Source organism: Struthio camelus, chromosome W (genome assembly GCF_040807025.1).
Source record: "Struthio camelus isolate bStrCam1 chromosome W, bStrCam1.hap1, whole genome shotgun sequence".
In the NCBI taxonomy this organism is placed as follows: Eukaryota; Metazoa; Chordata; class Aves; order Struthioniformes; family Struthionidae; genus Struthio; species Struthio camelus.
Genome location: NC_090981.1, coordinates 56,702,600 through 56,846,778, shown reverse-complemented (window position 1 = coordinate 56,846,778; position 144,179 = coordinate 56,702,600). Strand labels below are relative to the sequence as shown.

Genomic DNA, 144,179 nt, shown 5'->3' with positions numbered 1-144,179 from the left:
AAGAAACTTCCTGTATTTGCTGCATATCATTAAAGCACTCGCTCACCACGTGCAAGTAGGAAAGAAGCCTGTGTCACCCGAATCCTGTGCTCTTACGTAGTGCAACTTTATTTAGAAGCTTTGGTGAAGTATTCCTTTAATTTAGTTAAATTTAATTTTAAGTTTTCCTTTAATATTCTACCTGCTTAGAAAGAATTACAGGTCCTCTTTTCTCTGCTGCATTCAAATGTAACCGCACAAAATCAACACCCCGGAATTCAAGCTCTAAGCACCATGACCCATTATTTTACAGTTCTTTCCCGATCCCTCTGCCCGTTTCCCTCTGAACTTGTGACTCACTTTCCCTGTATGAAAGCAGCAAGAGGAGGAGCTTGATGCCCTCTTTCTTGTATTGCCCTTTTTATAGGGTTCCTTCTGCCCACTTGAGGTTCCTGCGTATCTCTTATTCCCAGCCGTGCCCTCGTCCATTTGCTATTCTGCTTGAAGTTAATGATCCCTTTGAGCTTTGGACCCCGAGAGTCAGGATTTCCTGGTGCTGGCTGCAGCAACAAATTCCTGACGCTGCGGCACTCGGTGTGAGAATAGGGGAAATCAATGACTTCTGAGAGATAACTTATTGCTTTTTGTTTACTTTGGCTTTTGTTTGTAAGCCACGCAACACACTGCGGATTTCTTTAACTCTTCCATCGCAGGCTTCCTGGGCAACGCGAAAGGTGCTCACCTCTCCTCGCGCTGCCTGTTCCTCGGGCTGTATTTGATGCTTGCTGTAGCCGCTGTTAATCTGCCTGCGGGCTCCCGGCTCCGCCACGAGACTGCCAGTCTCGTGTCCGGGTGCGCGCACAAGACCAAATCTGCGCTGCTGCTTGCACCGCGTGTCCGTCTGCTCTCTCAAACGGGAGAAAGCCGCAGGAAGAGGGCCGAGGCGGAGCGGTGCTGTCACGCCTGCTGCCTCGCTGCAAGGCAGCACGCGGAGCCCGGAGTCCCTCCGCGCCTCGGAGGAACCGAAATCCCACGTGAATCATGTGCTCATTTCTTTCTCTCTCTCTCTTTCTCTCTCTCTGCAAATCTCTTATCTGGACAAACATTTCCTGGCCTGCCTGAGTTCTCATACTGCCCAGGAGGTCTAACACAATTCGGACTGAACAGACTACCGAGCAGGGAGATTTATGATTTTTTTTGCGAATGAGACCGCAGGTTGTTTTTGTTCCAATTAAACAATGGAAATGTGGAAAAACAAATGATGCTGTTAAAATAATCACAGAAGCCGTGTGAGGTGGGGGAGAGAAATGAAGTTCACCACTACTTCACATGTACGTGCAGGACCCAGACCCTTGCATGTAGCTGTGTTACAAAAGTGACAAAAAACCACATGTAAAAGACTTACCTATCAAATACTTGGGGTTGCATTACTTACTCAGGCTTTAATCTAAGGTACTGAGTAGTGAGTTCCTTCAAAGAGATACAAACAAAGCCTTTTGTTTTGCTTTGCTATTATAGTTTTCTTATGTTATGTTTTATATATCTATATCTATCTATCTATATATATATATAAAACTTTAAACTCACTCTGTTACCAGTGCCTGAGGATAAGGATAAGAGAGAGTCCAGGATTCCTTCCGGAGTAAGGAAGTTAGCTTTCTTTAATTTTAAACAGTTGAGAAATACTGACCTAGATTATCCCAACTTTTAAGAGACAACTTGAGCACTGTAATTTTCTGTTTTATATTTTATTTTGGTGCATAAAAGCCCCACAGGACAGTCCCACATTTTGGGAAAAAATCAAATTGAGGTCATATTGTGGAGTACTGCAGTAGTAGTTTTCGTTTACAGTTAAATGAAAGTTGGACTAAGCTTTGAATGTTCATTTAATACTCGTATTTCCCCTCATTTTGTTTCCTTGCCTGTGCGTGGCTGCGAGTGTGTGTTTGTGCTGCTTGGTTTTTCCAGCTGCTTTACTTTTCTAGCCTCTGCCTTCTGATGTCTTACGGACCGTTGTCAGCTGGGATCTGCACCACATCACGGGCAGCGAGATTTTTTTACTGATTGTTTGGGGCTTTGCTTTGCCTGTCCCTGACAGAGCTTGCGGTGAGGGGTAACTGAGGTGCTTGGCCTTTTGGGCAGAGGGGTACAAGAAGCAGTCCCAGTAAAAGGAACCCTGTAATATTTCACAGGCCCACTCCTGTTTAATGAAGTATTGTTATTTCTTGTTGCACCTTAAGGCTGAACCACTTAAGTCATTAACTTGGTCGTGTAAGGGATGCCGTCATCCCAAATCATGCTAATGGCACTTCAATAATTCACGCTCTAATAGTCTCTATTGCCACACATAACCCCACTGGAAAGCAAGCATGATTGTACTGACTCAAGCTTACTGTGATAGGACAACTCCTCAGACGGGCTCCATTTTGCTTCTGAATCTACCTCCATGTCATGTAAATTTGGTTTCACTTCAGTTTTTTAATTAAGAGCGGAAGTGAACAACAGTGAAGCTGAGGCTGCGAACAGAGCTCATTGGCCTAAGAAAATGAACTGAAGAGCATTAATTTGGGCGCGGGGATTGGTATCTTTATCTCTTTTTTGTGTCCGTGGAGGAGTCGTAAGCGATGATTCACCCACCAGCTGTCCATCTTCTTTTTACATATATAAATTGAATGATATGTTGTAGTAATATTGTGCCCAACTAGTGAAAACTACAGCAAGCTAGACTGCCTGTTGACTACTGGGCACTGTTTTTCTGAACATAGGTACACATTTCTGACAAGTTACGCACTGCAAATCGGTAACCGTACTAGGTGTTACAGAATGGCTCGTTGCAGGACTTACCGTGTCCGTGAAGAACCGCAGCGTCAGGCTTTAGGACTTACCTGTAACACGGGGGAGATAATGTAATATGTAGGCAGCATATAGGCATATCTCTGCAAAAAGTTTCTGACCTGGTCATATAGAGCTGTGCAATCAAGAAGTTATTTATATATCTAAGAATCATTCTCATCAAAATTATTATTAGACCTCTTCTCAGATGAATTTTCTACAATACTGTACCATTTACACCAGGAGCCAAATTAAGTGCCTAACTTGCAATTATTTGAGAAAACAAGGTCTTTAAACTACCATGTGTATTCTCAAAGAAATAAGGACTTTTGAAATTGTTTTTAGTGCTAAAATTAATGCTATTTTTAATGCTAAAATTGAAAAGGGTATTAGGACCCAGATTCATCCTATATAGCTGTAGGACTCTGAGGGAATGCTCATGATGAATGGAGGCAGACAGCTGTCTCTAGGATGTGGTCCTAGTCTTGGGGAGGCTGAGCCTTTCTCTCAGTTGCATCTCTCTCTAATGACTGTGCAGGGAGCCTGAATTGCTCCTGATTTAAGAAGGATGAATCTAATCCTTTAGTGTGCTCTGTGACTAGGAAGTTCATCAAAGCAGCTGTCCCAGGTCAGGCCAAGGTTTCATCCAGCTCAGTATCCTGCCTCCAGCAGTGGCTGTGAGTGATAGACAGGGAAGAGCAAAGCCAGAAAAAGCAAATATGATGCTTCCCCAGAGGAGTCTCGTAACCTCTGTCTTCAGCTCAGGAATTTCTTCAGCTGGACGTATTTTCTATGTATTTAGTAACTCCCAATGGATTTCTCTTCTGTGCACTTGTTTGGTGTCCCCTAGAGCCCAGCTGCATGTTCACATGTGTCATAGCATCTGCTGGCAATGAGGTCTCTGGGGGCATCAAGCACCCCCTCCATGTCCGTGTTTTAAATCTCGCTGCCAGAACCCTCATCTGACATCTTTAAATCTAGTCACCTAAAGAGAGATGGTGAACACAGTCAATCCCTCTTTAGCCTTTCTATAGGAAGAAGCTGGAGAGGCATCAAAGAGTAGCTGCTGTCAGTGCCCTGCATGAGCCAGGGGGCTCGGCAGCCTCGTCCCCCACCTCCTGAGGCTTTTGCTGCCTGGGCTTAAGCCCAGCTCTCTTCTAACTGCTGGGACTGAGCCTGGCTGCCCTCTCTGGCCTGCCCTGCTCACCTGGCTCATGCCCTGTGGGGCTGGGGACACTAGGCTGGTGTCCTGCTGGTGTCCAGCTCGTGCCCTGCTAGCCTCGCCGTTGCCTTGGGCTCCCGGCTCGCTGCCCCTTGCAGCGCAGCCTGCCCTGGCTCCTCCTGGACACCTGCTTTCTGGCCTCATCAGTGCATGATCAGCGAGTCGAATCATTCTGGATGTTCAACGAATCTGCATATTACAGCAATGTCCCACACGGATGTCCTCCCCCTCCCCTTACCAACTCCACTGCATGTACAAGACCTTCAAGTTACCATTGCTTAAAATGCAGGTATTGATTCAGTTTCAGCATATCAGAGGGAATGATGATAATTATAAGGAAGTGTGAGGAAATAGCCCGGATCTATGGTTCTGTTAATGTTTACAGTAACATTATTATATTGTTATACTAATTCTTACTACGGAAATCAAGGGCATAGTAAGGCGGCAATCTTATTGTCTGCAGAAAAATATATACAGAGCAATTAGATTTTCCAAGAAATGTGTTTTGAAATGCTGTGGGAAGCTATATTTCCTTACAGTTCTGATGACACACTTAGTATCTGAGTTTATGGAGTTGTTCTACAGTTACTAGATTAAGGACACCATTCTTTTTTTTAATCCTTTTACAAGTTCTTGTGTTAGCTATAAAGCGCAATGAAAGCATGAGATCTGTTTGTTAGCTTGAAACGATCTATCCTGCTAGTTCATTCGAGGCCCTTGTTACAAATCCTCCGGCCCTGTTATGGGTTGCTAGGCAGAAGGGAAATAATGTCATTTGTTAAACAAAGCAGACAAAGTCTTTCTTTGTAGACTTTGCACATTCTCTCAGTGGTGTGAAATCTGCATTAACAATGAGCTCCTAGTGAAAAGGTCCCAGTTAAACACTAGCACAAAAACTGTGAGGTTTGTGTACCATCTGAGAGCGCAAAAAATGCCATTTCCCCAAAACTCTGACTAGATCCTTAAACTGGTGACTAGTTTGTTGTCAGGGCGTTCGGAGGAGAACAAGCGGAGAGGTGACTTAAGCTGTGTGTGGACAGGACACACGACAGGCAGCTGGAGGGGAGGGTGACGCAGCTCCGGCCATGCTGCGATTAAGATTTCTTTCCAGAGCGATTGTCCTGCTTTTGTAGGTAAGCAGGCAGATGGCTATGGAAACTCAATGTATATCTACACTGAGTGCAGCAGAAACTGAGAGGATAGTGAGATCCAGGCTAACTTTATATCAGATACTTCAGAAATTGGTGGCAATGCAGCTGCAGGGCGCAGCACAGCCTGCAAACAGCCTGAGGGCCTTGTTAAACTACACCGTGCTGCTCTGCCTAGCCTCCCACTGGGACTCCCCTTGCCTAATTCAATGATCAATTGGGAATGTTGTTAGCACCCTGTAGTCACTGCCACTTAGGTGTACCTTCAGCTTGGCACAGCGATGGAGAGCCCTGGAAGCTGCTGAAAGAGCTTTGCAGAGGAAAAGCAATCCTGCGTGAAATGATCTCTGCTAGCTACCAACGTGCATAAAAGTAGTCTACAGGTTCAAAGACAGCTAATTATGATAATGCCATCCCACTGGCCAAGTTTTCTGGGAGGAGAAGACATATATGCGGCTGGAAGTTCCTGCAGCTCTGTTACTGAACTGAACCACTGTGTCCTGATTTCCACTATTAACTAATTCATTGGATTAATTTATTCTTCCCTTTCCCTCCGTTTGAGTCTTGCAGGTATTTTGTAAATATTTTAGATTTTTTTTTTCACGGTGGTTTGGTTAAGGGGAAATCTTAGCTGCCTTCCGGTAGTTTCCCTGTGCCTTGTAAACCCCACTTTCTGCAGGGTGCCCTCTATGTTCTGCTACTTGCAGTCCTGTAACTACATGATTTGATGAAGTGTCTTCTGTCCATCTGGACACTGTAATTTCAGGAAAAAGGATTTATTTAATGTAAGAATGAAAATGACAGATTTTACTAGGGCCTTACCACCATGATGGCTCCCTCGTTTATGAGGAAAAATACTCAATTACCTGAATTAATTTATCACTCGGTTCCTTTGTGACAGAACTTCTTTCCCTTATATATCACTTACACAAATATGTCATTTTTCCTGAAATTTACTTGTTCCTCCAGTGTGTGAAAACTCACCTGAGCTGTGGTTTTAATGGGAGTGGCCACTGTGCATGCATATATCACTCCGTATGCGTCTACTCGCTGTCACTGAAAGCGCACTGGTGGGGTGAGCAGGACCAACGTTCTATAGATCTGCTCAGTCGTGCAATGGAGCACATTCCAGGTCTGTATCCATTTCGAAAGGAAGATAAAATGTCAAAGGCATCAGGTTTCTTCTAGCCTCACCTAATTAGATAGAAATTTCTTACCAGATGAGTAACTAACAGGACTAGGATTCAAAATAGACTATACTAGGTATAAACATATTCTACAAAACTTAATTAGATAAAGGCAACTCAATCTCCAGACTCTTAGGAAGGAAAACAAAGGGCTAGCTGGGCTGTTTAAGGGCTCCTTTCCTTGATGCCCTCACTATGCACTACTGATAACGAGCAGAATCCAACATAAGCCAAGAGAAATGAAATTGTGTGCGACTGCGGGATCTTCTCTGTGAAGGCAACTCAATGCAGCAGCCCCCAGGGGTGAGGGGACCAGGGAAGAGCCGCAGCTCCCTGCCTGGCGCTGGAAGGTCCCCGGGGCAGCCTGCTACCTTCACCCTGCTGCTCCCAGCTGCACCTCTGGGCTTCGTGCTTCTGCTGAAATAGAGAAGGAAACTGCAGAAGATACCGTCTTATAAAGTTTCCTACAGCCCTTCTTGCCTTTAAGCCTCAGAGTGAAATTTCTGCTTGTTTTCTTCCCATCTTCTTATAGTTCTGTCTTTTGAGCTGCCTCTCCTTGCTGGAGCTTTGCCTTTTCCTTGCTCACATTTCTTTGTGGCAGAGGCAGTTCTTTGCCTTTGAAGGGAATGACTGCAGAATAGAGACACTGGACTTGCTGTTGACTTGCATATTTAAAGCATTCATACCTAACTTTTCAGAAGGGAAAGAATGCACCTCTTTGCTGAGACTCCATCATGTCTGGATATATTTGACTTGAGGCTCTGTTGTGGCCAGCAATTATTTGCTATGTGCTGACAGTTTTTTATAAATGACACTGTCATGTATAGGGAATGTTGCATCTCTCTGTCTAACAGCTTGAGCCATACCAGGCTCAAGTAGACAGCGGAATGGAATTTGAATAAATCCTTGATATCTACCTACATGTCTTCTGAACATCTACTCAGCAGCGTAATCCCCCTGAATTTTAAAGACATTGTTTCAGCATCAAGCATTAGGGACTAACTAGGCAACTTGAGCCCAAACTAACCTCTGTTGCTGGCTTTCTTTCACTGATTTCTTTTCTAAGATCGGAAAGTGTTGAGATTTTCATTCTGTTTAATCTTTCAAAAATTCCCTGTATTAATATTTGTTTTTAGTAGCTGTTCTTGAGTTAGGGGATATTTTTAAAGAAAAATCATAGACCTCATTAATATAACCACTTGGCTTGATAACTGTGTTCCTTACTAAGCCTTCATCCCCATTTCCACAGATGTTGGTTTAGCATCTGTTTTCAGTGACTGGGTTTCAATTTATCTCAACTAAATTGAACAGCCCTCTCTCAAATGCCTACTCTCCATGTTAACACTTGCAGCTATAGATTGCACTGAAATTTCCCCAAATCTTCTTTTTAATGGGCTCTATAGATTGCTCCCCCCTTTTTACAGTAATTTACGGTAAAATTGTCCAGTAATTTATGGTAAAATTGTCATTTACAGATAAATTCTTTTTTTCACTGAATTTTTTTCTCCAGGCTTTTTTCTAGACCCCTCCATAATCTTTCTGGGGCTGCAGGCAGAACAGCTCCACATAGCTGATCTCACCAGAGTCTAAAATACGTCAGTATAATGCCCTTCTTCTAGGTTATACATCCAATAACCAAGTTAATCCCTTTGGCCTCAGCTATGGACTAGGATGTGTGACCCTTCCAGTGCTTTTGCTCATTTCTGGCCAGAAGAGTCCCCATTTTATTTTTATATATAGCTACGTATGTATAGATGCAGGTGTATATGCATATGTATATGTATATCATTAGCTAGCCCTGCTGTCCTTAAGAAAGGCTTGGTTTGCATATGTAGGAGTGGAATTAATCCTATGGCAACTTGTTCACCTTAAATTGTCATCACCAAACTGCCCCCTGCCCCCCAACACATGCATCAAAGTGATTTTCCAAAGGCTTGGTGATGAACCATCTTTTGGGTTTCAACCTGTTTGTGTCACGAAGCCTCAGTCTGCTGCTTCACTGCACTGAATAGGAAGTAGATTGCAGTGTAGTACATCTACAGGGTACCCACATCTCTAGCCAGCAGAAGCATTTCCATAACCAGAACAGAAAAAATCACTGGCAGATGGATTACAGATCACTTAACAGTGCTGCTGTACAGTTATATTATACTGCGTGTATTAAAATGGCCAGTGAACTTGCTCTCTCATAGGGTCACTGCTGGGAGAATTTCCCTCTCAAATCCTTCAATCTCTGCCAGTTGTAAAATGGAGTAGCATTTTTTAAATAAAAAGCTGTAATTCAAAGCAGCATATTCAAGCAGCTTTCACACATTAACTTATTCTGAGGGTCAGTGACTGCTTCTTCTCATTACTGCAGTGCTGCAGCTTCTCTAGCTGTGATGTGTGGATGCAGTCCAGGTCTGGCCAGATCTCACTTTTCTCTGAAGCAGTCACAGCCTCTGTGTTTTATTCTTTGCAGTTGACTCTGACTTCCCTTGGCATGCAAAAAATGCTCAAACACTGCTGCTAACACCTCCTAGAAAGGCAGGTACATACATGCATCCCTATCTTTTCTTACAGCACACCTAACTGGCAACAAAGGATCAAAATCAGCCTAATTCTGATTGCCTTTGTTAGTGCCTGTTAGCACTAGCAGGGGAACGTGACAGTGTGTGCACAAGGCAGATGCCCATTGGGTACCGACCAGTTCCTGGGTCATTAAAGGGACAACTCGGTCATCAAAGTCAACCACTCACCAGGGAATGAACAAATAATAAAAGCAAATTGAAAATAGGAAGGCAGAGCAAGTATAAGCAGCCACTACAGACTTCCTGGCCCCATCCTGTGGGTCACAGCAAGGTTGAAGTCCACTGCGCTTGGGATCTATGCTTTTGTGTGTTTTTGCAGTCTTCAGAGTGTCTCTGCTCCTTCTCACAGGCAACATCAGGTAAATAGCCTCCTCTGGGGAATGTTTCTCAGAATTGCAAGAAATTTTTGCAGTTGAAATGCATCCCATGAGACTGTGTGGCGTGTGCAAGTGGTGTGATATACCTGCTGCACCTACTCTTCAGTAAACCAATAGCAGCTACATCTGTCGGCAAAGCTTTATCCAGGCTTGGCTGTAAGATAGCGTTTCAGATCCCACCACACCGAACTGAGAGAGAGAAGGCTACAGAGATAAAGTCGGTGCAATTGTGAACACAGTAACTAGGCCACCCTCATGGGTGCAAATGCTGAAGACCTGAAGTATACGCTCAGAAGAGAAGACAGACAATCAGCCCTGTAGGAAAACCATTTGGATGGAAAGCTTCAAGACAGCTGTCTGCCCATCCTCAATTCAGGGCAAAAAGAAAGTGTGGCCTTTGAAACCAGGGGACCCAGGGCTGGAATGAAGACCAGGCACACCTATGCTTTCATCTCATTTCTAACAGAGGAGCTTTGAGCTGATGTGGAAGTCATTTAATCTGCCTGACCTTTTAGAGAATAATTGCTGGCTTAGACTTTACAAGTTGTTAATAATCTATTTTAGGAGAAGGTACGGTAGCAGCAAGGCAATGTGGGAGCAAGGAGAGAGTTGGGTTTGAAAGGAGAAAGGTGGCTGCCAAGGGTAGAGTTTCTCTGGATGCCATTGAAGAAGAGTGAAGAAGGGGAAAATAAAGGAAGTCGTCCTTCTCAACCTTCAACCAGTTTCTAGAAGCCAACTTGCTTTGAATCTTTTTAGGATCTGGAAAAATTATGATCCATTTTTAATCAAAATAAATTATTTTTGTTTCCAAGCTGATTTCAGTATTTTCTAGTCAGCAGAGGAAATACTGCAAATCTTACAAGAGATCCTGTTCTCATAAAACGCCCAGCCCAATTTTGTAAATTCAGGAGGTTTTGGCTAGACCAGATAAGCTTTGGAGGAGCATCTGAATATTCACTCAAGCTGAACCCACACTCCAGACTGTGGTGTGAGCAGTTTCCTGCACTTCTGAGCTTTTTATTCTTTGAAATATTTTACTGACTCTGGAAGAATGAGGACAGTGAGAAAAAACTGTTGCCCCTCTGTAGTTAGTCCGCTGGGTAAAGAGAAGGCCAGATGGTTCCCCAAAAGTTGATGGATAGAATAAATTCAGCATGGTTAATGTGCCCTACCCAGTAGCATGTAAATAAGCAACCATGAAAGCCTCCCAGGTCCAGAAGACCTATTGGGAAAAATAGTTTACAAAGGCTGCTTTGGTGGTAATGGTTTAAGGTAAAAATTGCCTGTAATTACTGGCACTCTTGCATATATAAGACATGTTTGCCACAAGAAAATATGTGTCCCCCTATTCAGCCTAGGTACTTGTACAGTTCCCATCACACTAATATTTGAGTGCCTTCCAAGCAGTCAAAAATAACTGAGAAATAAATGTACGGAAAAGGTGTTTTCTCAGCCTGGTAAAAATGCAACAGTCTCCTGGGCTGGCTCTGACCTCATGCCAGTATGGTTGAAAGCAGGACTGCATATTTCTGCGTGTCCTTGAATCAATGTTTTGCCTAATTGCCATTTCTGCCTCTGACTTACCCCTTTTGCTGACATGTCAAAAGGCCCTCTAGTGTCTGGGCCGATAAGGGATACGTGTCAAGCCGCTCAGTAGTGCTCAGAATCGCCTGAGCTTATTTTGGACCCACTCAATGCAGAGCAACATTTCCCATCTGGGAACTATTAGCATATGCTAAGCAGTCGTTAACGTATGCTGATGATGTCTGGAGGTTTTCAAAGAAATCTTGAGTGACCAAAGCGTACGGAATGGCTGCACAGGAACTTCTGAGTCAGCCTATACCTCTCGGCAAGAGACTTGAGACTCCAAGCCAGACTCCTTAAATAACGCCCAATGGCTTCACTGAGAAGTTTGCTCCCTTTGGGAAAGACTGTCAGGACACAAAGCAACTCAACTCTGACTGACCGGCTCCGGGTCTGGAGTATAAATCAGGCTGGTGGTCTAGGCAGCCACTGCAAGAGATCTGAAGAAAAATAAGACTTTTTTTCCAGAGGTAGCAAATGGCTGAAAGAATTATTGCTGCCCAGGGGGCTTTAGAGAGGTAGTAGAGCTTGACTGAGGTCACTTCTCAAGACAGGAGTCTTGTGCCCAGTCGCTGAGGTAGGACACACAGACTTCCCCTGGATAGTCAAGAAATGAGAAAGTCCCCTTCATACGACGGCTGCAACACTGAAATACCAGCCTTTCCCTTTGTTATGCAGCTGTTTCTTTAGTATTAAACATTACCTATGCTATCAGCATTCATGTATTAACAAGGTGTTGATCTTGCCATTATTCCAGACTTTACAAATCTGAGGCACCTGGTTTTCTTCAGCACCCCCAGTCCACATCTCATGCATAGAAACCGTGTGCCCATGGTAAGGCCATCCCAATACATGTTTAGGAAATGCAATACAAATAAGTTCAGGCAAATACATTTTCAGGTCTGTAATGTTTCCTTGTGTCAGCATACATATGTGACTGGGTCAAAAGTTCCCTTCCAAAAATATTCGTCAATATTTTCAAATGATTTTTAATTTGCAGGAGCTTAGAAATTTTCCAGTGGAAATGCAAACTACTATCCAATGAATGTAAATTAATAATATGGTAATAGATGTACTTTTTTCATGTGTCTTTCTAGGTATCCCTGAAAATAATGTGTGAAGAAAATGCTATAGAGAGAATGGCAGTTTCCCAGGGCCACCCTCCCACAGTAATCAGCTCTTTTCTCCAGTCGAACTTAGCCTTCTAGAAGATGCAGTCTAGCCTTGCTTCCTTTGCTGGGCAACTTCTGACTCCGATCCTTCATCTCCAAATAGCCAGACCCAGCACTAGATCGCAACTTCTATTGCTATCCTTGCTTATTGCTGTTCTGTGTTTTGAACCACAAGTTAGCACCTAAGCACAAATCTTTTCCTAAGGACAATGCCAACAGTGCCAAGAAAATTAGAGACTAATAAAAAAGACAATATTACAAGAGTAACACCTGATTTTGACATCTTAATGGCAAGCAGTTAAGGAAATACCAGAATTAAAGTTATTTCTGCAATTTTAATTCTGTCCTTTGCTGTAAAAGTGCCATTTTTACTATGTCCCACTATTTAAGCTCTTCCCTAAACCAGGAATTATTGATTTTCTCATGTGCTTTTTTGCATGGCACCTTATTTTTATAGCCAAGTTCTCAGCTATAACAGATAATGAAGTCATTTTTTACAGCGTCATTCTGAGGTGAAGGGAATGAGACCTTGTCTGCTATATGACCATGATGACCAACATAAGGAACACGTATTCATTTTGGTGTCTGGGGTGAGGCCATATGTCTCACATATATTAACTGTGGCATACGAAGATGCTGACTCTGGGTTCTGAGATATGTTCCAGAAAACCATGTTGTCAAGTGAGGAAAGGGTCTGTGGCCTCTTCCTCTCCCCTTCAACTTCTTTCCACCCAGCTTCCACAACCCTCATGCTCTTCTGCCTCCCCATCCCACTGCCCTTCTCTCCATTCCTCTATTATTGTCCTAGCGTCTTTCCACAACACATAACAGTCACAGTCTTCCCTATTCCCTTGGCTGTTTCCTTACCCAGGCAATCCTAATGCTACTCTCCCTTTCTGCCTCTTTGGTGACTCCGTTTCTCACCCACACTCTGGTAATCTGTTGTACTGATGGCTCCTGTCCATACCAGCTTCCAAACATTCTCCCTCTTGGCTTCTTGTTCAACATCTGTGTGCCACCCCCAAGTCCTCCGCTCCTTCTCCTTGTTTTGTCAGGAGGATTCCTGAGTCTTCCCCTCCCTCATTACTGCCCACATGTCTGGCTCTCATTCCTTCTGTATCTGAATCCAGGAATTTTCTCCTCTACATTGTCTCACCCCAATGAATGTCACCGACAGCACAAAAAGGACAGACTCCTGGCTCTTATTTCAGGTGCCTGGCCCTGTCGTAGGTTGTGGAAGTCTACAGCTGAAATTGCAAGGAAAGTCCTAAGTCACCTTAGGTTGAAACCTGTTCAGGGAAGATGAAATCTTCAGGAGTTCAATTTCTAAAATAAAAGAAACCTTTTACATATCCACTAAGCATGTGCAAATCCAGTTTTTCAAAGACTTATAACTTAGATGAATTTGGGCAGATTTTCAGAAGGGCAAAAGGCATATCTCTGATGAAAGGCAACCCCTTGACAAGTTCCTGCTCCAAGGAAGAGGAATGCCAGAAGTTTTCAAAGAAAAGGTCACAGTTGCTTTTTAACTTGGACAAAACAATGAATTTTTTCTTACCCTCATTATTGGAAACGGCTGAGTTTGTGGACATTTTCCAAAAGTTTCAGCCTGAGGCAGATACCTGGCATGGAAAATTTCATTCCAAATGGTTGTAGTTTGGCAACATTATAAGTGGTTGAAAATAGGGTCTTGCAATGCAAGGGGTCAAACTTTCACTGTAATGTCAAGCTACCAACCTTAGCTCCAGTTACAGCCAAACACTTTGCCTTGTCACCCATAATGAACTCTCTGCAAACAAAGCAATTATGTACATTCACGGTAGGGTGAAACACCTTTTTAGGGCATCCTATTCTGGCCAGAAGCAAATTACTGGGATCAATAGCAAAGAAATGTAGTAAGGCGAATGTCTTGTAATACAGATGGGCTTCATAGTCCTTTTTGATCTCATTATCTGTGAGTGCGAGTTAGTCTGTGGCATTCAATATTCTGTCACAGACAGCGCAGTTTACAGCACTCTTTTCTGAGTTCTGCTTGTCTGCATTTATGTGCATTCACCCTCTTCAAATAAATGTGAGTCTCAGTTTACAGACAAATTTGTTAGCAACATCTTGTTCTGTATTGTATTGCCCTGGTTTCTAAAAAGCTCAGGTTGGTCTGTCATTGCCGTTAACTCATCCATCCATTTCCTTCTTGTATTGCAGAACCACCACCTCCTCCTCTTTGAGTCTTTGAGTTCTGGAGGGAAGAGTCCATCAACACTGACTACCCCCAACGCAAAGGTAGAGCAGGCAGACGATGATGTTGGGTATTTCTCAGGGATAGCCTATTAACCTCACAGCGTGTCCTTTCCTGAGTGCTAAGTGCAGCGCTCAGCCCTGACTGTTTGGCTGCATTTCACAAAACATGGCCGGTACATAGGGTCATTAGCTATGTTCTGCAGGCGTGTTATGGTTCTTGGAAAAGGCAAAGGAATCATGAGTGGCTGATGAGTTCCAACTGAGTTACAGATATTTCACATTTGCTGTGAATGAATCAGAACACAGTATCTCTCCCCATGACCGGACCGTTGGCAGCTCAGAATACTTGAGGAGCCATGGCAGAACTCAGGACATCCTCTGCTGCTGCTGAGACCTATCTGAGATCACTTTATGCTAGTTTATTCACCAAGTAGGTACACTGTCATCACTGAGCACTACTGCATCGGATCCCCTTGGAAAGTTGTGTGTCCTTTGCATGAAGCCCTGCCCAGCGGATGTTACGGCAGGGCACTTTGTCTGTGTAATACTAGCTGTGTTTGCACCGGTGTTGGATGGCTTTAGTGCTGAGCCTGGATCCTTGGGTGATGAGAGCATCTAGGAGGTCTTCTGTGGCTTGTGGAGTTTGCTAAGAGGTGAACACTTTCAAAAGGAAATCCTCTTTAGAATTGTTGACACCTTTGCAAATAACAGTCCTTATTTGCATTAAAAGACTTGCTTAGTGCCTGCCTAAAGTGTTTCACATATTCTTTTTGAATAGTGGCAGAGAAATATCAAAAGTTGTACAGATAATGCATTCCTTATTGTCAGATTCTTGGGACATGAGAGAGGGGAAAAGGGCATAATGGTGCAATTACGCTCTGTGCAGAATCCAGGACTACTGGGTTGTCTGAGGAATGGGCCTGGCCATCCATTTTTCTAAAGGTGCTGGAAGCTACCACACAGGAGCAGTGTGTCTTTTGTGAAATGAATAATTATATTTATTACTGGGAAGGCCAAAGGTCAAAGGGAGGAGAAAACTCGCTGAAGGTCTGCAGGCATGCAGGTAGTATTTCCAGTACTCGTGGAAAGAGCAGAACAAAGGCAATCACAGCAGTTTCTAATTTTAAAGTGTAGTAGGCAAACAGGATGAATAAAAGAAGAACGGTTCAAAAGTATAATAAAACACAACTGATGTGGAAGCACCAACTTTTATCTCATGCCCTGAGTAAAAACAAACCTGTTTTCCAGAGGAAGGAATAATAACTAGAAGTTGTTTTAGGAAGGGCTGAACAATATGACGGCACCACGACAACGAAGACCAGCACCTGGAGGCAATGCAGCAGCTAGATGGCACCGCTGGCTGGTCTATCTCACTCTGCCTTTCAGCTCGAGCAGGGCTTGATGAAAACTCTTTCAGCTTAGCTTGCCCAGCTACTGGTTTTTGGTAAAGGCTATGACTTTGAATTAATATGAAGTTGATAAATTTTAGAATTTAGAAACTTTATAAATTTTTTCTTAGGAAAGAAAGATCCCAAATGTCCTGAAAGCTTACTGTCCTGAAAGCTTACTGAAAGCTCCTGCTTCCCATCCTTGCTGAGTAATTTCAATGCTTTCTGGACCACAGGTGTTTTCTAAAAGAGCTGTAGAAATATTAAAAGAAATATTGCCGTTGTGGAAAACAAGCTTCCTCCCTGTGGTGCTATGAGGAGAAAAATTTGTTTTTGATCTATCTGAGGGAGGTGAACTGTGTCCCACTGTTCTTTTCACATTTCTATTTAGTTGTTACTATATCAATAGTAGAGCCATAGTAACAACTCACTCACCCAGCAAATGACCCTCTCAGCCATGCATGCAGAAGTCCTGCATTGGTCCACTGAAGCAGATACGGTCATCTTCATTGTACTGTGTAGGCAATGTTACTGATGAACGTTTTAACACTGCTTTCTGTCCAGGAACCATTTTTATCTCTGCATCTTATCTATGAACTCTATCTCACAGGCGATGTGCCTCCATGCCATGCTTTGCCCCAGCCTGGTTCCCTTCTCCTGGGGCTGACCTTCCAGGGCAGCTCTTGCTTCTTGGTGCCTCCAAGCAGTGGTGATACCAGGAAAATGGCATCTGAGCTGGAAAGGCAAAGGGTTCCACATTTGTCCAATTTGTGGAGCTACTATTTCAGGTGGTAGAAGAATTTAAGGGGACCTAATTTATCCACAACTGAAGAAAACCTGCAATTAAACTGGTTGGCAAGGTGAAGCCAGACACAGAAAAGGTGAAGAATGTGGAAAATCCAGACTAAAACCAAATTGCTATTTTTCAGCCCAGAGAACAGGCCTGATAGCTGGCAAAGGCACTGCTTCAGAGGAGGCAAAATAAGCCACAGGAGAAAGGGATCAGGCTGGTATCTTCTGGCTTCTGTCTGCGCGCTGTGTGGGCCAGCATGGGCTCCCTGTGGGACAGGGAGCCAGGAGCCGGACACGATTACTTCTGCTAACTCTGCCCTGGTCTGAGTGTCTTTTTATCTCTCTAAAGTGATGAGATGGTGGGACAGTGGCAAGATGGACCCACATGGGCAAGTCCGCAGAGAAATAAACCTTGGCTTTACATTTTAGGATATAGTTTGTTCAGTTCTAGCTTAAGAAATTCCAGCCATAACAAGAGTTGAGCAGTATTCCATAACTGTCTACTCTGTGCAAAATGGGATCGCCCACCCATGATTTTTAGAAAAAGGGGCAAGAAAGTAATTATGAGCTGAATTGAAAAATGAAGCCAAAATGAGACCCCAATGGTCTTTGAGTCGTATTGTGTTAAGTAGCATGAAAAATGTAATATTCTCCCTCTCTCCCACAACTCCACCCCCTCCAAAACAGCCCTGTGCTACAAGCTACATGTACTGCTCAGGGAAATGTCGAGAGGTCCCATCCTACCACTTATCATGGAATAATCCAAAATGCAAATCCACCCCTCAGAGATAGGGCCAGAATTGTGAGACAAGTGAAATAAAATACAACTGAGTTCCAACAGAGGAAGAATCTGGATGCAATCTGGTCTGATATCAAACAAATAATGACTTCTCATTTATTCAATGATTTTCTTGGCAATGATAAACAGAGTGAAAATATCTTTCCTCTCTCATCCCCCCAAATCTTTTGTGACTAAACCCAAACTCTTCCCTTCCAGCCTGCAGAAGGAAGGTCTTGCTGCAACACAAGCAGCACATCCTGAAGAGTGCAGCTCTGCTCGTGGCGCTCAGGGAACATGCTTGGCAACTGTGCCATCACTTGCCATGACTCTCTTGCTCTGTGCTGAGGTTTCCAGACAAAGTTTCTGCATGTTTCCTTTCTGGATCAGAAATATCTCTATGCAAGTCTCTGCAGCTTCCTGCAACCCAACTTCCTTCCTCCTGGCCTGTCCCTCGATTCTGCCTTTCTTCCCTGTAAAGCTAAGAAACCCTTCTTTACGGGCTAAAAAATCCTCTAATCTAGCTTAAAAACCTTTCTTGATCCTTTCTAGAAATAAACTCAGATCCTTGGTTCAATAAACTGAGCCCTTGTGCAATCCTGCCCATGGTTGCAGCCCCAGCAGTCCAAGTACTCATGTCTCTTGTGCCCCCTCCCAGGTGTGACCCCACGGCCTCCCATCTGACACAGCCCCCAGAGAGTGTCACCTGCCATTTAATGGACCTTACTGACCTCCTTAGCTCAGAACGAGATCCTGTGGTTTGAGCAGGAAAACAAGACACGGTTTCTTACCAGAAATACTGTGTGTCATGCTCTTATTACATGTTTAAATTACAGGAAACTTTTATCACTTTCAGTTGGTGGGGGAAAAAAAAAATGTTCATTTTTAAATACCCAAGAGATGTGCTTCAGGCAGTTTTACATGAGGGTATGAATAAGCACTTTTTGGAAAGAAGTAAGTAGTGACTTTTTCCTCATATTGCACCTTGTATCATTGCTGCAAATTGCTATCTGAAACTCCTGTCTCTGCATACCAAGCTCTTGTAGCGCCAATCTCTTACACAGAGATGCTTAAATCCTGGACTCCTCACTTTCTTAACTAGACCAGAGAGACACTGTGAACGATTCCTCTTGAAGAGGGGAACTCCCTGATGCTGGCCGTGGCTCAAGCATTAAGGGAAAAGCGTGTACATCTGCGTCGTGGTGGGGGCAGCAAGGGCTGCAGCCAAGCCCAACTCTGCAGGTTTGACCCTCCAACGTTGCAGCTGTACCTCATACCAATGAGGCAACGTTCTCCGACTACAGCGAGGGAATGGCGCAAACTTGCTGTGGCAGCCCGTAGGCACTCTGAGCTCCAAGACGCGTTGTTTTTCTCCAACAGTCGTTGAAATAAGTCCAAATATATTATGAGAAGTGATGTTGCGTCAGTTTAAACAAATTACTTTTAGGGTAAATGTTCATTTTTGCATTTAGGCTGGTTTGGGAAGCAGTTTATGTTTTTTTTTTAATGTGGTCCAGAGTTAAAAATAACTTTTTTGGGTTATTGAATGAAAAAGCTCTTGGTATCAGGGGATAATTGTTTCCAATCCTTGTAGGTCAGGGTTAACATTAAGTAACTCTTAGCCAGGCTAGTTAATGCCTATGATATGCAAAGAATTTCTATTTCCAAACCAATACAAGCCAAAGGTTCTCCTTAACAGCATCATAATCACTATGACGTCTGTCAGAGAAGAAAAGCAATAAGCTTGCATGTGGACTCTATCAGTTAAATAGCGTTGCCTCTCATTACGCCTTCTTTTTTTTTTTTAAGCTATCAAACTGAATCAGAGGGTCAGAACAGAGGTCCCATCAATCCCAGCAGATTCCCCCATTTTGAAAATGTGACAACAAAACTTTTAAAAAGTTTTTCTTGGACATTGACCAAAATTATTGTTTATTGCTTTTTGAGACTGACCAGCCTAAGAGAGAACCCACAGACACTTAACTTTTGCAGCAAAGTTTTGCTTTGCTGTGTTATTCCTATAGCTCCATGAATCGTTATCTTTTTTTAATAGATAATCCATTAATATCTTTGTTATTTGTTCAAAGGATGCTTTGGCTCTCAATCCTTCTTTGAGCTGTCACTAATGCTGTTCCCATTAAAAAACAAAACAAAACAAAACTAAGCTTTCCTCCATCTGAGTGGTATTGAATCACCTTCACTGAGATGCTCAACTTTCCCCCCATCTCCCTGAACCCCATCAAAGAGCCAAAGTACTGCAAAGGTGCTGAGAGTATGTATTTGTACAATTTTTTGTACAATAAGGGAGAAAACCTTGCTGTGGGGGAGCAGAGGGAAGTGGATTGACTGTTGTCCAGCTCTGAGAAGCCAGATACCAAGGCATTATACGAACGCACTGGGGAGATGTTTGCCTGGCCAAACTGCAGTGGACAAGGACCTGTGGAAAGGGAAAGTGGAACATGAGCTCCTTTTTTGTATTTCTGCTGTAAATGCAGCTTGAATAACAAAAATGAAAAATATTTATAAGCAAATGTTTTAAATTCCCTGGGAAAGTATGGTGGGGTGTGCTTTGCTATGTACCCTTCCACAACACCTTTTGAACCATAACCATTTTGAACCTGAGAGGTTTGCAAGGAGGTAATCACAGCCCTCCTTGATTTCCTTATGAGGGAAGAGGAATGAATAAGTACATTTCTCTGCCTGATGCTGATGCTGAGCAGGTTGAGAAAGGAGTGGGGAAGCAAAGGGATATTAGTTATAGCTCCATGGGTAATTGTCCACTGCAGAGATGGCTCTTGTTGAGGCTTTGGTCATTTGCTCCAGAGCAGTTTAAAGCAGCTGGATTTGTTGCCAAAGAAGCAGTATGAGTCATAGTGGATTTCACATGTTCCTCTTTCAGGGAATTAAAATTTTCCTCCCTTTTACCGTGGAGCACTTTCACACCATGCCTGGAGGGTCAGCCTGTCCAGGAGCAACGTGCAGCTCCAGATACATCGCATGGTGCATGTGCCTGTAAGAACAGCAAAATAGAGAAAGGAGGCTTTGGGGCAAGAGTGCAGGAACAGGGTTTAAATGTTTTTAAACTGGATAGTTAAGGCAGATGTGTTCCTCTTGGAGGTGAGTAATATCCAGAGGAGACAGATGCTGCAGGCAGCTGGGAGATTTCTAGGAATCACATAGAAATATCAAAGATTGTTGCATGAGGAAATGGTGTCAAGATTGTCCCTAGAGGTAAGAAGGACATTTCCATTCCAGACCCCAAGGTTTTTTGGAAGGCAAGAAAGATTACCTACGCAGTCTATGCATCTCCATGCTAAAAGGAGCAAATTCCCTGGGCCAGGAATTCCTCCTCTTCTTTTCTCCTCTGCTTCTCTCCTCTGTTCGAGCACAATATGACTTTTTTTCTTTGGGACTAAGCTCAGAGTCCCTAATTAAAGCAGAGCTTATTATGATGTCTGTATTATATTACTGCGTATTGTGAAAACTTTCTCCAAGACTGTCATCTAAATAGGCACCAGATTGTTGGCAAAGGTTAATTTTATGTTTTCAAAATTTATTTTGAATGCTTAGGTTTGTGGTTTTGTTTACTTACAAAGAAATGCATCCTTTAAAGACCATACCTTTGGTTGCTTTCCTCCTGAAAGGTCATCCTCTTTTAAAAGATGGTGAGGTTTGGGCACTGTGGTTATATAAAAAGTCTAATTGTGTAATGTGATGATCCCGCCCCTTCGTTCCCCTCTGGGTCTGCCGTGGCATCTCTGGGTCTTGCTCCCATCCCACTGTGTCTCAAACACTCCCGGCAATGAGAAGGAGCTTGACCAGCATAGCTGAGGTAAACTCCTTCAGGGAGCACCCGGGTGAAGGGGGGTTCCTACCCCAAAATGTTGTCCAGTCACTGCTGAACAGGCTCCACGTTTGCTGTTCTGTCCCTCCTCTCCAGTAGCCATGCCACAGACCCCGGCAGCGCTCTTCTTGTTTGATCTGGAGCAGCCCAGCCTTTTCTGCGCCAAGTGTTTTTTCAATATTTTTGATTCTCAGTCTTGTTTTCAAAATTAAATTACTACCTACCTACCTCTAATTCTGGACTGCGTGCAGTTCTGGACCAGGTGCAAGCACAAACCCTTTTTTGGTGTCGCTTTCTGTTTGCAATCCCTGCTTTAAAGCCTACCTTTGATACGTTCTATTTCTGTGTGGGGTTTACTACCTGTCACATTTCTGCTGGCCACCCTATCCTGAGTTAACTGAGAACTACCGAAAAGAAGTTAAGTTCTCTGAGAGATATTGTCAGAAATAAGGGTATAATGTGGCTGTCCTCTTTCTTACTGGTGGTGACAGTTAATACCATGTGGGGCAGCACCTTCCAGCTCAGACTATCCGCTCTTCTGTGATGTGTCAGCCAGGATTTATTTTGGATTGCATCTCCTGGTATGCTCACAAATAAGCTTCCATGTGTACTCAGAAGCACTTCAATCTCATCTGGTTGATTGTGAAGCCCTGTCATTTCTAGAGGCTTGTAAATGAGCGGCTAAATACCACCTAGGCCCGTTAGGCAAGGTCTGAGCGTCTATGTGAGTATTTAGCAGGAAAAACAGCTGCTGGTACCCATCTTTTATACATTCGCACCTTGAGAATGTGGTACTGGTACCGAACGAAATTACTGCAGTGAAAGAAAAGAGTGTGAAAACTGGTGTAAAACATTGCCCTGAGTGTTTTTTATATGAAGCACCCAAAAAGAGTTGTACGTGTGATTCTAGCAACAGTGTTTGTGAGATGGCTTCTACATGTGATATCAGATTATTTCCTAAATACAGAATGTAGCCCCCTCTTCCCCTTATGTAACCCCAAAATATTACAAGGCTGATAAATTAATCCCCATCAGCTGTAACTGTGCCTTAGAACTAAAGAGATGCCCTGCTTTCCACTCTCCTTCACACAGAAAATACTTCACAATAAGTATTGGAGGGGTATCACAATACGCAGCAAATAAACTGCATTCCCAGTGCTGATCCCACCTCTCCATGGTGCATGGAGAATAATGATTTGAAGAGATTTCTCTGCATAACCATTTGAAAAAAAAAAGACAGACCATGGGCTTTGCTTTCTTGGTTGGATGAGAGAAGCAGAGTCCAGAAGGAAAGGAAAAGAATTAATGAGATGCCATGGGGTCAGTTAGTCCCACGCTGCTATATTACTGATACTTGGATGGGTTAGGACAGAGTTTAGAAGGGGATGGAGGCGTCCAGAAATATCTGCACTGGAAGGAGAGTGGATGGGATTGTTGGGAGAGGTCAACACTGATTTCTAAGGACAAGGGGTGCCTCTCCATTAACATTTAAGTGTGGAAGAATACTTTTCAAGCAAATTTCCTGGTTATCCCCACTCACTGTGCTTTGGTTAGCATTGTGGAGGAGTCTTGGAGTCTATGAACTGGACTTCTTTCAGGTGACAGTAAGCTGCATCTAATGAGCTCCAAGTACAAGCGGGCATTTGGTCCTTGGGAGCACACAGGCTTGAGGGTGACTCAGGGCTGACCCTACCAGGACAGCACTTCTGCAGGTTGTTTTCCCTGTGGGAGAGATGTGGTTGAGCTAGAAATTCAAATAGGGGATGTTGTGTGGCTTGCTTTCTTACCAAAGGTTTTTACTGGTTGATGCAGTGTAAGCTATTGCTTTATTGACCCTATTTGCAGGGAGTAATGGCTATTTAAAGGATCTTTTCCTTACACATGACTGTTTTTTCCCTATCTAGCTGTGGCCTGGGGAAGGTGAACCAGGGAAGAACTTTATACATGGGTGTAGAAGGTCTTTTTATAGACACTGGTTTGGCAGACTGAGAGGCTGCAGTCTCAGTAATGAGCGTGTCTATACTGTCTTTGTTTTTTTTACTTGTCAGGAAGCTTTGTATTTTGTCTTTTGGTGTTTTTTTTTTTTCTTCTGCATATTTTTAACATTGAGGAGAAAGGGGACTTGAGTTTTTGCTGCAATATTTGGTGAACTCATGAACTTCTAACCCTCCAGAAGACTGCTACCTGAAAAGAGGGATTTTAATCTGTTTCAAACCTTGTCAAGGCCTGAATTTACCAGGAAATGACAAAAACACTCAGGAAGAAGGAGCTGCAAGAGCAGCAGGAATTCCTGTTTGTTCCATCAAGAGTAGAGAAAGCTCACTCAGTATCCAGAAAAGAGTTATGAGTTGCAGGATCTTCTATACTTTTTCTGTACAACATGAAAGCCTGCCCTTTCCATGAAGAGGCTATTTACCTGTATTAGATGCTGAAAAAAAAATGCGCAGTCTGAAGAGGGCCATGGTCACTCTACACGTGAAAAAACAGCTTTTTTATATATAAATAAGGAAAGAGTATCTGCTGTGTTTCTACAACACACGTACGCTAGCATAGAGGGCACTGATGTTCACTGTACTAAGAAAGCCCTTTTAAGACTTCAGATTATCTCAAATACACTCAACAAAAACTTCCTGATAGCTTCTCAGAAGAGGCTCATAAAACTTTATGTGACAGCTTCACGTATGGAGAAGTTAGCGAAGCCACCCCAAATACACTGTGCTTTTCTGCTTGTGTATTCTTCCACTGAGGATTCTCCTACCCATTGCTTAATTTTGGCAGAGAAGATTAATTTTATGTCCTTTTAGTTGTTCCTCTGAGTAACACTGATAGAAAAGAATGATTTTCATTAAAATTATTCCATTCCAGTTCTCACACTTGATCTCATGTTTCTGATCTTTCGCAACATGCTTCACCGATTTCTTTGCAATTCCTTGTTTAGAATACAATGACTCTGGGAACAATAAAAAAAATCTGAAACTGAACATTTAAACTCAAGATCAGGCCTAACTTTTATTTAATTTGAAGGGAGGAGTGCTACCTATGACTCTGTAAGTTTTATGGCATATTTTGCACAGTGAGTTACAGCTGATGGGGATTAATTTATCAGCCTTGTAATATTTTGGGGTTACATAAGAGGAAGAGGGGGCTACATTCTGTATTTAGGAGATAATCTGATATCACATGTAGAAGCCATCTCACAAACACTGCTGCTAGAATCACATGTATAAATATTCTCAGCACATTTTTCTTCTGTTTCAACTGGGGACTCAACCTGCAAAGAACCTCTGCTAGGTTTACATGCTGCTTTTTGACAGCTAGTCATAGCTGTGCAAGCACACGCAGAGCACCAGAAACAACCGTTACAATCTCACTCCTGGGCTTCAGTGTCGTGGCTACATCCTTTCCCCATGGATCTGTTCCTTGTGCGGGCATGGATGTCCTTGCATGGTTTAACCAGAAGATATTTAATCAAACAAAGAACACTGGCATTTATTTGTGTTAGCTTTGCTGAACTGCTGCAATTATATCCTGTAAGTTGCATCTTCCATTTTTTCTGTGTGTTATTCGGGAAAACCAGTTTAGTAAATACTAGTCCATAGGGAATGACCAACCAGTGATCTTTTGTTTGATGCCAAAACTGATATCTTAATGCAATCTGAGAGCTGCTTTAAAGCCTCCTGAGAGGATATGATGATTACAGCTTTTTAATACTACCATGACTGTAATGTCATGTTGCAAATGGTAGAACTGTGCATTGAAAGAAGTATTAATGTTCTCTTAGGAAGGTGGAGATCATGAATTTATTGTTACTGCTGACAGTAAACAAATACTGAAACTTAGTATTTGAGAGCGTTTCCTTATTTTCACACAAATCAGCAAGTTTGGTGCTGTGCTTATAGCTTATACATTTGCAAAGGACTTGAAAGAAACAAATATATATATACAGAAGATTTCCTAAAAAATTACTCAGACTTTTAATCAGACATGCATACACTGAGAGTTTTTTCTCACTCTGAAAAATAAACCTCTAAAAGGTGAAAAAGAGTTATATAGTTCCTCTAAAGACTGAAAATTACAATTATTCTTTGTAAGAAAGCTAAATCTCTGAAAGAATGCAGAGGTAACTTTTTTTTACAACTTTTAACTCTATGTGGTATTTTTCCTGGGCAAGAGTTATTATTTAGCAACGAATACAAACAAACATACCAAAATATCTCTTTGCTTCCTGAGAGAAGCAATTGTGGAAGATGCTGTTAGTTAGAAACTATACTCCTTTGCATTATATGTTCAGAATTTTCTAGGCAGATAGACCTTTCAAGCAGAATTTTCGGTCTATGTAAGGTATTCCATTTATAGTTATGTTACTTAAAAATGAAGATGAGACTTGTTTCACAAAGTAGGAATACAATCTTCCTATGTTTGAAGGGAAGATAGAAGAATTTTATCACATGTAAGAAGATGATTGCTTCTGGGCAAGAACTACGAAGGCAGGTTGTCGCTCAGGCTCCTTTGTTAGTCTTCAGGACCTCAAGAAGAGCTGGAATAAAAGAAATTGGACTTCACAGGAGCTTGAGCTTTGGCCTGAAACCAAAGTTTCTTCTCAGGCAGGCTGTGCAGCAGGGACTGAACTCCATGGCTGCAGGATGTGCTTCTCTGAAAAGTCCTTTGAAGACAGGAACTCCTTGGGCTGCAACTTTTAAGTAAAATATCCCACTTATAAAAAACTTTGGGAAAGAATCAGCTTTTCTGAAGATCAGAGTGACCAGGACCTCTTCTTCTCCAACATCGTCTCTTTTTTTCTTCTGAGCAGCCCAAACAGACCCCTCAGAGAGCTGGCATACAGATGGAGTCCTCCCAGCTGGCTCAGTGCTGGAGAAACCAGAAAAAGCAACACTTATTGCTGCAGATTCCACAAGGAATCCTCTGAGTTTCGAGAGGAATAAATATGTGCTCTTGATGGCAAAAATATGTTTTTCTGAATACTGAAAAAATTAAAATTCCCGTCTTTGTTCAACAAAACTGGTGTGTGTAACCAACAAATGCAGTGTATGCAACACTTTCTCGATCTCATTCCGTGATGTTATTGTAATGATCTGTTTGGATGGAATTATTTTAATCCAGCTTTTATAATGTACCAATGTTCAGTTACACCCGTAAATAGGAGCACTTCATAGCCTTGAGCAGTAATTGTTACATGACATTATGTTTTTAATCCTAGCGTTAGTCCTAAGACAAGAATTTCCTTGAAGGAGCATTAAGAGGCATTGCTAGTTGTTTGACAGGCTGTTGTGCTGACATTTTAAGCAATTACCATTGTATCTAATTATGCATTTGAGTCTTTTCTTTAATCTAAGGGATCTGAATATGAAATTACATCTTAATTATCTTTAATTGAACTGAAACTTACTTGAAATATCATGTAGTCCTTTGGCATAGTTTCATAATCACATTTACTTCTGACTTTAAGTATATTAGTAGTAATGATAATTGACTTCATGATTAGTCTACATTAGCTGAGTAATAAATACCTGATTTCAAAATTTCATGCTCCAAGCAACTAATTACTATTGACTCTCGTTGTTAAAGACAGTCTGATAGTGCTGATCGATACTCTTTGCTAAAATACGGATGCAATAAATGTAGGTAATGTTTTCAACTCATATTATTCATTTGCTTCCCCTTGTTGGGCTGCACAATTCAGTTCTTTTTACCAATTTGGTTGGAATCAGTAAATGATATCTATTAAAAGTAAATAAGCAAGTCGTTTGGCAGCCCCCAAATGTTATGAAGGAGCTAAGTGGGAATGTGGACTTTGTTTCAGAATAATTACTGGTAATTCCATTGTTTACTTATGTTTTCTTTGAAATAGTTTAGTGACAATTGTTAAATTTAATATATTTTTTACTGGTTATAAACTTTTAAAATTTGGTTTGATAATCTGAAAATTATGTGAAGCTCAACAACTCTGAAATATTCTCTTGCCCCTAGAGATATAATGCTCAAGTATAGATTTTACTTTAAGGAGCCCACAGAAATATGATGCAGATCTATGCCTGAGTGAAAAACTTTCTTAGGAAATATTGCACAATTTGTGTGTGTATCCGCCTCTCGTTAGCAATGACTTGGTATCCACATGCAAGCAAGTAGGCCAGAAATGAATTTTCAGGAAGAAGGGAATTAAAAGATTTAGCTTGCAGAATAAAAGGAAAGACTGAGAAGAGTAGGTAGCCAAGTGCTGGCTGGGTCAGCAAGCGTTCCTTATTCGTCTTCACATAGCTGACATCTGCCTCTTGGACCCACATCTCCTTGGTTCCCTAATGCTTTCTACATTCCCTAATGCTGCTTGCAAAGTGCTAAGAGCAAATCCGGCTTTCCAGAGCCTAGCCACAAACGCTCTCTTTCGAAAGGCAGTGATACGCTCTGTCAGTAGTCTCGGCATCGGGCCTCGCCAGCAGCCTGGTGGAGGGCGTGTTTCCCCTACACGTAAATGAAATGCATTCAGTCCACACTGACCTTTGCTCTCCCATTCCCTGGGCTAGACACATTCTGCTCGTGTGGGTGAAGGTCACCTGCCCTGCGGCCCTCGGAGCAGTTTGGAACAATGAGGATTATTCTTTCATTCTTTGGACTGACCTATATTTCTCAGAGAGCATGATGCAAGTGCATTCCTAAGTAGCAAATGACTTTTTTGAAACTAGGATGTGGGCTCCTAACTTAAGCTGGAGCATTTTAAGAAACAATTAAATTTGTGTAGTATCTGAGACAGGGTGAGCAGTTCACAGGCAAAGACAAACGTGCAGCCATACCTGATTCCCAAATGAGTACGGTCTTGCATAGAGCTAAAAGCTGATCTGTGACAGGCGTTAGCACAAACGGGCTTTAAATGTCAACTTCCTTGACCGTGTTTGCTCTGCTTGAATATGCTCATGTCTTAAGTATTTAATCTGCCTAGGTCGTTTAATGAAAGAGCTGCGTGATCTTCTAGATGTCCTTTGTTCAGATCAGTGTTGGTTGTTCCCAGTTGCCACGTTCTTTGGAGACCACCTATTGGACTTGTAACCTATCTGCCCTGCTTTGGGGTGTGTACACATTTTAATGATAATAAAATGCATCTACAGACCTGCTTTTTCTCCCCCATACGACGCATATTGATATTGAAATTAACTGCACTAAAAATGCACCATTTTTCATTTGCGTAGTTTCAGTATCTGTTATAGACACAGACATTTTCCTGCCGCAAATTTTCTCCTCCAGTATCCTCTAAGGATTCAAGAAATTTCTCTTGCGTTTGTCCTTCCGTTAGTTTTCTAGGATCCAAACCAAATCATCAGATCAAATTTTTATCACATTTCCAGGTTTCCTGAATCATTTCAGATATACCTGCCTCCTAAAGTATGCTTTCTTCCCATGTTTGATGATAGTCCAGGTCTTCCCTGAGCAGCCTATAAAAGCTTAATCTGCCCTCTAATATCAGTGCTATCAAACCTTGTGGCAGATCCACTCTTTTAAATGATTACTTTAATGTGATAGATAGACGGTTCGGCATCTTGAGGGAGTCTAACAGCAGCAACGCAGCAACAAATTTGTTTTGTTTCTTCAAATGCTGAGTTCACTGCCTAATTAGTCTTGTTACAAAAGACTCCCAGAGTTCTCAATTTGTCTTCTAAGCAACTCCTAGCTGGAAGTCCTTATCAAAACTTTAATTGCTCAGGCAGAAATTATTTGACAAGCTTGAAACACAGAAATGAACAGGGTTAATCTTGTTGGAGAGCAAACATTGTTCTGCGTTTCTCACACTTGGTTTCTCTTGTTCAAATAGCGAGCTGAATGAAATGGCAAAGGGTGCCCTGAACTGGCAGGAATGTTTCCAGTATGCCCACGGGCAGTGGATTCTGCTCAGCAATATGCAGCCTGCTGGGAAATAAGACGTGATTTGCTTCCACAAGAACGTTATAACAACGAAATTGTGAAATTCACATTAATTTTTTGCTGCCTTTTTGGCTTAGTTCCTTATCAAAAGATTCTTTCTATTCTTTCCACAAAAATAACCCTTTCATTGTGAAGCATAACACTTTAGAAGGTTAATTTTTTAATACCAGTATTTAGCCAACAATTCTTTCCAAGCCCGAGATACTATTTCAGAAGTTTGATGAAATGTTAGGACTTACAGTACGCAGCCCAGCTAACTAACTGCCGTTCACTGCCTTCTGAAAACTGCAGACCTTGTTATAAGATTGTGAGTCACTTTTAGCTTTACTGATTCAACAGCCGTTGGATCGCAGCGTGCGGTTGCTTCTATTTCAATATCCTTAGGAAGAGCTTGCATATTCTTTTACATCCCCAATACTAGGAGATGAAACCGTAAGACATTAGGCACATCTTTAAAGCCAGGTTTAGTACTAGAATTTTTCAAGCTGCACAAAGGTCTGCCTCTTTCAGATTTGATCCTCGAAGCTGATCCATGTAAGCATTGAGCTGGTGACAAATAATGTGCACTTTGTCTGAGAATGAGCGATAGGGTGCTTCCTGGGAAGGACAGGGTTATAAATAAATATACAGAGAACTAGCTCTCATGCTGAAAAGAACAACAAAAAATGTTTTTCAATTTTAATGTAATCTCTTAACAAATCAGCTGTTTCTTTGAGCAATATAATGATATCTTCTTTAGGCCAAAGCTGATGCGGATGTTCATCGGCAAAGGTTTGTCACTGTAAAGAGGGTCGCAGGGACTTAGCGAGGGTGTAGGCAGGGGGCAGGCAAGGGGCAGACGCCGGAGTCCTGGGCTACAAGGAAAAGGGGAAAGCGGAAGTCCAACTGAATCCCTTCCTGCAGCTCCTGTGTCATCTGCGTTATGCCAGAGGTGACATCCGAACCTGCGAGCTATGCCAAGAGCAGAGGTCAGGGCTGGATGGGGCAGCACCTGCTGCACAGCTGTATTTGCAGCGTGGGTGCCTGCTCTCTGCACATTTCTCCTAGCGTTTTCTATACACCTCTTTGAAATAAAAAATGTTGTATATCCTGATCAAGCAATAGGTGTACAAGCTCTCTATATTGTCATCTAACTTCATCTGTCCAGGCAAAATACACATTTTTGTGTCCCATTAAATCTTATGACGGAGTAAGGGAGATTTTTGTGTCTCTGAGACCACTTCAGTCAATCTGTCAATAAACGCAGGGTCAACTGCAGTGGTGCATATGCTTACAAGGATACACATGAAACACTTAGTATACCTGTGTTTTGAATCTGTAAAAGTGACACTTAAACCAGCTATTTTTTCAGAATTCCAACCAGAGACTTACTCTGAATATATGCTAATACTAACTGACTTCTCTTCTTAGCCTAATGTCTGTTGTAGGTTTTATTTTGTAGGCTAGTTGACTTCAAAAACACCTAAGAATGTTACACTGAAATCTGAAACTAATTAACATCTAGTTCAATAGCAGTTTCATATCTTTAGTACGTTAGTTTGAATTTAGATTACATATATAACTTTCTCTATGAAGCACTTTACCACTTTATGCATCTGTTAAAAGATTTAGAATGGAAAATTTCAAGGTGTGTCTTGTGTGAAAAAGCCCAATAATAAATTCCTGCTGCTTCAGCACATTATTTTAACAAATATATTGAGTGGAAAGGCTGGCTGAAGATTTAACATGCTACTTAAATTCTTACCACCATTATTTTCTGAACTTTCAAATAAAAGCAATGCAACATGTATGGATGGATTTTGAAATATCCGTTGTTGGTTCAGGTGTTCAAATTAAGCTTTCCCTTCAATCAAAGCTTGGCACTTAATCTAAACTTCCAAACATGAACTAAAACAGTTTTTTTCTCTTCTTTAAAAAAAAGGTCTATATATATTTTCTCACATCACAAAACACTTTACATAATACAAATCTAACTTGTTTTACTTTGCTCTAGGGCAACTTCCATTCCATAGTAAAAGTTATTTTATTATCACAAAGCCATAAACTGTATGGTGAAAAATGTTATTCAGTTGAAATACTGAAATGATGTGTGTATTCCCAGCACAAGATTTGTGACTTTCATGGCAAAAATTACCTTTAAGTTCCTTTAAGAACTTTCTTCGCCTATAGAAGAATTGCAAATAAAGCCATGTAAGACCGGCTCCAACTGGGTGACTACAGAGGGGAGAGAACAGTATTCATCATACACTAAGGCTGAGCGAAAAGAATACTTTTTAAAGAACTGCTTATGAGTGCACTTAAAATTCCCACTGACACCAAGCATTGGCCATTAACCCCGTTGAAAATCAGGTTCTCAATGTGACACTGATATTGTGACTTCCTGGAGGAAGCTTTGCAGAGCCGTGCTTGGACAGGATAAGTAATTCCAGTTCAAAAGCCCAAAGGCTAGCCAAGTAAATCTGAAATTTAAACAGTGAGGTCAGAATAGCTTGACTCAATGAACTTGAAATTAAAGCTTGGCAGGAAACTATTTTTCCATCCCGCAACCCGTTTCTTTTTAAACATTTCAACATACTCCTGTTCTACAGGGGGCTGAAACCAAGACCGTTTGAAGCTTTTTCAGGAAAAGAGAGCAAGGAAACAGACTTCTCCCCACGCTTGTTATCATATCTCTTGCTTATGAGGCCTCTTTGCCTTGCGAGATGCTTCTTTCTCCTCCATCGGACGTGGTCACGCCTGGAGAAGGAGAGCGCTGTAGGAGCAAAGGGGGTGGGAAGGAATGAATGTATGAGAATGCCTTTAAAATACCATCAGTACATCCCTGCATATACCCCTTCATGATTCACACCTCAACTGCCAAATGCTCCTGCTTCCTGAGATGTCATTATCCAGGGGCATCTGAACCTCTGCTCCTTTAGTTTCTCATCGTTCTTATGGCGATCTACAAGTTCATGAGGAAAAACAGATTTGTTCCACCACTTCCCCCCAATGAAAATCAATTTCTCATCTTTCATGTCTCTCTAATCTCTGCTGGATAGAAAATGTCAGGCTTCTGCGAGTGCTTTCCGAGCGCTTACCATGCCTGAATTCCTAACTGAATCTAGAGAAGAATGTGAGCATACCCCCCTTATAAATAACCAGCTTTTGTTTCCAGGAGGTCCTTAGAGATTCAGCCTGTATGTGGGAAATATATCATTTTGCTAACATGGGTTTAATATTTTGTATTTAACCCACAGTCGCTTCAGCCTCTGTCTCTTTAACATGTCAGAATTCATAAAGGCCTTGTATTCTAAAATTTTTCTTCCTTTTTTTTTTTTTTTTTTCCTGCAATACTCTTTGTATAATTTGGTCAATTTTAGTTTGGCTCCTTAAAAACGGGATCAAGATGATCACACTGCCTGTCCTTCCCACTCCCAGAGATTATAATTGTTTGCAGCTCCTAGGGTTTTTTTTTTTTGCTTACTTATTGGATTTTCAGGTATACAAACATCTGGAATTCCCACATGGTTCCCAGGGTTAAATTTCATCCTGAAATCTGTGAGTGCACTGATGAAGAAAAGCTAATACAAAGGTTAAAAATTCTTGATGAGATTTTCTAAAAGCTTAACAAGGCCAAAATTCCATACATTATATTGCATTAAAACTCTCCAGGTCTCTTGTAATAGCAGCCAGGAGAGTTTTGATGTAGCATTTTTTTCTAGTAGAGGATTTTGTCCAGTGAATAAAATAAAGGAATTATAAATATATATTTAACAAATATGAATGGCTGAAGTCACGATTTTTTAAAGAAAATGAAACAACAAATAAGAATAAAATTTCAGCTCAGTTTTTCTGAGTGTCTTAATTTTGATTTTAAACATTATTAACTATCCGCTCACTTGACAGTGAAAGTAAAAGGGACAAGTGGCAGAATGCGAAAATGACTTTGTGAAACTTCATAAACCACCCAGATGTAAGCTTGCAGTCCAGAAATTTCCCCATTTTCCAAAACAGCTAATTTCGTATTTGAACAGCCAATCACAAATATTCGAATGCTTCATTGTTAAAAATTATTCTTTAATTAAAATTTGAAGCGAAATTAAAAAAATGTTCACCTCTCATTTAATTCGTTTCAACCTTCAGATAAAAATAATCCACGTAAAATGTCTGTAGGTCTTCTATACACTCATCTTTCTTTTTTATAATTGGCAGAAATATTCCATTGTGATGCAAATCAGAGGAAATGCAGAGCTAGGAGGGAGATGAGTGTTTTTCTAGCCAGTTGTCTACCCCCAGGCATTATCAATTGTACGTGCATGCTCATCAAGCTTAGTTTTCATGAAGACATAAGAAATTCTTACTGGCATCTCCCCCACTGAAATTTAGGCCTTTTAATCCATGTTCTACAGGACAGACAGGCCTGGAGAACAGGCTCTGCCCTTCTGCTTTGCAATTAATTATACATATTTGAAGGCAGTTATCATGTTTCATGTGTCTTTCCTTTTATCTAGACTAAGCAGCCCCTTTTCTCTTTCTTTGTGCATCTGGTTGCTTCTACCTACGGGAATTCCCAGTGGCTCTCAGGGAGCGTGTCCCACTGCTCCTCCCAGCTTAATGCCAGAGACAATTTAATAACACTCATCACAATGTCAAATCAATCCTGACGTAGTGCAGATTGGCTGGGGATCCTGCTTGATACTTCCTTGCAGTGAAAACCTGAGGCCTCATTTCTACCAGTTTTGCACCCACTTCGTTGTTGATTCGTCCAGAAAATGTTCCTTTAGTTAACTTGTGAGAATGCCTAGTAAAGGTTTTGACGCTGTTCTGCGTGAATCAATATAAATGACATTTGTAGCTTCTTTCCGCCCACAATGCCTGCCATCGTCATAAAGAAAACTGGAAGGATTTTGCATGATTCATTCTCAACAGTTCTGTGTTGACTGTGATTTATTGCCTACTTATCTCAGAGGCAGTTGTTTATTTGTTCTTGTATTTTTTAGTAACTGGAATGGAGTTAACTGGGTTCTGTCTTCTTTTTCTCCTTTCCTCCCTGTTAAACTACTGTGTTTGTGCTTTTTCCAGTTTTTGGGGACCCCTTCTGTCTGCCAGAAATTCTCAGTGAGAGTTGCTAGCAGCTCTGAAGCTGTTTGAACCACTTCTCTTCCTTATGCAAATTTCATCAAGCCAGCTCGTGTGAAAAACTTATACATTTGCTCCTTATTCTAACCTAATTTATGTACTTCCATAACGGATGTATGTTGTATTTACCACCTGCATGGGAAAAAAATCAGTTAAAAACTTCAGATTCCCTAGCATTATCTGTTCATAGCTTTTCTTTCTCACTGAGTAATGGATTAACTCTTTCCTTGATCATCTTCGTAATAATAATATATTTACAGCCCACTTTCTTATTACATTTGGTGTCCATTGCTGGGATTTCTGAACGTTACTCGCAGATTCCTAGCTCTGGGGCCAAATCCTACAGACGCTTCATTGCTGTTTATTACTTTCATTAATATCCAGAGGCCTCAATCAAACTGGGACATCCCTGAGCACTTTACAGCTGTATTGAAAGAGTCACAAAACAAAGGCGAGAAAAAGAATGAGAAGTGGTGACAATCTGTAAGTTTTATGTAACTTGATGGATCAAGCAAATTTGCAAATTTTCTTTTTGTAAGAAAGGACAATGCATTTGAGTCAGGAAGATCCTCTAACTGTCCCTAACCAAAAAACCAAACCAAACCAAACCAAACCAACCAAACAAACGACTTAATGTGCTAGCATTAATGTGCAACTTAGGTCGGCTGCATCCTGATAACACTGAAACTGCTATAAAACAAGTATCAGCTCTGGTTTGCCCTCCATGTGCCAAGTTGAAGCCTTGGTGAACTTGCATAGTCCTTAGTTCTTTCTTGTAAGTAGTTTTACTGTTTCCAAGTCTTTCATCAAAGCTGTGTCTCTGGTTAAGAGGTCAGGCAGGCTTCATCTGCATGTCCAAGAAAGTACCTTCAATATGCATTTGATGAGTATTATGACCTATGGAATGTTCTGTGTTTGTTTTTACCCGTTCCAATCAAAATCCAAAGAAAATTAAACAAATACAATATTTTCCCATAAAGTGATGCCTATAATATACTTCAAAGAATTTTGTCCCTTGCAGTCATATGACTATAAATACGGTGAAAATCAGACACAGATTGCTCCTTCAGCAAAGATGTCAGACTACCTCCTACTGGAGCTGTATCTTTGGTGGAAATCTTGGGCCTCAGACAGGGATGGTCCGTAGGATGTGATGTATAAATTATTCCCATTCGAGCAGAGCTCTCCAAGCGTTGTTCTCAGGCAGAGCACTGCAAAGTTCCTCAGAGCCACAAGCTGGTGATAGATTTATGTATAAATGTTATTCTTCTAGGTCATTTCTGCAAGGTCTTTGGAGTGTTTGCTGGCTGCAGTGAGTAAAGGGGGGATGGTGAGAGCATGAAAGATAAGCGAATTTAGCAAGTGCATAGAGAGGAAACTGTACTTCCTCCATGCAATTCTCAGCACTGTTTCTAAGCTGTTTACTTCCTATTTTGATACCTAGAGCAACAAGAGGCAAGGTTTCCAAGCAGGCCTTCGATTGGCCTTGGACTCTGTTTATTTATCCATGCTTCCTATCAGGAAGCAATTGTGATAAAGTCTGGGACTTTGTTCTGGGAGGTTTTTCCATCCACAATGTTGGGAACACAGTACTCTATTCTTGTGCTGGTTTATGAATAAGGTCTCATGCTCTGTAATGATTTTGAGAGGCTTTTCGTGTGCTAAATCCTGAGCAACATATTTTACCACTGCCAGCAATGCACAGACAAATTCTAGCATTCAAATACCCCTTCCTTGGGGTCCAGCTCATGCTGGTGTTCCAGCTGACCTGAAAACTTTTCAGTCCTTCAGTAAAAAAAGTACTTTAGGCTCTTCCTCCTGACTCCTTTTCTCCCACTAGGCATGCAGCCTTTCCCTGTCTTTTCTTAGGCTGCAAGATCCTCCCCAGTCAAACCCAAAAGGAGGAGGAGAGCTTGGGCGCAGGCAGGCAAGAGCTGTTGGTAATTCTTCTTTCTAGGGGGCTGTCTATGCAGCTAGCTCTGCAACAGGACCCTAAGGTGACCAGTCCCCACACAGACTGGTAGTAAAATAAAAGCATAGGAACGAATACTCGGTAGTACAGAAATACACAGGACGTATCCTTCACAATGTCCTGCTGCAGTGCCTCAGTCAAGATGTGGAATGGCCATATTTAAGGGTAAGATGATACCTTTTATTTTCCATGTTCCATTCTTGGCTGTTTTGCCAGCAAGGTTGCCAAACTACATTAATGTCTTTGACTGGAAATGGACACAGTTAATGTATTCACTAATTCTTATCCCTTTCTCCTTTTCACTGGCACTAGTACTGTAGAGCAGGAAAAGTGGAAGAGAGAAAAAGTTTTAATGAAAGCCAAAGTTTTTTCCAAGCTTTCAACAAAGCCTTAAGGGAGTTGTGATGTTTGGAAGAAGTCTTCTTCTGATTCTTTTTGGTATCTTGGACAGTAGAGTCAAAACGTATTCTGGATTTATATGCTATCACCATGCTAGTTGTGCAGTCCTTGTTTTCTGGCTTCCCCTGTGTTTTGTAGCTCTCCCTCTCACCCACCAGTTCATAACAATAATTTTATATTTGCTTTGTATTTGTCTGTGTTTCGCTGCAATATAAGTATTTGTCTATTGCCTTTTCACAGTTCTGTTGCTGATGCCAGACCTATGCCTTTGTGGGTACAGTAATTCAGTTTCTGTCTTCATTTTTCGATCATCTACTCTAAAAATGGTTAATTGGGACAGGATTTAGCTATTCCTTCTGACTGTACAGCTCCAGGGGTACTTCAGACAGCAGGTGCTGTTGCAATTAGTTTCCTTTCTTTATATGCTTGTGTGCTATCCCTGCAGATCACACACAGCACATTCATTTCCATGGAAAGGTGCCCAGCCTTTTGAATATTTTTGACTCAGGTCACAATGCTGAAATATTACTAAGTTACTAGATTTTTACAGAATGTTTTTGTTTCTCTGCAAGAATTAGAAATTTTCACATCACCTTAAGGTAAGGAAAATGCATTTTGGAAGATATGGGCTAATAGGCTTCCTCTGCAGTTGATGGGTTGCCAGCATCTTTTGGCTCCGTGTGGAATGTGTGAGAAATGGTGTGACTTTTTGTTTGAATGGCTAGAAACTATAATGGTCTCCTGGGGTTTGATGAATGAACAGGAAAATGTCAGGGTAATTTTCATGAATATTATAAATTACATGTGGGAGGTCATCTAAAGAGTGTACGAATAACCAAAGGCGGGGAGAAAGGGGGCTTATGTATTCTTTTCTTTGCCAACTGTACTGAAGAAATGAAAGTTGGGTAGACCTGGAGCTTTGATTTATGGGTTCTGAAGAAGCAAAAAGAAAAAGAAGAACAGGTATGTATATTTATGAGCATTTGTTAGTTCATTTTGCAAACTAGGTGTCAGAATATTGTTTCAAAAGAAACACGGTATTTTCTTTAGAGAAAGCGGAAGGCAGCATTTAAAGGAGGATGTTATCCGAATGGACACACAGCCGATTTAAAACGCTGGTTTACATTAGTTGTATATCCTTGCCCTGGCGTTGCACCCACAGGGGTAACGGTGGGAGCGCCGAGAAGAGCAGGCCACAGCAGGCACAGCTTATCTGATGGCCGAGGTGAGAGCTACGTCTCTTAACGGGCGAGATTTTGTCAGACAATGGCCAGAAAAGCAGCTGCACAACACCTGATCCTACAAGCCAGGTCTGGACTAGACTAGGACACTCGCATGGAGTTTGTTTCCTGACAACTCTTTCTTCTCCAGCAGGTGTGTCAGGAAGGCTCACTTTGTCCCTTGTTGCACGCATGGGGCTGTGACTTACTGACCAAATTAGGAACACAAAGGCCTATGAGTCAGAGCGTATCTTTTGTTCGCCCGTCACGTTCTCAGATAATCTCAGGATTCTACTAAATAGTCCTATAACTTACTAGCTTACTATGCATTTTAATTGGTAACCACGTCCATCCAGATCCCTGGATGTGTTTCTAATTTAAAACTTTTTACAAACAATGGGTTCCCAACAAACCAAACTATTATTCCTGTGCCTCCTACTGACAAATGGCCACCCAACTGTTGAAAAAAACCAGAAAAACAGTATATTAAGCAAATACACTTTTCATTATTTTATTTTCCGTCTGCCAGACCAGGCTCTGGTGGAGCACAAAAGCATTGCATTTGAGCCAAGAGAAATGATGGAGAAAGGCAGGTCCTTTAACTTAAGGTTCAAGGCTCTGTAGAATTTTAAATAGTAACCGGCTCCTTTAACACATGGAAACGCAACTGGGCTTTCTCCACAGGAGCTCACACAGAGATAGCAGCTGGGATAACTGCAATAAAATCTGACAGATATGCTTGCAAGGAGACTACGACATTTTCCTCATATGCGTAAGATATTGAAGGGTTCAGTAATGAATGGAAGGACTGTTTATAACATTGTCCTAAAAGCTTCTGTTCTGATTTTTCTTTCCTTTTTTAGTACACTTTGACCAGCTCAGGATGCACAAGAAATAAAATGATTCAACTATTTTACAGGCTTCATTTAGAACCTGTGAGGAGTCAGTTCTTCCTTAGTCTTATTTAGACTAAACACTTAATAACAAGCCACGTAACATTCCTACTTGGGAATTTTAGCAAGGGAAGTTGGTTTACAATGTCCTGCTTACACCTTATAAAGACATATTTTAAATCTCATCAGGCGTGATGTACTGTACGTCATTTATTTATTTATTCTGTCTAAAACAAGTGCCTGAATATTTGTTTGTTTCTTACCTTTAACAAAACAAGCATTTCAACTCATTTCTCCATAAAAAAGAATTTACAACCCTTGCACCATTTTATATCTTCATAATTGGCTAAGACCATCTGAAAATTCAAAGCAGCTGAGAGAACACATTTGCAGCCAGAGGAACAGGAGAGATGAGACTGTGGTTCCTTTCTCAGGCATGCTGGATAACCACGATAATTAACTTAGTATTTTGCGAGGGTTTATTTAAGCCTTCAAACACCGGGGGGGGAATAACCGTCACCTGGAACGGGCGAGCATTTCACATCAAACCAGGAACGTCAGAACTGGAAATGGGGTGCCTTCGTCTTTCCTTTCTCGGTGCCAGAGGACGGGCTGTGGGTTTTGCCCAAGAGTCTCAGGGAGGACCTCCCCTTCCCACAGCGTCCTCCGCAGAGTCTCCGCTGCAGCGCGGCTTGGCTCTGCGCGCTGCCCGCTGGAAACCTGCCCCCCGAGCGGGAAAATCCCGAGGCAGCGGCATCCGGTGCCCTCTGCGCCGATGTCCCGCGTGCCAAAGCGGCATCCCTCTCGTCCGGCCCCTGCCTTCGTCAGGTTAACGCCTGCCAGATGCTCCACGGGAACGGCCTGTGCAAACTCCTACCCTGTTGTGGGAGGCGGACGATCAGCCCCGCTCCGCACAGGATAACATCGTGTACAATGCACGGCCATGTGGTAGGGTCTGTTGTGCGGGCGCTACAGAGTGCACACTCCCTGTACACATAGTTTCAAAAGTAAATATTTATATAAACATATTTTATATATTTTTTGAATATATCTTTACCTACTTCAATTTATAGAGAGAGTTTTAAAACTGTATAGGGAGTGACTTGGTACTCCATTTCGGAGTAGGGTTTGGGGCCCCCCATTTCCCACGGCTGGCCTTTCCCTGGAGGCCTGTCTCTCCCCAGCCCAGCTCAGCCCCATTAGCTCCTCCACAGGCACTGGAAAGCCCAGGGACCTTGGGAGAGAGGCTGCAGAAAACTTAATGCACGCTGAGGCCCTACAAAGCTTTCCGGGGCAAGGAGTGAAAAAGTGGTGGTGTGCTCCCCCAGGACTCCTTCCCGCCATGTCCTCCACCCCATGAAGCCCTGAGGACGGGCTGAGTAAAGACGGCAGGAATCATGCTGCAAAGACACTTAACTCCTTTTGGCAGACAAAAGTCATCAGTCTGGTGAACTCTGTAAGAGACAATGTACATGTAAGGCTATATACAGCATTTCATTGACCAATGCAAACAATAGTCCATGACTTGGCTGTTTTAGAGAAGAACTTTTCAGCCATAAAATTTGCTATTAGCTTCCCTTTTTTTTTAAGTGGACAGTAAATTATGAAGACATTAAGGCTGTGATAGTCTCTGTACTTGTAGTAGGTAATTTAAAGTTTCTATTTTAATGGCTTTTGAACCCCCTTACCAAGCCTTACTGTAAGTCACGGAGAAAGTCTAGGCATGGATAATATTTCAGTCAGCAGTAATAAAGTTTTTCAGAACTGCAGGTCAGACTGCAGCATCCTAGAGCTAAAGGGAATTTCATGGGTCGCTGAATCAAGGCTGCTGCTGTCAGAGATGATCAGGCAGCAGATGTTTAGTCCCAGACAGTCCTGCAGAACATCAACACCAGACGTCCTCCCACACCACACAGCGTCAAAAAAACCACTATAGCATGGTGAAGTCCCAACAGCAAAGGACCAAAAGATACAATTCCAGTGTGCTTTTGAGCTCGCTCATTTTTTCCACAGCAGAGCAGAAGTACATGAGCCTATGGCAGGGAATAAGAGAAATGTTCAGTAACAACTAGGACTCCGTATAAACAATGAAGGGGTGTAAAGAATGCATATGACTGGAATATATAACCCTGGAAGACTGAAAAATCCTAAAATGAAAATAAAATCCAACACAAATTCTGCAGGGAGTACATTCTTGGCATGCTCCTCTAGAGGGGAAGTAAGAAAAAGAAAGCCATTACGTGATGAGTAGGGTAGGTAGGTAAAGGAGAATGTAAATTTTGAAAATAAAAACAAAAACGTTTGAGGGATATGAGCTAAGAGATGTACACAAGAGCTACAGGAAAAAGGAAACATTCTAAGTCAAATAACTGTGGTTTCTCCTTCTTCTGGAGAATTGTACAGCATTCTTATGACTCCAAGTGGGCATGGCATCAAAAATGTTAATAGGACAGACTATGTTTTCAGCTTGTGTTTTATAGGCATTTAAGCATTTTCTTATTGGGACAATAGTGGCAAGAACAGGTTCATTGATGATTTGAAGCAATCTAGAGTTTACAATTTTATTATAGAAATGTTGGGTTAGAAAGTGGTCTGCTATAAAGGCATGAGGAACACACATTTGGCCTTTGCAAAGAGGATAAGGAGCAGCACAGTAGTAGACCTCCTCTCCTGTATATCACATGAAGCCAGGATGGTTGCAGTTCATCCAGTTTCTTTCCTGTGGCAATCTTTCTGAGCACGAACTGCACAGGCTGGTGGTTTGCCTGGTGCTAGTCAGCGGCAGAGACCAGAGGCACTGCCCCAGCAACCGTCTTCAGAGGACTCAGAAAGGCCAAAGTGCTTTGGCTTTGAATCCGTGTGCTTGAGGCACATCTCACACTTCTTTCAGACAATTTGGTTGCGTGAAACTTGTATTGTCCCTGGAATGGGATTCTCAGATTTCACAGGCACAGTGAGAACAGGGGTGAAGTGGTTGTGTGCCGCCATGGTCACCCAGCCTAGCGGCCAGCGCCTGCCCTCATGCTTGTGGGTAAAACCTTTGAGGCCTTCCCCCTTACCTCCTGGGCTAGATAGTGAGAGGAGTTTTGTGCTGCCTGAACTCCCATAGCTACCCAGAGGGTGAAAAACCAAGATGTACATTACCTTTATGAAACAAGGCAGCGTATTTGCTGTGTGCCAGCAAAATATTCTCTTCAGCACAAATAGTGCCAGATTTACAAAGGTGTTTAGGAGCTGCGGGTTGTAGATAAACACCTACTGGGATTTTCAACAGTGCTGGTGTAGGCCAGCTGCCCAAAACCCAGTTGGCTTCAATTCCCAGCTGCCTTTGTTATATGGGCCACAAGGCTTTTATAGATCCATACAAACAGTAGGAAAGAGTTCCCTGGATATATGTGCTGCAGTTCAAGTGCTAAGACCAATTCCTCATAGAAATCCCAGCTTTGAATTAGTGGACTTGTAAGAAAGGTTTTAACGCTATGCATATACGCAGGAAGAGCTTTCTGCATGCAGAAAGTAGGTGCCACTCTGCAGCCTGCTAATTACTGACTTTGTTTTCCCACAAGTTCGTACAAGAAATGCAAAAGGCAAACTAGAACCTGAAAAGAGGAACAGCTGGAAGGTATAGAAAGCAGCTACAAAAATATACCGGGAGTCAACGTTTAATCTGGATTGCAGGGAGAGAACCCCATGGAGGAGACCTAAGCAAGCAGCCAGATTGCAACTAGCTAAATTCTGAGACAATTTTCTTTTTACAGATAAATTTAGGGGTCTAAATTGGTTTTAAAAGGGTCAGATTCTGGTCCCGTTAATCCAAACAAATAACCCCTCATCCCTGTGTGTTGTCCCATGGAAGGCCTTTGGGAAGCAACTCTGGAGTCAAATGAGTTATGCAGTGTGAATGTGGGCATAAGGCTCTGCACCTCGGAAAGCCTATATCTGCGTGTACACAGCCAGCGCTGCCTGTTTATTTTTGTTCTTTCCCACTAAATAATGTTCCACCTCATGTCTTAGCAGAGAGACTTCCTTTAGTTTATTTTCCTTTTGTTTGGAGTTTGCTGTTATCATAGATTACCTCAATGGGTGAAAAAGTGAGTTTTTCTTTCAAAGGCTGTATTGGAAAGTTGTCTGTAGGAAGTACTACAGGCCTTGGTGTCCTGCCAGTTCAGCACTCTGAAGTGACTGCTTTCTCTTCGATGGGAAATCCTACTTCTTATTCCCAGAGGGTTGCTTTAACACTTAAACTTTTTTTTTTTTAATCTGAAAGTCTGAATTATATCCTTGTGGCTAGAAAAAAAGACATTTTACTAGGGAAGCAACTTGTTATGACCTTAGGTAAAATGCCAACTGCAATAAAAAGTGCTTTCAAGTGTCATTTATATCTGAAGCAAGATTTAAAGAGACACTAAAATATCAGGCTGTATTTGCCAAAATCTATACAGCCTTTTATTCTCAGAGATAATGAGGTAAAATGTAGCTTGTCTCTTTCAGACTAACAGCCTGACTTTTGTGGTCAATACACACTCAGTGAACTTATTTCAAGTAAGCATGATAAGCTCGGCCTCAAAAATCAGACCTGATTATACCCCAGAGGTTTTCCTAGTTTCCCTCCAATGCAGAAGCTGGATTGTGACCAGCAAGCTTCACAACAGCTTTCCTCCATATTTTCTAGGGAGTTCATAGTGTGCCCTCATTTCCAAGGCGGGTGGGTCAGAAGGAAACGGATGAAATCCAGGGGAGGTGTGGGAGTCCCAGAAGTGTGGCTACAGGGAACACATATTGATTCCCCACTGGCCTCATAGAGTCCACAGAAGAAAATAAGCACTGCGGCTTATTTGCTCCCTTTTTGCTGCAAATAGCCCTCTTTTTAGAGGGTGCTAGGGGGCCAGCTACTGCTACAGGGAGTCACTGGTGTTGCGCTGCAGGAGCAGATGCTGAGGAGGCTCATTTCCCCTTCCCTGGAAGCTGACAGTGAGCCTTGTTGCCTTAATCCATGGAAGTAACAGGCAAATCTCAACTCTCTGTTAGAACAATTGAAAATCTCTAAAATGTCTCTCCTAAGGTTTTCTTCCTGTAAATCACTCCAGGATCTCTTCTTGCAAAGCTTTATCCTGCTTTTCATTGCATAGTTCTCCTATCACTGCATGAATGGCGTGGATGTTTGATAACACAGAATTTGCCCTTTGATGCTTTATGTTCCGAACCTGAGCCTTAAAGCAGAAGAAGCAAGACAACTTTAAACCAGTGACCTTCCTTTTTTTAGAAGATTTCTGCTATTTATTGTATTCAATTGGACAAATGAAGAGGAGGCTAAGAAACCTGCACAGTAATAGTGCTATCTGCAGTCTAAACAAAACAAATGTCAAGCTACATTCAACTCCCTAGGAAAAAAACTATTGTTCTGCCATTCTGTTATCTGCCGCAGTTTTATGAAAGATGGTGAAGCTTTTGAATGATGCATAAACAAGCAGAGATGAGAGGAACGTACTTTTTACATTTTTTGGATCCCAGCTTTGCTACCTGTGGGCTCAGCAACAAGAACCAAAATAAATAGCAGTTCAAGTCCAGAAATACCAGAAATGGGGAAGAGGAAGGAAATACTGTTGTTCAATTATGTGTTTGTCCTTCTTCTCTAACACTCCTCACCCGCAAGCAGGAAGTTAGTTTTAGCTTGGAAGCAAGAAATCCTCAGGCGTAGTTCAAGGTCACGGCTGCATAATGAAACACCTCTTTCTCCACATACTCCTCAGCTCTGGAGTGCCTGTCTCCCGTTGGCCTTTCGAGACATTTATAAGGCTTTTCTCTGATTCCCTCTGACAGTTATTCATCCAAGACCCCAGCTGAATTCAGGGCCTGTTCTGTGTTTGACAATGGCTATTGTAGGCTGCACTGCACGCTTAGTTACATACTGGAGACTTTTTAACATCGGAGGAATTTTATAACTACCAGCCACTTGAACTCACGCAACATGCTTGGGAGTGGGTCTGCCTCTAATTAACTGACAGCCTTTTCCTTTTTCTCTTTCACACATAAAGCAATTTTTGTTACCTTTTCTCACACTGAGAGAGCACATGAGCAAAAGATCCTCCGGTTAGGACTGTGGATTTTTAGCCTGTTGTCCCCCACAATTTAAGAAAAAATCAAGACTTAAGGAGACTGGCACCCAGGCACCACCATGGAGTGTTACAGAGAGCTGAAATCAAATCAAAGTGTTTGAAAGTATGTTGAGGGAACAAGGAGTTGATCCTGACTGCAGCTAAACAAATTATTTGGTTTTGTGCTTAAAGAAAGCAGAATATACAATTCCTATAGTTTCGACCAGAAACCCTATTGGGCTCAGCTGTGTTTTCAGAACTCAGTCTTGTGAGGTGTGCTAAATAATCATGGCAAAATTGGTCATATTGCATCAAATTGCAGCTGATGAATATGTATATTTCATTATTAGAAGAAAAAAGTGGAAGGGCATGAAAAGAAGAGAGTCAAACTGCAGCGACAGAAAGAAACAGATTGTTGTAACAAACGCTAGTGAGAGTAGCAGCAAACGCTACAGATCAGGCAAGCCGGGTGATTTTGAAAGTGCTGTATAAAACTTTAACAAAGAAGTATTGAAACTAGAAAGAACAGGGCAGATGTGAAAAACCATAAGGCAGAGGATTTGGACATTCTTTATAGCTCTAATGTTTCCTCCTGCCATAGACAGATAACTTGAACTACTTTTGTCCTGCTGAATACAACAGGGCCAGGAGCTATTTGTTCTCTGGCCCTGAGAATCGCTTCATCCACGTGTCACTTGACCCTGTATCTCTCTGTTTCCCATGCAGTGTATGTTTTACACCTTGTAGTGTGAATTAAGAAAGGGTCATCATTTTCAGCTGATGCAAACGCAGTTTCATTTCTGCTATCATTGTTTAGCAAGGTGTTTCTTAATACGCAAAGAGAATAGTTTACTGAGCAATGTAAGAACTCTATGGACAAGTGCTGATACTTTTCAGTGTATGCATTTTCTCACTACTCTGGGCATGAAAATGCTGGGATGGGGGTGGGGAAAGGAAGTGCCTTCCTTTGCACGACCGCCATTCCCTGACTGGAACGTTCTCTGATAGCAAGAGGTGTTTCAGAGATGATATCAGATCACCACCGTTGGTTGGACTTCTTCATGATGCCAAAACAAACAAGGCTGAAAAACTGTTAAAACCAACAGGATCTTGCCTTAATATTGCAGACAAATGCTTGTCAAAAGGCCAAGTCTGATAGTGCCAGAGGTGAAATGTTCGCTTTAGTCACACAGCAAATGAGGCCGTGGAGGTCAAGAGAATTTCAGCTCTGAGGGACTCTGCAGGGTGAAGTGCAATGGTTCCTCCTGTCGAGACTATACTCAGAGGTGCTGATTGTTTTTTTGTGGTACTAGCCCACTGAGATGTGGACAACGATTGCAGAATGAAGGCAGATAAAACTTTGATGCAGTCACTGCCAAGTTGCCAGGAGATAAAACGCGAAAAGTGAGTGCTCCTCCCTGGCTCCTGGGTGAATGTCGGTGTGGACAGATTCTACCAGATTGTCAGAGCCAGACTGGCTTTTCATTAAGCATGAAAGCCCTTTTCTTTTGAAAGTATGAATGCCTTTAGTCTCCTATAAAGAAAAGTAATTGGCTAGTATAAAATTTAGTGAAACACGGCTTGGTTTATAGAAAAAATTGAATGCGGAGACTATAGGTCTCAGTCTGTTTTTAAGTGGCTATAGGGCATTATTAATGGTCTTCGGATAACTTTGTAGGTAAACAGCAGAATTTGCAGACTGCAGAGAGAGATATCAATGTATAATGAAATTATACAGATGCGTCAGCCCTCACATACTCTGTCAGATTTAACCTGATTTAAATTTTTCTTCTTCCTTCAGCACAGGTGCTAGAAAGAAGGAGTATAAATTACAGTTTTGAGAGATGTTGAGGGAGATCTCTGCACCCGCAGTGGTACAGTTGACTTGAACTCTAAATTGAAGATTCATTTCTTCATCTCCATAAAGCAATTTTATTTGCGTGCTCTTTCTTTCAGGAACTAGTTACTCTGAACAAGGTGCGTAAAACATATCCACACCTTTCCAGGAGCCTGGGAAAACCAAATAGCCAGATCTGAGCACTTAAAAAGGGCAACTTCTTCTGCACTAGCAAGCAATGAGTTAAACAAAGCAGTTTATTCTAATAGTGCTTTCCTGGGTTGGGACAGGGTAGGAGAAAGGGAACTATAAAAACAAATCCAACCGGTCAATCTTAGTGATTACTACACCCATAGTGTGGGCTTATGTCGATGTCTAGATGTGTCTGGGCATCATGTTTCGAGAGAGGCAGATACTCTGTGATTGAGACCCACGGGACTTGCTCAGGCCTTAGTTTGATTCTCCAAGGACAAGTAAAAGTTATTAATAATCTATCAACATTAAAGAAATAGCGAGGGCTCTATTCTCAACTCCTTGTCCCTGTTCAGATCACCCCAAACACGCAGTGCTGATTCAACACTGAATGCCTGCAAGGAAGATTTCGTTTTTGTCCACTGATTCAAAAACATCTTATAATAAGAGATTTGTACTGCTTGATACGGCTTATTCCCACTGCCAGAAAGAGTGTGGTGGATTCATACCATGAGAACAGCGATGTTTTTTGCAGGCACAAAAGTAAGTTTTGCAAAATTTGGTTGAAATGCAGTGTAGAAAAGTCCAGAGCTATATTTTGTACATAAGCAGACTAAAAAAAAGAGAAATTAACAGAATCTATATTGTAATAGACAGTTACTGTCAGTCAGTTTCAGAAATAGCAATAGCTATTATTTTGGAGTAGCAGAGGGAGTGTGCTCCCACTCCCTATTGTCACTTTAAAGACGAGCTGTCGGTATTAAATGAGGTTTTATTTAAAGGTATCTGTGTTGCAATTTCCATGAAGTTGGGGACAAATATGTTAAAAAAAAAAAAGTGCAGATAGAGTCTTGCTGTGATAGGGGACAGAAGGGCTGTACATATCAGCTACAACCCTATCATGTGATGTGGGATTTCAGGACACACTAAGTGTGTGGCAAGAGTGGGACTAATGGCTCCTTTGCTTCCTGTTAAATCCATGCATGAAGGACATTTTAGGGCTGAGATACATATATAAAGGAGGGACAAGACTTGCTTTATAGTGACTCCAAACACACAGAGATGCTGTCAGGCTTGTTGTATGGGTTAAAAGAGAGCAGCAGAAGAATGCATGCTGAAGGCAGAGGGAAGGTTGCTACTGCAGGTATAGGAATATCTGTAGGTCCTTTTACATGGGCTTCAGAGTAAAGCACACCCAAACCTGGGTTCTCAGTTACAGCCTGATGATATTCAGACCTGAGAAGTAGCAGAAAGAATCCAGTGATGTATGAGGTTTAACCACAGCCACTTTGGCAGAAGCTGAACATCAGCAACATCAAAACCTTCTGTCAGCATCCCTGTGGACCTGTGAATCCAGGGAGGGGCAGAGAAGGCCAAATGAAAACTTAGGATGATGCAGGATCTTGGGAACTGCCACTTCCCTGATCATTTCACAGAGGATAAGAAAAAGGGGCAGTCTGTCAGCTGCTTTGCGTGAGAGTTGAGGCTGGGTTGTAGCCACCACAGGCCACGAGAGCGCTGAGCCCCAATTCTTTGCCATTTGCTACTGTTTGCTGGTCCAGGCAGTGCAGGACACTTGAGAGATTAATTGGATTTGACAGATTTGTCAACAAATTTAGATTTTAGTAGTTGAAATCTTGTGTTATGGTTATGGAAAGGGAATAAGTAGGAACTGTGCCTTTGTGAAGTCCTGGTGAGTGCTGGCTGGAAGTGGGTGTTGTGCCATGCCAAGGTCACGCCAAGGGATGCTGATCAGAGGACTGCAATACCACAACAAGCAGGTCTTGGTGGGACTCTGTGGCTCTGGCTGGGCACAGCAGACCCTCACATCACTTTTCAAAACTTCAGAATTTTCAAATATTTGCATGATTTAAAATTGAATTTGGCTCAGTAAATCAACATGAACCTGGCTATTCTCACATTTCTTGTACCCACAAAGTTCTTGTTCTGCCATAGAACAGGAGATTTGAATCAAGGTTTCTAATTATTAACAAGTCCCTCACAGGAGCCAATACAAATGATTAGGTGAGATTATATGAACCCACTGGCTAGTATGACAAACAATCAGACCACAGAGAGTGAGATTGCTGTCTCACACAGAAAAGTGCAGGGAATGCTGACGTGATTGTGTGTTCCTAAAGTTATTCTGCAACTAGTGAGGCTGGTAAGCAAATATTATCTACTTTGGAAACTGTGCAAGACTGTATGGTTTTCCAAGCACTGTGAGCTGTCCTTCTATTGCTTGTCCCCAGCCAAAGAGGCAAGGATAAAACCCAGCTTTGGAATTCCCTGATCCTTAGGCTTTGATTAGCTGGGGGCATTTGTGAGAACCAAAGTGAAGGAGTGATTTGGTTTTGTCTGGGGATGAGATATACAATGACTTTCAGATGCTAACCTTTTATCCTTGAGAAAATTGACTGTATTCCAGTGTCATCAGATGCAGTCTTTCCTAGGCCATATCTTGCATAGCAAAATTTTTCATAGCTTCATGCTACCAGAAGTACATAGTATGAAGTGCATTATCTCTCCATCATTGCTGGCTCTGTCACAGTTTGTGTTTCTGTGGAGACTCCTCAGGACATTTTGATAATACAGATGACAGAACTGGCAGCTGTGGTGCCATTCATCTGTTTTGTAAACTCAAGCTGTTGCTCTGTATTTTCTATCAAGTCAGCTCTTGTGACAAGAGTACCTAGATGTCTGTTTCTTATGTATTTATCTCACGACTCCACTTCAATGTCACAGAACTTGCAAAAAAGACACATGAATGAATATTCATTTATATATCATTATGAATGGAAAAAGGTGCTTGTGTGAGGGTTTGGCTACAAATTTGGCTTTGAGTCTCTAGAAACATTGGGGCTGCCCATCTTCAGATCTTGGAGAAAGTATAATTTGCTTCTTGAAACTTATTCTGAAAGCCTCCGAAAACCAGCTATTTTGGAGGAGTGCAGACCCTTGCCAGAACTTCTAGTCACATCAGTAATCATGCACATACATCTGTTCTGGTTATGTCTACGTGATGTGGGAAGTGTCAGAAGGGAAATGGCTCCCTTCACGCTCCAGTGCATTTATGTGACAGCAGCTCACCTTCGTTCCATTTATTCATAATGAACATATTATTTTCCTAGTTCCTATTAAAAAAGGGAGAAAGTAAAGGCAATATAGTGATAAATTTTGCATTAAGGTGGATGAATTTTTGGATTTTTGTCGAAAGCTTTCTGTCTGTTCAAAGACACTTTACAAATGTGAATGGCAGATTTCCTCACTTGCCAGAAACAGTATTCTGGAGGCAAAAGTCAAGAATATTTTAAGCTTCCGTTTTTTCAACTATGTATTTATCTGATATAAAAGACACTGTATTTTGAAAAAAAAAAAAAAAGGGTTCAATTTTGTGTGCTGTTTCCCAACACGTCTATTGCGTATTTCTATTTCTAAAGCATATTATATGCCTGCTAGAAACCAGAATGTACCCTATAAACACAATCAGTTAGTTATTATGAAGAGTAGGTGCATTATCTGCTTAGAAAGGAGACTCAGTTAACCTTTGGCACAGCTTACCTTGTTTTGAGGATCTGTTTCTGCTCCCATGCAATTCAGTGGTAAAACTCCCACCCATTTCAGCAGTGTAGGACCAAACCCAGAGACAAGAGAGCAGCAAAAGCCTTTTACAAAACAATGGAAATACGATGCAGAGAAATATCTGGCACTCAGCTGGTCTCTCAGTGACTGGAACAAAAACATCAAATGAAAGCTTGATCTTTCAGGAAAAAAAAAGTATGTTTGGAAAAGGATGTATTCAGTGAAAGATATCACACTTAACAGGAGAAAGCTGTGCATTATGGAAGAAAAACTGTCTGCTGAGAGTTAGCAGGACACTGGCATCTGGGAAGCTGAACTTTGGCATGAGTCTGCAGTGCTCTGAACACTTCCTAGGAGACAGGGAGTGACTTCAGCTGCCACTTGAGCGGTCAGGAGCTGAATGCACTCAGCACCTTTTAGGCTGGAGTCCTTTGTGACTTTGGGAACATATCAAGTAGTGCATAGGAAGAAACATAGGAAGCTTGAGGAATGCAATGAGATTTGTTTCTTTCCTTCTCCTTTCCTTCTGTCCTTCTGTAAGAGAAAGGTTACTTAATCACAGTTGGTAAACAATCCAAGACAAAGAACTCAAATGTCCTCTAGGAAATCTGTTCTCTTCTCAGTGAAAAGCAGTTTTGGGAGTCTGGTTTCCTCAGACTTTCTAAATAACTTAGAGCAACCTAAACATTATGATTCTGGATGTGCTTTGCCTTCTACATTTTAGGAAGGGGAAAGGTGTTATTAGTGCAGACTATTAAAAACATAACAAAATGTGGGCTCCAGTTTAATTTGAGAATGGAAAGCAAATGGTATTGCAAACCTTCATGTTTATAGGAAAGAATGCTTTTCCTTTTCAGCCTTTTTCTTAAGTCTGAAATTTGTAAGAGGAAGTTCAAAGAGGTTATACACATTAGTGCCTACTTGGTTATTTTCCATACTTGAGGTCAGTAGATTTCAGCAGATTAATCTGGGTTCCCGAACAGCTGAAAAGTTTTGAAATCACCTTCCTGAGGTTTTGAATTGGGGTATTATAGTTTGCAAAGAAAAAAATCAGTTCTAGCATGCTTCCTGCGCCACCTGTTCACCAGGAAAGTGAGAATAGAGTGGTCTGTAGTCAAAATCATTTGCAGCGTCTTCTAAAGCACATCCAATTATGGCAACAATCTAAAACTCATCAGCCTTTTTGATAAGCAGCCTACCTTTCAGTAGCCTGGAGAAACTGCCTCCATCTACACTGCTGAGTAGAGTAGGAAGTGCTTTTGGGAGAAGCTGACTGACTTACTGTTTCAGGGAAATATTCAGCGTTTCTAAGCAAAAGGCCCACTTTAGTGAAACTTGATTTTTCCATAAAGAAAAACTGTTTGACTTGGGGTGGGCAGAAGGAAATGCGTTTCAAAACAGCCAGAATGAGAGTGTTTTTATTTAAAACTCTCCTGTACATTGGAATGTGAGTATTTGATTTTTGCGTAGTGTTTTCTCTCAAAAGCAGCAGTAATTAATGTGTTGTGATCCCAAAGCTATTCCCTCACAAAGGCCAGATTCAGGTAACTAGAATCTGTGAAATGCTCACCATTTGGGCTGAAATCTGCAATTTCAGTTCAGAAGTGAATCTGTATGTTTAAGTGAAGGGTTTTAATTTAATGTTTATAACAGTTTCTCTCGGTAAACAGACTTTCACAAAGATTTGCTGTTTGGAGTTAAAATGCAAATGTGACACAAATGGTCGGTGAAGAGAAAGGTGAGGAAATGGTGGTGAATCTAGTTTCACCGGCAATTTCATGCAGCAGTACAATTCATATGATGCAGAAGTTCTCAAAGGAAGTTTAGAGTATGAAGTAGTTCATTTTGAAACAATTCTTCTGAAAGTTTTTGAAGATGCTGAGAGGCTGGCAAAAATGTTCTGGTGGTTGTAAACCACGCTCTTCCCATTATATGAAAATGAGCACAAATATTTTTTAACTGACCTACAGGAGAAAAAGTGAGGTTTCAAAGGTGCAATTTAGATTACAAATAACTTTGACTGCTGAGCAATGTCTGGGTTTATTCCAGGAAGAATACTCCTGGGTACCCTCAATTAGGAGTACTTAGTCATGAACACTATATTTATTACTTTGCTCCCTTTTAAGGCCCACAAACAGCGATCTCCTTCTTTAGAAACAGCCTCCTGTACATTATTCTACTTCTTCTGAATAGTTTTTTGAAATCCCTGCTGATAACGAGCCTACTTGTATATAGCACTGTATGCTGAATGTTTGTAGAAAGAAATGTATTTTGTGATTAATACTGCACCATCTTGCATTTAGATTGTTTGTTAATAAATAAAGGAAAAAAATTAAAAATTCTAGTTCCATTCCATTCCAAATCAGCAAAGCCCTTCAAGATATACCTGATCTGAAATCAGTGAGCGTACTGAAAGGCTTATTGCTAAGCATGCAGTTGAGAGTCTGCTTTCTCTTATTCTTGCGCAGTTCTGCACAACAGCAGACAGTAATTTGCAAAAATTGTGAAAGAATTTTTTTTTTCAGAGGAGACTCAAGTTTTGCTAAAATCTTAAAGATCACACAGGAATTCAAATGTCTCCACTCTGGTGGCAGATTAAAGGGTCACTTTTTGTGCTGGTTCTATTCCCATTCCCACAGACACTGCTGAACTTAGGATCCTGAAAATGAACCCATAAAGTGACATAGGCGCTATGATTTCACTCTGAATGTCCAGCTGGATTCTTTCTGGCTCAGATCTGGCCAATGTGAAAAATGTTGCAAAAGCAAATAGAGGGAGTCGCAGACCGCGTTTACCATCAATGCTTCTGCCCTCCTCGGCTCTGCACAGGCAGTACAGCAAGGGCAGCTCCTTCAGCTACTGAATCACAGCAGCTCCACTAAGCTCTTGCTCCATGAAGCTCTTGTTAAGCTCTGGCTCGTCATGAAGGAAGAGCGTGAGCGGTAATGCTCATCCCACCATCCAGGCTGCTGCCCACAGGAGACTAGCAGAGGAAGTATTTGATGATAAAATGACCAAGAGTGTAGAGTGCTGGCTTCACTCATAAGGGGATTAGGCAATTCAATTTCTAATATACGGATCTGGAAACTTTTCTTTCAGCTTAAAAGATTAATGCAGAATATCTAAATTAAAAAAAAAAAAGAATTTCCAGGTTAGGGTAAAAGATATAAAAGCAATTTTCTTCCCAGTTCCCAGCTTCATCTATACAAATGTCACATCCTTGGCCCAGGCAGCAATCTGGCCAGCCCAAACAAAGGTGTTTTTTTTAAAAAGCACTGCCTCCCCACAGTTTCCATTCTCTCCTTAGATGAAAACAGGTTTGTGGTGTCTCTGTCATTATTGGAGGAAATGGCATTGGGCTGTGAGACTTTATAAACTACTTTCATTGATTTATTTTTGTCAGTCCAACAGCTGTCTCCCAGCCTCACTCTCCTTACCAACGTCAGTGCTCCCGTCACTCCAGTCTTCAAAGAAAGATAAAGAAATCTTTTTTCTAAGTAAGTGTTCAGTTCCAGGGGATGAGTATGTACATAGGATTCTGTCCAATTAACATCAAGGTGCAAGGATCACCTTGCGTGGTGAATGGCTCTTTTATGTAAACTCGGGTGTCATTGAGGGAGAATAAAAAGTATCCTATGGAATATCTTATGAGAAAAAGATACATTTCCCAGCATTAAAGAGTTTTTTTTTAAGTATTTGTTATTTTTTCCCAAACTTCTTCATGCAGGCTACAAAGAGAGGCGAATCCAGCAGTAATACTCATGACATTTATACTCCTGTGTGCTCTTATTAGTGTATTGAAGAGAATAAAGCTACTGACTTAAGTTATTCAGATGAAAACATTCCTGGATGGAGTAATTTAAGAAGACTGATAGTTAAAATTGTGCCACTTGAATACACATTATTCTAAAATGCTGCTCTATTTTCTTTGGAATCTGGCTCGCAACCCTGGTGATGTATGATCATTAAAAGAAGATCTGACACATCTCTTTCCACACAGTTCTGTCGCTTGCCAACAATAGGTCATATTCTGAGCACACTTTGAACCTTTTTCACAGAGACAAAAGCTAGATAAATTATACACAGTTTTCCCTTCTAGTAAAAGTGTCCCAGTCTGGCTTCTCCTCTACTATTAATGAAAGTTACGTGCATTTATGTCTAAATGAAGGACTGGATGGAAGAAACATAGCAGGATGTAGATCTGCATTAAGTTAAAAGATTTCTTCCTTATGATGGAAATGCTGAGTGCTGATGCACAACCAAGATAGAATTCTCCTAAGAGTGAATCTTTGGGTTTTTTTTCCCATTTGAAATAAAGCCAATGTAATGTAGAGCTGAACAGTGATTATCTGTTACGTTTCAAAGCAAAGGTTCAATAAAAATCAACTTCTCCTATAGTTTTTGAAGTGAAATTAGTTTGTGTGAAATCCAAATCCAAGAAGAATATTATTTAGAGAAGATATACACTTTTTGTAGACTTTCATCTTTATAGAGCTCACTTCAGGAAACAAAACTTTTATAGTAGGTTGTCTGTTCTTCAGTAGCATTTTCAAAGTGCCTTAAAATGCTTCCGGCCTGTATTTAATAATGTGGCATTATTATTTTTTAAAATTCTTCAACTTGTAATCTTTTGTTATTACTTTATCTTCAAACATTCTTAATTGTTTTAGATAGTTTTTAGATATTTTACACAACCACTCTGTTGGTATTTATTAGCTTAAGAACATTTTAAATGTGTCTGCATGAGACTACTCACTCTATGTATGGACCACTTTCATCTGAAAATTCTTAAATTCTTCCCACAGAAAATTAAATATTATCTTCTATGTTATTTCTTTTTAAGGTTTGCTTTTTCAAACATTTAACTACTGCATATGGTAATAATATAAAACATCAATCACTTATCACAAATATTCACGGAAAATCTGATTCTGTGCAGAGATATGTTTTGTCAGTGACTTTGGTAAACGTTAAATTTTGTTTTCTTAACTGTAGCCAGGAAAATTAGTGTCCACTTTAGAAATTCATTTGGAGGATTTGTTCCATGAATTATTTTTTTTGTCAAATTTCAGACATTGTAATTAGTGACTGGTTACTCATATAAATGTTTGCTATTTCAAACAGCCGATAAAAATACAATAAAATTAATTCTGATTAAAAAGCTCGCTTAACATATTCCTATGCCAGAGATCAGAACACCTTCATATGCAGATGGCATGCCAATACTGATTTGAATAATAATTAGTTCTGAAAATTCATGTTCTCAGGGAGAAATATATGTATGAACTTGTGGCAAACACTGCTGTCTGAGGTCATGCTGATTAGAACGTGCATCTTCAGCTAATGGTTTTACAATCTCTTGGGTAGCTCTTGGGAAGTCTTTCCTATATAAGATACCCTTATGCACAAAGGCAGGCTCTCGAAGTTGGTGAAAGATGTGCATGTATGAAACTTTTCGGTAGCTTGTCACAGGGGGATCTAAGAACCAACTCCAGCATGACTGATGCAGTAGATGTGAGCTTTAGTTTAACAGCCTGTCCTCTGACTGACTTTCAGGCAAATGTATCTGATGGTATTCATTTTCTTTCTTAAGGATGCCGAATTCTTCACCAGGAAGCCTGAAGAGCATATTTTGGCTCATTTTTCCATAAAATCAGGCAAGTTCTGTAAGGCAATGTTGGCTCGCAGAGCCCATGGCACAGCTCCTCAACTGCTTGAAATCTGCTTTGAGCAGTGGTGCTTTACTCTGCCTGAGGGCAGCTGAGAATGTGCTGTCTTATATTCTCTGTCAAAAGTCACATGAAAAATCATAAATGTTATGCATCCTCGACAATAGGCACTTGCTCAGGACCAATAGGAAGTAAACAGGGAGCAGAGTAAGGACCATATTTTGGTAGGAATTTAAATTGATGAATAATGTTAACACATGAATAGTTCCCTTGAAGTCCATGAAAATACTCTGTATTTAATTTTCTGAAGATGCTTAATTACCCCACTAAAGCAGTTACCTTACTAAATCAATTACCTTAATAGTTCTGTGTACCAAGAATATAAAGGCGAGCAAAAGTGCCCTTTAAATAAATCATGTAGCACTGCTGTGTGTGGAAAAAATATGGGAAACAGCCAGGCTGAAAATCTGTAGCCAAGGACAAAACATTCCTCTGGAGATGTGTGGTAAGCGTTAGCTGAAGGTATTCAGAACCTCACAGGATCAGGCCTTGAATTGTTAAATTGCTGTACAAAATCATGGTAATAGATCCTTAAATAATAAAGTGAAAGGGGAGATAGGAAAGTTGGGTGGGAGCAAAACTAACTCAGTGTATTAGAAAGATCATTGTTTGAGTTCCCAGTATTTAATGACTGGGTTAGCAGTGCGGCGACTGAAATCGGCAGCACTGTTGTTCTGGCCAGTCATCTGGTGGGAAAGTTGACCTGAGCAACAACATCACAGTATGTACAATTCAGGTCAAACACGTCTCTGATTTCTGACTACTCTTTTTCTTGGGTGATGTTTATTTTCTTCTCAGAAATTATGGTAACATTTGAGTTTATTCAATCTTGTGGCAGTCGTGCACTGCTTATTCCAATGCTTCTTCTTGAACCTGACCCATGAGTTATCCCTTAGTGTAAATAACTCATTTAGGCCTAAGTCCTAAACCTTCTGCTTAAGGCTGAGTGAACGAACTGGACCTGAAGGAAAATAATATCCCTTCATGTAAGGAGAGCACAGAGTAAATGCTCTTTGCCCTTGAAGCAAAATTTGCCACATTGGCTAGCATTGCCTCTGTCTGGAGAATTTATACAATTCATCTCCAGTTCCTTCCTTTCCTGGGTCCTGTGAAGAGGAGGAACGCGGTCCTGAGCTGCCATTTCTGTGAATGGAGCCCTGCTGAGTGCGGGGTGCTGGCGGGGCATACGCGTAGCTGCAGCACGGTTCTCTGGCGTCTCTCCAGCTCTGCAACCTCATGCCTCAGATGTAGGCAGGGAAAGAAGCTGCTGGCCACTTTTTCTGAGCTGTGGGCTGATGAGCTCGCAGAAACACTATGGCCTAAGCTGTACTCTGCAGTGGAGAACAGTAATCCCGTCTATAGGTGTTTGAACAAGAAAAAGATAGTGTCATGTTGAAAGGATTAATCTTGACCGGTTGGTAAGAGGGGAGAATTATTTTGTAGTGGATCCTGTCCTGTCATTTTCCTTCCAGAATTTTGCCCCAAGCAGAAAGTGGGCGTTTGGAGATGTGACTGCCCTCAAGGACTGCCCTTTCTCTCCTTGATCCAGACTGGTTTCTTCCTCAGGAGGATAAAGGGACAGAGCTTGCCATGGAGGGAGGACAGGCTTGTCAAGGGAAGGCTGCATGTTTTCCAGTGATTTCTCGCCATTATGAACTCTCAGAGTGGGCCATGTTTGCAGTCAAATCTTCCTGAAGGCAAGAAAAAACATTAGAACTGTTTGAGACTGAACTTCATCATGAACTTTAAATGTACTTAAGATAAAAATCTCTTAAAATAGAGAGGAAAACGCTAAGAACTGTGACATATATATATTTCTATGCATTATTTCATCTAGATTTTTGTTACTATCAACTAGAGTGTATACAGTTGTACAGGTGGCTTCAGAAACTTGAAATTTCTTTCTGCCACCTTCCTGTAAAGCTCACTTAAAACGCTGTATTGTTTCTCCTTCAGATCCAGATACCACCTTATTAGTGGCTCAGTTTTTGAAGTGGGTCAGGAAGTTTCATCCAGACATTGCAAAACCATCAGTAGGCAGGGTTCAGATGTGTGTTCTCTTCTGGCCACGCAACTCAAGTTATGAGGTGCTGGATACAGGAGTTTGGGTTTGGCCCACCTTGAGGCTGATTATAAAGCCACAAAGATTCCCAGCAAAGGAAGGGACTGCTCTAACTTGACAAAAGCAGCTTCCTAGATTTGTATTCACTCGTTTTCCGGGTTGAGTTACTGGAACCTGGGTTAGGATCAAATACCGTTACTCTTATAGTCAAATCAAGGTATGTGGAATTTGTAAGTCACCTTCTTGGTGTCTCCTTGCTTCCTTGCCTACTGCTGCAAAACAGGTTTCAGTCCTGCTCTGAGTGAGGGTGGATGGGAAGCTGAGAAAGAGAAAGGCTGACTATATGAGCTGGTAGTAGCTGAGTTTTTCTTAGGAGAGGAACTCTCGAGGAATTCAAGAACTCTTGAGCTCCATTTCATTCCTGTGGATTTTGATCACGTCTCTGATAGGCCTGGGCTTTAACTGTTAGCATAGTCTTTTCACATGGATAGCCATGAACAAACCACTCCATCAGCAAAAAATTAGAAAACAGGATTTGTTAGGAACAATCTATAGGAAATTTATTTGTCCCTAGCCAAAAAAACAGTCTTTGTAGAGAAGATAGATGGAAGGCATTGCAGTTGGGGGTCCTTTCATCAAGAAAGACTGTTTTTTGCAGAAACGTAGAAACTACCTCTCTCATATGTAAGCAAAATTTTTAGAGTAGACACAAAAAGAAGAAACATATTAAAAACATTTTGCAGGTACATTTGATCCCTGTTTAAAACTAATTCTCATCAAACCATAAGTAATGCATCTTAGAGATACTGGGCCAAAGCAGTATTATTATCCCTACTTCTGTACTGATGCCTGGAATCATCAGACATAATTTAAGGCTCCTTCGTCTAGACACAATACGTGTATGCAATAGAAAGATGATCTCTCTCTCTGAATGATTGCTTCTTTATCAGCCTCAGAGCAGTGGCATTTACACCAGAAGGGAGCTGGATTTGTATGTTAGTTCTGCCTGCATCTACACATTAAATGATGTGAGAGATTGCCAGGCAGTGACTGACAAATAAGATTCAAGTGCAGAAATCCACATTTATAGCATTTATTGTGTTCAAATATTTTAAGATCTAACAGTATTCTCTCCCAGTTTATTGTGAGTCATCTGATCCTTGCATATTTAATTCTAAAGCTAGAACTGCTCTTGTAATTCTCTATGAAAAGGTGATACCCACACATCTTTATGTTTTCTAATAATCATTTTGGAAAAGGAAAAGATCCTTTCCTTTTTGGAAACTATTTCAAATAATAAACATTTTGACTCGTTTAATCATAAAAAAATGAAATAAGTATACATGTTTAATATCTAGATTCCTAATATAGCTATAGAAGTTACTAATAGCAAGTCCTCCTCCTCAGCCAAGTAAGGATTATGTTTGAGAACGTTTACCGTGGAACACTTGTGAGGTGATAGAGATCTTCGGACACAGTGAATCATTGGCTTGATGAAACAAACTTTGTCATTGACTTGGGCTAGCAATGCTCTTCTATGTCTAGTCATATCAAACTGAGTCATGACCAAAAGATCTTGGGATAATTCAACTCATCGTGGAAGAAAAAATACTCTTAACGTGTGACATAGGGCACTAAATGATGCAGGCAAACATATAAATATAAGCCAGAAACACAGAGAGCCCTGTGGATAATGTGGAAGCTTAAATACTTTAGTTGCTGCTGCATGACAACTCAGCCTAAAGATTTTGGGCAAATAGCATGAGAATGGATGGTATCAGTGCAGTATATAAATAGGCTTCTGCAGATTGTAGTCAAATTCTGAGTATAGCAGAGCAATCATGCTATCTCAATCTATCCGTTTCACTGCGGGAAATGAAAAAAGAAGTAGGGTAAAGTTGGTCATAGAAAGATATCACTATTTTTACTTTTTCTGCTCAGATCAGGAATGTAGAATCAGATCTTCAGCAAATGACTTCAGCTGAATTCTTGCACCTCGTAAGGACTGTAAGTGGCCCTGATGGTTTCCTTTAATGTTATCTATAGGTGAATCAGCTTCTGAATGTTATATGTTCCATAAGGAAACTAGTTTCATCTGTCATCCATCAAATGTCCTCAGATACCTATAAAGATACAGCTTGAACATATTAGTCCCTCTGTATGGAAGCAGGTGTCTGCTGAAAAAAAACACAGGAAGAATTGTTGCATATTCTATATTGCATTAGATGACTTAAAAATGTAAACCAAACCAGTCAGACCAGGGTTCAGTCTATTTGGAACGTTTTTCTTTTTTAAGATCACAGAAATCTTCTAATTTTAGTTCTTAAAATGACATGTGTTTTAGTGCTGAAAAGATGTATTGGAAGTCATACAGGTCCTTACACAAAGTAAAAACTTCAGTCTAACAGTCAAGGTTTTTATATCTGAAACCTGAATTTGGACTTGGTATTTGGAAGTGCTGAGGTCTGGCTCCAGTATAAACATATAAAAAACCTGATCCCTGACATTTACTGATTCATGCTTCTAAACATTTGAAAAACATGGTCAGATGGTAAATTCGAGGTGGGGGGAGAAGGAGGGAGAAAGACCTTCCACTGCCTTTTCTTTGTTTTATTAAAAAGTACTTTGTTCAGTGGGGCAGCAGAGTCTTGTTTCACTGCAAAGGAAAGATATGTCACAGCAAAAACGTGCAGACGTCACGTTTGCTCGGTGCGTATGCAAAGCGAACAGTGGTGCTTTGATGTGAGAATGTGCTGGGCGGCGAATCCCCTCCGCGTTCGCGGCCCGTGTTGTAGCCTCAGACATTCTTTGGTTTCCATTTCTTTCTCAAAATCTTTTCATTTCGGTTAGGGGGTGCTTGCCTCTGTGTTCCTGGAAGCGAAGCAGCCCGGCGTCACGCTGCCTGCGTTCAGGAGGCAGGCTGCTTGCTGGGGGAAACGATTATCTGCAGCGCAGAAGCTTTAGGATAGAGATCAGCCTTGCTTGTTTTGTTCCTTCTCTTCTAAAGGGTATTCAAGTGTTATTCAGCCGAAGAGGTCTATTCTGGTCTCGTTTCCTGGTGCTTGCTGGCACCACAGATAAATATGCTTGATAAACTGTTTTTTTAACTGTTTTTGTTTCCTAAAAGAGTAGAATTGTGAGCTTCACACCATTAAGGGTTATGTAAAAGAGATACAGCTAGCTTCGTTTACACTAAATTCAGGCTTGCCTGAATTAAATGAGAATTACTGAAAGCTTTTGAATAGTTCGTTAGCTGTTGGCGCTAGTCAGTTCATGCGGACATGGTAGAAAGAAGGATGGTTTGTTTTACAGGAGCGTGATCCTTTCAGATGCGCTGTCTGCCTGTGCTGTTTTGGGGTCGCGCCTCCTCCTCCGAAGGCCGGCTCCGGTTCTCCCCGTCGGCTGTGTCTGAACGGCTATCCCGCCGCCCGCCGCGCGCTCGCAGCCCGGGCCCGGCGAGCGCGCCCTGCTCCCCACGCACCCGCGCGGCTCTGCGGGCGCAGGGCTGCCCCGGGGCGGCGCAGCCCGTTGCGGTGGGGGTGTCTGCCCGCCTCGCGCCGTGGCTGTGGGGCCTGGCCCCGGCCGGCGAGGCCACGGCCCTGCTGGCCTGGCTGCCCCGCTCGGCCTCCGGCTCCCGCTCCCTCAGGGTGCAGCCGGCCCTCTCTGCACCTGGGCCGTGTGCTAAAGCCCTGGGCCAAGCTCCTGCCCCCACGGCCCTGCTGACTCTTGGCTCCTTCCCAACCCTGCCAAGTCTGGCGACCACCTTCCCAGCCCTAGGCTCCTGACTGACCCCCCCGTCCCCGTCCCCAACCCCCCCAAGACTAGCGCTCCCCTGCCTGGCCCCAGGCTCCTGACTGACCTCCCCCCCACCCCCAGGGCCTGCATCCAGGTCCCGATCCCCCATGGCACCATCCTCCCCTCTCAGCCACTGACCCTCCATCCCCACGGTGCCTCAGCGGCCCCCTCATGCCCCCTCCTGGCCCCTCGGTCCCTCGGTGGGGGGAGCTGAGCGGGGCGGTGGGACAGGCCCTGGCTGTGATGTCCCGGTCCGAGAGCCCCCTGCAGCGCCCCGACATGCTGCTTCATTCCCGGCTTTCCCCCGAGGAAGTTGCCCCGTATCCGAGCAGTTTGCGTGTCGGTTCGCTCGGAGAGCGGTGGCAGGGCAGAAGTGGCTGATGCTGTTGAAGCTGCGTTGGGGTAACCGCCGTGCCAGCATTTCCCGACCCGTACCTATGGGACGTTAGACATTTACATCTGAAATAATCACTCCGGGCTTGTTTTCCAGTCGACGGAGAGGTGTGCAGCTCCAGACGCTGTCATCTGGAGGGACCAGCTTTTCTGAAGCTGGACTGAAAAGGAGCCTCCAGCAACAAGCTCAGAGGTAGAGGTCTAACATTTGGCCATCTAGACTAAGGTGAGATGCGTCCCACCCCTGGTGAGGAAATCAGATTTCGAAATCAGGCATGGATCTGCTATGGCAATTGAAACAAAAATTACAAATCAGCACTCCTGTTAAGATGTGGAAAAAAGGGACTAAAACCTGTTGCCCCTGAGCTTCAGAACGTTTTTTTTCAGCTTTCCAGTGCACAGGGAAGATACCACATCCTGTTTTCACTGATGCCTCTTTAAAAAAGCGATGAGAAATGATATGTGTAGAACGGGAAGAGTCTGGAAATGTTAAAATGTCCTTGGCTGGCTTCCTGCTCCTTAGGTAAATCAGTTTTTGCCAAGCACAGTGCTGCTGAGCCGAGAACGATTCTGATGCCTCAACAAGTCAGTTTAACGCTAGCTCGGCTGTTTCCACACTGCACTGCAGTCTGGAGAGCAGATAACACTTAAACATGCAGCTGGGCAAGGCAGAGCAGAGTCACACTATGGCTTATGGCTTAGGCCTCTGCTATTTTTGGAGTCTGACTTTATGCATGTAAACTAAAAGCCCTAAGTGACACCTTGCTGAATCCCTTAGGCTAAGTTCTCATTAGCTAACTTGCAGGTTTTCATTACAGAGAAATACGTTTTCCATTTTTATTACTGTGGGCTTAGAATTTGTTTTACAGTTACACTTGCACAGATGCGTCTTTTAATATGTTTTCTTTTCCAGTATGACAGTTCTGGGGAGGTGGAGGGTTATAAGACATGACAAATGCCTTGTATTTGCAAATTCCAGAAAAAGCAAAAGGCACTATTTCGCTGTTTAATAGACTTGGCAAGTACTTGGGTGCAAATATCAGGAATGTGCTCGCATATGTGTGCCCCAAATGTCCACCAACAAATTTTGGTCTTCCAAAATGAAAGGTGCAGTTTAGCTATAAAGAAACATAGACCGCAGTAATGTTGTGGGGAGGGGGAGTTCTGGATAAGGCAAATGAAACAGAAGACTATCCGTGAAGATTAATGGCTAGCCAATCTGTATAAAATCAATTTACTGCAAAATTGTATTTATATAATTCATGCAGTTTAACAAATCTAATACTCTTTCTTCTATTTTATCTAAAGTACGTTAAAACTGGAGAAAGAAACATAGGGCAGATTCACTGAATATGCTTTAGGAAAAGAATATCTGAGAGAAGTGATTCACCAAAATATTTCAAATGTAGGCAATGTGTGTTAGCTCTGATGTGTTGCTCCAGGTAGGAGTTTTTACTGTAATAAATATTCATGAAATAAATAAATAGTGTTTTTCAGGAGAAAAAAATGAAGCTATATACAGGAAAAATTTCTTTCCTAAGAGACAGTTTCAGGTGATGGCAGGAAGATTTTGGACTCACAAATTCATAAATTCTTTTGAGAAATTTGGTCAGTCTGAAACAACAGAAGATATCCTTTCCTTGGAAACAAGAGGCGTTTGAAAAAACTTCTGAAAGAAGTATTTTTGTGAATGTGAATAGAAGTATTTCTGCCCTTCAGAAGAGGATAGGAAAAGGTCTAGATGTTTAGAAGCCTCTGTTCATTGAAACCAGAGTCAAGCAGAAAGGGTGCGTCTCACTGAACTTCAGCCATACAGGGTTAACAGTCTGGTCTAAGTCATATGGGCAAATGCTAGTGTTAATGGAGAAACAAAGGCATCTAACCATTGATAGTTGCTTACCTTAGCATAGGATAATCTTAAACCTCAGGAAAGCTTATGTATGTTGCAATGTGCAAGATCAAGGTCAGTTGTAATTTAAGCGGTACCTTGCCATGTCTCTCTTTCCTCCTTTAAGATGGGATCGCTCTCCATGACTTGTATGGACTGATAGTGACAACCTAATACTGTCTGTCACCCTAATGCATATCTATGAGAAGCTGAGGGTGATCTCTGAGCTCCAGACCCTCTCCCAGTTTCTGCTTTTTCCCTTAATTTCCAGCTGACACCTGCCAAGGCCAATTTTTCTCTCTGTAGATAACACCATGACACTGAGTTACACCATGTTCTTGCAGTTTAAGTGAAAAAGAGTCCTAAAGACTCTTGGGGAAACCTGACCTGCATGGGCCAGGGACCCTTTCATTATCTGCATCACTGCCTGGATAATGGGTTGTCACTGGGTCACACACAGTCAACTTCTATCAAACAAGATTTACAGAAGAACAAAGAGCTGGATTTGATGCCCGTATTGTGAAGTTTAAAGTGTAGTTTTGCAATAACAGAGAGAGTTATAAAAGAAGTGTGTGCTATGAGAATGCACAATTCCAGATTATACTTCTTGATTGAGATCCACCATGTTGTTTGTTGTTTGTTCTTTGTTTAGCCTCCCCAACCTTTTCATGTCCGGTAAGGCATGGAGAACTCTCCTATCTTCATTTTTCTTTCTCTTATCATTAAAGAGGACTGTGTGTGCCCCAAGACTGCTGGGATAGACTGCAGCATTGAGAGTGCTAACTACCTCTTCTCTTCATTCCCAGCTTCCTGATTTCCTACATAACAGCTTTCCCACAATGACAGGGAAAGCATGCCCTAGCACCATGGTAATGCAGATAATAATGTCATTTTGGGGTTACTCCTCCCCAAACTTTCTTAATTAACATTTCTATTTTGCTGCTTAATTTACACATCTTTTAGCCTGGCTTCACTTGCTGCAACCATCTGAAGACATAGCAGTTAACCTCAAAAGGCCATCCTTTTTTTGAGAGGCAGTCTTGTTATGGTCACCCTATTAGGCTTACAGCAGCAATTTTGCCGTGAGCTTTGCATGAAGACCAAACATGATCAAAGAAGTAACGTCTCTTGTCCTGCCAGGTTAATTTACTTTTAGAGGAGTTCGATTCTAGGATCCCTTCATGATATTGCTTCTCCAGCTGTTTAAAGGGCTTATGTAAAAAGAATATTTTTAGGCACCTAAATAAAATAATCATATTTTAAAAAGGGAGTAGAGTGCTAAAGTGCTTTTAAATTCCAGGTTCTTATTCCCTCAGGAAAATTGTTGCAGTGTGAGCTCTGAGGGACACATTTCCAAAAGCATTGGAAAGAATTATTTAATCAGTCAGGTCTTAGAGAGCAGGTGAACTCAGGGAAAAGCTACAGGGAGAGTTAGCACTAATATGCATCAGTTATTTGGAATCTTCTAGCTATATTAAATATTCATAATTTTTTAAATTGCTCAACTGTCGGAAAACAGTAAGAGGGCAGAGGACTGTCTTACTGTTCTAAAAAAGAAGAGATGAAACTTAGGATAAATAAAATAATAGCAGTTCGTTGTCACATTAAGGTGCTTGGCTGTTTCCTCTCTACTTTATTTCACTAAAAATTAATTTAACGTGAATTTCTCCAAACTGTACTGCTAAGTTTAGAGAGCTTTAAAACTGGCTTACTTTACAGAAAAAAAGAAAAAAATCTACCTGTTTGTTCTGTCTGGCTGTTTTACGAGCACTTTGCCCTCCGGACTAGCTTTGTTTTTACTAGTTTCTGAGATTTATTTAGAGACTGATTTTTTGTGTTCCTGACTCATACAGAATTGAAGAAACAACAAACTAGTTTTAACAGAGGTTGTAAGAATTTTGCTAACGTGAAGAATAAAGACTATTCTGTTAACCTGATTGCGAAACTGATTGGAAGAGTTCTCCATTCTGTTTTTGTTGGCTTAACAAAATAGCAGACTATGCACTACAGATGATCTGAAGATTAAGATTAATCTGTATTTGCCTGATGGGAAAATAATTTGGTTCTCTTTACTTCCTGTGTAGGGTAAAAAAAAGTATCTTTGCTTTGCAATAATTCTCCTCACTGTTATTATTAGCAAAGAACATTGCTGTGTTCCCCAGCAATGCATGCTTTTGGACCAAGGCCTAGATCCACAAAAGGTCTTAGATGCCTAAAGTGGGATTTAGGCGACTAAACCCAACAGCTAGATCCCCCAAATCCCTGTTCAGCTGTTGCCTAATCCTGTAGGGGCCTAAAATCTGTAGGCGCCAAAGATATTAACATTAAATACCCCCAGTACCTGCAGCTCTGTTTACTTGAAAGTGCTTCAGATGGTGTTTATCTCCTTCTGGCTCATGTAGGCATTCTCAGAGCGTGTCTGCAGGTTTGGCTCCATAAAATGCAGCAGCCACTTTCTCCTAGAGTGATGAAGTACTCCTTATATGATAACTCCACGGTTACATGCTGGGGAAGAGAGTGGCAGAGGACCAAGTTCAATCCATCCTCTTCTTGCAAGGATTCAACTCCCCATCCTCCTACCCCCAGGACAGTGGCTTGTCCATCACTCTTGCTATAACAATCCTTGCCATGTGCTTGCCTGCTTACTCACCTGTACCATTTTGTCTTCCAGATACATCATGAAAGAGGAGCCCGAGTTTGCGTTAATTCATGTCAATTAGTTTGTGTCAATTCATTTGACCAATATGCCATTTTTCAGAAAAATACATCATGGAAGGTTCTTAATATGTGGCGGGACTCTAAAATTTATTTTAATGCATTCAAACTAAGTGTTTTTAAACTATTGAGTCCAAAGTGAAAAATTTGGGAAACTTGGCAGCTATCAATGCTAGGTGGCCTATCTACCTTAACTAGGAAATGCTGTTTCTCTGAAAAAGGAAACAGAAATGCCCTATGGCTGCTTCTAGCCTAAAAAAAACTTTCTGGGGTTAATTCAAGGCTGTAGATACAATAAAAGGCTGAAAAAAACTGAATGGTGGTAGATGGCAGAGTTCCTGTAATTTGGACACAAATAACCAGAGGACTTGGCCTATCTCTGTTACCAAAGCAGCTCAGATCCTTCTGGAAAAAAAAGCCATTTGTTTGGCAGTCTGGCTGAGGTAACTGGTAAACAAATCTGTGTGTTTGGTGTGGTGTTGGGATTGTTTTCAACAATCAGTTTTTATTATTCAAATTTTCTGTTAGATGCTCTCAACTCTTGGCCTGAGGCATTTGCAGTGCCAATAGAAATTCACTGCAGTGCCACTTCCTATAGAGTTGCAGTGTTCAGACTCTGAAGCGCAAAATGGTGTGAGTGATAGTAATGTCCTTCCTTTATCCTGCTAGTAGTGTTTGACTTTTGAACTTCACACTATCTTGATCTGTGGTTTGGAGAAACACTCTTAATAACTCAGGAAGTTATTATATTTAGTGTCTTCTTGTGTGCATAGTTTGGAAAGCCTGAAGTTTTAACAAAATACTCCCAGCCAAAGGGGAAGATTTTATGTTGACAGTAACGTCTTTAGAAACGCTTCACTTCTTGTGTAATAGGTTACCCCACATGTGGTTGCACTTCGGATTTTAGTTTCTAACCTGTGCCTATTTTCATGTTAAGACTGGATTTAGTCTCATACCTAAAACTGTGCCCTCATGCAGGAATGGATGTTTGTGAAGTGGTATTTGTTAGTTTAGCTGTTGAAAGTTGTTGATACTATTTATGCTTGTTCCAATTCTTTTCTGATTTTAATCTTTAGCCAATTTTTTTTAATATTGCTGACTATTTCCACTGTATTATTTAAATAGTTGTGTCTTTTGTATCCAACCCTCTGCAATTACTTCAATATTATCCTATTAAAAGGTTCTTCTCCAATGCCAACTGTGAGTCCTCAAATATCTTTTCAGTACAACTTTCTCTCCTCCCTCCCCTCTGCTGTCAGCCATCTCCTGACCCTGACCTTGCAGAAGTTAAGTCCAAACCTACAACCAAAATTCTCAGGTCAGTTTAGAAATTATTAAGAGTAATCTAACTGGCTGACATCCTCCAGATGGTGGGTTGGTTAGGGTGTGATCTGCTCCTTCTATCAAAAAAAAAAAACCATAGTGGCTCCCTGCAAAACGAAGTTCTGGAGTTGGTGTGTAAGTGTAGGAGCTTGCTGTGTCCTTATCCTGTCAGAGGACCTTAGCTCCTCCTGGGTTATAATTACTCAACCAATGAACTGAAAAAAGGAAAAAGAAACTTTAAGGTCCTTTATGCTTCTTTAGGGTGTTGCAGTCACAAAGGCTTTTTCTCTTAGAATTATCAGCAATATTAAATCTGATCTCTCCCACTTTCCCTAAAAGGCTCATTGGAGGTCACACATGCATATTATAAACTTTCTCAGTCCTTACTGAAATGCGGAATGGATTAGATACTTCTCCCAGGTGTCTCTCAAGTATATGAGTTTAGTACGTGTTAACAAAAATAACTCAAAGCATTAAACAAAATAAACCACTTCCCCTCTCTATTAATTAGGTTTACTTACATGCTACTGTGGCCATAATCCCACCTGTTCTCCAGCCATCCATAGTCTTCCAGGAAAAATAAGATAGATTTCCTCATGCATATAACAGGCAGAATGCCCCTTTTTCCTCTCTTTTTAAAAAAATAAGATTTATTTTTATAATTCTTCTGCTTTGTAGGTCATCTTTAACATTGACCTTTAGCTGTGATTCCAGATGTTTCTTTATCAATAACTGTCATTTCTTCTTCTAGCAGGAGCAACTTAACCTTCCATTTCTTTGACAGCAATGAAGTGCTAGTAGACGGCTTTTCACACAGACACGGGGCCAAAATAGCTGGTAGTATTTCATTCTCATAAGAAATCTTCAAGCCTTCCTTGATGTATCTTTAACTCTTCTTTATTCTGCAAACCCCACTTCCCATTAGAGCAGAAGGCTCTACTAAGGCTCCATTGTTTACTAAGTTTCCAAGAATCTGGAGACATGGATCTTTTCATAGAAAATCTTTTTTTCTGCAACTTACTTCCTCCAGAATTACATCAAAGTCTCAGTTTGCCCTATTTGGAACATTTTGCAGAATATCTTTGTCCCATCATTCCATTAACTGCAAATTCCAGATCCTGGGAAGTGAATCCCCTGGCTATCCTCTTTGTCCCTTGAAGCCACTGTTACCAGCAACCCAGAATATTGCTCCATCTAATGTTAAGGTTTCTCAAGTGGAGCCCTGTAGTGCTCCCAGATATTGTCGTTTTTACAGCTTATAAAATTATAATATAGACACAATGGCAAAGCATAACATGCATTCATTACTGAAAAGAATCTTTCTAATACAGAAATAACAATGTCAAACAATTATGTAACTCTACAATTATTTAAAATAAAATAAGCCCTCCACTTCTTTTTTCACCCTTTGTGATTACAGAAAATACCAGTAGGTCAGTTTCTGTCATATAGCCTGGGCAGAAAGCTTCTTTTTAATTTGAAAGATATAAAAAGGATTTGTCTTTCTGGCTATGTCTGTGCACATCTTGTTGTTGTGTCTTATACTCCCTCAGGCATGCCATAACACATTGCTTTGACTTTGTCTCCTGGGGCTGTAGATGCAACCTGTGTGATGGACAGCAAGGTGCCAGTCCCCACTAGTTTCCCTCTGCTGCCTAGTGTAACAAAGCAGAGCCCTACTAGTTTCCACTCCTGAGTTAGGTAAGTCCATACGCACAGTGACTAACGGTGTCCTTAGATGCTTTCACTGGGTCCAACTGTCCGTTAATTTTACTAAGGAAACAGTCCTGGCTGGAGCAGCAGCAAATGAAGTGTCAGGTAATTGGTGGCACCTTTGTTACAGCTGCCTGTCCTGTATATAACCTCCACGTCAGTAATCTACAGAAAAAGCTTTTGAACTGCTTTGAAATCCTTCATACCGGTGTGAAAGCTGAGGTCTGAGGGAATGGGGTTGATAAGGCGTGCTGGGGTGGCTGTGCATTTCCAGCATGCTTTGCTTGGATCTCTAGGGGAAGAGTCTGGAGAAGAAGATATTTTTCTCCTCCTCAAAGATGAGAACTGGTGGCGGGTTTACTGGTAGCAGAATTAATTTTTCTTATGTGCAAAAGCATTAGGTTGCAAATGTTCCCGCAGGGAACTCTTCCCTCTTCTGGACTAATGCCCACTTTTAAATCCCACTTCTGCAAATGAATTCCACTTGGCTTGTCACCCCAGACATAAGTGCCCCCAGTTTGTTAAAATAAAAGCTACATTTTTTGCTGTAGGAATTAACAGATTCCACAGGGGTCACAGTTTTTCCTTTTTCTCCATTACAAAAATTATCCAATCATCTAAATTACCTAGAGGAGGCTTTCAGGGAGTGAGGGTAAGATCCCTTTTTTTCATGAAGTACCTGGTATTGTCACTGCCAAAGACTAGATACTGCAGTCCACAGATCTGGCAGATTTCAGCATCCCGTTATAGTGATTTGCTACATGTTTCTCTTTTCACTCTTTTGCATATGCTAGGCTGTGTGAATAGCTATGAACCATACTGAAAAGTGGCAGTGTCCTAACTTCCGAGGACTGATGTCTTTGCCTGACTTCACAGGTTCTCCTGTGAACATTTCTGCACATGCTCAGCTGGTTCTGACCTCCCCTCCCCTTTTTTTTTCTTAGAGGTCAGACTTCTATGTATTAAACAAAATATTTGCTCACAAGCACATATGTGCATTTTTCTCCCAGTGGCTCTTTGATGCTCAATGCTACGAGAAAAATTATATCACACAGGACTATACTTTGAGATATAGGTGTGAAAAAGTGTTTTGAGTATCCTTGACAGCAGCTGTAAATCTCGGCTTCCTCATTGCTCCACTGGACTGCTCACCCGCATCATATCATGGAGAAACCTTGCTAGTGTACTCCATTTCCTCTCCTCCTACCTCCAGCTTTTCTGGAAAATGTTTTAAGACTCTGAGATGTTATAATATATCCAGTATCTCACCAAAGCAGTGGGTGGGGAAGTTCCACCAAGTTTTAGACCTAAATACAAAGAGGTAATAAAATCCATGCAGGTAATGAAACAGAGTCATCTTGCCCATCTCTTCCCAAATGAAGTGTACTCTCTGAATTAATTTCTTCCAATTTACTTTTCTTATCATTCTTACTAGTGACATGGAAAAATCTGAGTGGTGCTATGTGAAGGAAATGAAACTACTTCTCTATAGCTTTTTGTGGACAGTGTAACTCACAAAGGAACTAAAGAGAGTTCCAGAAGCAAAGTAGGTCTTCACAAGGTAAACACTGATAAGGATGCAACAAGATCCAGTGGCTCGTCCTTATTTTCAGTGTGAGGACAATTAATTGTGAAGTTCTGGATTCCTGACTTCTTAAAACAGATAGGACTTCTCCCCGAAACAAATTCTCTAGCTCCCTCACAAATTAAGGTCTCAGGGCAGGAATCAGTATGTGGAATTTTATGACTTGTGCTACACAAATTTCAGAGTACATAATAATAGTTTCTTCTGAAGTTTAAAATCTGAGGCTAGAAGAGTCTTCTGAGCAACCAAGGGAGGTACTTTGAAAATTGTATCTGGTGAAGAAAAGTGCTATAGCTAAACTCATTTTTATGGTCTCAGTTTTACTCTGATTCTACTGTTGCAATTCAGGTCACCGTGTGACTCAAGCTTTCAGTAACACATCAGCGCTAAGTAATTTGTGTGAGACCTGTGCCTGTTGGTCATAAGTGAAATAGTCGTTGCTAAAATACGCTCTCTGGAGACAACTTTGTTATACGAGCATTTTACTACTGGGAATTGACAACTGCCTGTGAGAACAAAACAGAGAGAGGTAGATACAAGATTCTGCTAGGATTTGTATTTCCATTGGTCAGCCGGATGTGAGGTGTTCTTTTCAAAAACTAAGATACAGGATTTTAATTCATCATTTGATTTGGAATCTGTATGGAGAAACTAGTGTGGAGCAGAGATCCAGTCTGGGCTCAGGTAGTTTGCATAAGCTTATGGGGTTGAGGTGTCTACTCTGACAGGTGAAAATGACACTTAGAAAAGAGTTGTCAAGTTGCTGGGCTTCTCTCATAGCCTCCTAACCTCTACCTGTCCTTTTTTTGGGCTTCATATAAAGAAATAGAATTGTTTCATTTCCTGTATATCCTTAACATATAGGGAGAGGTGAGGATAGGCACTGTGGAATCTAGATCCAGAAACAGGAATATCTCCTGATACTTAAAATGGCAGAGAGAAACTGTGAACTAAAATATGGAAAGAAAAAACCTTTCCATATCCCAGCTTGTGATATAAATGAAACATTTGAATCCATTTGCAAATGAGAAATCTGTAATGAGGTTTTAAATGAGGGAAGCGTGAATAAGTTAAGATAGGAACACTGAAGGCAGGGATCATGAAGTCTAGTCCCTAGCTACAGCACACAGTAGCAGACAATAGCACTTTATCAAGCCCCATCTGGAAAGTAATTAAGTTTTTGCCCAATTCTGTCTTCTGAAATGCTGTTCCAAAACCTATGCCCTCTTTTAGAGGTGAAAGTTATAATTTCCAGTCTAGATTTAGTCATTAATTGTGGGGTTTTACCAGCAAGTTCTTCTAGTATGTCATGGTATAAATACTGCAAAAATGTCCTTCAATTTAAATAGCTATTCTCCATAACTGGTGTTCATCTGTCTATGTGTTTATAGAGTGCAATCTTATCCTCTTTCAGTCTTAGCAAGACAAAGCTGGACAAGACAAATCCATTTCCTTTGTTTGCTCTTGGAGCCTGTTGCTAGCTCTTCACTGAAGCTCTTTTGGTTTGAATTCATGTATATGTGGCATTAAAACTAGCTATTGGTTCAAAGGCTCTCGTGGGAATATTCTGGGATACCCTCCTGTGTTTAGGTGACAATTTGGGTGGATTTTTTTTCCCAGTTGTTGATATCTTCTGTACGATAATTTAAAAAACCCTTGGCAGTGTGTGCGGTGTTACAAAGGCAGATAGCTAGATACACCAAGATATTTAAAATGTAGGGTAACAATGAAGTCAAGATGAATATGAAACCCAGCTCACAACTCTGAGTAGGTTTTATCAGCTTTAATAAATAGATTTAGAGCTGATTTTGTTAGGATCACAGCAATTTCCTCTTTACCATATACAGATCAAATTAAATTAATTTAGCTGAATAAGGGTTATTATGGTGCAGGATAGAACATAGCTACCGCCCTCAAAGAAGAAGAAAATGAGAGCAAATAAGACTAGCCAATAGTCAGCTATCAGTAAAACTGGATACTTCAGTTGCTTGAAGCAGTCTCCTTCTACTCTTCCGGCATTCACACATATAAATAAGTAAACACCATGCAACTGTGCTTCTTTTTCAGTCTTCAGAGCACAAGTTAAAGCTGAAAAGAGGAAAGTGGTTCTCTGGAGGGCATTTCATGCAACGTGGAAGAAAGTACAGAAAGAGCTCAGTCGGTAAATTGCTGCAAAATTAGGAAGCGCCACTTTCTGAAGTGGCACACAAGCCTATTATGAAAAAAATATACTGGGATTCCTGCAGTATTTTTATAAGAATTTAAAATATTTTATGTGTCTTTAAGTAAAATATGATCCAGTGACAAAATACAATAGTGAATTGCTATGTTTTTTAGCCTGCTTTAGATATTTTCTTTACCTTTGCACATAATTGGCTACTGAAAGTTAGAACCACACATCACCACCCACCTTCTAGCCTGGTATCAACAAACTAGTAAGAATGTCCTCACAGGGATCTTCAGTTCAGAGAACAAATTATTTCCTTTACTGGCTCATCCCCAGTGAGGCTTCTGCAAACTATTCCAATTAAATTTTGATATCAAAACAGCGTTCTAGGCACACAATCCATGTTCTGATTTGGATGTGATGATCTCTGTTTCATAAAGATCCCATGAATGCACATTGCTGTATAAAAGGAACATTTTTTGTGGTCATTCAGAATGCCACGCACATCACAAATTTAGTCTCTCAGGCATCTGAATAAAGTTCAATGTCTTTGCATATTTCAAGCTCCAATGAAAAAATGGACATTTTGTCTTAGTCTTCTGGCCTACTCCTGAAATAATAATCAGCTTAGTGCTGGATATTGCCATCCTACTGAAGTGACAAAAATCTTGGTAACTTCAGTAAGAATTTGCCCTCTATATATTTGATTTCCATCATGCAGAGGTGTTTTGTGTGTTGCTTGCTCTCACGATTGGAATATGGACTTGAAAGAATGTTGTACTTCTTTCTATGGCCAGCTGCAAAAGAAAATGGAGACCACCATCAGTTTGGAGGTTTATCACTCATTCAGGAGAGTTGCCATTTATTTTTGTCATTTTATGCACCAGCTGTATCAGGTTCCCTGGCAGTAAATCAGGCTAGGGATGAAACTGGTTCTGGAGCAAGCAGCCTTTCTTTTTCTTCCCTGTCGTGGGCATGACCCTGGAAGACCTCCATATGAGAATAAAGGTCCTGGAGGCCAATCAGCAAGCACACCCACAAGGCCCAAAGGTGAAACACCTTCATCTTTCTTTAGCTGCCAAAACCAGCACATGAGATAACAGGTCTATGAATGTAGCCCCATTCCTAGCTGCCCTTTCTGCCATGACTCAAGAACTGTAATAAATCAAGAACCTCTGCCCCTATTCCAGAGTGAGTGTTTGTTGATGGCTGCAGTCAAAACATGACTATAGTCTATATAAATATAGTTTGATGCAAACAATTGTGAGAGCATGGCTATTCAGCACTACTCCATAGATTGTATTTCCAGTTTGAGCTGAGCTCTATCCATCCCAGCAATGCTGTTTTGGGGATGTTAGGCAAAAACTTCCTTTGAGTCACATCCTGCCTGCAGGTATAGATTTAAAACCTTGAAGATTTCATGGACTCTTCTGCTCCATGTGAGTCTCTGATGAAAGAGGAAAAATTTTTTGGATGACTTACCAAATGGGGTGGCAGACTTCCTGTTTTCTGTAATATTAACTATCTTTTTTGAAGAGCTATCCTTTTGTCTAATTCCTGTGAAAAATTCTGCCTGCACATATGTCTATGTTGGATGAGTGACCATAGAAGATCTTCTGCACCTGTGACTTTGTAAGCTCTTTTGTTCCATTTTTTATGATGTGGGCTCTGAAGAGAAAGGGTTGCCTACATTGCTCATAGTACATAGAGCTCTAGAGTAAAAGAAACAACTCTTGCAATCTTAGGCTCCAGCTTTGGGATTAGCATAGAATTCCCCTTCTAATGTGCAACTAACTATACATATTCTGTTTATTTTTGACTTGTTTTAGGGAAGCCATTGAGGAAGACCCTACAGGTTGACCAACATTTTGGGTTGTAAGAGCCTTCTTTCTTAGATGCCTGGCTTGCCTGTCTGCCCACACGCTCCTGATGAGAATAGAGCAGTTTTGCAGAATGTAAAGGCAGAAAAGGCCAACAAATTGTCTATGCTGATCTCCACCAAGCATAGGATTAGGAAGGAAATTTCTTCAGGTCAGACTGACATGAACATAGTGAGCGTTACACATCTCAGGAGCCTGCGGTCTGGTTGCCCTTTAGGAAATATTTTATCCAATTAATTCCCTGCCATTTCAGAGGATGTACTTTACATCCTCCCTTTTCCTGATGAGGATACACAGTGCGATATATTTAGGAATGAAATCTGGGTCTTTGGCTTTGAGTACTTAGGTAAAAAGGTGATATGGAAGGTGCAAGAGAAGATAAACTTTCGTTACTTCTGACATTAATTTTAGCAAAGCTTAAAGAAACACTGAAATGAGTGAAAATGAAAGGTCACGTTGTTTCCATTGGTCCCTTGTTTCACTATTGTATTAAGAAACAGGGAAAACACCCCTCTACTCATCTTCTTCCTTGCGCGCCCTTCCGATAATCATCAGTGCAGTCATCTTTCCTTAGTCAAACAGAGTACAATATGGCAGAGCAAGACAGGAAAGGCTAAATCATGGCAGCCTCACAAATCTTCTAACAATACGTTTCTCCCATGCACTCTAGGAAATTCCTTCTTCTTAAGGAGACCTGGATAAATGCATTCTCTGCATTTTTACAGGTACAGGAAAAAACTTTGTCAAAAATGGGACTATTCCTAATCCTTAGAAGGAGTTTTATAATTCTCAGCCCTGATGGAAGTTATGAAAAAGACATGAAGACATGAAGTCATGTGTGAAACATAATGAGAAGAAACTTTTTGCAAGATGTAGCTACAATTAGGGCAGTCAGTTGCTGCCCTTTGTCACCTCAGAGTTTCTACGACTCTCCCAGGCAGCCTTATCTGACATAACTGATACCAGGTTCTTTCCATTTGGGAACAAAAGGACTACCTACAGCTCTGATTAAAGGAGGTCATTGGATACAGTACCCTGCGGAGAAGGGCAAGAGTTTCAGGAACAAAGTCTGCCCAATACTTAGTCTCAGAACTGATGGAAAAGCCCGTGAAATGAATGCAATCATCACTAATCTCTTTCATCATGACCCACCTCAGAGTGTCTGGAAAAAGAAGAGCAGGAGCCCTGCCTGAAAAAGCTAAATAAATTCATGAAGAAGTCTTCTCTTCAAAGCATTCCCATTTGTGCAAACTTCAAGAAGTTCTTCAGGGCAGCTGGATGGCAGCTGTGCTTTATTTTGTTTGTTTGTTTTTCCCCTCAGTTAAAAAAAAATTCCATTTGATGTTGCATGTGCTGCTAGGGTCTCCTTTTCTAGGGTTGCTGTAGCATAATATGGGCTTTAGAAAAAGAGGAAATTCATTTATCTCTTCCTGGATTTTTAAAAATTTTATAATATTTTTAATTTTTATCAGTGGTCTGTACAGAAAGAAGACTGGAGAAGGCAGAAGGAGATATGGTACCCTCAATGTTTTGGTTTTGGGACAGACACAGATGCATGATGAGGGATGTATCAGTCTGAGAGCAAGTCTCCTCAGCTGTAAAGACCCATTGCAGAGGCTTATTATTAGGAGATGAAAACAGTGCAATGGGAAACTAATGGTGTCACAGTAAATCCATTTCCTTGGGGGATCTCTTGGCAACTCTGGTCTCATACCTACTCATGTCTAGGTGATCAGTTCAGTGAACAGTTTCTTGCAGAGTTTGATATTACTTCTATCTGGCTTCTCACACTTGCTATTTCTCCCACAATGTTACAGAAGGATAGAGTATTGGCAGGGATAACTTTTATACCTGAGTAATTCACTTAGTACTACAATTTTGTATTTTACGTCTCAAAAGGGCAGGCAAACTGGAGTCTTGGCAAACTCAGCTGAGGAATTTGCTCATAACTTTGCAGTGAGCCTTCTGCTACCCTGGACTGCAATGAAAATACCACTCAGATTAATGGAGAGAAAGCTCATTTGCAGGTAATTTGTTTAAAATGTTTATTTGACATGTTTCAATGTGTTCTCTGCTATTAGAGAGCTAGGGAGAGTGACAGAAACCACTGTCAGGACCGAGATTGTCTCAGTGATAGGATAATACAGCTTTGCCCCAAACTGGAAGTATCAAAATAATCTCAACATGTCTAATCTTATTTTGATCTTCTGACTTTCATGGGTTTAGTGGATTAGTATACTCAGTGTGACTGTTGGTCCCAGAACTGAGACGAGTGAAATATGGTGGACCTTGAAGAAGCAAAATTCTTCAGAAGATATTTTCAACCCACGACTCAAGAGGTTCACATAATCTGGGTAAGCTTCAGCTAAGCATCTGAACATACTATACAATTCATAATACCTTCCTCGGCTATCATGTTTTTAGGAAACATCAGTGGTGCCTCACAGTCTCTCTACATATTTATTCCTTCCTGGGAGCTTTTTTTTGCAATATAGAGGTAATCCAGCCCCTAGCTAAATACCTAGACACATGCAAACATATAAGAATTTGGGGTATTAAAAATCTTTCATTAAACAAAACAAAGTGCTTCTTGGTTCATTTTAAAATAATCACAGTGCTTGATTTACATATACTTAGGATCGTCCTCAGAACAACTGTTCCAGATCTATAATTTCAGCTACTGCATCTGGCATAGTCAGATTTAATTGGGTTAACAAATGCAATCCTAAAAGTATAAATCTTTGCACATTCCTGGCATTCTAAAAATATGCATATTTTTATAACTTAGCTTTTAGGAAGATCAGGCCCTGAGTGCCTTCCTTGCCTACTGACTTGGAAGGGAGTTGAAGGAACTTAGCATATCAGCTAAACAGAGAGCTGGAGGAATTCAGAGCAACCCTGGAGAACTATTACAAATTAATTCATTAATTTACTTACCCTGGAGATTATAGCATTTTTCTTCAATTAGAGTCCTCCCTAGTACAATCCATGTCATCACCATTTCCAAACTGTGATATTACAAGAGATGGCCACCTCTTAAGTCTTTCTTTAAGTCTATATAACAATGTGGTATGCAGTTATTGGTTTTCTAAACCAGATATTTTAGTGCCAAATTGTGATATAAGTTGCCCCTTATCTGGCTGTAGATTGAAACATGAAGCTTAAAGAGCTGACTATGAGAAAGATCAATGTGTTCCCGAAGTCTCCATTCAGATTTACCAGCCTGCAAGGTAACCAAAGCAAATCTCAGTGCAGTATCAGAGCTGACGGTTTTGCTGCACTTTTTAACTCTTCCTCCTGTTAAAGTTTAAACAAGCTGTACGTAATAGTTTATATATAGACCATTAATAAATGGACCACTTATTAATGGTCTGTATATAATGAGTAACATGGAAAGTCAGCAAAGATGTCTCAGAGAACTTAAATCATGGCCTCTGAAGTACTAGCACTTTATTAACTCTATGGCCTGGCAGATAAAGCGATTTCACTGGAACTGTACATTTCACATACGCCTTCCACACCTCTATGTGACCTTTTCTGATTACCTGCCTATGTAGCTTTTTTGCAATTTTCTTTGTTCCTGCTATCCTGCTTTTGTTGCCAGACTCACTGTGACTTTTGTTGTCTGCAATGTCTTTGATGCTACCACGTAAGCCTAGATGGTTTCCTGTAGTGGTTTGCAAAGCTGCTCCCAGTCCACATTTTACCTGACATGTCACCAAGAGACTGACAAGGAATCAAACACCCCCAAAGTGATAAGGCTGCAGAGTAGAAGCTCTCATAAAAATAACAAACTTTTTTCTCCTCTCTTGTTTTTATGTGGTACCTGACAGCCTCTTGGCCCTTCTGGAAAAATCATTATTATAATAATGATGTCCCTGTCCTCTGCCAGTGAGTCTCGTTCTCTCCCAGCAGAAGAGTAATTCAGCATTTAGGCCTTTTCAGTTCTTTGTTTCTTAGCTAAGACTGATGAATGCCAGTTAGTGTCAGTCCTGAAGGTGGCTGGATTACATTTCTAAAACATTTTAAAAGACCTTGCTTTCCACTAACTGAAAAGACAAAAAAAATGAGTTTTTGTATATGAATTCAACATTTTGTATGAAAATGTAGGCACTCTCTGTGCTTTAACCACAAAATAAATCAGCACAGAAAACAATGTAGGTTTTGGCATCCATGTCATGTTAGTTTTGAGTGATGAATACATACCAGGTTTGGGAATTACAAAAGCTGCTTGTGTGGTAAGTTACAGTTTTTCCAGTGTATCTCCAAGTATTTGAGCTGTCCACACCCTAAATTCTCTGTTGTGCTCCTTGGCAAAGCCCACTGGGATTTCCCACTTAGCACAAGAAGTCTTGGGATTCATCTGCCCAGGAGAATATGACAAAGTGATAAAAATGGAGGGCTACAGGGGACAGTGAGAGATTATCTTGTCCAAAACTGTTCTGAAAAAGAATCAAATATCCCTGCACCTACTGGACAGATATTTTTCTGAACAGTCCTCAAAGATCTTCAAGAGATACCACTGCATACTGAAGTAGCCTATTGCAGTGTTTAACATCCTTTGATTAGAATATTTTCCTTAATACCCAAAAAAAAAGTTCTCTGTATTTAAGGTTTCTTCTTGCTGTTTTGCTCTATGAGCATGTAAAACAGTTGTTCATCATTATATTTATAATCTTTTATATATATCTTTTATATATCTCTCTCTCTATATCTGTATCTATATATCTTATATATCTGTATCTTAGAGGACTACTAGTATGTCCTTCTTAGTCTTCTTTCTTCTAAACAAATCCAAGTCCTCAAGCTTCTGCATGACTTATTTTTTCTATACTGTTTGTTCGAGTGTCCTGTGGATTCTCCCAGATAATCTACGTCTTTCCTAAAGTGTGCTACTTAAAATTGGATGCAGAACACCACTAGGACTCTCCATCCTCTAGAAGAAGGTGGATTAGCCATCTTTCAGGTCTGTGTTGGTTTGGCTGCACTGCTTCCTGTATTTAAGTTAGTTCATTCAGTGTTGTCTTGGATGCATATTTCCCCGTCCTTAGTTTCAACCTATTCTATTTTAAAACTGAGTATGACTGTAAAATGGTGTCTAGTGTTACTGGATAGTTAAATTTAGGTGTTTCTCTTACCTAGAAATGCTTCTGAAGATCAAGTGGATCTCACTGATGGTAATCTAGTTCAATAGTTTCTAATACAAAATACAACATAGCAAAGCAAGTGAAAACATTTTTTAACTAAAATCAAAGCTCTTTGTTTATTCTTGAGTACTTCTCACATAGGTACTGCCATTCACTTGAGTAGAGTTTTTAATTTGGATCGAATTCCCATATCTTTGGAAGACCTCCATGACATTTTTAGCAGTCATTACAAGCATGCTAAACAGGGTTCATAAAAGATAAGAAAATTAGAAACTTATTAAAGAATTTAGGCAGAATCCTATTAGAGTGCACAGGAATCCAATTAACCCAGTATCTTGTCTCCAACATGGGCCTTTAGCAAAATCTTCAGAAAAAAGTTCAATGAAACCGTGAAATAGAAAATTACAGTATAAGATGCCCAAAGGGAAATTGCTTCCTAACCTTATTAGTTGGTGGTTGGCTTATTCATTGAGGAATGAGGTCCCAAGATTCACTGATATTTTATGCAAGATGGGGTATATGTCCTACTCACGTAACATCTAACCTTTTTGTGAATCCTACAAAACCCCTCTCCTTCAGTGAATACTGTGATAACAAGTTGGTAATATTTAAAGGATTATTATTAAAAAATGCTTGTGTTTAGCTATTTCTCATTTTCAATGGTTTCAAATGAATTGCCTTTCAGTTTGGTCAGATGTCTCCGTAATCTTGTATTATGGAAGAGAGTAAATAAAAAAATCCAGTTACTCTTCCCTGTAATGTTCAAATATATTTCCCTCTTTGCACAGAAATCACGTCTAACTGTGGTCTATTGCCAGTTCTTTTGCCCTTTTGTATTTCTGGTTTCATTTGAAGATGTATCAAGTTACTTGAGAGAAGCTGCAGTCTGTTAGGGATAAAATGGGCCCAGTACTTTGTCACAGCACACAGGGCGAAATGAGGGGCAGAATAGCTTCCCAGTCCCAACTGTTGGGAAGCTCTGATATTCAGGTACTTAAAGTCTTTGTGATCATATTTTTGATGAATTATCAGTCTAAAGAGAAAAAGTGAAACTTCCCACAAACCCCAGTAGTACAGTCATTGCAATATCCCACAAACTTCTGCTGAAAACTAACTTGAACAAGCATTTGACAGGGCTATTACAATCTGACAGCTTGATTCAGAACTGTTACATTTAAAGTAGTTGTTTTGCTCCTATTTTTCTCATCTGTGCTCTGTGATGTTACCTCTCTTCTTCACAGGATGTAAAGCTAAAACCCAGATGCTCAGAGTCCAAAGATACCAAAAAGTTGGTTTGGCACAGGTGGTAGCGACCACATAAAAGCTATAAGTTTTTCCCTGTTTCATGTGGCTTTTTAGTAGGTTGGACAATAAATGTAATTGGATGAGGCTAAGTAGTGCATCCAAATTTACTGTAGCTTAAAAAAAAAAAAAAGGAATGGATGCTAATAAAAAAAGAGTGCATGTAAAGAAACACTGAGCTGATTTTTCTGATCCTCCTCCTTTTCTGATATTTTGTGATCCCCTAAGCATAAATGGGGGTATACAGAGCCTCAAAAGAGTGCAGACCATCAATATAAGTAACCAGTTAGCTTTACCAGTTTTATGAGTATAGTTTCAGTAACAGCTTCACCCCATAAAATTGGCAAATATTTTAATTTTGGTCTCACAGATACTGCTCTTCAGAAGTGATAATTCCTAGCAAGGAAGTCTGTAAATCAAGAACTGGTGGTAGGGACTGGTAAATGCATAAGAACATAAGAGCAGGCATCCTGGGTCAGACAAACCCCCTCTAACTCTATACTCTCACTCCAACCGTGGCTAAAAACAGATGCCGAGGGAAAGCAAACATACAGCTAAGCCTCTCTAGAGTAATCTTCCAGTCTGTCACAATCTGTGACTCTGTGGCTTCCTGGCAGTTTATGGCATATATGTAACCCTCCATGGGTCTCTCTTCCATGAACTTTTCCAGTCTCCTGTTGAGCCCATGCAAAGTTTTAGCATCCACACCGCACTGTGGTAAAAGGTTCTGTAACCTGTCCGTGTTCTACCTCCTTTTGACTGGTCTATTCAGTGTTTATCTCTTGAATAAGTTGTTTTTCTGCAGTAAATATACAGGTTGCAGAGGAGTTCACCTCATTCAGAGGCTTTTCAAAGATATCAGTGAGAATCTGGAAAAGAGTTTCAAGCTCTGCATAATGAACAGTTTAAAATATGGTAAATTGTTTCTAGTGTTTTTCTCAGCTAACTTTGGAAAAAGTTGTTTATAGTCTAAACTAATCTCCCAATCTCCCTCTACTATCAGTAGAGAACAACAGAAGCTTCTGGGTACTGATTCATCCCATTTATTTCAGGCACCAATTTCTGGCCGGGGTGAGTTGTCTTTTGGAGCGCCTTGTCCCTCCCTGAAGGAGGAGTCTGGATGGCTAGCTTAGACTGACTGCTCTACTTTTACAACTAAAAATAGGTGCCGTGAATCCCAGTCTAAGAGCTCATGAATGGTATTTACTTTGAATTCTCAGAATTTGGAAAGACATTGTAATAATATGCATGCAAGATCAGGAGACAAAATCACGGGAATCATTCCCAAAAGACCTCTGAAAGCAAAGGAGGAAAAAGCTAATGAAGTAACAATGAGCAAGCATGTTAGCACACTCTTCCAAGGAGCCTCACTATATTGCAGTTGCTCAAATGAATGAGTAAGGTAGCCTAACAACAGAAACTTAGACCCAGAATATGGAAGAAGTCTTTCTGGGATCTGGATTTAGGTCAGACTCAGATAATTCTCTGGACTATTGTTCTGGTCAGGTATTGTCCTGCTAAGAGAGGAGAAACATTAAAATAGCAAAAATACTGGGTGGATGAAGAGCAATGTTTGCTATAGCTTTCACTGTATGGGCTGCATGACTTGGGCAAAGTCTGAGTATCCCTTTGTTCAATGACTCACTTGTGCTGGTGCAGGTTAAGAGCAGATGCTCGGAAGTTTAGCAGCGCAGAGCTGTTTTGCAAAATTCCCATACAAACGACTCCTTTGCTAGGGAATAGGCTATATCTTAGTTTTGATGCACTTAATTATTTTGCATTGAGCTAAAATTGTCAGTATGGGTTTACCAGAGGGACTGGCAGGGACTTAACTCTCCCATTAGCAGTGACCCATGCGTGCTCACGTTTCACACATGGAGCCGTCATGCAGCAGTGCTGCTCCTGCTACTCTGTTTGGACTGGTCTGCTTCCATCCATGAATTGTATGTCTTGTTTATACGTATACCCAGGGTTTCCATGTTGTGGTTCATAAATGAGCCATTGATGGTCCACTGAGTTCTTGTGGTGTATGTAGAACAGCCCTGGCTCACCATGTTTCCAGCTGCTAATATAGGTATGTGGCTACTTCCAGGAAAAGCCTGGGGGCCTATAAAAGCAGCTGGAAACAAAGGAGCACAGACAATTCAGCTTCTTCATCCAGGGATTGCTGTTGCACTGGAGCCAAGATTCACTAACAGCAGCTGCTAGGAAGGTGATGGCACTTCATGAAAAACTCTTGACAATCACACAAGTATTCAGTCCCTGTTGCCCATCCCTGCTCCTCAATCTTGCTTTTTCAGGAGCGCTTTCCTGTCACGTGTTTAGTTTGCATAACAAAAATCAGTCAGATACGCCCTCTGTTACTTACTAACTCTGATAATGTCTCATCGCATCTTTTTCCAGTTGATATTTTAATCTGAATTCACCTGAAATATGATGCTCTTGAAATGGGTCAGGAGTATGTTGCTTCACTTCCACTAATGGAGAAGACCTTGGGTGGGTGAAGGGGTTGATTGAATTTTTTTTTTAGTAGTGTGTATAACGAAAAATGTCCATGAACATGTGGGCAGAGAACACCCAGCTTGAAATTTTCGGGTAAAACTTTTTCTTTCTCTTTTTAAACACCGCGCTTTTCAACAATTAGACATGATTGATGTTGTAAAGTGATGAATCATAGTGCAAAATGTGAGCCATGTAAGACCTCATTTCCCAAAGAGCACTGGAAAACCAGTCAGAAAAAGATTTTCTAAAAGTTAATATTTTTAAAAGACTGGCTAATGGACGTACCTCAGGATTTTGGCATAAATGTTGTGACAAGTTTTGCTTGTTTATTTGTGTGTGTGTGGATGTTTTATCCTTATCCCACAAATATTTTCATGCTATTAGAAACAAAAAGAAATAAAGCTGTTTAGTCACTAAACCACACACCCTCTCAACAAAAACATGAAGTCTTATGACCAGAAGTTTGAAAATTTACCTAGCCATTTAATATCTAAATCACTGTTGGACCTCTTTCTTTCCCCAACCAGCTCTCCCTCAAACCCACAGAAAGATTCCTATTCGCTTAGGTGGGCACTGGACCAAGCCCTTTTGTGATTCCTGCTGTATGATGGTACTGCTGGTGAGGGTTGAATGCTGTTGATGTTGGGTCTGAGTGAAATCCCTAATTTCTAGTGGCTTATAACTTGGTGGTACAATTTATATAAGTCAGTAATGTGGCCCTGAAGGTAGTAACATGGCATGGGTTTTTAGAAACCTTTCTTAAAACTAGAGCTGTCTCAAGTGTTCCTCAGGATACTCCAGATCTGTTGCTTTTAAGTTATATTAAGGCAGGATGCAGGAAAGGTTTACAGAGGTTCCCTCTGATAGCTTAGCTTAAGTGGGACAGATGTATTTCCAGTGGCCGTACCTACTAGAGAGATCAGGCAAAGGTGTTATGGGTGCCCCAAGCATATATCTACCACCATAGTTTAGTTTTCTGGGCCAGCATGGCTTGTTTCTAGACAACAATATAGCCAAGTTGATGACACGTGTATTTCCAGATTCCATTCTTTGGCTTTTACCTCTTTCTTAAGAATGATGGCAAGAAAGACATTCTGAATAGAACAGAAATCTTCAAAACAGAACTCAGAAAGACTAGGCTTTGTTTCAAAGTTAATATCCTGGCCAGACTTAAGGGAAGGCTTGACAGGGTTTGTGCATCTAGCCCTGCCAATTCGTGCTTCCAGATGGAAATTCTGTGAGATGTTTTTGGTTTTGTTTGATGACCTCGGACAATTCAGAAATAGATAGTTTATCCATGTTTCTCACTGTGTTCTGGGTTCATTCAAGTAAGAGGCTGTCAAGGGCAACAGATCTGTGTAAACAGGATCTAGGAGTACAGATAACTACGGATAACTTGAACTAGCAACTCATCCACCTTTATTGGAAAAAATAACACTTAGAGCTTGGAAAAAAAACCCTCAAAATCCCAGTGAAAACTGAACAGCCACAGTTCAACTTATTGCACACCTTTCTGCTGTACTCATGAGTGTTGCAGCATGGCACTATTAAGCACAAACTAGTTGAACTTGTCTGTGTTAGCACGATACTTGGAACTTCTTTGCCGGCTTGTGATATTTGTAACCTATCGGAGACAATTTCCCTAGGTGCATCACAACATTTCCAAGACAATTCTCAATAAAGATATGTATTCCATGTCCTGGGGTAGCTCTTGCTGTATTTTGAACTGAGAGAATTGGACGTTTGCCTTTGTAAAAACCGAGATGTCTACGACCATCATTCATGCTCTTTTCTTTCAGCCTCCCTCTTCTGCTCTCAGTTCCTCATGCATTACAATGCTTTTTCAGCAGCAACTTGATTGTCTTTTCTGTGGCGCGACACAGAAATGTTTGGTTTATAAGCAACATCTTACTCTTCATCTGGGACTTTGGAAGGAGGATGGCATTTGGCAAATAGTAAAATTAATAGCATCTCTGGCTCATGCGTTTGTTCCACAGAGGATGGCTGTAGCAGCAGCTTCAGAAACAGAAAGGGAGAGAATAAGTGGGAGAAATCTGTTGTTTTAGCCTAGAGCTGAGGCCAAAGATCAAAGCTGGGAAATACTGTATTTGCTGTTCTTTGTTCTGTTAGGGCAAAAGTTTAAATTCACCTTAGAAAAGAGCATGTGAGTAGTGGACCCTGGTTTCTTTGACCACAAAATGACTCTAGCACATAAAAGGATTCAGGGAAGTTATAAGCGCCTATAAATCTCCATTAAAGGGAAATGATGGCATATTTGGATCCATTATAGAAAAACTACATCATGTGTAAAATATCTTTCACCACAGCTCAAAATGAAGAGACAGTAGCTAAGACATGAGGGTGTGTTAAGCTTCCTAAGGCTGGTTCCACTGACAGTTCTGCGTCTATTGCTGGAAGAGGCTATGGTCTTTGTCACAGAGAATGTGGCTTCTCTTATTGGAGCGGAGCTCTGCCTTCTCATCACACACCTTCCACACTTTCCCAACATACACCCAATTCTTTTTCTTTTTCTTTTGGATATCGATAAATATTTTTTCTGGGCTAACTAGGCCTCTGGTTAGTTTGTTTATACAACTTTATTCCCTCTCACCTTAGGACAGTAGTAACCTTCAGTGCTAATAGCGGTTCTTTCTACAGCCTCTCTCTAAATAAATAGTTAGGCCTTTCCAGTAAGGTCCCTTTTCACCTCACTTCCTAAAAAGAATCTACCTTGGTTCTTTTCCTTCACTTTTCCTTTCATACAAACCTTGTGATTAGCCATGTACTGCTTTTGCCAGTCCAGGCACTAGGGTTGCAAGCGGTGAGAGATCCTGTATTTCCCCCTGCGTGCATGATTATGGGATTGCCACATGGCTTCAGTTTGCTGAGTATATGATTTCCCAGTCTCTGAGAGAAACCAGATACAAAGTGCGTGGCATGGCAGCATGATGATGGCTGGATGGCAGAACTCAGAGGGTTGTGGTCAGTGGTGCAGAGTCAAGCTGGAGGCCTGTGGCCAGCGGTGTCCCCCTGGGGCCAGTCCTGGGTCCAGTCTTGTTCAATATATTCATCAATGACCTGGAGGAAGGGACAGAGTGCACCCTCAGCAAGTTGGCTGATGATACTAAACTGGGGGGAGAGGCTAACACACCAGAAGACTGTGCTGCCCTTCAGAGGGACCTGGACAGGCTGGAGAGCTGGGCGGAGAGGAACCTCATGAAGTTCAACAAAGGCAAGTGCAAGGTCCTGCACCTAGGCAGGAATAACGCCATGCAGCAGTACAGGCTGGGGGTTGACCTGCTGGAAAGTAGCTCTGCCGAGAAGGACCTGGGAGTGCTGGTGGACAAGTTAACCATGAGCCAGCCGTGTGCCTTTGTGGCCAAGAAGGCCAATGGTCTCCTGGGGCGCATTAGGCAGAGTGTTGCCAGCAGGTGGAGGGAGGTGATCCTGCCCCTCTCCTCAGCCCTGGTGAGGCCTCCCCTGGAGTACTGTGTCCAGTTCTGGGCTCCCCAGTACAAGGGAGATGTGGCACTACTGTGCAACGGGCACAAACTGAAACACGGGAAGTTCCATCTGAACATGAGGAAAAATTTCTTTCCTGTGTGGGGGTGACTGAGCACTGGCAGAGGTTGCGCAGAGAGGTTGTGGAGTCTCCTTCGCTGGAGATATTCAAAACTCGTCTGGATGTGATCCTGGGAAATAAGCTCTAGAGGACCCTGCCTGAGCAGGGAGGTTGGACTAGATGATCTCCAGAGGTCCCTTCCAACCTCAACCATTCTGTGATTCTGTGATTCTGTGATGATAAAGAAGAAACTGCATTAACCAGTTTCATCCTGTCTGCAGAACGTCAGTCTCCAGAAAATAGCTCCTATGCTTTGTCTTCAAAAAGAGCCAATTCAATTGTTTTTCACCCAACTGAAAAAAATCAGAGATTGAAGGAGGATTTTTGCACTGAAAAAAAAAAGAATATATGGACCTAAAGCACCTGCTTTGCCTGTGATACATCAGAGCTCATTCAGGTTATCTGCAGATACAGAGAGCAAATACCTTTTGCAACAGGTACTGACGAAGATTCTTTCTTGATTTTTAATCCTTCTTCACATAACAACTTCACTGAAGCCAGTCATATCTTCCTGAAATGATTAAGAGGAAAGCCCATAGGATACAGATGGGTCTCATGCCTACTATGATGCTTCAGCATGATTGCCTTTTGCTTCTGCAGCAGGGGAACTTCGCTTTGCCTCAGAGCAATTGTAAATGAAACTGCTGCAGAGTTGCTAGTGTGTGAAGCAGCACTTCAGGTACCTCTTGCTCTGTATACTGGTGTGTTATATGCTTGCCTATCAGGAGAATGTCATTGTGATTTTCCTTCATTCCTAAGTAACAGGGGTTAGAGGAAGGAATGCTGCATTATCTTCGCCTTTTCAGCTGAGGAGAAAATAGATAGGAAATTCATGCCAGGTCCTCAACATTTTAGTAAGTTAAGGCTAGTTTCGTTCTCTCTTTAAATTATGTGCATTTGTCTGACCACAGCAAGTGGTGTGATGTGCTTTCACCAAACAGCTGCTTAAACTAACAGTTATCTTTGGCAGATAGTATAACTGCTCAGGGTCTTTTATATGTCTAGGGTTCTTACTGTGGTCAGCGCTTCTAGTATAGCCCAACCTCTAAATGATCTGAGGAGAAAACACGGACATGAAATGATTTTTTCCAGTACTGAACAAATGGGCTTAGTAGTTGTTAACATTTTACAAGCATTTAAGGCTCTCATTAGAACTTTGAAGCAGAGCTGCCATTGTTAACATTGTTGATGTCTCCATCGTAAAACAATGATGTTTAAAGTTTACTCTCTTGCTTTCTTGAAATAGTATTCAAATCCAAGTTCATTTCATATTTCATGTCTCTGTAAAATTGTTCTAGATATATATTTTTTACAGAGGCATTTGAGATTAATTTCATTTCTTTTATTCCTGTTGCTGCTAGCCTCCATAAATAAGAAGTGCTTCTTTTTTTAAAAATTAATTTTTAAGGGGGTTGGTCTTTTAAAACCAAACCGAAAATTTCTCTTTTGGAAATGGCTATTCTTTTTACAACTAAAATACAGTAAACCCTTTTTCATAGTGCCGTTCTGGACAGTGTCATATTAGCATGCACTCTGCTTGGACTTCCTATCATCATAAAGCCTGAAAGATGACTTCAGCTCAAGTCTATGAGCTTGATTTGTCAGTGGTAAATTGTATCATGACGCGTGTCCTTGGGAATACTGCTCCCGCTAAAGCCAAAAGAAGTTTCATATGCAACTTCCAGGGAATAGTTTGGTTTTTTATAGAGAGAAATACTATATGAAAGCCTTGGGCACTCCCTCTCCTCAGCCCCAAACTCTAGCCCCCAAAATAAAAGTGTCGGTGTACAGATAAAGTACTTGTTTTATTGCATGAATGACCCTAGTAAAATAGATGCCGCGATACAATTTAGATTAGACACATTTTTGTGCAATATTTGGGAAAAGAAACAAATCAGTACAGCAACAAGAAATGCACTAGCATTTCAGAACGTAGCTTGCTGAACAGCTTTTTGCTTGCTACTAGTCCCTCTTTTAAAGCGGGAGAAAAGATGACTTAAAGCCATAAAATATTTTTGTCGGGTATTCATTGACCTAACTGCAAAGCAGTAAAATTTCAAGTCAGCCAAAGCCTGGGTTGGTATGAAGTACATATAGTTTAATGCAATTAAACAAAAATATATCCTAACCCAGGTCTCCTTGAAGTGTACAGGACCCTCAGTTTGAAAGGAAATGGACAGAACTTGAAAGAAGGAAAGAACAGATATCCCTCTTAAATTTTCTGGGGCAAATGGGATTCCCAAATAAAGCTAGGCTATACCATGTCCTTTTGTGCTCAGCTCAGAATCTGTATCCCTGTCCTAAAAATAGATAGAAGCTAAACATAAAAAGGTTGTTCAAATCAGTATGGTGGGAGTATTGTCATTAACTATGCTGAAAAAATTATAGACCAGCATTCGCAGTCACATGTAATTAAATACTTATTTTAACTGCAAAGAGGTAACCATCTAAGTTACAGGATAAAGAACTTAATAAAATATTTAAGTAGGTACTAAATGCATTGCTGAATCAGGGCTATGTTTCAGATTTATTTTCTGCGTGGTATTTAAATGAATAATTATGCTGTGAACGTAGATAAAATATATTTGAATTTACATGCTCATTGCAGAAAAATGACTCAAATCAGAGAAGTGTCTCTGGATACTACATGCATACATGTGCGAGAACAAAAAATTCTGTTTTGGAAAAATACTATAACTAAAATTATTTACAACAGTGATTTTCCAACCAATATCCTTTTTTTTTTTTTTTTTTTGCGTGTGGCTATTGTTTTATATATATATGACTTGTTAAAGTTTTAAAAAACTTCTGTGCAAATAGCTAGATTGATTAAGAATACAATAAAGAAAATACAGGCCAGATAGATAGTTTTAAAAGGGTAATTCTATCATGTCTCTGTTGCAGAAAGTTAGACTAGAGAAGCTGATAAAGGAACTAATAAGAAGAATGATAACTCTGCATATAACTTGGTGCATGGAAACTTTTTATATTGAACATTAATACTGAACGAAACATTGACTGAACAGTTTAGTACTAGTTATGCTAGGATACTGGGGAGCATTACTTGGTTCTTACTGAGTGAGGTTAGTGGTAGATCAGTTCTTCCCACACACTGTGGGTAGCGAGCTATAAGAACGGATGTCTGGGAAACAAAGGTGGAAGAATGTTTTTCAGAAAGTCAAGTTTCAGGCCAAGAGTTGATCAAGTGTGATTAAATGCCAGACTCTGGAAATCAGTTTGTGCTACAGCAGTTTGTATTAACTAACTTTAATTTTGTTTCTGAAATCCTTGAACAAAAAAGCCCTGATGACTGAAAATTTTTCTGCTGAATAATTACAGTTCTTTGTTAAGTAATGAAGAAAAAGACTGAACTCTGGAGGGTGAGATTCTCCTCCAGCTGAGTAAATGAGATTGAAATGGTGCATAAAATCTGCACGGGCTCTTTGTAGAGAAGTGAAATTCATATGAAGAAAGGAAAAATATTGGTGGTTTATTTTGTTCATTCTGATTTTGTTGAAAAGGTAGGTCACTTGGGGTATGGACATGAATCAGGTAATTATCCCTGGTAATTTTGGGACATAATCTGGTAAATATTTTCTTTCTAAAATGTAGAATGTCCAAAAACTCCCCCAGAAAACTTTCTGTTCTGTTTCTGGAGAGAAATCTCCAATTAGACAATGGTTACTTGTTTCACAGATTATGTAATGTATATATTATAATGCCCTTCCAGATTACTTTCAGTGGGAGTAACAAGTAGGCAATTGAAGGTTTAAATTTCTAAGTAAAGATGACAAGAACTTTCCTTCTTTGTTCCAAAACGTTTTCATAAGGAAACATGTCCTCGTCGTCTTTTCCATGTAGCAGAGAATCCTTTTTTATCCTTGAAATTTCTATAAGGAATCCTGAAGTGTAATAACAAGGAGTCTGATGGTAAGAGAAGGGAAACACTGCATACATGAACTAGAAACCTTGATTTTTTTTTTCTTTTGTTTTTTTTTTGTTTTATATACATAAGATTTAAGATTTGAAGGTGAGCTATAAGGAAATAAAAATGAGTATAATGCCGTTCAGAAATGCAAAGAATTTCAACTCTTGCTTTCTTCAGCATTGCTGACAGTCAGCTTAGAAAATCAGAGAAGTGAAATGGAAACCTTCTTGGCTCTGCTTGTAGAAGGAGAGGTCAGAGACTTTACCTTCTAACTGTTATTAAACAGTTATTTTGAACGGCTGTTTAACAATAAACAAACTAGTAGATTTCAAAGCTTGGAGGATGTCTTTCAATACCTTATATTTTCTATTCTTAGACTTTCTGATGCTAGCTGATTACAAATTCTCCTGCTTACTGCAATCCATTACATTATTCCAAAAAATCCTAGAGTAAAAAAGATGTAAAAGAGAAACCTGCAAACAACTTAGACTTTCTTGTATATCAAGCAAAAAAGTCATAGCTTAATTCTTTCACTTGCAGATAAACTTTAAAGCATAGACAGAAACAAAGCTACTTCTGTGGCGGGGCCAAATAAGGTCAATGCAACATCTAAACGTCATAGTAAGTCCAGCACATAAAGGAAAGTATTACTCAGATAATCCTCTCAGATAATGTTGGATTTTAAATCAGAGCAGGCAAATAAAGCATTATATAAATAATGTAAAATTCATACAACAACTGAAATGCCAGCATGTTTGAAGCCTACTGCATCAGACACAGTGTATGAATCCTAATCCATGACTTTCAGGGAAAATAACTCTCTTAGTTAGAAAAGAGAATAGAGAGGTGGGCTGAAATTAGAAAGAGGTCCACAGGACGAAATCTGTTACCAATTTTCTTCTAGAAAGTGATCTGAAAAAAGCCCTTCACTTCCCCAAGACTGAAATAATGTATCTTCCCAGACAAGGACAACTTCCTCCTTTGATTATCCTCGAGGAGGTGTATAAGGCAAGCCCTGTTGACTAGTAACAGCACACAGACAGGGAACAATTTCTTCATCCTGTTTGTACCTGGCAGCGCAGAATTTACACATTTCTTTTAACTCTAAAAGAAGCAGGACCCTTCTTAGTTGCCAGATATGTCGACACGGCTTGTTCTCTCTGTAGGGAAATCTGTACTGGACTTGTAAGAGGGTTTTGCCAAAGCTGTCCCTGTTCGTCTCCAGTGGAGAGGTTGCTCAAAAGATGGAAAGAGTCAAATGCAGCTCAAGAGGGTCAGGTACAGCTGCTGCTGCTGGGCTGTTATCAAATGAGAGTAATAGGAGACTGGAAGATAACTTTGTAGGGGAAATTTTCAGAGGTTAGCCTACAAAATTCAGTGGCTAAATCCATATTAGCAAATTAAACAGTACCAGGGCATGCTGATTAATGATGCTGGTACACCGTTAGGATGGTACCTGGCACAATTTGGCTCTTGCCACTTACAGTCTCCCAAACAATTCCTGCTCACAGTCTAGGACTCACTATTCCCAGTAGGATGTGTGCTGGCAGCCACCCTCTCTGGGTAAAAGACATTACTGGTGTTAACCCAGGGTGCTGCGTGCCAGTTAGGCTCAGTGCTGCAAAACAGTCTTGGGTACATTCAGTGTCCTGGTATAGACATAAACATATTTTCCTGTAATGGCTTGCAGTCTAAGCCAAACTTACCCTGGAATTATTTGGAAGGGTATTTTCTAATTCTATCCTCAATGGAAGTTGCTGGGAAATAAAACAAGTTTACACCCGAAGAATCAATATACTGCATTCTTCCACCATGGATAGAAGAGTTGAACGTTGTCCAATTTCTGAGCTCACAGTCAGTGGAAAACACTCAGACTGAACAAGCTTTACTGCAGCTTAATTCCTATGTTGGTGGTGGGTGAAGAGAGAGAAGAAGTAGGAAAAAATGGTAGACACTTACTTGCATGGCAAAGAGGACACTGAAGCAGGTATTTCGAATGAAGAGTGAAATTCAAACTGAGTGAAAAAACTTGTGCAGGAACTTTGGGCAAAGTCATCATTACCTGCTATGGGAATAGAACTGAGAATATATGAATTTCTAATAGATCAAAGTGGAAATTGAATCAGGGAGAGAACAGACTATGTTCTCTGCATGAATTTCCACTGGTAATAGAAATCAAAATGTAGCCCATGACAATTTCTCAACAAGTCTATTCATTGGTTCTTCTTTTGTTCTATATATTAAAATCACATTAGAAAAAATATTCTTTATAGCCTATTCTAGTACTGTGTTCAGCATTTCCATGCTAAACCTAAACTAAATCGATTGGTGATCAGGAGCCTAGCATTCTACAAAAATTTGTTCAGATGTCAGGAGTGAAGTCTCAGCAATGATAATTTGATGTTGACAGAACTAGAATGTAAGTATTTGTTTTGTAGGAGTGATTAAAAGTTATAGAGATATGGGAATTTTATTAAAACCTCTTCTGGAATATCTGGTTGTACTAAGTAAAACTTGACATACTGTGCAAAACTTGGCAGGAGCTGGCCGAATTAGAGCTCATTCACCAACGGCACTATGTTGCATGGGACAGCCTAAGACCCCTAGAAGCGTCATTGCCTCCATACTATTTTATAAACAATTAAAGAAGGGAAATGGTTTCCACCTGACTTTAAGCCTAGACGGCCAAAGAACAAGAGGGGTGAAAGGTGACAAAACTACAGTGACAACTCATTTGTGTGAGAATTTGTACCTCTGATGTTAAAGTGGACACCAGATTTTTGCTCTTTTTTAAAAATGTATTTCTTTATTGTTGTTGTTGTTGTTGTTGTTGTTTTAGATTGCCATATTCTAGCAATTGCATAGTATAAATTTCTGGAACTAAAAGTCATACCTGATACATTATGTTCACCAAAGAGTCTGTATTATACTTTTCTCTTCTTTTCAAAGACATTTTAAAAGCTGGAAATCTTTAAAGCTTGGACATTGACAAGAAAAACAAAGCAAAAAAGCTATTTTGCAGACTAGTCTGGTGCTAGTTTGTCTGTGTTTTCAGCCCTATGGGAGTTTTGCCTCATTCTAGTCTTTAAATATTTATCCTTAAAAAAGGTAAAAAAAAAAAAAAACAAGAGAGAGAGAGAGAGAAAGAGAAAGAGAGAGAAGGGGAGGGAATCTCTTTCTCTGTAACGATTCCCACAGTCTGCCGTTCCCTAGCTGGAATGAATGGAATTCCGATAACACTCTGCTTTTCAGAAATGCAAAACTCACCCAGACTGTGCAGAGACAGCTTTAGCAGAACGTTGCATGGAGCTTCGGATTACAGGAGAGTGAATGATAAAATAATTAAAATCACAGTCATCCTAGAAAAATCAAATTTCTATGGAAATAACACATTCCATCTGATCATTATAGGAGATTAGGCTTTTGAAAAAAATCAGGTTAGGATGAGTTTGTGTTTGGCCTATTTTTTCTGAAGATGTCTGTATTAATAGGCCATTCTAACATGTCCTGTTTTGTGTTTTCCTTGACTACATTGACTTTACATGTTGGAGGACAGATCTTTTGACTTGCACTCCATGAAGCACCTAGCAGCTTCCAGGTGAATGCTTGGAATCTTTGTTTCTTGTCTTTTCCTGTAAAAGCTGCCATTTTGCAGGTAGGAAGCCAACTATTAGTTGACCCAAGAGATCATATTTTGTCCTTCGCTATGCAGACCGTACGAATCCCTATCTGCATGAGATAATACATGACAACTGAAAGCCTAAGTCTGTTCTAACCATGTTAATTAGCAGCTCGCTCTGCTAGGAGCCATGGGGAGTGTCTTCGAAAGATTTCCTTAGTTAGAAAGATATTCAGATCAGCTAAGAAAATCCAAAATCTGGATGTCTGTAGTGATTAGTATTGATTTGGGTCCACAGCCTACACGACGATTCACTTCAAGAGATGTAATCACATGGTTATGCTGTTATGGTGATAAACAGAACAGCTAATAAGTCATCTGCAAGGTCAAAGAGATACAACTAAAATGCTGTATCTTTTTCTTGAAGATACGGCTTTCAAAGAAGGAGTTGAGCATGAAGTATAAGCAAAGGAGAGAAACAGAAAGGTCTTCTCTCCCTTTATGGACATTAAAGTTGCTTAAGTTTTGGAAGCGTTTAGTAATACTTCAGTCTCTGAGTTGTGGTTGAGAGATTCAGAATAATAGCTTTAATTTTTCTTGAAAATTTGTTGCTGAAAAATACCTGGAAACTAAAGACATTCCAGTGTGTGGAGACTAATCTTTCCCTTACTCCAAATGCGATAATAGCAGCTGCAGCCACTTCCTTAAGTCTTATGCTAGAGAATGGCACTGACAGCTGAATCAGCTGAGTTTAGAGGCTAGGGTTTCATATTCCAGCTTACAGGTAGACAGAGAATTCTCCAGCTACTGTCCTGATTCCAGCCTCTCATTTTGGGTGAAATAACTCAGAAAAAAGTACCCATCAAATAACAACAGATCATATTAGCTGACCTCACGGAAGATTCACAAACAGAGTTTAAACTAGGACGGAGCACAGAGGCTACTTAAGAACTTTTATGAATTGATTTCCTTTGGGCCAAAAGTGTATATGAAATACTCCTGGTCAAACTACTGCACTATTCTGTAGCCTTAACGCGGCAAAGCATACTATAACACTAACATTAGCATCTATGTCATATAGCAGGAATAGATAGGAACGGTCTACTTGATTTCTTTCTAGTAATAATGGGCAACTGCTCGTTCTCTCTGAACATCTTGCCAAGACCGGTGCTAACGTTGGGATTTTTTGCTTCTTTTTCAAAATCTACATGAAACCTCTGGGAGAAAGGGAGAGAGAACACTGTGGTCTTAGCTATCAACAATAGATTGACAGCACTCAACTGTTCATCTTGTTCTTTGCTTGTGCAGCTGTCAACATGTCTAATGCATCGGAGTATTTATCAGAGTATATATCAGAGTGTAACAGGTTGCCCAGAGAGACTGTGGAGTCTTCATCCTTGGGGATATTCAAAAATCATCTCGATGTGTTCCTGGGCCTGCCCTAGATGACCGTGCTTGAGCAAGGATTTGAACTAGATGACCTGTAAAGGTTGCTGTCAACCTCAATCGTTCTGTGACTCTGTGTGAGACTAGAACCTTTCAGATGCCAACCAACGCACTTAAGCGGAAGCAAGCAGGATGAAAGCAATGTTTTGGAAGGGAAAAAACACATTGAGGAATTGTCCATGATGTTGTTTTCACCTCTCCCTGTGGACAGTGATCCCATAACACTGCAAAAATTTTGCAATACTCTTCTTGTCCAGTCTTAATGACTACAGAGTCCGTTTTTATCAATACGTTTTTTAGTTTCTGACTTTCTACGAAACTTCATTCACAATGAAGGCCCAGACACAGCAGTCCATGTGTTCGTCACTTTCATGCTTAGAACTGTCTTACCACATCAAAATGTGATGTTGACTCTCAACGTGGTTCATGATCTGTGACTTACTGCTATGAGGACCCCTCACCTGTACTGTTCTCAACCTGACAGCTGGTTCCTACTTTGCTTCTGATACCAGTTCAAGGTTTTGATTCTAATTTCTGTAGCAACTTAAAAGATCAAGGGCTAACTCTTGAATTCTGGAGTCTCAGCCGTTCCAACAACTCTGGTCCTTCTAGGGCAATGCAGAACGCATAATTGAGGAGAAAGCACATGCGACTGGGAACAAATGTTCTATGACATTCTGAGTGGAAAAAACCTCTCGAAGACATCAGGCAAATTCTACATTCCCACTAGACTCATTGCTACTGCTACACATTGTAGGTGCTGCCACTTTTCACTAGCTAGTTTAATAATTTTCCTAATTGTTTAAAATGTTCTTATTTTATACAGTTTTCCTTTAATAGTTATTGTTTTGAAAAGTCCTCATATAAATTGGAAATTTTTAACAGGTAAAACAAAAATCTGTAACATACTTATGTCTAAATTTTGAAAGGAAAAGTTTAACAAAATAAATTTTTATTTAGGATGATTATGCTTAAGATTTTTCATCTTCCAGATATCCAGAGATGGATCTGAATCAAAGCATCATATCAAAACACCCAGAAAGTTGGGCAAGTCACCAGCCCGGATTAGTATTAAAACAAATGTGCAATTCTTGTCTGTGGCTAAGAGTGAAGAGGCACTCAGCAAAAATTCTATGAGAGGGAATTTTCTGGATGCTTCAGAAACAAAAATAAAACTTTTTTTCTCTTTTAGAGAAAAAAATAAGATAAATGACTTAGCAAGACATGGATTGAGGGAACTTGGACAGAAAGTCTGCGGAACCCTACAAAAGACACTGTATAGTTTCCTAAGGAATCTGTTTGGAGATCATTTAGTTGATTTGCACAGGTGAATCTGAGGCCATGAAGTTAAGGCCGTAATTTGGCTTTCACAAACATTATTATTCTTGATGAGTCACAAGAAAGAACTTAGCTTGACCTTTAGATCAGATTGCATTTGAAGGGGTAATATTTAGAGTAGCCATCTTTTTGCGTAAGCCTTGTATGTGATTCCAAGCCAAACTAAGCACAAATGTATAAAACTGTGTTAAGGATCAAGAGACAATCAGACTGACAGAGTGTTTTGGAGAGATGGGCTTATGGGGAAACTATGACTATTTTTAAGATTAATTAATTTCTTTGCGATTTAGTAGAAATCACTTCTCAAATTCTACCATATTCATGTTTAATGCATTGCCTTAAAGTACAGGCCCCAAACCTGACTTAATTCATTCCATATTGCACTGCTCCAAAGTAAAAAAACTAAGGCACAGTGTAATTCAGTTTAATAACACTTCTCTCTTCCCAAATGCACTAATTTCTATAGTCAAATGTGTAATAGGAGACTTGGCTCAGTTCCCGGGCTTGCTGAGCACCACAGGAACATGATACAAATCAGTCTGAGCCATAGCAAGGAAACGTATAATGATGCAGTGGATATCCTGCAAACCTCCCACAAAGAGTTTGTGCCTTGCCTTGACTGAATTCCCTAACATATGAAATACAGAGCTTTACAAGTACAGTGGAGCCAAATACCTCCATGCACTGACTCCATTTAATCGGCAAAATGACCTGAGACAATTTGACTTAAAGAGCACTTTTAAATTCGGATTATTTTGTTTATAGCAAGAGGAGGAGGCTGCTAAAGAACTTGTTAGAAAGCTGAAAATCACCCAATGGTACAGACTGCTTTTTGCCAAGTACCAAACACTCAGGAACAGGGGCAGAAGCAAAGTAATAGTGTTTTCCCTCTGCCCCATTACTGTGCAGCTCTCCCAGGTAAGCTTGTAATAACTCTGCTTTGGAAAGGTATATGATGACCTAAGATTTCTTCATGTCAGACATGAGAAGTGAGATAATGTTTTTAAAAGTTTTGAAGGAACAAAAGTTCCACCAGTTTTGGGGGAAGTTTGCTCTCAAAAACCTAAGACCGCTAATAAAGCGTTTAGAAGTTTAGCATGTGTCTTAGGTACTTAAGTTTTAGTGAACGATCTATAACTCCTGCCCTCCTAATTAAGCTGAAGGACCACCGGCACCTATTCACAGCCAGTGGTTACCTAGTCATCTAAACTATTGCTGCTTCACATTCCCTGAGGTGTTTCTAATTACCTAAGTGACACCCATCAGTTTGTGTGCATCTGGAATTCCCACAGTAGGTTGTCCCATGCTCCAGTCTCCAGAGCGACCTAATCCCAGACTAGGGCTAAGAGCACAGCTACTGCATATCTACAGCTCAACCATGGCAACTCCAGCCACTTTTCTAAAAATATGCAACTAATGAAGTTAGTTCCACCAGCCTCTTGTATAATAAACCAATTGGCCAAAACACTCATCCAGGAATGGCAACCTGCTGTTCAGCAGTGGTCCGGATATATTGAAAACTTCCCACGAAAGCTGGGATTCGTGGTGCCACTATCTGCCAAAATGCAGCTTCAGCACTTTCTTCTAAATGTGTTAACAGTCATGGCGATATAGTCAATAACAATAAGTTATTTACGGATATTTTCAGGATACACTGGGCCTAGGACTCCCACTTCTTGCATAAGTGCTCTCACCACTGGGCTATTACAAAATTGTGGCACTATCAAAATCTTTCACTGACCTTTAAAAGAATACAATAGTCAGGCTGCCACACGGAATTGAACAATTTAAGTCAAGGAGGACTTTGAGACTATTCTCACACAAACATCTGGTTCAGTGTTTCAGATAATGCCTAAATCTAGAAGTAAGGTAGCTGTTAAGATGTCCTTCTCTGTCACTGCTCCTGCCCTCTTTGCGCTGGCTTCTGTGAATGCTGTTATCAAACAAGTAACTCACAGCACGATGGTATTGCTGTATTTTGCAGTTCCAGCATTCAGTGACCGATTCCACTTCAGAATTAAGGCATTAGTGAATAAATCAGAAGACCAGCAGTCACCACTCACATTTGGCCTTAGGTTTTTGGCTTTTGGTGCTGGCAGATTTCTTCAGTTGCCATTTCCAGGCAAGCATGCTACTCTGAATCCCTGGAGCTCATTAGCTGTGTTGAGCTGGGTTCTGGAGAAACACATATGAACTTATCTAAATGCTCAGAACCTCTGACCTTAAATGCAGATCTGAAAGACTGGAAAATAGATGAGCAGTAGAGAAGCCGAGCAGAGAGTGCTTTCTGTCAAACAGGAAATATTGAAAGAATGGACTTTCTATAACTGCGGTTATTTATAATTTAGCTGAAAAAAAGAAGACGAGATTGGGAAAATGAAAAGTTAAAATAAAATATTGAAATCTTTTGAACAACAAAATTTGGACTGATCATGTTTTGAACAGTCCAAGGCATATGTGCCTCGAAGAACATATAAAAATTATCTAGAGACATTAAGTGCCTTATTTAAAAGTACACCTCATAATATATTCCTTTTCAGGGGTTGAAAGCCTAAACATTCCTTTCTGTGGGGCTACTATGCTTAATTCTTTAAATATGTTTGAGACCAGCTATGATTCTGCTGCAAATGTGAACTCAGCTGTGGGTGGTAAATGGTAGAGGTATTTTCAGTTTATTTGAAATATTTGACACTTTTTGTTTGCCTTGGGCTTCAACCCCCATAAGTGAGTGAAATGGATGATCTTAGGGTTACTGACTCATATTTCCTGTCCTCACGATAATAAAATATAGTAAGAACAAATATGGAGAAATTAAGAAACGACTTGGGACCAATTATAAATTGGGGTGCCTTCAAGAAAAACAGTGATGTTCAGAAACAAACGCTTAGTTCAGTTCGGAGTCTGACTGCAGAACGATATTGAGTGAATTCCTTCTCCTTAAACTTAGCAGCCAATAGGAAGGCAGCTGTCAGAATATTTTAAAATAAATACTTTTAAAGAACTACAGGCCTTCTCATCCTTGGGAAAAAAGAAAGTACATGTGTTAGTGAGCAAAACACAGGAAATAGAATTGTTAGGGGGATTATTAAGCCTGCACTATGAGCCTATTTCCCCTACAGAAGGAGAGAGGGCAATTCAACTAAGCTCCCAGCATTTGCTGTAGGCATTTGCTGAACATCTCAGGATGGAGGGGCACAGGCATGCCTGTATAAAAGTGCAACAGCTTCTCTACTCCTTCTTCTGATGGACCATCAACAGTTATTTTCCAAAGTGAACTCCCTAGCCAAGCTGACAAGGCCGTGTTCTTGAGTTAAGGTGCTCTGGTAACCAGCAGTACTGGTTTCCCTGCGATTAATTCAGATTACTGTGGGAGGGCATTAGAGGGAAGACTGGTTGGTGGCTTCTTATGTTTTACTAGCCTGCAGCGGGAAAGAAGAGTGCAGTATCCAGGACAGCCGTTCAAACAACTTCTATGAGGGTTAAATTGTTGTCTTACTTCATCTTTGCATTCACTGTTGTTCTCAAATCAAGCATGCTAAGTTACGCCTTGAAATGCTGCTGCACCAAAGGAAGCTGTTTGCAGGCTTCTGTTTTGTGCCCCTGCCTTGTCCTCTTCATCTCAGCCCTCATGTCTTTTCTAGGGCTATGCCTGAATGGCCCTTAGCTGTTGCTTAGGTTCACTGGTGTTGAAGCAGTGTAAGAACACAGATAACCAGGCCCACTTTTAATTCCTATAACTTCCTCTGCAAAGATGGATAGACTTGATTTTTATTCCGCTGTCCCTTCTCAATGTTGCATTTAGCGTTTGTTGTTTCCATCATTGATCACAGGATCATAGAAAGGTTGACTGGAAGGAACTCCAAAGGTCATCCAGCCCAGTGTCCCACTTGGACTGGACTTTCACCAATACTAGATCAGATAGCCCTGGCTTTGTATAGGTGAGCGTTGAAAACTTCCCTGGATGGAGATTCTACCTCCTCTCCAGGTGACCTGTTGCAGTATTGTATTAATCTCCTAGTGAAGAAGTGTTTCCAATGCACAGCATGAACTTTCTAAACCACAGCTTGTGGCTGTTGACTTTTGTTTTGTAATCTGCCACTACTTGGTTCCATTGTCTCTGTGACTCACCTTCAGCTAGTTGTGGACTATTATGGCGGAAAGTTTGTATCTTCATTTTGGAGACCTAAATGGACAGATGACTTTTTCCTTCTGGAATAGCAGATAAAAAATGTTCCTCAGATTCAATAATGCTACTGGCAGTGCTTGTGACATTTTGCCATATGCCATACCTTCTCCAAGAGTGGGTGCTTCGCAGGTGGTGTGAATCTAGTATAGCAAGAAAAAGATGATTTGAAGTGAAATAGTCTGCTGTATGCTCCTAGGCACCAGGTATCTATTAAAAGGATTTGAGCCTGAATAGTTGTGATGGCTTTTTGTTTCCTATCACACGCATACATCCAAAACGTCTTTTCAGTGTAGGGACTGATCTCAGTGATGTGACCAAATCTGACTTTACAGACCCAAAGGAAGCAATAAGGCACTGTGACTTGCTAGTACATCAGTACTGCATGGTAATACAGTATTTGTAGTTGCAAATAATTTCCTGTCCGATGGACTTTTTGGTTATTCCCACTCAGAGTGATGGAACATAATCACATCAGTTTCCATCCCACAGAGTGTACGTATATTGAACTTCAACTAAAACTGCAGACTTTATAATTTTTCGTAACACTTTTTAGAAAGGGGTGTTTGTTATAATACTGAGTGATGAGAGAATCCCAGTTTGAGGTGAAAGGCTCCATATTTTGGACATTGTTCTAGGTGTGTATATGTTGTTTATGTGTGCACATTTTCAAATGAGTAATTTTCGAGAAAACATATTGAGGGCCGTAAGACATTATTGCAGTAGGGCCCGTATGTTGAACAGCAGCAGCATATACTCCAAGGAACTGTCATTTCTTCTTTACAAACCCATTAGACAGCGTCCATCTGCTAACACTGGCTGCTCAAAGACGTAGAGGAGTAGTTGACTCCTTGGAAGAGCTATCTAACAAATCCCTAGTTGTACACACTGTATAGAGCAGACATACTTCTAGAACTAACTATAAAGTCCGTATCTTGTGGGCTGCGATATGTGAATTCTATTTTTTCTGCTGCTCCCTCTGCCAATCTCTCATCTGCCCTTCAACAGGCATTGTCTGATTGCCTCTAAACCTCTTTCCCCTAAAATGATCACCTTGCAAAGAAACACAAACATAATGAGAATTCATTCACATCAAGCTTTCTGTGAGGATAATGAAGGCCACAGGACTAAAAACACTTTTCCTACTTCAGCTTTAAAACATTTTTCCAGTTTTAATGGGAGAGAATTCAGCAACCATCAAGAGAAGCAGACAGAATCCCTAGTGCCAAAGCGAAGTGCCTGTGTTCTCAAGATCTTAGCACTCCTAAAGGGGGATGTGGAATAAGTCTTCTGGAGATGTCAGCAAGACCACAAATAGCTTGAGAAGAATTAAGTAAAATCTTAAAATAATAGGCTACAGGCAGCCTGTGGGAAGACCCCCAATATACAAGGAGTATGTGTTTGGCTTATACCAATAAGCCTTGCAGCTGTGTTTTTAATATAAGCTGAAGTCTGGGACGTAACAAGATTTAGTTAGACGGCATGTAAAATGGAATGATAGCAGTTATAGCAGATAATTAAATGATTAATTCAGCAAAACTGGCTGCATTAGAGTCTATTTCCTTTTTTCACTGCTCTCTTAATGTTCTATGAGCAACCTATATCTAAACCCATACTGTGTTTCTACACTATAGGAAAAGGCTGATCTGAAATAGAGGCAGAATCAGATACCAAAATGATGCAAAACCACAGATTAGTTCAATCTCCATTTCTTAATTTTTAAAAATTAAGCAGATTTGATTCAACATTACAAAGGTTGAACATAATCAGTGTATTTAATACAAACTGTCATATTTGGTTCCTATCTTCAGGAACAACTAGTGTTAGCAAGGATTTCAAGTTTGGCAACGATGTACCCTGTATTCATACCCATAGGCCCCAGAAGGATAATTCTTAAGCCTACAAACTGTCTCGTGCAGTCTCTTTTTTCCCCCCCTGAAAGAATATCCAATTACTTGGTGCTGTGCTGGGAGTACCTGGGGAAATAGTAAAAGGAAATACAACTGAGAGCCGCTGTGGTTTGACTCCTCTCCAGATACTTTGAAAATATTTTGGCAAAAACAAGATTTTAAGTAAAACTGTTTCCTTTGGTAACATACCCAGAACTGCAGGTTTTACATTTTTGTACTTAGTATGAAGGGCCAAAAAAAAAAAGCGCCCTTGTGTGAGAAGGTTGTGTACGTGGTAGTAATATTGGTGGAGAAGAAAGAGAGAGCAAGGGGGGAAATTTGAACAAGATGCAGAAAGAAGACAAGGAGAAAATACATTAAAAATATCTATCTTCTGCTGAGAAAATTAGCTATACAGTGCTGCAAGAAGAAAAAGTCTCTTGAGTACCTTAGACTCTAAGCAGTGACAGGAGCAGCATGCTGGTTTGTGACTATAATGAAAGAGGAAAACCAAATCATGTTTTCTTTTCTGTTATTTTGTTGTCAGGCAGTGTCAATGAGGGAGCTCTTGAACTGATAGATAAGTAGGATTTCTTTTAATTACAGGAGATTCTCTGGAGCATCTCTGATTATTTTTTCCCTCTGGAGCTTTTAGTAAGAAGAGAAGAAAGTGTTGTAGGAAGCTTTCTAAATGCATTGTTCATACACTGTTCTCTGGATCTCAAGCTGATTGGGTCCCTATGAATTTTTAAATGAATGAAATGAAACATTAATAACTTTACCTTTCAGGACAGCTGCCTTCCTTTATAGGATCTCAGTGTTTGGCTGCTGCTGACTGCAAGCTGGTTGACTGCATGTATAATGTCTCTCTATCTCTTATCTTTGTAGTTTCATTGCTCTCCTGCTCAGTATGTTTCACTTGCAATTAACATGATGATTGGCAAAATGATTAACATAATAACTGGCATTCCAGAAGGCAGTGCTAACTCACTCCTATTTTTCACCATAAATTAACTAACTTAGAGAAGGTTAACACAAACTTGTGTATTTCCAGATATGTTATGGATAAATACATTTAAAATGACTGGCTGTCCACTGTCACCACATACACGTTTCTCCTCCATTCTTTTCATGTCACCATTTTTGTTCAGCTTGTGAGAGACTGTTTTCAGTTGCTGAATTACTATTTTTCCACTAGATGCGCTCACCTGGTCATAGTCCCTAAACAAAACTGCAATGCTATTCTTGTTCACCATAAACCTTGTGAAGAGCTATAAATATTTTGGTGAAAGATGCAGGAAAGCTGTGCTCATAATGAGGCTGGGGAATTGCATGGAACTCCCTCCTGTCTTTATGCTCACCTTGAGAAAATAGCAAGTCAGTGTTGGGGTTTACCTCATACTACCAGGAACTGCTCTGGCAATGACAGAAAATGAAAAAGAAGATGAATCTGTTTCAAGTTTTTCTGGGAGAGCGGTAGATCTGTATGAAGGCAGGAGAACTCCCTTTCCTATGAAAATCCACTATACTGTGGATTTATGGAGGATGCTCAAGAAGAGTGGTTTCCTCATCCACTGCACAAAACAGAAGACCGGTCAACCTCTTTCTGCTTTGGATGGAAATGTGATGGGTTAGCCTCTGTTCACACCACAGCCTTTCTTCAACATATTGTTTCTTCTACCTTGAAGCAACATGCTACTAGGAAGGATTCAGAGGTCATTTTTGAAAAATAGCTGTAGAGTGGAAGTCAACCTCAGTGAGATCGCACAGCTGCTGAGTTAAATTTTTGCAGCTGCGAGTGATGTAGATTATTAGAAGAAGTTACAGAGCATGGGAGGCACAAATTCAGAGCTAGTCTGAAGACAGGATTGCAAATCAAGACAAAAAAAGAGGAAAGAGTATGTGCTGAGTGCATGGAGAAGTTGGAGAGGGGTTGAGGATACTTGGGAAGTAAGCCTTTGAAAGCCTTATGTTAAGTATTAGGCAGGAGGAGCTCACTGATAGAGAGATCTGAAGGATACTGATGGAGCTAACTTGATATTTGAGAGGAAAGGTGAATGGACATATTTCTTTAATGAATGCGCTTGGACTCATAGGTTTGATTTTCATTTCCACAGAATTTGGGTTGATCCTTATTTGGCTGAGCCAGACAGAAGTGGTATGAAATGTAAGAGGCTCTGTTCAGGGGGAGAAAAATCTGTTAACATGAAACAATGTATAATGTCCAGTAGCTGGCAACTTGCCTCTTTCCTGTGACATGTTAAATCTTTTTTCTCAGAAGCTGAGGTTCATTGTTCTTTGTACCTTGTTGAATTCCTTAGTTATTACATGCTGAAATCCAGTCTGTTTAACCATGGCCGTGTAGCCTATTTGTAACAATTCTTTAATACTCCACATTTAAAGCAATGCTTCCTGATATTTGACCCTCTTCAACTTTAGACCCCAGTGTTTTTTTCTCCTCTTTTGTTTACAATTTGTTTACCCAGGAAAATTGAATGCGTTGTCAGGCATAAACATTACTGGAGGAGATAAATTCACAGTAACGATAGCACACTAACATCTAACAGAGCCATCCCAGTTAAGAGTCCAGACTCCTCTCTTGGTACTCAATGTAAGGAAGGAGGTTTCTAATGTATTTATTCTTGTTCTTTGGAGCTTACCTGAAGTTAAACAGTATGTACCCCTTCTTTTGGTATTTAGATTTGAAATCCTCTTTTAAGCAGCTTTCTCTTAGGAGAAGAGCACAAAAAAACTTGCAGCTTAGAACCGCAGTTCTGTTTTCCATTTCTTGCCTTTAGGTAGGGAGAGAGTGATCTGCCAGTCCCACAGCTGAAGATTTCATCTCCTGCCGTGAAACTCAGCTGCTCCAACTGGTCTGCTGAAGGTATGGGAATCAGCAGCCCTATGGGGACTATATCTCCTTAATAGAAACAGAAACAGGCAGCACAAGAAAGTCAGATGATGAATACCTGATCTTTCTTCTCAGCCCCTTATACTGGCACATAGTGCAAGTCTGCAGTTGGAGTCCTGCAGCGAAAAAAAAAAAAAAGGAAGGTGCTTAAAGGAAGACCTCCCGAGCTAACAACCATCTGAGACACTTAGAGGGGGATTGATAGAGGTAGATTTTCTTTAAAAGTGCTTGGATGAAGAAAAACAGGGCAATTTGGAGAAGAGCCTTAGTTCAAGCAGCAAAGAGTTAATCTGTGAGAAAATACCATGTTGCAGTGCATGTGGGTCAGTTGTTCCATAAGAGATGAGTATGTTCCGTTAAAGTGTTATGCCAGGAGACTTTAATTTCTATACCTAATTCTTTCATGATTTGAAGCCAAATTTTTAAATGTTCATGTACTGTCTTCAAAAACAAAAGCTGTGATGGAGAAATTCCCTGGATTATTTCAGGAGAGGCCTGTTCTAGTGGTTTGCAGCACGCCATGGAGAACTGAATGGATTCTTCCAGGAACTTTTTGAAGATCTTTTTGTTGTTGTTGTTTTTGTAACTACTCTGAAACTAATAGACACTAGAAGCTGTTACTGCTATAGTTTAACTATCTTTTTGGAGATGTCCTACAGGTACTTACAGTGATCACCTAGTGTGATAGCCAGTGTGTCCATCCAGATTTTGGTCTATGATGGAAACTGGACTCCTTTTTCATGATGTCACTAGTCTTTAAAAGTGTGGTTCTTCACCTCATTGATGTTAGTAAGTGGTTGGAGAAGTCACAGCACACACTATGGTCCTCTCAGTTCCCTACCAGCCAGAGCTTTCACTAGATCTCTATTCTTCTCCAAACCACACCTCAGTTTCCTTCATGATTTTTCTTTTTCTTCCTGTCTTTTTTTCTTTTTTTTCCCCCTTACCTTTTTTTTGCCAAAAAAGGTAAGATAAAACTGTAGTTCACTCACTGATCTCCTGAGTTGTTGCACCCATAGTGCACCTCTGTGTAGACATGCCTATGCATATGAAACTTTGGATGTACTTTCCAGAAGAATGGCACATTCTGAAAAATGACGTCAGCTGATACTAATCTTTCAGTCAAGGGAGATTTGAACATTCGTCCTGTTGAATCTATTCCATGGCAGGCAATACCTCAAAATCAGTGGCCTCGGACCCCCACAGGGTTGCAGCTATTCTGCTGCAGGGAAAAGTTGAACTCGCATTCACTCTCACACATCTTTTTAATCCCACGGAATGAGGAAACATGGCAGCGTGTTTGGTCCTCCACTTTCCTCTTTTCTCTGCTTCTTTTCTCCACTTACTCCTCCTGTTTTTCTCCATCATCTCTGTCACCCCAGACTTCCCTGCCCCTTGCCTCCCCACTGAAGGCTTTTGATCTTTTCTCCCTTTCCTCTCCTTTGAGAAAGTGTCTTACAGTGCCAGACTCCATTATATGAGGAATGACGAACTTACACATAGACCGTTGGAAGTGATGCAAGTCAGACAAGACTGAGTTCCTTTCAGTAATTGTGGCATGTGTCCCTGGAGTCTAAATCATTTGCACAGCCCTCCTATGGCAGATCTTTATCTCTGACAGTGCAGGCTGGCTGCCTGGAAATTCATTCATACCTTTACCAAGCACACCGGGGCTGTGCTAACATCCTAATTTGTGTGTAGCACTGACACCGGTCAGGCGTAATTCTGAATGTGTTGCTTGCAACTGCTCACAGTGTAACAGAGCATGAGTGTATTATCTGTAGATAAAAACAGGGTTATTTGGTATATCTAGAGTTCTTGATGATGTATAGTTCCTATGCAACTTTGCTTTCTGACCTCATTCTTTTCTATACCATTGTCCTGTTAACTCTTTGACTGGATTGTAAGTCAAGAGGAACTGAATGCATGCGATACCACTCCTGCGTAGGTGTGCTCTGGGGATACATGACTGGTGCATCTCATTAACAGTTAATAAGATTAATTTTCCAGAAGGAGAAAATATTCTCAGCTTTTGTGTGTTCGTGGTACACAGACTGTCAAATATATATGTGGACAGCCCAAAGAATTTCTGTTATTGGTCAGCAGCCTTTTTTTTCCTCAGTCAATTTTGTTAAGGATAAGCAACTTTTGGAGGGAAAGATATTTGCATTCTGGTGATATTTCTGCCTTTCTTTTTTGTTTTGGTGTAACAGTGAATGGAATTAACGCTGAAATTTACACCCACTCTTAATGCAGGTTTTTTCTCTTGATTAAACTCAATTTTTCCTTACTTAAATAGTTTCATTGTGATATTCTGCTGCTGCATTAGCATTGCATGTATTAGATTAGTTCATAAATAACATTAAGATGAAGATACCTTAGCTAAGGTTGATATAACTGTTGGTAGTTTAACTATAACAAAATGCTTGTTTTACCTTTCTAAAATAACCCAAACAGACCTGATTCTTTGAATTGCTTTCAAAATCACTTGGCTATAGACGTAGATTAGCAGGTGCAGTGAAAAATGCTAGGCAGCCTTTTGCAGCAAAGTCTTCAAACACAGATTTTTATCTGAGGCAAGATAGAGGGAGAAGCTGACACAGAGACATCTACCGGTAAACCGATACAAGCACTCGTTTAGCCTTCCTGGGAGGCTTCTTGCACTGAACTGAGTATTTGCATTTTGATGAAGGTATTCGGTTTGATTCATGGTGCTCTCATCCATCTGTGCTAGAAGCATAGGTCTGAAATCAATAAAAGACCATACAAAAACTGAACCTATCTTCACCCCAGCACCCCAGCACATCATCTTTGGATAACTTTTGTTCTGTCCCTTTTAAAAAAACTAAGAAAATAAATGAATTTTACCGCAAGTGTTTGGTGTGGGGATACTTGGTAATGTCAACCAAAAGGAACAGTCCCAAAGCCAAGGAATCTTTTTTTCATGCTGAAGGAAATGAACACTTGGTTCAAGTGCCTTGATGAAGTCATGTGGAAGAGATCACCTTCCCAATAATTCGCATCAAACCAATCCTAATTATACCAAGAAACAAACTGCAAGCTCATACAGTATTTAGATAACACTTCACAGGTAGGATCAATTTTATGAAAAAGCTGGATGTTATTTATGAAAAACTTGAAGTGAATATTAATAGGTAGCAGAAAATGGAGGCTGGTAAATGAGTTAATGGGTTTCGTGAATATAAAACAGGAATGCTGTCATGGCTTGAAGTATGTTTGCTCTGACTCAGGCAGAAAAGGAAGTTCTTCAGACTAGGTACAGATTTGTTTTATGGGGTGGCACCTTGGTTAATCTGAGTCATGTACAGAATGTGGTTGAGTACAGTCCCTCTTATTATGAAAAAAATCTAATTTTTCTATTGCTGAAATAATGCAAATTTGAATTTCCCATTTTTACAGTAGAGAACACAGAATTTTAACCGGCAGCTGTGACACTCTGCCTGGGCCCTTAATATGCCTTCGGTGTCATCAGCATTTGCTGGAAGACGCTTCTGGTCCCACCTTCATGCCCAATGCTGTGCTACTAGCTTTCCATCTTACCTGTGTTATCCTCTGGATGTGCTGTGGAAGTAGGAAACTTAATAAGTTCCAGGGCCATGGTTTGTAGATTCATCATCCCTTGTTCTCCAGCTACCTTAAATTATACTTACCTCAAGCCAAGTCAGGACAAAATGCAAATCTGAGCGTTCACTGCTAGCATTTAAAATACACAGCACAGTTAAAATGCTTTTTAAAGGCATAGGTGAAGAAATGAATAAAAATCTACAGTAAATTTACAAAATTTATCCGAGAAAGCACTTTCCTTCCAGCATCTGGGTGACTGGTTGCCTCCTGACCAACCGGCATTTAGAGTTGCAGACTGCCTTCCTTCTTCTTACGGAGCATGCTAAGTTGTCCTAGCCAGTCTTGCCTTTGCATCTACTATCTCTACGAGGAATTAATCTTTCTCCCTGAAACTCGTCCTGTTCCCTCTATGAGTAGGAGATATCCTGACCAGCATCGTGAAGGTGTCTTTCACTGGAACTTATACCCCATATCAATCTGTGTATTAAAATGTGTGCAGTACAACCACTTAAATAGGACAATTGTAGCCTCAATACACCTTTTGGAGAAAAGACTGGCAGGCAGGTTCTTCTAGATGAAGATGTAGAAATTGAAGATGTCATTTCTCCAAGATCTGGAAGTTACTGCTCCTTAGTTAAGTAAAGAAACAGCACCAAGTGAGCACAGTTCATCTGAATTAGTACCAAGGCTGGCAGCACAGCTGAAGCTATCAGTGAAGCTAGTGTCTGATAATCTGCCTCACTTTGTACTGAAGCAATCAGGAAAACCTTAAAAAAAAAAAGTGCCCTAAGTTTTTTGTGACAATAATCTCTATCAACAGGATGATCAAAAGCAGCTAGGTGGATCTCCATGTTAAACTGTTTCTGAAGGGATAAAACTACCTGAGAGATCAAATCAGGCTCTGTTGAGCTGTTCACTGAATCAGTTGGCATGGAATGTGCTTATGAGGTCAAACAGCTTCCCCTATCTCTAAATTCAGTGTATCAAGTCACATTTATCTGCAATATCTTGATAAAGTCATGAGCCTTTTCCAAGTGAAAAAAAAAAAAGGAATTGAAAGAAGTAAAAATGAACAAGTTGTTTTAGTGCTTTCCTTAACACAGACGGTCAGATTCACTTGTGCACTGCAACCGCTCCCTGTGATGCAAAATGACTGTGAACTTGATTAATGAAGATTCACATATCAAAGATGAGGTACATGCAATTGAACCACCTGTCCGCTTTTCTGCACCTACTGCTCATGTTTATCACTGTGATTTACTAATCAGGTGCCTCTGACATAGCGGTCATGAGTCAGGAACAAAAAACTGTCCCAAAATACCGCAACTAAAAGCGTGCTCTTCCCTGGACACCCGGCCCACGACAAGGCACTGCACATTTCCAGAGATTTTTGGCGGACAATAGAGTACCTCTGTGCTGAAAGACTTTAAATCACCAGAGATTGTTTTTCCTAAGTGTTGCAGTAATAACACAATTACTAGGATAAAGATGTATTATTTATTTTGATTAAAATATCTGGGGCAGGTAGACTGGGGACCCATCCCAAGATCTTTCGATCTCACTGGAAAAATAGATCATTTTCAGCAGAGTTTGGATCAGGCTTGAGTTCTTATAGGTCAGGCTGGAGTGTGCTCATTGAGTTAGTTTTCCAGATATTTTAGACTGGAGAACTGTCCTCTGCCTGAATGAGTCTCAGAGCTGTTTTAAATGACATTTTCTGGGAGTTAGCAATTTAACCTCTAGTTAACTTATTAAGTAACGAATTAGTGATGCAATCTTTTTGCAACTGTATTTTTCATAATTCTTCATAAACATAATAGGTTTCTTCTTATGACAAGAATGTAGAGTGAATTATTTCCTTAAAACAAAAATTTGTATTCAGAGTTAGAATTGCTCAACTGCATTTCCTATCAATGTCATAGTTAAATTCCAGGAAATTGCTAATAAAGGCATCAAACTGTCAGTATTAACCTCGAATCATGAGTTCTATTAACCAAACATCGTAACATCCGAACACCCACACAGACACCTCAGCCCCACAGCAAGTTTAGTTTTATGCCAACACGCAACGATCTGCATTTCACATCTCCGCTTCCCATATGAGAGAGAACTGCTAGGCGCTGTCGCTGTAAAACTCCAGAAGTGCCTAGGGCCCGAAACACAACTTAAAGATATCTGTACAGAGACTGATGTTTGTACTTTACCTACTGGACTCTTTGCAAATTAAGGTCTTTGAGGAAACATTTTTGAAAAGAATTAATTTGAAAATGTTTCTTTTGCAAGAATAGTGCTGACGATATGGTGCTATATGAGCACAGTAGAAAAATCAGCATTTTTTCCTTTTTTCTTCTGAAGAATTATGCTAACTTTCAAAGCTAAATTCTCTTTCTAAAATTTGAAAGAAAGTGTTTTAGTCTTCTTTATTTTACAAACTCAGTATACAAATGTCCTGTCTCCGATGTATTACTAGTGTAGTTCTGGTTACAATTTATTTATTTTTATCCCCTTATCTTTATCTGTTTATCTTTATCCCACGTTATTCTTCAATAAACAATAACTCAGAGCTTTAGCTGAAACACCAGTTTTCTGTTACAGCTGAGAGATGGCTTGATTTTGGCCTACAATCTTGTAAACATGGAGGAATTCATGTAAGCATTGCCCTGCTGTCTTGTCTCTGGCAATCACAGAATCATTGGAGTCTTTCAAAAAGTTGCTGCTATTTGGCTGACGTGAGCAGTATTCATCTTCCACAAATGAACCATGTAACTAACCCACTCCTGAGCCCTGACGGTCAGGATACAGTGCAAGAAAGCTTGTTTCATAAGTTTTTGCACCATATTTTTAAATGGAGAGTGACTGTAAATGTTCCCCTTTACCCTACCACCACCACCAAGAAGGATAAAAAGCCTGCAAAAGGAGCTATAAGCTGCAGAAATCAGAGCTTAGGATTTTTTCTCTGTAGGGGTGAAGAATTTATACTGACCTAAATGGTTTTGTCACAGATGATTGTCACAAAATACAACGGCGTAGTGGCGATGTTCTCTGAAGGGATATGTGATCGCTGAGCAAAATTTGCCCTTCTGATGCTGATTTGTGGCAGGATGTAAATTACAGTCCTATTGAGCAATCACATGATCTTATTACTTTGGCCTTTTTCTTTTTTTTTTTTCTTCAACAACTGCTGACTGGTTTGTGTTTTCATATTAATTGTAACATTTCTGATGTGAGGCTCCAGTCTTGCTCACAGATGTGCATGAGGGGGTCATCTTAGACTCTAAGGAAGAATTACTGCTGGGAAAACGAACTCTCATTTTAATGTGCATTCTCTACTTACATAGAGGAGTTCTGGAGCAAGACTTAATAACAGATGTTTTGAAAAGTCACCAGAGGCTGGTCTTCTGCGTTATTTTTAATGGCTTTGAGTTCAATTTAAAAAATAGAATTAAAGTAGTGTTAAAGTGTGAATCCAGCAGAAAGGAAATTCAGATGAAAGGGAATTGCCTTTCAAGACTACTTAGGTTTGCAAACCAGGCTGATCCAGTTTAAGAATGTAAATTGAGATAGACATAATTTGGCCTTATTTCTTCTCAGAATTTTCCATCTCCTTCTTCTTGTCTTCTTCTCCCTATATCCCTGCATCCTGTCTCCCTGCATACCCCATGTCCCTGTATGCCATGCTGTATCCTACGGCAGCAGAGCAATACAAGACTGGACACGGTGGGGCTTTCTGGGAGCCAGAGCTTCTCCATTAGCACCAAGTGGTGCTGGGCGTGTTTTCGGTTACCTACTGGAAAAGCAGCCCAGTGTCTGTGTAACACCTTGCAGCCCTGTACAGAAGCTCAGATTATCAGGCCTCCGTTTCCCAATTTCTCAGTTTTCCTGGAGATTTAAGACACACTGTGATATTTCACTGATTTATATTGACTCATATTTACACAATGTCATTCCCATTAGTATTATCATTTTTAACTGTCATAACCTTTTCTGTGTACATGTACTATATGGGACCGGATTGATTTATTCATGTTAATGTAAGAGTAAACCATGACCTATTTTATTTGCAGCATCATCAACTGTGGTATTCATGGCAGCTCCTCTGAATATTTTTGATGAAGTCTTTAAGTACGTGCAATACCGAAAACACATTCCCATTCAGTAGGACTCACAGAGATGTTAAGCCCCGCATGGCAAATAGCTTCTGGAAAAATTCCATAAACATCAAGCGTATTTATGTCATACCATTAAGCTTGGTCAATTTGAACCCTACTGTATTGTGGTATAAGAGGCATCTTGTTTGCTTTTATTTACCTTCTCAGTAGTAGATGTATTTTGGTTAACCACAATGGCAAAGTTAGGCAAGACATTTATGTCAACAGATCCTTTTTCTCAACAAAGTAACATTCTTAGTTTCTAGGGCAGCAGACTGGATTCTGAGTAATAAGGTGTTTATAAGTCCTGTTGTAAATCTGAAACCATAAACATGTCTACTTTTCTATTAAACCTGCTGCTGTGTTTGAGGCACAATAAGTTCTCTTTTAAATCTGATGGTAGCAAGTATGTTGGTTTTCCAGTTTTGATTACTGTTGATTTAACAGTTGCCAACACCTCCTGCCAAGCTTTTGACCTAAGTCACGCTCCCTCGTGATGTCATTAACAGTGCCTAGAATTTAGTAGTTGATGATACCTGCTGGGAGGCAGTAAAAGGCTTCATACATCCCTTGTTTTGTTATAGACACATTTGAGAACAGTATTAAGAAACTGGGCATTTCCCACAGCTGACCACTAATTATTCTTTGATAACAGGTTCGACAAAGATTCAGGCCTGGTGAAGTTTTAATTGGGACATTTATTTGCATTTTATAATGCAGTCTTTCAAACACACCTCAACAACCGGTAACGATAAAATAACTGCTGGAATCTTTCTTCTATTCTTCAGCCGCCCTGCAGTACTTCCCTCCCAGTGAGGACAACGGAGCTATTCCCAGGAGGATAGTCTAGGCACGTGGGTAAGAACAGCAGGCCCAGGGCCCTTGGTGTTTTCTTTTCCTTTTGAATATGTTAAGAGTTGTACACTGGATTATTTCTGTTTTCTTCTGAATGCTTCAAGTAGCTATGTCTCATTTATCATGCTATTATGAATGACACAAGATTATTCCCTTGTCTGTGTATATGTATGCAAGTGGGAGTGCATGTCTGTGTGCTTCTTGAGGATAAAGAAATCTGCAGAGCTGAGGCAGTGTTTAGGATCAAGATTACATGTTGAAAAGAAAGTCACATAGGCACTTTCATATTCAAAGTTTACCATAATTTAGTTTAATAAAATAAGAAACAGGAAGGAAGCATGAGAATGCTTATCCTGCTCTACATTTCTATCCTCATCTCTACATCAACAGTTACAACACATAGATTCATGCATTTTGTTAAAGGCATGACCAAGTGACACAGCAAACAGAATTTTGTTATTTCAACGTGTATAAATGAAGGCTGGAACTCATTCAAGTCCCTTAATCTCAGTGGACAGCTGCAATCGAAAAACCAAAAATTAGTGTGTCCTGGAGAGGCTTCAAATTTTCCTGAGTATTTTTCTAAGAGTAAATCAAGGAACAACTTCCTTCAGTAATAAATTCCATCTAAAACATGGTTAAGGGCATCTATGGTCCTTGGAAAAAACGCCTACACTCCCCAGCTCTTCTAGTTTCTCTGTAATCAGTTTGCATCCTATTTCTCATGCATCAAGTTTCACAGTTCCCATAGACAGTCTGACTATTGTCATCCGGAAAATTTAAGCTCTCACATTCACACTAGACATCTTATTAAAAACACTTGCTGAAAACCGTAGAAAGCGGAATGGGAGAAGTTATGTTCAGAAACAAACAGGGCGAGGTGTGAGGAAAAGAATCCCACCTGAACATCATGTCTTCTTAAATTTTTAAACTTTCCATTCTCCTGGCAAGTTGAACACTCAGTGTTTAATATGTTTATATTCATATGCATATATGTATATATAAAATATACACTTGTATAACACCTCCCACTCTTTGAAGTGTTCCTGAATCTCACTGTAAGCCTGAACAGTTCATGGCGATGATGGAGTGGAAAAGAGGTACTTCAGTTTGCTATGTTTTGCCAAGGAAAGCTTCCCAACAAAGGACAAGAAAGGAGCATATTCCACGTGACGTTTACTCACTTTAGGCACTTTTTTAGAGATTGCAGGGACTGGGCTTTTCTGAAGGGCTTGCAAAGGTGTCCTATTTGCAGGATACACATGAATTTCAGGCCTTTGACCCGAAGTTATTATGTAGGAATCAGAATAAGACTGTGCTGTCACACCAGCCTCACACCTTCATCTTCTAGATCGGCAGCCCAGGGGCTTTGGCTAAACTGAAATCCTTTGGGACTAAGCAGGTTTTCCTGCCAGCAGCTATGTTAAAGCTTTTCCAAAAGAGGACACTTGCGCACTGAGGATTTGCGTTAGCTGTGCCTCAGCTGCTCCTGCAAGACCGAAGAGGTGAGGATACACTGGATGATCCTTCCTGCCCTACAAGTGAAGGACAGAGAAGGAGTGCTCACCTGCCACAAGACCAGCAGATCTCTCTGCAGGATCTCGTCTGCTTTCTGGTTCAGAGAGACAACATTTCAAAGCTAGGAAGCAAAGACTGCTAATACTAAAGTGCCATCATAAGGCATCATGAAAAAAATAAATAAAAAACAGGAAGAAAAAGGTCTTGCAGCTTTTGCCTTTTCCCCCCTCTTCTTTAGAGACTTTGCACACTGTATCAGCATCAGATCACTTCAGCCTTCCTGTAAATCCCTGGCCCTAAAAGTGCTAAGGTGCACCGTAGTGAGAACTCTTCCTTCAAAGGCAAGGAAATGCTCCTGCATTTGTAAATGCTCCTGCCTTTAGGAGCATTAGGGGTCATTAGGTGTCAAGGTGTGACAGGCTGAGGGGTCATTAGGTGTCAAGGTGTGACAGGCTGAGCGAGGCGCAGTTTGTTTGTATTTGTAGGAGTTACTGCTGTAGGACAGTACAATGCCATGGCTTCCCAAGACTTAGGTTTAAAACTGAAAGGCTGGACGTGAGTTCAATGCAATTAACTCGCTCTAGATTGTAAGTGCTCTGCTTTCAGCTGAATTTTCACAGGTGCTGAGTTAAGGTCTTTGATTTAACGTCATATGTTTAACTCCCTGCTTACAGAAAGCCACGTGGTGGACAGCATGTTGTAGGAGAATAAACAAGTGGGGTGACTTGAAATGGAAGAAGTGGAACTCCAGGTAAAAAGCGTGTGGGAAGGAAAAGCAGGGAAATGCATGAAGAGAGGCTGAATGGCAAAAAAAATGTTGCGTCCTAAGGAAATCGATGTAACAAGCGCAAAGACGTGCTAAAGCATGAAGCTGATTGAAGACAATAGGACGAGAGCATGAAGTGCAGCAAAAACAAAGGAAACAATTTATTTTACAAAATTCTGACTAAATAGACGTCTTTCTGCTGAATCGTTTTCTTAATTTACCCTGCCAAATGTGATAAAGGACTAAATAGGTATTTGGACTTGGATTTCACCTCAGGCAGCAAAACGCGAGGGGCAATTCTGACTCATGCATTTGCAAGTCAATTCTTCATCAGATAGCTGCAAGAGTAAGCACTGTTTCACATGAAAACATATTTTTGTGCTGGTCTAAACAAACTGAAAAGATTTTCATTTTTTTCATGAGCAACACAGATGTTGTTTGGCAAAAACTTAAGGCAACTTCCATACAAAGCACCATAGATAAAAGCCGTAACAGCATAGCGGAAATGGATGAAGTCTATTTTTTTGGCAGAACCAAAGGTCTCCAAAGTTTTCTGCGCTGTTTGCCAGGGAATGAGGGGAGATTAAATAAGGTTGGGGGTCTCTGTGTTTATGTAGTTTCATCCATCTCGTACGGAAACAAAAGCAAAATCTCTGGAGATTTCTTTCTGGTACTGGAAACTTCAGTAGGCAGGAAAACACATTCTTTTAAATCCACTGAACATTTTGAGTTTATTCAGTTGTACTATATATGTACTTTCTGTAGATATAAATCAGTAATAGAAAGACTAATATCATAGTGTGCAACAAGCATGAAGCCTGTATGCAGACTGCAGCGTAGAAACTACCAATTTCTTATGGCTAAATGCTGTAGTCCTTACACCAAACGCTGTTTCCACAAGGATTTGAAGAGTTTATGGACATAAAGCAACCATTTATTCATCCAGAACAGAAATTGTACCTTATCATAAATGAATTTTGGAGTGAAATTGGCTCTACTGTCTTCTTTTCTGCTCCCTGGCCTACACACATGTACTCTTGATAAATCTATAGACTGCTAACACGGAAGTTAAACTACAGATTTTAATCATCTATAGGTTGTTGAGGGCCAGCCCTTTCTCAGGCACTACCACTTGAGACTATTTCATTTCATTAGCCTTAACTATATCCTCTTAATATCTCACTAAATAATTCATGTGATTTTTCAGCCTCTTTTGCATTTAAGCCTTTGAATACTGTACTAACAGACAGTTATGGTTTCCCTTTAGATATCAGTCAGCCAAGCTCTGTATATATTTAGCTATTTTATCTTTCCTCGTAAATTCAGCCCTTTAATAATTGTTTTGCGGTTCTCTGAATCCATTCCAATCCAATTTGGCCCAAATCGCATAGTAAGTTACTCAGAACTAAATATAGTATTGTAGGTACGGCCTCACCAGAACCTCTCTTCCCCATGACCTGATGCCCCACTGCCTGTAAAGATATTTTTTCTTGCTACCGTATTGCACTGAAAAGTCATGTCAAATATCATATGTAACATTGGTCTGTGCCTCTTTCAAAATTATTTTCCATATCTCTCCCTCTCTTTCTTTCTCCATGCTTTTCCTTTTGCCTTCAAGTGGCAATAATTTATTCCCTAGAAGTGTAAAGGGTGTATGTTCCCAGTTAGAACAGAAGAATGATAGTTTAAGACACTAGTCTAAGATTTGAGAGGTCTGGGCTTACTTTCAGGCTCTTTTTCAAAAGGGGGCTCACGGGACGTCCTATCACTAGGAAACGGAGCTGTGAGGTTAAGCGTGTTTCAGCACTGCAAGGTGCCTAGATATGCTGATAGAGGGGCTGTTTAAGTGCCATAGTCACCTTTTCCTTTCCATATTTTCAATTTCATTAAATATTTTAATGATATTTTCTATTCTTTGTAGTGTTTACCCATCCCAATTTATCCGGCATTTCATGAACTCTCTTCTTAACCACCTGCCAAGTATTTGCACAGGTTTAGCATAACTCTGGATAGGTTGATACGTAAAACAAAAGGCATGTTGACAAAAGAAAAGAAATTCCTGAATGTTTATATAGGATCTGGACGTCTGAGCAACTGTGTCTCTAATTAAACATTTCTGAGAAACACAGAGACAATAGCAACTGTTGCTGGTCTTGTGCTAGGCAGTAACATTCAAACCATTTCACAGCTCACTGATAACTTAAAATTGTATCTGTTAGCCTTTGAAATGGCTAGCGTGGTGGGCTGGTTGTTGCTGGTAGCAATTGCCAAAGAATTAATGCTTGCTTCCGGTATATCAAGCTAGAAAATGCTCCTGGTATCTGTTAAGCAAGTAAGCTCACATTTACATCAAAGATATGTATGGATATGTACAGCGTGTGTTTCTGTGTACAGGAGTGTAAGTCTGAGAACTGGCTATCAGCATTCAAAAACCATTATAAGAAAAATTGTTTGCTGTTATCTTGAGGGAGGTACTCCCTTGCTCAGACATTCAAGCCCCTCTGCAGGCAGGAGGTCTAGTTATATGGGTATTTACTTTCTTTCTGTAAGTGTAAGCTCAGAGTGCCATATGCATACTTCCAAGGATGGTCCCATAAGAAAATACAAAATATTGCAAAACTTGTAATAAAATCACAAGAAAAGATAATATAGTCTTCTAATAGGTCTTTCATTTTTCAATACTAAATGTTAATCCTTCCCAAAGAGAGTTTTACTGCTGCCAAAAATGAAGTATATAGGTTTACACTGATGTTCTTAGAAAAAAGACAGTGTGCTTCTCTGTACTGAGGAAGGACCACGCTATTTTGCCCATTATAGCAACCAGCCTGTTCGCTGCTGAAAATCATGCATCCATGTGTTCTGTAAATAATTCTAACTCCACAAGCTGTTTGCAAATGTTTCATCATCAGTGTCTGAAATTTCAAGTGCCCGCTGCAACGGTTAGTTGCAGGCTTGTGAGATATTTTTCTTACTGTCAGACTGGACAGTTTAGCCACAAATAAGCTGATGAGTCCCAAGTGGCAAATCTGAGCGTAAAATATCAGTGTCTTTGTTTATGTCATCCAAGGTTGCCTTCAGTTAACGCTGGTACTGCTGAGCTTGAATGTTCATTTTTTTCTGTGTTTATTCTACTAACATAATTTGCAAAAGTGCAGTGATTAAAGTGCATCTTAATATCCTACCTCTCCCAGCTTGCAGGCTCTGGGCAGTTGTTGGTACCAATGCGCGTAACAGGTTACCTTGAGCCTAGGAGTGAGCTGTAAGGGCACATAGGCAGCAAAGGGTACTTTTGGGCCCCTAAGATAGCACACCATTGACTTCAGCTTTTAAGACCTTGAAAATGGATGTTGTCATATGACTTTCAAGGTGGTTGTTTCAAAATGCTGGACTTAACATGCGCCTCACTTTCAACGGCCATAAAACAGGCTTCACTAGACTTTCCAGGATGTCGTTATGTTTAACTTCTGCTGGTATGTGTGTTAAAGGAATGCCTTGAGTACTCAGATAAATAAATAAAAAAGAATCTGTCACTGCGTTGAAATTCAAGGAAAAATCTATATGTATGCTTAGCAAATTTTTCTTTTATTATCTGTGGGTTTGCATTGCGAATGTCTCTGTAAGTTCTTTCAAACCGGGATTCACTGGCACAATGGAACAAGGTTTTCATTTGCTCAGAAATTAAGTTGGCAACTGTCAAATAAAAAGACTCTTACCTGTCGGAACCAGTCCCAGTTTTTGACACATGACACTGGCTGCTGCTTGATTTGGAAACATCACAGTCTTATGCTTTGCAACTGACAGCCTAATTACCGTCTAGCGATTAGGGTTTGGCGTAATATACTGTCTCTTGGATTGCTTTTGTTGTTAACGCTTTGCATGAACATTTCATAACTTAAGATCATAAAATGGCAAGCTAAATTAATTCACAGGCATGAATGGACCTGAAAACTTTAAACCTGAGCACATTTTTCCAGCTGGTTATCCATTCCCAGTAACTCTTGTTACCAGACATGCACATATTTTCGGAAAGGAAAGTTATATCACCAACGCCACTAAAATATAAACGTCTGTACATACAGTGCACGACAGGTTTTCTGTAGGAAGAAGCCTCCTCCTCCTCCTCCCCATTGGCCTTAAAAATGCTGTTTTGTTTCAAATTGTATAACTCTTTCGACAGCTACGGATGTGCCAAGAGTCCGGCTTTGGCTGGGACAGGTTTTCTTTGTATCGGTTACAGAGGTCTCTGCCAATGTCTCAACTCTGCTGGCTGTGGAGGGCTGTTGTTCTCCGAGCGCAGCAGCACCTCTCTTGGCTGCTTGTTGCCCCTGTCGCTTGGGCCTTACTCATGGCCTCAAAGTCATAAGCCTGCTGCCTCTAGCTACTCTGGCATCACTGTGCTGCTTGTACACGTAGGAGCAGATGTAGACGCCTGTAGAGGAGGAGAGCAGCCAGCAAGGGTAGTGTAGTCAACTGGTGGCTGCCTAGAAACAAGAAGAGCCAGACTGTCGGACATGTCAGTGAATGAGTATTGGTAGAGGCTATAAAAGATCCAGAGCTGAAAGGAAAGCCAAGGGGGACCCAGAGAAGAGAGGGGGAATGTCAATTGCCTGGGATTATCAAGGTCAGAGAAGCACCCTGTGATGTTTTTGCACGGGATGGCAGGTTTTGTCCCCAGGAACAATGATTTGCTATCCGCACTTTAGGATGGTGGTGGTCTGGAGAAGCCCAATGTTAAATGAAATCACCAGTGGCTCAATCCCAACATTCACCCACAAAATATTTTACCTCTGCATTATCCCAGGAAAATCAGCAAGCCGTATTTTGTTCAGGACATCTGCTCAGAAGCTCTAGACTGGAAAGCAGGAGGAACAACACAATTGCTCAGGATTGCTCATGAAGGATGATGTCATTTAACTACATCTGGGCTGTTCTGCAGTGCAGAAGAGAAAGCAAGGAGTTGGCCAGAAGCTTTCCTTTTTAATCCCAATCTGTCTTGGTGAACATAGTCTCCAGAGGCTGGTACACTAGTCAAATGCTGCTTGTCTTCTGGATAAATATCTTAAAACACCATTGTAATACCAACAGACCAAAGCATAATCATTGGCCCAGAGGCTATTGTTACATTACCTAATTAATTAATCTCATAGTACTAATAAGGCTGGACACAGCTAGTCCACGGATGCCAAGAGCTCTTTGTAGTTGTGTAACCATTACCCACACCAACCAAGAGCATCCGATAGTAAGTGTTTGCCTATTTCAGAGTCTTGATTTCAGGACAGCCTGATCAGGACAGCTGACTCTACCAGGTGGACAGCAACAGGCCTTGAGTTGGGCAGTCAGTTTTGTGGTGGGCTGAGCGTGTGTGCAAAGCCATGTCTTTTTCAAATTGTCATTACTGGAGTTTCAAAAACAACGTGCCAGCTTCTAACCACAGAAACCGTCTCCCCATGACTTTCTGCCACAAGAACTCAAGTTCAGGGAAATTTTTCTGCTTTCCTGAAAACTGATGAAGGAATCATTTTGCCTTGTTGCTGCAGGAATTAGTCATTTTTTAGACAGCTCTAAGGACTTGCAGGCCCAAGCATTCAAAGCAGACAAGAGGAGAGGAGTGAAAAGGTAGAGAAACTTCTTCTTTCTCCTGTGTTTTCTTCTTTTTAAGTGTTGTATAACAGTTGAAAACCAATAACCCAAGTATCAGGACCTAAACCTTTAGTCTAGTTTTTTTAGGCTGAACCTCTCTGACATCTGTCCCTAGGGAGTGTTTATGTGTGGTGTAAAAATGATCCAGGCTGCCAATGCATCCAAAAGTAAACAGAAGAATAAAGGTTAGGTTGTTTTTGTTTGTTTTGTTCAGCATGTTCCATAAAAAGAGAGCTAGCTGAGTAACAAAATGATATATAAACTTGTTAGGTAAATCTCTACATAAATATAAAATCCAAGTTCAGTTTTCAGAGTGACTGGTAGGGAATTACAACATTAGTAAATCATGCTTATTTGGACAACTTTCCACTGTTCCTGAGAATGCTAACAAATCATAAAAAGAGTTGTAGATTTTAGCACAAATGATTAGTGAAGATAGAAATGTGTTCTATTCTTCAGCATTAATATGGTTCATCTTCTAATTAGGGAACAAGTAAAATATCCTGTGCAAAATATCACTTGTCCTTCATGTCCTCTAATTCACCATGGACATTAATTGGGCCACCAGGCCAAACCAAGGCTGCCAGGGATTCAGAGCATGCTGACACCTAGGGTGGGTCTGGCAAGGCAGGGAAAGAATGACGTGCTGAACTGGTGCGGGCAAGGAAGAGATCACTCCCCCAACAGTGGCAAGGAGGGAACTGGAAATCATAAGATCTTCCCTGAGGTATAGCCACAGTCGTGAATTTATGCATTGACCCTCTTTGCAGGTTAAATATCCTTCTCATTTTGCATCAGAAATTTTAGGCAACCAACCAGCCAAGTAAAAGGAAAGATCTACAGAGAACGGCTCAAGAAGATGCATTAAAAATTGTTTAGCACAGCCCTTGGCAATCAACTGAAAAATGAAGGGTGGATTCAAAAGAAATTAGAATATACTCATGATGAGTCACACAGACTGGCATATTCATAATTTTTGTCCAGAAGCAACAGTGCAACTAGCACTAATATGGAACACTGCTGAGCCTCACTCCATTGCAGCTTCTTCCTCCACTTTCCACACCAAGGAACATCCCACCATCAATATCAGTGTTGCTTTTTATAGCAAGAAGTGTAACACAAACATAACAATTTGTCTTTTAGCCATGACTCAACCAAGAATCACTCCAATCTGTCCTTTTCAGATATCACAATTTTTTCCACACAATTTACCTTTTGGGGTGGGTGCAAGAGCTTAATATTCACCTTAAAAGTAAAGAAAATGTAATTATTCTTGAAACAGCTCATTCCACCTAGTTGTCTTCAGATTAACTGTACGCCAGTGCATTTCAATATTTACCCCTACAGCTAGATGAGGTGGCAGCCAGAGAAGCTGAAACTTTCCAAAGTTGGATGGGGTTTTTTGCCTTCATTATTTAGTGCTGCAAAGACTAATAACAGAAGAAAACAGACGTGTGAAATCTCACTTGAATACATTCCTGGGACATACAGACTATATAAAGATGGGTCAGTGGTTTTCAAATAAACCAACTGATGCAGACATTAAATAAGAGTCTTGTGCAATATTGAAGCAGTCCTAAGGGAGACCACTTAGTCAAAGTACTTCAGAGCTGCTGGGAACTAGCCAGTACCTCTTTCCTCAAGGGCTGGATATTTCCCTTCTGTTCTGTATGTTTAGATATCATGATGATGGGATGATCGCATGTAGGCTAGATCCAGCGGGTGGATACATTCATTAAACACAGTCCTCCTGTCCGGTCTTCATGGTTAAGTGATCAGAAGGAAAAAGCTCTAAACTTCAGGCCGCCAGTACAGCTTGTATTGGCAGAAGAGTGCTGTGTAAGCCGTTCAGTAATTCGTGCAAAATGAATCAATCTCTGTCTTTTTCCTAGAGGACAAAAATGTGCTCCACTGTAAAACGCTAGACTGCTAATAGCACTAATTGCCAACTTTGTTGGCAACTTCTGTTAACATGTCAAGAATTAAAGAAATAGCCAGGGCTAGATTCTAAGCTTGGTAACACAAGTGTAAATTACAGTAAAGCATAACTCTGTGGTTACAGCAGATCTTAAAACTGGTTCGCTTGGTCGATGTTACTATCATATATATTGGTCTCTTATCATCATGGCCTTTAATCACAGAAGTGCCTGGGCCACACTGATTTGAGGAAACTTGCACTCTCACTGTAGTTGTTATGTAGGTAAATATTGTGGTTTAAGTGCTAAAATGCACATAGTTGAAAAATAATTATCCATAGTGTTAGCCAAGAAAAACTTGGCAAGTACTCTAATGCCATAAAACTGGAAAGTTATAAAACACCTTTATTTTTTTAAATAAGCAGGATTAGATAAAATATGTCAGTCAAAGACACCTTTTCAATTAGAATGAGGTAAAACTATCTTTCTCCTTTAAAAAAAGGAACATTTGCTGCAAATTTTGAACGGAATCAAATAGTACTGCTTTTATTCCTTTGGCTTTACCTTCTGTGAATTTGCTAGAAAAGAAGCATGCTTTCAGGAATAGTGACTAAGACAGCACATTTAAAACAAATCTTACAAAATATTTAGGGAAATTTAATTCTGAATTATGATAAATCAAGATTTGGAGCTTAAATTGGAGTAAAGTTCATTTAAACAGAAGCAATTGGAGTAAAGTTCATTTAAACAGAAGCAAGCACATTGACTAAATATGTGTGTAAATATACATTTATGAAAGATATTTATAGATAGACATATGCGATAGATATTTGAACATCCAAATGTTAATATTTAATACTTCCTATACTGCCCTGACTGAAAAATTTCTATCACATTGAAAAATTTCTCATATTAGAATAATTTGACAGTTTTGGTATGATTTTGAATGATCAGTTTCCTGGAAATGGCAGCTAGTTTACTGTCTGTAGAAAAATAAAACATAAAATTTAGTTAATGAGTTGTTCACTGCAATTCTGTCTCCTTTGTCTTCGTAACTGTAAAATTTAAACATTTTACTATAAATATTAAACTACCACTTGTTGTAAAATGAAACAGTAATTTCTTAAGATACAAAGTACAAAATTATACACTTTTCGCATGGAAAGCATTCAATATTTATCATTTTGTCTTGAGAGCATTTAAAGTGATTCAGACATTTCATAATATCACATGCAAAACTTTTAAATAGATCTTTTTTCTTGTAGTTTAATAAAGTTTATTCTTCATTGTACTGCAAGTTAAATAGTCTTAATCTTCTTGGCAACCTTAGCTAAAAAAAATATATTTTATACTTTGTGGAAGAAAGGGGTTACTTTATCACTATCAATTGCAAAATGTCCTGAGTTTGTTATCAGACTACAGTGGATGTTTGACTTAAGATGAACTTAGCATCAGCAACCTTATAAATGAGCAAATAGAAAACATGCACTGATAAAAATGTGCTGAAAGCTTTCCTTTTGTCAGAGTGGTGCAGTTAAAATGCAGTGTTCTTAGTGCTCTTCGGTACACAGGGGCTAGATAGGCTTACTCCATTTGCAGTTCACTCTATGTTAACTTATTAAGATTTTCTTGACTTAGATGAAGGGGATAGACTGGCAAATAGAGCAAAACTTTCAAACTTTAGAGTAACCAGAATGACAGCAAAAATTGAGAAGCATCCGGTTAAGATCATTTTCATCCAGGGAAGCATTAGGGAATTGAAATGTTTTAAATATTGTCAGCTGGCTTAATGGTGCATGAGAGAAAATACTCCAGCGGGGATGCAGTATTAAGAAGGGACCCAGCGGAGGCCTGGGAAGACTCAAGAGTTCTGGTGACAGACATTGCAGATCTGTTTTGTTTAAATGAAGTGTTTGTGGGCCATTCTAACCTGGATCTGTGTCTTCAGGTCTTATGGCTAAGTGCAGAGGAGATGCAGCTGGTGTTCTGGCAGCACACACGTCATATTGCCTCCTCCAAATGCTCCAACTCTGGCTTAGATGCTGCACCTGTAGGACTGTGAGAGAATTTCTCCCGTCCCAACCCACCCCACTCATTTGCTTTCAAGCTTGACCTATCTTTTTTGCTGGGATTGCCAGCAAAGGCATAAGTTATGGTAGTGACATTTTGTATCTTTATGCAACCAAGAATTAAACTGAAGCTACTAATTCATTCTATATGCAGCCTGGAACAACCGCTAAATCTTGACATGCTTTGCCCCGTTCCAGTGGAAACTGCTGATCTAAAGCCAAATAGTTCTATTTCTCAATACTAATTCCACCATCCCAGAATAATCAGTTTTCTCCGGCTGTCTTACTGGGAAATGATAAAAGAACACATCAGAAAAGCAGGTAAATATACACATACATATTTTCAAATTAAACTGAGGCAGTGCTTTGAAAGAGTTGAACCAAAATGTGTCAAATGTATGAATAATTTGTTCAGCAGACTCCTCAGTTCTATAGGTCTGGTCTGGAAATGTCATGGATTTCTACAGCTCAGCTGCTGCAGAGGCTGAATGAATCATAAATGCATGTCTGGAGCTTGGGTTCCTCCTTTGATGCCTTCTGTAGGTTATAAAGACATGCAGCCTCCTCCATGCATCCAAATTTTGATCAGTTTCCCCTATTTTAATAATACTGAAACACCATCATCATGAACCTCCTCCTAAGAGAAGTCCAAAAAGGGGAGATAGCTTAAGCCCTTAAAAACTGTTTTCAGTTTTGTGCAGAATTTAGGACTGTTCACAACAGAAAGCTTCAAAACAAACTTTTAAATCCCATTAAAATAAAGCTCCCCAAGAAACCCAAAGCCTTTCTCCTGAAAAGCGGTATTGCATGATCCTAATTCTGATCACAAATAAACCACTACAGACCAGCAAAAAAGTTAGATTGGGGCAAAAAGGGTATAAATAAGACCTATGTTAGCATGTCTTCTGTTACCCTCAAGTGCCTTCACCCTCAGTTTGTTGTCTGGTTCCTGTGTTTGTCTCCTCTTAAAGATATTCCAATGCTTAGGGATATTTAAGTGCTCACTGAACAAGGGAAGGACTGTAAGAGATACTCCATAGTCCCCAGACTTAGATATTTATTCAAAAATATAAGAAATGAATAAGTTAATGACCTGACTAATCTTCCATATTTCTGGTGAGTGCCCTGACACTGAGCTGTTTGCTGCTCTGCATTAGCTGGTTTTTGTAAATTCTCAAAACACTGGAAGACCCTGATGGCTTTTTCCTCAGAATAATATTTTTGGAGAAATTTTCAAAAGTTCTTCAACATAGGAAAAGAAAATCTCCCCTTATTCCCCATGAATTCCTGCCAGTGGAAGTAGGATTCATCAGTCCACAGATAAATGCTTAAGAAGTATAAGTCTATACCTGTGTTAACTGACTGAACTATGCTTAAATCTGGTAGGAGTGCTCCATCAATGTAGATGTTTTAAAATAGGAACCCCACCGTTGATTTTTATCATCAGCTTATCTAGGAGTAGAGACAAAACTCTGGTGCTGTCCTGGTGTGTGCTGACTTTACAGGGGAGAGAATTAACCAGAATCCCTCCATCCCAAAGGGGATCAGGATCGGTTTGTGGCAACGTGAGTGAATAGTGCTGCTGGGAGGCGAGCTCCTGGCAGGCACCCTACGCAAAGACACTGCATGTGGCTATGGGCTGCCACCTCGCTGCAGACTGCAGTGTGCCTTACAGATCTGCCCAGCTGATGTGGTGCTGTTGCAGGAGCCTAGAGCCAGTGCTCAGTGGAGAGATGTTCGTTGGAGCTCTCCTCAAGGGCTTGGTTTTTTATTCACTGGGCATCTTAAATTCCCAGGAGCCTTTTTTAGCCATAAAAACCATCAAAATCTTAATGGCTACAGACAATTTCCTGTATCGTTAACATCTACGTATCCTGTTTCATGATGGAGAAATGTCACCCATCTGCTCCAGTGCCTATCAGATGACATGAGCCTACACCTACATCTCTCATTTGGTAGAGTCAGGGAGAATGGGGTCGTTCAGTGGGTTACTTTCCCGGGGCCGTGTCTTCAGCTTTGAAAATAAACATCTCAGCTTTTCCTTGACATTTCATTTTGATAGGGACTTGAATGCACTTTGGCATTTGTCTAGCAACAGTACATAGTTGCACCAGGGTGAGATGGTCTCAGAGAGCCCTTCTATTAAACTTATGACAGTCTTGCTGGGATCACTTGCTGCCTCTTGATCTTCTTTGAGCACAAATGACTCTGAATGACCTGTGATTCTGTGAAATATCATGCAACACAGCAGACACAAACAATTTATGCTCATTGAGGACCTTGTTCAGAATAATATCTTCTCTATGCATTTTGTTCTATCCATAAATCTTTTCCATTGAAGTTTTTTTAAAAAAGTGAACCTAATATGACATTTCAATCACCTATTTATTTTATATCTCAAATCATGCATTCTACTGCTGCAATTTGGAAATTAAGCAAGCTTAAAAAAATTCATCAAACCAAGTCTATAGTTACTGCATACATTTGAAGGCTTCTTGTACCATCAAGTATTGCTTAGAGGTTTTGAACAAAATGCTGCCATCCTTACCTATTATGCTGTCAGTCAGAATGGCAGCCTTACCATATTTCTGGTTTTTAAAGTGCTAGATGGCTGACCTGTCACTCAGCTCCTATCCTGTAGGCAGTTTTTAGTCTGAATTTTGCTCTTCAATCTGTCCAGCTATGTGGACGTCCAGGAATTTAAACCCTCACCAGTCTAAGTCTTAATAGGTTTTACAACTTTCCTGCCATTCCAACACATTAAGAAAGAGTCTCCAGGGAAAATACCATGTTTATGCAGTACTGCGCTGCCTCTAGAAGAGTGCAGCATGTTCCCTATACTTCCACATTATGATTTTACAGTGATGGCTAGACCATCAAGTGGCCTCCACTTTGTTCTTCATTGCCTCTCTTTGGACATTCACTCCATATGAGAATGGTAGGAGAAAAGAGGTTTGATTCCACCTCAAACTGAGGCCAGACCTGGAACAGGCTACAAGTTGCAGATCTGCCAAGTTTTGTTCTTTTCCTTTTCCTTCTGCCTGGTTCCATCTACTATCCTTAACGCTGATTTTTAGCGTAAGTAAAAAGAACAGAACAGCACAAGATATTTACAGCTAATTTGCAAGTCATGGCTCCTTCTTGATTTTGCTGATATGCTCTGAAAATAAAAGGGGAACAAAACCATAATATACATTCTTACGTAGGGGTCCATAATGCTGCGCTGAAAATGTGACGTTTTTTAACAGTTTGCTCTCTGGTTTAATGTAACAAGTGTGCAATGTGAGGCAGACATGTTCACAACATTGCTAGGTGGGTTGGCGCTGCTCTTTTGGAACCTGTAGGAGGTAACGAGGTGCAAAACTCAGGAGGTTTTATATTTAAGTTGTGTTTCCATATGGATTCAAAATGAATTCAAACATCTTGAATAAATTGGGAGGGGAGAACAGCCTTCCTCAGGACATTTGGCACTTCTAGATGCAATCAGAAACCAAAAGTAGAAAGAACTTATTGAAATGGTTCTAAACCAGAAAAAAGTGCAGTTTGGAGGTAGCTGTGGAAATGGGGAAGGTTCAAGGAGTATAGGAAAGACAGGAACCAGTCTACAAGTGACCATCCAAGTCAAACCCCTCTATCAGCAGATCCATTCACTACTTCAGTCAGCTTTGTTAACTTCACTCACGCTGAGCACTCAGAACAGTTAAAGCACCAAACATTATTCATTTTATCCGTCCTTAATGTCAACATTAGGTTTTGGTATATAAGACGAATCAAGCGACTTTCACCTGCCAAGAATTCAGTCCAGAGTTCCGGGTTTCTTCTGCAACAGCAGATAACTTTGCTTACATCCAAAGCATAGCATAAGGAATGAAGTTACCCACTCTTCTTTATGTTTCTGATGCAGTAGAAATCCAGAGACATGCAATTAGGTCCTAGCAATAAAAACAGGGGTGCTGACTTGCAGTCACTACATTTCAAAATTAGAAATGTGCCTATATCTAGGCATCCTGAACATTGCAGCTGGTTCCTACTCTTCTTCTTGTCAAGCCCAAGGTTGCTGATTTGAACACCTTACCTTTAGGGAAGTGCTAATGTGGATTTAAACTTGGTATCTCAAGCCCGTTCCTGGATATAAATTGAATGTGCAAATCCATCCATATCGGACTGAATCTGATATCACACTGACGCAAATCAGAGGTAATTGTGCTGAAGTCAATGGAACTGAGTCTTAACCTTACAACTTTTGTATCAGTTGAAATTCATATGCTTCAATGGAGTTGTTATTGATTTATATTGATTGAATGAGAACAGTTAGACCTCATGTTAAAGACATTATTTTCCTTTTAATTTTTGTAAAAACTCCAATACATCTACCTAGAAATAGCATGAGATTTTTCTGCTAAAAGTGCTAGTTAATTTTTTTTGAAGTAAACACATGATAAGATTTGTATTATCTCTGTATAGAAATGCATGCTGTCAGCTGAGAGAGAAGAGAAATTTTCTTCAGTATTAAATTGTATTTCACAGTTTAATCATCTGGAAAATTTCCATGTGTCATATTTACATTCGCTTCCTATTTAATGCAATACAGATTTTTTACATGCATAGACCTTTAAAGAAAATAACATATGGAGGAGCCTATGTAGTTATTTTGTTTAATGAAATGGTATGCTTTTGTTTTACAAAAGAATTTTAATGGGGAGAGTGCAAGACCCTGAAACAAGACATTGTTTCTTTAAATCAAGTTTTTTCCATTTTCATTGCCCAACTCAAGCTGTGAAATAGTTCCAGAAAATGTTAAGGTTTCATGTAGTCCATCCAAGTCAATGATTTATCAAATCCAGCAATCATAATGAATGAACATAAAGTTGTACTTGAATCCTTGATACTGATCATCCTGAAGCGCCCTTTTATGGTCCTTGTGCTGGTCTTACAAATGCAAGTCATTTAAATTTCGTTCCGAAACACTGCCTGATAATCAGCTGTCACAGCTGCTATTGTAACCTCGAGTGATATATAAAGATTGGTTTTTGAGCTTTGTCCAGTCAGCTTTATGGTTAAAACGAGCAGGCGCAGCACTTGCTTCTATTGAAAAAAGGAGGACAATTTTAGGGACCCCAGAAGGTGACAAGATAAAGACTGAATCCTTGAGCTCCTTAAAAAGTTTTGGAGCCATAGTTAGCCCCCAGTAACAACTATAAAATTTCACTGGGTAGTATAAATCAGGATTTAGCCCAGAGAGTATTGCATAATTTGTGTCAAGGCATCTCAAACTGATGGAGCTATTATGGAGCCACATGATTACAAATAAAAAAAAAAAGCAAAGATGAAATATAGCTATGTTTGTGTAAAAGAATGCTACAAATAGATCAGTTTTATAATCCAACCATCACATTCAAATCTGATGGATGCAAATGCAGCTTCTGTGAAAACGTCTATGTGGTATTCAATATGGTTCACAGGATGTTAACTGGGCAGAAAACAAGACAATCCTAGTTATTTCCCTGCTTTTCCAAGGGAAACTTGAATGTTTTGGCCCACAGTGGCTTGATTCCCCAGACTTTCATGGAGTAGGCTTGGAGGTACACCAGCATCCTTTCAAGATGGTTCTATCCCTTTCCAACTACTTATTTTATTATGAAGAAATCTGAGGCAATAGCAGTCAAATTTCTGTTTGGGGGTGTGTGTGTGTTCAGCACCCCTGGCTCTCATTCAAATTAACCACTGCATCTTCCAAAACTGCCCCATTAATTTGCTGCTAAGTACTTAGGCAGGAGGACTGCTTTTTACAAAAGAGCATATTACAGAAGATGCCTACCCATGTCCAGCTTCTACAGAGGAACAAAACTACTCTGCAAGCAATATATGCTGAAGCTTTTAAAGGCAGGAGTGGCTAAAATAATGCAAGAAGATCATCATCCCACCAGGCTTTGGGGAATGGCACCTCTAGGGAGACACAGTGTTTACTGTTAGATTTGCCATCCTGGACAAAGGGTGGACTAGTGGAGACAGAAGCAAATTTCACACGCACTAGGGTACTTCATGCAACAAAGTAGACACTTGTATTCCACTTTCTTTTCCTTAAATAACAATAGAACTGTTTAATGTTCTTGACTGCTTAGTTAGTACCTAAAAACTGTCAGATATTGAGCTATTACCAGGTCACCAGTACCATGAACACATATAACTTCTGGTTCAGAGACATGCTGTGTGGCTCTGTCCCCATGAACCTCAGGACTTTGCAAAGATGGAGACACCATGCTAACTCTAGGGAAGCCAGCTGGGGTCTGGAAGCAGCTAAACGGCTTGTCTCTGGTACCGTATATAACTGCGTGACTAGCAAGGATTGTCAGGTTGGGCATTACTACATGAATGTGACTAGACCCAAGCTGATCTATATGTCTAGGTTTGCACTGCGTTAAGCTGCATTGTGTGGATTTATTGTCTCAGGTTCCTCATATACAGTAGTTTCCTGAACTTCCCTTTATTGCATGGTGTAAATACAGTCTACGCAAAGCGCTAGTCTTTTCTCATCTTCAGGACAGGCAAGTGAAAGTATTTCTCTTCCATTTTGAAAGAGCTTCCCAAGTCCTTCATTGTGAAGTTCTGTTTCAAACAAAAATCTTCTTCAAAGTCGTTGGTTTTATTGTGGTTTTGCATCAAAATGTGGTTTTGAGCTCAGTTAGTAAGACAGTAACTGTAAATCAGTCCAAGCTGACTGGAAACTTTTGAAAGAACAGTTCATGACCTGAATAAACCTGGCCTCAGTTTAAAACTTCCAACAAAGTCCAAGGTAATTTGCTACTAAATGTTTTGTGTTACGCTTAAGATTCCATAGCTATCTCCTTAACAACCAAGTCATCATTATTTATTGTTTGTATTGTTGTACCAGCAAGGGGTCACATTGCAACACAGGCACAAGCTTTAAAAGTTAAGCTTTATCTAGGCACTGCTGTCTGCTACCTTTACCAATATCACTGTGGATTATAAGCATTTACTTTGCACTGCCTGCTACTGTTGATACAATGTGGTCTTTACTCCCTTCCCTATATTCTGCAGACAAGCAGCTAATCAGTCTGACCCGTTTGCTGAGTGAGCTGACAACTGCAAGAACCAGATGTTAAGTTCTAGAATTTATTTTTCCAGTAGGGTCATGTAGGTCTCTGATTTGTTTCCTAGCTAGCCTCTTCTAAAGTCTTTTATCTGCCTTCTTGGCCGATTTCCATCAAAACAATAAAGCATTTATAAGTCTTAGTTTCCCCATAATCATCATCTCCAACTGCAATTCCAAGAAGTCCCCTGTGTAAGGATGTGAAAGTTTTATTTTCCCTGTGAAAGCTGTGAGCGAGGTACGGATTTTGTTATGTCAGATACAATATTCATATCTTGTTTATAACTACTCAAAAGAACATACTGTGAAGCTTCATTCACAGAATCAATGCTTCAAATTTATCAGAACAGGATTTACACTATGAAGTTTGTACAATTACAAAAGTTATCTCTGAAGGGTGGAGGAAGAAGTTTGTTTTGGGTGGAGTGAATCCATCCAAATCTCAATGAGGAGCAAAGAAAGGCCACGAAAAACTGGGATAGCCTTTGCAATCATACTGATAACAGACAGTCACCCTGAAAATACTGAAAAAAAGAAGTTAAATCCCATACATACTCCCCATAAGGGTCATTATGCTTTGCTTTTATCCAGAGATTAACTTTAAATGACAGTAACTCAAAAGAAATAGACATAAATCTTTTCAGGAATGTATTTTCAAGCTACAAATACATTGATTTTTCCTGAAGCAAAACAAGAAACAAGAAAGTATTGGCTTACTTGTCAACACATATTTGTCAATATCTGTCTAACAGAAATGTAACTGCGCCTTCAAATTACTGGTACTTCTTTAGTGGCTTCCCTTCAGATTTGATTTGGATTACACTTCTCTCTCTTTTGCCATTTCAATAATAAATAGTATCTGGTTCTACCAAATTTTTAAACTACTTACCAGCTCTTGATACTGCATGTGTTTTCAGGAATTACTTTCAATCTTTTCTCCACTTCAGCTTGAATTTGCTGTTCTTTATTGTACATTTTTGAAGATGTCTAGATTTTAAGTGAGGGTTTGGATGGCTACAATAAAAGATTTACTATAAGCACCTCATTCTTGAGGAGAATTCACCTCAAGTGGATGAATCACAAAACAAACCAAAAGATGTGTAAAAGGACACTAAATATAGAGCAAGTTTGGCATAGCTTTCCATAGTGCAATATGATGATAGTATCTTAATGCATAAGCAGTTCTCAAAAGTGTGTGAGCAATTCCCAAAGAAAGAGATGAGACAAATTCAGTGGTTGAGAAAGTCCACGAGCTCCCAACTGCCAGCAGCAGACAAGGCGTATTATGGAAGAATCATTTTAGCACTTGACCTCTTTGCTGTACTCTTTCCCTTAGCTGTGCACTCCTGGATGCTGTCCAGGATGACAGGACATCCAGGATGTCCAGGATGGCAGGAGATGAGATACTGGGTAGAGGGCTTTTTGATCTGAATCAATCCAATCATACTTAAGTTAAATTTCTCTGCTTGCGACTGTAACTCTGAAGTCATTATTGACCTCCATTTGCACTACCAAGCTCTGATTTGGTAACAGCTGGTATGGCTGTATAGGGAGTGTCTTTTGTCACAGAAAAATCCTGTAACATTTACCAGCTTAGTAAATTGATCTACAAACAGTAACCCAAATCATCATCTCACAAGAATGGTCTACAATTAATACTTGTGTCATCCTAAACCAGTCAAAGATATGCTCATTGCTGTACAAAGCTCAGAAGAAAGAGTAGGTACTGCTCCAGAGAGCATAAAACCCAAGGAGATGAATTCTGTTACTTTTACTCATGAGCTGAATTCTGTTACTTTTACTCATGGTAAGTATAATTTCCTCTCCACGTTATCTGATAACTTAGCTACCACTTCACTTGAGTAAATATGGCAAAATCTGGGCTTATACAGTGGGGCTGGCAGTGACATCTGAGATGCAACATTACGTTCTCTAAAGGACATTTTCAGATGGCAAAGATGCATTTCCTGCATGAATAACATAAGCTGACCTCCTCTATTGGCATGGTTGCATGTGCAGTAATGGGTTTTTTGGCCTTGTTAGAGCTTGTTATTCTTCCACATTCCTGACTAATGGAGCTGTGCTGGTAAAATTCTGTAGCACAAACCTGCTGTTAGAGCAGTATCACCGGTAGGGCTGGTGAACGTGCTTGAAGAGATTGTCCTCTCACCGGGGATGAAAAGATGAAAAATATCTGAAGGCGAGAGAGAAAATAACAGTGTTGAAAGCTTTGACTAATGGATACAAACCCCAGAATTACAATTTCAAGCACCTTATATGAAATACATAGCAACAATTAATTAGCAGAATATGAAACAGCATCATTTCCTGCAAGGACATGCTGTGAAGACAAACACACACACAAAAAAAAAAAACTCATGAAAAGGTTTTAGGCAGATTTTATTCCTTTGTTTCGCTCTGCCTGCTCCCTCTGGATAGAAATCTGATTGCTACCTTTGAAACATTTGGTCTAAGGTCCTACCGTTTCAGAGGACAGCCAGATCACATGTATAAACCTTACATAACTTTTCTTACTGTGTAGATCCCATATCTTTCCTCTTTAATTGATTCCAGGAACTTGCTATCCCTAGTATATCAACTGAGAGAAAGAGGCTTTACCTTCTGACATGAGGGCGTTGAAAGGCAGCTCCTCAGTCCTTTGTACTGTTGTATATTACAGATGCTGTGTTGGTAGAGCAGCATAAGGAGGCAGCACTTCCCTATTGCTTGTCCTTTCCAAACATGCAGTATCTTTCGGACACCAGCACAGGTCTTTGAAAGGATGATTACAGGCATCTGTCTTCTCCATCATCCATTCTGAAAATTAAACAGAGAATATTCACAACCCTTGTTTCCTATAGGCTAACCATAGCCTGCTGGAATGTAAGCATGCCAACCTAAGGCAGCTGCTCCTTCAGTTTGTTTACTCTTTCTGGATACTATTTAAATCATCATCTCATGTAGTATAGAGAATGCCTAGATCAGTCTTCTGGATTGCGTTTCAGAAGTAGGCACATGTGCCCCTGCTGGGTTCAGGCCTAAGGCCCTCAGCCGTATGGTTTTTTCATGTCATAGACTCTCTATCAGTAGAGCTGTCTGGGGAAAGTCCTCTAGCAGAGACACAGTCTATGCTGGCAGGTTTCCATCGTGGTAGCTGTACTGTCTGTGTGAAACACTACACTGGGAGCTGCTAAAGCTTGCTTTATATCACTGTACTGCATCTCTGCTTGGGGCTTTGCTGGCATATTTTTCTGTCTCTGTGATATGGTTGTTATTCTCCAGCCAGCTTGACATGCCAGCAAAACTCTGTAGTCTAGACCAAGTATTAGCTTTACTACAGGTCCTTAGATATTAGAAACGTGAAATTATCAACTAATCCTTAAAAATTCTTCCTTCTGTTTATTCGGCCAAAAGGATCAAACCTGCTGCAAATTGTACTCTAATTAAACACAACATCAAAGAATTTTCTTGATTCTGCTGTTTTACAAATTATCAGAGAAGCCTTGAAGCCTAAACAATTTTCCACAGCTAAAGAAATATGCTAGTAGTAGGTAATAGGAAAAATACCACGGAAATATTATTAAATAATATGCTCTATAACTTGATGCTGATGTCTACTCCATAAATTCACTTCTGGGTACCAAAAAACTCAGTTTGGTAAGTAAATAATTTGACTAAGGTCTTAAAGTGAAATCCTGACTGAGACAAAGTCAGCAAAGTCTCCAGGAACAAGAAGTCTTGACTGTACTGAGAATAAGATGAAATCCTTACTTCAATAACATTTCAAAAACAGCATTCTTGTAAAAGTGTAGTTAAAAATAGTCTTTTCCAAGTAAAGTGGCATTATATAATATCAGTGCATATATATATCTTAAAGTCAGTTTCTCTCCTCCACTTATTTTTATCCAAAATTTTTTTTTTGTGCATTTGTAAAAACAGGGGAAAAGAAGCTATGATTCAATTTGCCTAGTTTGGCCTCAGTAACAAGGCAAGAAGTATTTCTTAAATTTTTCGGAGAAAGAGAGGAGGAGAACGCAGTGTAACTTTTTTCAGAGTAGCAGCTCTTGTACATCTCTGAACATTATGATAAGTACTTATTTATTTGTTTTTAATCGGTTCATTGATCTTTTCTACCCTTTGCTGTCTCTAACAGATCATGATGGTATATACAAGCAGGCCTGTGACTATTACATTTCCCTGACTAACTGATGCTCCTCTTGGTCCGTATGACTTTAGAGAGGGAAGAGAAGAGAAAGTTTTCCATCTCAGTTCATCCTACCTCCCACAAAGAAGCCTACAATAAGAATGTACCAATGTAAATGGGATGTTCATACGGAAAGACTCAGGCAGATGTTTTTTTTCTGCTAATGACCTGACTGCATTTTGAGTTACAGTCATCCTTCTTAAGAGTTGTTTCTATCTATCTGTTCCCTGAGCTGGTTCCACAACTGTCTACTTCCTCATATCCTCATATGAAGTGGCCCATATGCAAATGCCAAATATTAGCCAATGTAAAGTCCCTCTTTAAATTACAGGCTGGTAATCAATGATTTTGGAGGTTTTCTTCTGCTCCATGGATGCTGGCATATACATGCTCTCTTCCAGTTCCTGTTTTGTATGGTACTGCATGAGGCACGACAGATTCTGCAGGACAAATGTGACAGATTGGTATTCTGTAACTGAATTCAACTGCTGGGGGTAGCTACTCGGGGTACAGAGAACCCAAGTTCAAATTCAGTTCTAGAGTTCATCAGAACTTTCAGATGTTTTTCCAAAGTAGCAGAAAGAATAAAATCTTGTAAATCTGTAAAACTGAGCCAAAAATCTTCTAAGAAAGAGCCTTTTTAACTGCAAGATATACAGTAATTCTGTTCCTTGGGTGTTATATTTTTGCATAGAAAGAGCAGCCATATGCCTTCAATTAACATAATTTTTATTTTAGATTAGAACAAAATAGGAACAAGGCAAAGGTTCTATGAAAGACCACAATGTATATATCTTCTTCCTCTTTAGTGAACTAAGTAAGAAAGTGAATGCCTCTGTCTTTTCTTTACGTAAGTAGGAAAAATAACGAGAGCATTTTTGAAGTTTAGATATTATTGGTTTCAAGTTTGGTACTTAAGTGAGAAGAAATTTCAGGCTACAGCCATCCACCTTCCTGAAGTGATTCATTCTACCTTATTAGAAATTCACAATGAAAAACTAAGATCCTTAAAATAAAAATAGAAAATAGGTTAGTTTTCTGAGAGCTGTGACTTCCATTCCTTGCTTTCTGATGGCAAAGGAGCTGCAACAAATTTGAAAATAGTACCCTCTATATCTTTGTCAAAATATTGGCAGGAATTTATATCCTCCCTTCTGCCATAAATGGGAATGATTAAAACTACACTCAGAATGTTTTCACTTTGTGTCTATTCCAGATGTGCATGTCAGAGGAAGAAAATGACACCAGACACGTGTTATTTTATGCACTGAGTATACCACTTTACGTGGTGGTTTTTAGAACTCTGGATTACAGAAAGCTAAACTGTCCTTGTTAGAGAGAGAAAATAGCTACACCGACCAATTACAGGATAGAATGACTTCCTTAAAATCTACCAGAAGCTTAACGAAGTCCACCAATACATGCCCGTATAGTAACCACAAAAAATATGTAAGTCCTATCTGAGCGACTGAAGGATTGCGCATCTATTAGAGATCATTGCTCTGTTGTCTTGGGTTTCATTTGGTGAAGAATTGCACTACTCTGTGACATTCAGAACAAAACTGTAGCAAGTTTTAACAATGCAAATAATATACAGCTGCACTGTTCAGAAAATCTGGTAATATCCTAGCTTGTCTCTTCACATTTGGATATGCTATAGGAGACAACTGATTGCATCCAGGATTTTAGAGGGAGATAATATCTCTTTTAAGAGCAACTGATATGGCTGCAAGAAGCAGTAAAGGCTTTTGGCATGCAGATTCTTAAACTGAAGCAACAATTTTTAAGCAATAGTAGATGCTGAGAACAATTAGTCTGAGTTTAACTTGGTTGTGTTAAACAGACAATTTGACAGAAACAGTGGTTAGTAGCAGTGGAGAAGTGGGAGAGGGAGTAAGAGGTCAGAGTTGTAAGAGTTATTCTGTAAAAAGTATTCTTTCACCAGTAACTGGATGTTTCAGTATAAAAACAAAGATACTGGTTTTATAGCACCAGTCTAGGCTCCATTGTTAACATCCTCCCTGTTCCACAGACACTGATATTTTCTCCCAAATCATCTGATTTATATTACCAAGTGCTTACTTCACTGCTTCTATTCCAGATGTGAAGAAAGGCTTGTGCCTTAGCAAGAGCTAAACTGTTTTTTTTTGTTTCCCAAAATTATCAATTAGTCTGATTAAAAAAACACTGCTTCTTCCTATGAGCTTTGCCTCATTAGACACCTTGATGTTCTTATGCCTGAAGAGGATTTGGGCTAAAACCCACTGAACTTAAAGGAACTATCCACCTCAAAGTAATGATTGAGATCTGGATTAAGCTTTCAGTGAGCTAAATTAAATCCAGTATTTTTGCAAATAACATCATATTTACCTGTAAGATTCCTAAACAGGAGACAAGCTGAATTTGCCTTTGTAATCTGTTTTTCCATCTTAGACACTTTCATTCAGCAGTGTATATTTAAAGTTGATGTAGTCACACTCAGTTTAAACAATAACAGTTTAACCTATTCACTTTCTTTCATTATTTTCATTTTATCATGTGCCTTTCTTGGTTCTAAACTCTTTCCATATTTTAAAATTCATAGTTAAAGTTAAAAAGCTTTCTTTATCCACTTATTCAATTATCCTGACATTGGAGTACCTATTAAGAGCAATAAAACTAATACTGCAGACCTTGAGTCTCTGACTTGATTATTCTGGTGTCTGCATTTTTACTAGCTAAGAGTCCATGCTTCTCCCAAACACACTTTAAAAATTATAGCTTCTGGTATTGAGTTGCATGCACTGAGCTCAGTGGAAATGAGTTCTTACTGGAGAGAGAAATTTCCCCCAATAACTTTTTATTCATACTTAGATAACTCCAAAACTTCCTCAAAGCTAACAACTAAGAATAGCCATTAGGATAAGAGAATTATATAAATGGAAGAACCAAAATGTAATTTTTTCTTGCATGTTGTGAAGCTCTTCTTGTCACTATATCATTCTGCATAATGTAGAGTGAAGCTCTGACAGCTTAATTTTTATGCTGGCATGGAAAAAAGCATGGACTGTTTCTTCTAGCTGAGAACATATTCCTATACCTGTGAAAAAGGAAGGTTGTGCAATTTAAGTCACCAGACAGGACAGTCTTAAGTAAGTTCATTTTTTCTTTCTGCTGTGGATTATTTTGTTGGTTTGAGGAAGCTATCATATCTCTGCATTTCAACTCTCTCTCTGCAAAGTACAAATAGCAATATAATTCACAGCATGGCACACAGGCTAACATCTGACAGAGAGCATGACCATATAAACATATGAACCAAAAGAGCTAACTTTTGTGTCTCATCAACATCCAGAAGTGGTGTATAGTTGCGTATAATGGTGTATAGTCAAAGTCTAATCCAGGTACTGTTCATGTTTATCGATGTTATTTTCAGTGGCCACTGGATGGGAATTTTGATGAAACTCCTAATTCTTTTAATAGACACACTTTGGTAGAGATGGCCAAAAATAACAGTTTAATAGTTTGCCCACATTCAACGTTGCTTAGGTATGCTTGGGTGAAAGCATCAACATGATCACAAAAGCATGAGATTTCTCACAGCTGCAAATCCATCCAGGAAATGGGATCTTCTTCAGGCAGCAGACTCATGTTACTTTTTCTTCTGTGGCTAACTTCTGACTGGTTAGGATTCAAATTCAACCTGTAGATACTTAGATGTAAGTGTCTCATTATGAACTCAGTATGCAATCTCGTGTTTTAGCCAGGAGAGTTTTAGCGTTCGATCCGCTTGGCCACAAATTGGTGTCAAATGCAATTTATGACACTCTCAGGTTTTCCCTGTGGCACCCAGCTTCCATTGCAGAAGGGTAGAGGTTTCCTATAGACCTTGTGTCGTAAGTGCTCAGCCATTTGTGGTTATTTGAGATACTCCAAGACATCTTAGTTGGCACTAGATGTTTATGTTTAGGCAACTGAACCAAGTCCTCAGTCAAGACAGTCAAAGAAATGGTGAGAGCTGTTCAGCTCCCCTTGAAGCAGGCTTCAACATCTAGTCAGCTGAATTGCCTTCTAGATTTGATGTACTGATAAAAATGGTAGCTTAGACACCTATCTTGTGCATAGATGCCTGGTGTTTAGACACCTAAATACAGATATCTACAACCTGGATTTCAATCTCTCCCTTGTGTCCACATTCATGATTGCAACACTGATGTGACCTAAAAGAATAAACTATATAAGTACATAGAGTGAGAAGATGTGTCCTGGCATGAATTTTCAGCATAGTCTACGAAATACCTTCAAAGTAAGGCAGCAAATGATCAGAGTGCACCTACTCCAAACTTGGAGTACACCTTTGGAGTATCTACCAACTCCAAACTCTAAAATTTGGTCAGCAAGAAATAATAGAGAGATTAAGATCAGAAGCCTAAGCAATAGAAGAGCTGAAGCTGCTTGTACAGGGTACTGCAAAGAACTCTTTCCATATTCAAATCCAATCCTACGCAGAGAAAGCAATCTTTCTAGTGGTATTATAGAAATAGTAGTTGCAATTGCTGTTATGGAGACACAGGAGATCTGTACAGATCATAAGTGACTGCCTGAGTTATCACAGTATGATGGAATGGTTTAAGACCATACAGGTGACTTAGCAATGCAGAAAGTTATTTGGTATTATGGCAAAGACAGCCTTGGGATTTGATTAAAATTAGGTTCTTATTAAGAACCAAGTGCTGCTTCAGTCTTTAACCTTCCCAGATAAATAAATCAACCATAAAAGAAAATGCATTAGCTTGCATGGTAAATAATAACTACAGTACTGTCTATCCTGCTAAGCTGTTTATTCTCCTGTGACAATGACATACTGTTGATACACCACCTGTTCTATGTCTGCTGCTTAAGA

The 144,179-nt window shown here is 40.3% G+C and overlaps 1 long non-coding RNA gene across 1 annotated transcript; it reads left to right on the top strand.

Annotated features, from left to right (window-relative positions):
- The first annotated feature begins 35,711 nt into the window (after positions 1–35,711).
- LOC138064167 (uncharacterized) lies at positions 35,712–122,076 on the top strand. The gene is made up of 3 exons (XR_011137464.1): positions 35,712–36,295; positions 116,007–116,076; positions 118,266–122,076. It is a non-coding gene; the product is annotated as an uncharacterized lncRNA (long non-coding RNA).
- The last annotated feature ends 22,103 nt before the right edge of the window (positions 122,077–144,179 follow it).